The sequence below is a fragment of the Scardinius erythrophthalmus genome, assembly GCF_964197995.2.
Source record: "Scardinius erythrophthalmus genome assembly, chromosome: 21".
Lineage (NCBI taxonomy): Eukaryota > Metazoa > Chordata > Actinopteri > Cypriniformes > Leuciscidae > Scardinius > Scardinius erythrophthalmus.
In genome coordinates this window covers 14,112,624-14,256,802 of record NC_138241.1, presented here as the reverse complement: position 1 = coordinate 14,256,802, position 144,179 = coordinate 14,112,624, and the positions used below count along the sequence as shown (strand labels likewise).

At 38.4% G+C, this 144,179-nt stretch overlaps 1 protein-coding gene across 1 annotated transcript; it reads right to left on the bottom strand.

Annotated features, from left to right (window-relative positions):
- Positions 1–26,408: 26,408 nt before the first annotated feature.
- On the bottom strand, positions 26,409–131,225 carry LOC308681561 (zinc finger matrin-type protein 4; the record flags this gene model as incomplete). Its single annotated transcript, XM_081350565.1, is given in 8 exon segments — positions 26,409–26,520; positions 49,445–49,541; positions 59,398–59,622; positions 73,026–73,185; positions 95,680–95,772; positions 101,897–102,001; positions 131,164–131,168; positions 131,171–131,225. Coding segments are annotated over 8 exon segments (840 nt in total). The 3' UTR covers positions 26,409–26,420.
- Between the last annotated feature and the right edge of the window lie 12,954 nt (positions 131,226–144,179).

Here is a 144,179-nt window from a genome sequence, read left to right as displayed (position 1 = left end):
GGCGACCGGTGTAACCGGGAGTCATGCCGGTTCGCGGTGTTGGAGGCGCGGGGCTTGAAACGCTCACGCGTCGACATGCTTTTAAACTTTGTCCAACTATAGACTGTTCCGTCGAGGATTGCGCTTTGGCAGTCGGAGGGATTATTGGTTATGATAGCGTTAAATCCGCGTCAAGGATGAACAACGGTGTTGTGATCTTTGTAGATAGCTTTGATAAAGTTGCAACGATTGTTGAACAAGGAGTAACGATCAAAGATATCTTGGTTCAAGCGGTGCCGCTCGTTAATCCGGCAAAAAAGATAATTTTGTCGCAAGTCCCTCCGTTTATTAGTAACGAAATGTTAGAGAGGGAACTTTCCAGACATGGACAGCTAATGTCTCCGATTAAAACAATTGGCCTTGGCTGTAAATCTCCGCATTTGAGACATGTTGTTTCTTTTAGAAGGCAGGTTTTCATGATTCTTAAAAACAACAATGAAGAATTAAATTTAGTGTTCAAGTTCAAAGTGGATGATTATGATTACAACGTTTATGTAACGTCTGAGAAAATGAAATGTTTTGGATGTGGAATAGAGGGTCACCTTATACGATCATGCCCAGAAAAATTCCCTGCTGAAATTAATAATAAGACCATAGAACAGGGTGAGTCAAGTAAATCTCAGAGACAAAAACAAAATGAATCAAACGAATTTCAGGGACAAAAATTGGACAAAACAAATAAATTACAAGGACAAACACAGAATGTATTAAAGGAGTCTCAGGGACTTAAACAAAGTAAGCTCAATGAAATTCAGGGACAAAAACAAAGTGAATCAAATGAAATTCAGGGACAAAAACAAAGTGATTCAAATGAAACTCAGGGTCAAAAACAGAGTGATTTAATTGAAATTCAGGGACAAAAACAGATTGAATCAATTGAAATTCAGGGACAAAAACAAAGTGAATCAAATGAAATTCAGGGACAAAAACAAAGTGATTCAAATGAAACTCAGGGGAAAAAACAAAGTGAATCAAATAAAACTCAGGGACAAAAACAAAGTGATTTAATTGAAATTCAGGGACAAAAACAGATTGAATCAATTGAAACTCAGGGACAAAAACAAAGTGAATCAAATGAAATTCAGGGACAAAAACAGAGTGAACCAAAACATTCTCAGGGACAAAAACGGAATGAATCAGACGGTTTAAAAACGAAAAAATCGTACAAAGCTCAGAAGCTTGAACAAAATAAAAGATCAACACAGAAGAATGAAGAGCTTTTTCAGGCTCCCTCTCCAGTTGAGATTGGTCAACAGCATGATATGGAAGAGGCCAGTAGTAGCACTCAGAAAGAAGTAGAGGAGGTAGAATGTCCTTTGACTGAAGAAAGTGAGATGCTAGTAGATGACAAATCTGATGAAGATAATGTTAAGAAAAGAAAAACAAGAGATGAGTTTCAATGCTCTGAAAAAACGAAAACTTTTCCTCTTCATGATTGCTCCCAAACTTTTTATAGTGACGTTGAGGTAGACTCTGATGCAGAATCTATAGTTTCATCGCAATCTTTGCCCCTGGAAAGAGGTGGCTACTCTATGTTGAGTATTAAGAAGTTTCTCAAGAGTACTAAGGGAGCTAGGAATGTTAAACTTGAGAGTGCTTTTCCTGATCTACAACTTTTTATTGATTCAGTCAAGAATTTTCAAAAAAGTTCTGAAAGTGCCGGGGAGAAAATCTTTACTGATCAAGAAAGGTATCGCTTAAAGAAACTTGTTTTGAAAGTTAAAAGACAGTTAGAAGATGGCGAATATGTTTAGTTTTTCATATTTGTTTATTTCTTGTTTCTCTTTTGGTTTTCTTTTTTTCTTTTGTTTTATGAGTGAGTTAAAACTAGGCAGTCTGAATTTGAATGGAGCGAGATATGAAGGAAAAACAGCTTCATTTTTCAGACTGTGCTCCCTTAAAAAATTGGACGTTATCTTTGTACAAGAGACGCATAGTACTGTTGATAACGAAGTTGACTGGAAGAGAGAATGGGAGGGTGATGTTTTTTTAAGTCACAAAACTAGTAATAGTTGTGGAGTGGGTGTTCTTTTTTCCAAAGGTTTCAATCCTCACTCTGTTGAATGTGAAGAGATGGTTAAAGGCCGACTGTTAAAAGTCAGAGTAATATATGAAAATGTACAACTCGTGTTCATCACTGTATATGCTCCAGCTGTTGGTAAAGAGAGATTGATTTTTTTGGAAACTGTAAACGATGTTATCAGAGATTGTAATGATAAAGAGTTCTTATTTATAGGTGGAGACTGGAATTGTACAGAGAGTAGACTTGACAGGAATCATGTCGAGCCTCACCCGGCCTCCCGCACACGTCTCATTCAACTGTTAGAGACTCATGAGTTATATGATGTGTGGAGAGGGTTACATGACAATCAAAGGCAGTATACCTGGACTCATTGTAAAGACAATTTATTGTCTATGGCCAGACTCGATCGTTTTTATTGTTTTAAATATCATTCTAATGTTGTTAAAAACTGCTTTATTAGCCCTGTTGGGTTTTCTGATCACTCACTCGTCTTGATTTGTGTCTTTTTGAAGTGTGTAAAGCCTAGTAGTGCCTATTGGCATTTTAATACAGCTTTACTAGAAGATAAAAATTTTAAAGACATTTTTGTATCTTTTTGGAAAAATCATCAAAGTAGAATAAATGATTTTATGTCTCTACAACAATGGTGGGACTTTGGAAAAGTTCAAACAAAACAGTTGTGTCAGCAATATAATTGTAATGTCACCAAAGTGTTACTGAAGTCAGTGAAAGCTCTGGAGTCTGAAGTAGAGGAACTCCAGGTTTTGGCTGAGGCCACAAAAGATCAACGGTATTTTGAAGCTCTTGAGGTCAAAAAGACTGTTTTAACGAACCTGCTTGGGGTATCAGCACAAGGGGCTCTTATTAGGTCCCGTTTTAAAAATGTGGTAGAAATGGATGTTCCTTCACACTTTTTTTTTGGATTGGAGCGGAAAAACGGTCAAAAGAGATACATTCATGGTTTAAAGTCTGATGCTGGGCATGTGTTGTCTGATCATGCTGCTATTCGTAAACATGCTGTCAGCTTTTACTGTGAACTGTATAAATGTGAACACCAAGAAGAGCCGATGTTAGCTCAGAGTTTTTATACTGGTCTTCCCCAGGTTGCACAAGAAAGCAACGTTGTGCTGGATTCAGATATTTCTCTTGGTGAATTGTATGAAGCGTTGCAGAGTATGCAGAGCAGAAAATCTCCTGGATTAGATGGTCTACCAGTTGATTTTTATAAGTTTTTTTGGTTTTTAATTGGAGAAGATCTTCTGGCAGTACTGAAGGATAGCTTAGCCAATGGACTTCTGCCTTTAAGTTGCAGGAGGGCAGTTCTTACCCTGCTGCCAAAGAAAGGTGACCTGCAGCTTATAAAAAACTGGAGACCTGTGTCCCTGCTTTGCACTGATTATAAGATACTCTCCAAAGTGTTGGCCAACAGACTTAGTAAAGTTATGGAACAAGTAATTTTGCCTGATCAAACCTATTGCGTCCCTGGCAGGCTGATTTATGATAATATTGTTCTTATCCGAGACTTGTTAGAAATCTCTAAGCTTTTTGGTCTTAAAATGGGAATAGTTTCTATTGATCAGGAAAAAGCGTTTGACCGTGTTGAACACAAATATTTATGGGAAACAATGAGTGCGTTTGGTTTTACTTCTGATTTTACTAACAAGATTAAGACGTTGTACTGTGATGTTCAGAGTGTTTTAAAAATCAATGGTGTTTTGAGCGCTCCTTTCCAGGTCCAGCGGGGAATTAGGCAGGGCTGTGCCCTCTCTGGCATGTTGTATTCTCTGGCGTTTGAACCCTTATTACATAAACTTAGATCTGTTTTAAAAGGTGTGATTTTACCAGGGTGCAATATACCTTTAAAGTTATCTGCGTATGCAGATGATTTAGTCATCTTTGTTGATAACCAACAAGATATTGATATACTGACAAATGTGATAGTTCAATTTGGTATAATTTCTTCAGCCAGAGTAAACTGGAGCAAAAGTGAAGCTCTCTGTATAGGAGTGATGGAGAAAAAGTTTAAATTGCCTGTGGGGTTAAATTGGAAGACAGAGGGGGGGTTAAAATACTTAGGTGTATTTTTGGGTGAAGAAACTTTTGTCCTTAAAAACTGGGATAATGTTCTTGAAAAAACTAAAGGTTGTTTTGCTAGATGGAAGTGGATTTTACCAAAGATGTCTTATCGAGGTAGAGTTCTTGTCATTAACAACCTGATTTCATCCACTTTATGGCATCGTTTATCGTGTGTTGATCCTCCTCCAGACCTGCTACCAAAGATTCAGGCACTTCTTGTTGATTTCTTTTGGGATCGTCTGCATTGGACGCCTCAAAGTGTGTTGTTTTTGCCGAAAGATGAAGGAGGACAAGGCGTAATTCATCTGAACAGTAGAGGGGCTACTTTCCGTTTCCAGTTTGTGCAGAGGTTTCTGTGTGGTCCCGCAGACCTGGTATGGAGACCGCTGGCATGCACTATTCTGAACCAGCTAGGTGGACTTGGCCTAGACAGAACATTGTTTCTGATGGACTTAAAACAGCTCAACACCAGTGGTTTGCCGAGTTTCTACCGTGGACTGTTAAAAGTCTGGAATCTATTTACGACGGAGAGGACAGAACATCACAGCTCACTGTACTGGCTTCTTCAAGAGCCAGTTGTGTATGGGACCCGTTTGAGTGCAGCTTGTCAACTAGGTCCCAGTTTACTCAAACAGTTCTGTTTGGCTAATGTAGTGACTTTGGGACATGTAATTCACTTTACAGGTGCAAACATGGACAATGCGCTTCTACTTGCTTCTCATGTAAAGGTGCACTCTATTCGCATGGTTGAGTTGTTGCTCAAAAAGTGGAAAGAGGGTTTAACAGACTCTGAACGCACATTGTTGCATTTTTATTGTGATGGTTCTGCTCATTATAGTGTTGATGATGCTTTTCCTTTGGTGAAGATTCTCCCAGACTTTAAGGACTGTACAGGTTTTTTCTTAGGAATCGATAATCCCTGTTTGTCTGTTCATGATGCTGACAAGAAATTGTTATATAGATTGATTGTGAAAATTTTGAATAAAGATAAACTAAATGGTAAGATTGACACTCCATGGAGAGCTCGCTTGGGTCTGGTAGATGGTGTTGGACCTGAATGGAGGGCGCTGTATAAACCACCATTGTTGAAGAAGGTTGCTGATTTGCAATGGAGAGTTTTACATACAGCAGTGGCTGTTAATTCTTTTATCTCGGTTTTAAACCCTGATGTTAATCATGACTGTCCTTTTTGCACCCTTCGTGAGACAGTTTTTCACTGCTTCATGGACTGTTGTCGTCTTGTGCCACTGTTCTCTATGTTGGAGGATCTTTTCAAATTGTTTGATGTAGTTTTTTCCAAACAGTTGTTTATTTTAGGTTACAGGTATTCACAAAAAAAGAGAGAGCAGTGTCAACTCTTTAATTTCATTTTGGGGAGAGCAAAGATGGCTGTGTATATGAGTAGACGAAATAAGGTTGAATGTTCTACAGATGATGATGCTGTTTTTGTATTTGTCAAAATGTTGAAATCACGTTTAAGAATAGATTTTAATTACTACAGTTTGATGAACGATCTCGGAAAATTTTCCAATATTTGGTGTCACAAAGATGTACTCTGCTCTGTTGTAGAGAATAATCTAACTTTTAAGAGTGTGTTGATCTAATGTGATTTTATTTGATTGAGTGTTGTTTTTTACAACTGTTTTAATAAAGTATTTGTAAAATCTCAAAATCTCTCTCTCTCTCTCTCTCTCTCTCTCTCTCTCTCTCTCTCTCTCTCTCTCTCTCTCTCTCTCTCTCTCTCTCTCTCTCATTGTCTCTCTCTGTGTGTGTGTGTGTGTGTGTGTGTGTGTGTGTGTGTGTGTGTGTGTGTGTGTGTACTTCAGGCTAAATGTTACGATTTCCATGACATACAGTACTATTATGCAAATTCCATTTTGCTTGCCTGTCATTGTTTGTCTATCCTCATTACATAGTGTGTATATGTGTAGATTTTAATATGTGAGAAATGCCTTGCCTGTGTCAGATTTGACATGTGTGTTTTGTCAGTGGTGTCCGGTTGTGAGATCTCAATATGAGAAGGAACAGCAGTGTGAAAGCAGGCTTGCATGCATCTGACAGTGACAGATGATATAAACGTCTGCTGGAAGTGAGCTTATTAGACAGCAAATACTCCAGAGTCAGCGCTGACATTCATTTCAGTCAACCGCTGGCAATTCCAATATCACTGGTAAAAATCTTATTACGTTGATTGACAGCTAGCTTTTCATCATCAACTGAATTGCGGGAAATTTATTAATAGGGTCAAGGTGTGCAACATTTTAGCTTCTGAATTTATGGATTTTAGGATATTATATCCAGGCTATTGGGGCTTGGGACCAATTTTCAGGTTCCCTGGGCACGATGACTAGACTAGGGATACTCAAAGTCCGGCTCGCTTCCATAATGCAGACATTTTTTGAGAGTTTGCAATTCTGTATTTGCACTGACGTGATAAATCAAAATGCTTTCGTTATAGTAAATGAATCTGTCTGCGTTGCAAGAGATCATGTCAGTTCAAACCCATTTCTGCATTGAGAGTGAGCAAACTAGATGCTTTCGCCCATTAAAATCACTACACCCCAACAATTACGATGAGAACAGTTTTGTTTTGTTATACCATTCCACACTGCATGCTCACAGAGCAGACTGTTTGTAAAAGGTATATTTAAAATACAATCATTTGTTACTGCAATCTGTACAAATAGTTTTGCAATTCATTAAGACATATTTATATTTTAATATGATATGCAAATATTGTCATCATAGATTAGTGTACAGTGACAGGACATCTGCTGCATACTGACAGTCTACAAATAGTCTGTGTTCCATTTAGCAGCAAAGATTTGTGAGCAAATGGCATAGTTAACATAGAAAATAAGTAACTTTAACTTGGCTCTGTTTCAAATACATTTTACTCAAACAATATAATGAACTAAGCCATGCTTATAAAGTGCATGCTTTACTTAGAACATCAAAGTAAATAATACAGTGGATATTATGTAGTCAACATAAAGAATAGAGGTAGTATAGTATCTACCCGAACACAGAGACTTCAATACTTGGTACACAATACACATTAACGATAACATTCGTGGGATCTATTCATTTTTGGGTATGAATGTCATTTTGAGTAGAAAATTAACTCCAGATGTCACAAAACAGCAAGTAAAACTAACAACGAAAGCAATGATAAAACAGTGTAAATACAGCTGGAAAACAGTGAAAAATGCAACCTTATTAATGACCCATGCCACAGTGCATGATGGGCACACCAGTATCAGAAAGTTGAGTAGGTTTTTCTTAATTTTATAATGTTGATATATTTATGCTTTAATTTCAGCTTAAATTGAGTACTAATATAGAATTTACTTTATTTTTAAAATTTTGGTACGTTTGTTTTTTTCTGCAGTATTTACTTCACCACAGAATTTTTTTTTATCAGTGTAGACTAAAAGATAGATTCTTAGGATTTAAAGGCCCGTTACCACCATGTTGTAATTCCCGTAATTATGAGATTTCAACTTGTAAAAAGCATCCATGTCCCCGTAAAGCAGGTAATTACAGCTTGTAAGATGGGAATTTTCTGATATCTCCTACTTGTACCACATGACTGCTGCAGATTTAGGCATGTTCCCATAGGAATAATTCACAGCCTTTTTGACCATGAAAGCAGTGCAGTGCTGATTTCTTTTAAACAAATCAAAATCAACGTGAAGAAGGAATAATTCACAGCCTTTTTGACCATGAAAGCAGTGCAGTGCTGATTTCTTTTAAACAAATCAAAATCAACGTGAAGATGAAAGTCAAGACCTCTAGAATCATCAACATGAAATCAAAATTGACCCTATTTACTTTCTCAAGGCATTTTACTGGTCTTATTGTGAGCAATTCATAAGGGCATGCTATTCCTAATAATAAACGCTTGTTTTTGTAATCTCTTACAAGTAAAACAGGATGTCAGCAGCATTTCATGTTGACTTCCTCAGATGCGCTGTGTAGTGACAGCCAACTTAAGAAAATCATATATGAGGGAACTCTTAATAAAGCTGCAAAGATAGTACCTACAGTGTGCTTTGTTGTGAAACGTGAGAAAAGGGATTTCATGTTCCAGAGTGTCTCTGCAGTATTTATGATCAGAAGATGTTTCACTGATATAGTCACTCGGGGTTAAGTTCCACTTCATGTGACTGTGCTGTCAAAAGCAATCTGCTGTATTCAGCCAGTGTGATTCAGTGTTTCAGTATAGTAAAGGATGTGGGACCATAGACCTTATTCATTGCTGTGCCATCTCTGATTTTTAACGGAAATGAAAGTGAGGCTGTGAGGGATAAACATACATCTCTTCAGTGGGTTGTACTGTTATTTATTGTGTTTTTGGATTGTTCTGCTGAAGAAACACTGCAAAAATATCTTTCCAAGAAATTGCATACCTGGTGCTGCTCTGAATAAGGCAGAGGTTTTCAGTGAACATTTAATGTGTGGTGGTCTAGTGCCTTCCACCTCAAACAGTTTGTAGAAAAACATTGTCATTGATATAATCAGATAAATTCACAAATAGTTTAGCAATTTATTAAGGCATGTTTGATACATCTGGAGAGTCTCTTCCCAATCCACAAATTGCTAATGCATCAGGATCAGAAATGTTTATCCTTTGAAAGTGATGAAAATGCCTCAGATATTTAAAATGTGACGAGTTGTCTTTTTAAACCTGTTTTTAACCTAGGGTGGTTAAAAATGAACATTAAAATAAAATATATGAAATATAAAAGCTATAATGTATAAAATAAATGCTAACTCAAAATTTTAATGAATACTCTAATATTTAAAAAGTTGTATTGTCTTATAATTGGCTGACTATGATTAAAAATGCATTAACAGTGCTATTTGTTTGTTATATCTTGAGCATTTTTATTCCTGTTCCTTTATATTTGTAACTAATTCAATAGAAATACTGACAGAAGTTGAAGCCAAACTATGTGTCTACTATAAATGGTGAGAGAAAAGGAAGAAAATGCCCCTAAAAACCAATTCCATGGGGCAAATATTTTGAATGTCACTTATTGTGACGGCAGTGTTGTGTTTAAGTGTGTTTTTGTGTGTGTTTGTCCTCTATTGATGTCATAGATGAAGGTAATATCATTACTGGCTGCTCACTATTGCTAATATATAGGATTTCAAAATGAATGTCAATTAAATCAAGCTGTTTTAAGAGTCCAGGTCATTGGCCTTGTGAGAGCCTTTGAGATATTTTCCTTAGCAAGTTGTTACCAAGAGGTGATTTGATTTTCCCAGGTAATTATATTACAGTCGTGCTGTCCTGAAAACACTGTCCTCCATTTGCGGCACAACGTGAAGGAGAGAAAAATACAGAGAAAGAATGATAAATTAGTGAAAAGGACTGTCAGATAAAAACGAGAGAAGATATTTATCTGTAAGTAGCCTATGATCTTAAAACCACAAAATATATTTTGTTTTTTACAATATTCAAGTGTTTAAGTTTTGTTTGAATTGATATTCCATATATTTCATGTGCATGTGCACCTATATGTTATCAATATACAAATTCTCATCATTTTGTTTTTTGTTTTTAACCTGTATGATAAGATTTCTAGCAAGCAGTTCAAGTCCATTTTATTTGTTTAAGTACTTTTCACAATACATGTTTTTATAAAACGGTTAGTTCCAATCTTTGATTCTGATTGGTCAATAGCTGTGTTTCATTCACAATAAAACACGGCTATGACCGCTTCACCCAACGGTTCTATGTATCACTACACAACACTCCTAGCAACCACTCTTAGCAACTTAAAGGTATATAATATAGTTAACATTTTGCGAGGATATAAACAATCACACAGTTGAGATTTGCTATAGTAGGCATATTGCTTTATGGAAGTGTACTGTATGTATCCAGGCAAAGGGGGGAACTGTAATAGATCTACATTACATGCAATTTTACTGTAAAATACTGTTAAATATACTGTTTTTGGATGTTATACAAATAATGGGGTGGGGCAAGCCAAAAATGTCAAAATATTTAGTGGTCTTTTTATGGTCTTAACCATGTAAATCACAAATCATTGGTCAGGAAATTAGCAAGAATTGCACACATATAGATAAAGTAACTTAGCATGCGTATCCTTCCCCAACTTGCAGACAGCTTTTTACAGGAAGAAGAGTCAGTGTTATTCCACTCAATGTTAATGGCTTCAAACAGTTAGTAGTTAAACAATGTCTCCCAGTTCATTTGATTTTAATGTGAGACCAAATGTTCACTATAGATGTTTTTTCTGAAATAGCAATGGCTTTTTAAGTAGTGCATTTGCTTAAATTTTGCTAATATCCTGACCAGTAATTTGTGGTCAAACTGAAATATGAATGACACCATCCTCCACTACCAGAATGTCTCCTTTTGAAATTCTAATGGCTAGGCCTATCCCAAACCCATGGGTCAAAGGCTGCGCTGGCATTTCTTCTTTATAGGTGAAATGGAGGTGATCCTGGAAGACTAGGCTATGTCACAGCCGTGGTTGAGAAATAGAATTCTATTAATGGTGATGTCTTGCTAACATTTCCTATTCCCTCAGAAAGATGGGCACATTAGTTTGTGCCCAACCAGCAGATGCTATTTAGTAGCCTGTAACCAGTCAAGGTCAGAGAGCTGAAACTTGGGTCCGGCCACAGTGATTACAGTGACAAGGACGGTTGTGCTGACTGATCTGCAACCGCATGCCATGGATACATGCTAGTAGCCTGAAGGCTGCCCCATGCCAAGGGGGACACCAAGAATAACTAGGAGAGCAGACATATTAGGCATAAAGGAGCTGGAGACTAAGCGTTATCTTGATATGCAAGCTGATTAGTTCATCTGGACCAACACAATGACACCATTGAGGACCAAGGAAAGACATAAATAAATAACGGTTAATAAAGGCAATAACAGTGATAGTCAGCATGTCAGAAATAATCCGCCTAAGTTCTGGACACACCTATAGACAAAACAAAAACTAGGCCTTGGACACACTTATACACTCACATGCAAACGGGAACTCAAGACACGCACATACATTTGAACATCTGACCTCTCTGACTTATTGATATATTTTTTAACATGCCACATATGGTAGGGGTTGATCTTTGAGTACTATGATTGGATGGCCTGGACATCGTGGATGATTTTGCTTGATCTTGTGTATAAATATTACCCATTTTCCTTTAAATCTAAGAATGTTATGGTACTACACTGTCTCTGTGTCTGCTTGATCATTCTCTCGAGATCTCGCCCTGCTTCCGCTACACATGACGGGTGTTGAGGCGCCTGTTTCCAACTGATGACTGATAGCTTTGAGGCTGCTGATAGTCTACCTGAAAATTAATTAAACAAAAGCTCAGTGTTTAGCCTTTTGGGGCTTGGCCCCTTTTTCCTCCAGCAGTGTATGTTGTTAAATTAATGTTTATTGGATAATTTTAGTCATTTATGCCAAGTTATACAGGGATTCTTAGCCTCAATGTCTGACCAAACTTGAAAAAGGCTTCAATCATTTTCAAAGGGGACATGGAATAATTTATTGAAGCAATTTATTGAAAATCTTTCAGCAACAACTTGATCTTCTTTTGCTAATTTTCAGTTCTTAATTCAGATGTTTAGCTTAACCTATACAGAGAAAACACAAAACACATAAAAATATATACGAGTCACTATACACATGATATAATTTAAAGATAATTAACTCATTTAAACTTCAAACAGTGTGAATAGAATACTCACAAATCACATAAAGTATAGGGGAGATCGGGGCACAACAATTTGTATTCTAATGATGGTGTTTTGTATTTCTGTGCATGACACTGTGGACCTTCAATACCTAAGCTTATGGAAAAGTAGTCTCAACCTCAGACTTAACCCCCTCGGACCGTTGGATGAATGTCTGATGCATAAGACACTCAAAATGGGAAACACTTTAAAACTTTCGAAATCCTCATCTGATTGGTTGGATTCTCCAGGATTTCTGGGAGACGTTTGTGTCACATTCTTTAACAGTCCGCCTGGAAACAAAGTCGTCGTTACACCGAACCCCCTTATGGAGGAAGAAAATAATAAGACAATGAGTGCTTATCAGGATCAACAAAATGCTGGATTTTCAAAATGTTTACAGCACCATTATTGCGCAATTATCTCAGTAAACTGGCAAGACGTTCTTGAATGATTGCACACTAGTCTGTTATTGTGGGGACATCGACTTTACATTTTCACACCGCTAAACATGAAATTGAACAAAAATGACTGTGATTGGTTGCTTTAAATGTTGGTCAGATGTCCTCTTGGGCGGCTCTTGGCAAATGAAAGGTGCTTTAACCTGCCATAAGTCTAAAGGTCTGGCTACAAAGACTAGTGGAAAAGCTACTTGTGAGGAACTTTGATTCATCTTGTGGTTTTCCCTTTACCACCAGTGTTATTATGGTGGTTGTCAGTATTAAAGGTACAAAACTTTTAGTAGCAGCATGACCTTGTTACTTCAGCATTTTTCTTCACATTTTAATTAATTCTGTTCAACGAAAGAAGATAGTGACTGGGGTCAAGCCTTAAAAATGACAAAAGATGACCATAAAAGTATCATCAAAGAAGTCCATATTAATCTCCGGATTCCATAGAACAGTTTTGTGACGAACTGAAGAAAATCAAAATTTTACTTCCCAAATCTCATTTTGTTATTGTCACGGCATGGTGTGACTATGACAACGTGAAACAATGTTGTATTCATGACCGATTGTACATTTGAATATTTTGATGAACACAATAATAACATGAGGATGCATAAATGATGACAGAATTTTAATTTTTGTGTGAATTAATTCTATGTGCTCTCATATTTTTGCTACGAGTAATTGAACTTTTTAGTTCTACCAGAAAGACTCGGGAGAATTGATTTTGTAACAATAAACATTTATTTAGAAGCTCAGCAAGCAATCAGGTTCTTTGGCGTAGGCCCCGTTCGTAACTCACATTCAGAGGGTACGGAATCTGCGTGTCCCGCCTGAAGACGGAGGCAGGGGCGCAGCCCACCCACCACGAAGTAAGGAAAGGGGCCATCTGGTGGTGGTGGGGTGGATGGAGGAAAAGAACATTCTGAAGTCTTCAGGATGGAGGGAATAGCCTGTCTGGTGGGGTTGGGGATGATGGAGGGCGGACCCGACTTGGTGGAGTAGGGGGGTTGGAGGAAAGGTCCCGTCTTAGTGGAGGCGGGGAGGATGGTGGTAACTGGAGCGACAGCATCTGCGAACTCAGACATGTGTAAGTACTACCCTTCTATGCTACAGTAAATGATATGATTGGATAGATGAGAAGGTAATTAGTGACGTGAACGATTGAGTCTTCCTGGCAGAACTTGCGCTAGCTTTATATCTCCAACTGCAATGTTAGTCACAGTATCTTTTAGCACTTTTTAAAAAAAAAATTATCTTAAAATGTAGTTTTGAAAGCTCCAGTTCTGCAGGAAAAATAGACTGTGTGTACAACCTCAATAAGATCTGAACTTACAACAAAGTGCAGCTGGGGGCTAACTGCACGCAGACACATTAACTTTAATAACCCTGAAAGCTTTTACGATCTATATGGAAACCGCTTACTGATACCCACTGGCTAAATTTTTTTTCATAATTTTCCTTTCCTCCAAAGCACCATCCTTCAGCAGCAATTCACAGCTGATGATCTATCTATCTATCTATCTATCTATCTATCTATCTATCTATCTATCTATCTATCTATCTATCTATCTATCTATCTATCTATCTATCTATCTATCTATCTATCTATCTATCTATCTATCTATCTATCTATCTATCTATCTATCTATCTATCTATCTGATGATAATGATATTCCCATGTCACAGAAAATAATACCCAGAAACTCGTTAATAGTTTGAAAGTGAAAATAGTCATTATCAAGTGTATTTACAAATGTGCAGTACAGACTTAATTTTTCACCATTTCACAGGAAATTCACAACTCTTTCCATTTACATATGCTTTCACACACTGTATTTAATATATGTTTTTATAATAAATATATCATTCTAGCCCACAGCATATATTGACCATAAAATATTTTGTAATCCATTTGTAGTTGAAATTGCATTCCATTTCATGGACAGCAAGACCATTTGCATTTACATGATCAGAAAAAGGCTAAAGACAGAGACGAGGTGAAACAAGAACTGATACAAACTGATACATCTTAACAGCCTGAGTTTGTTCTCGAAGATCCCACAACTCTGTACTTCACATCAAATTAATCTCTAATGTCCTTTGTCCTGATCTTTCTGGTATTATTCACAAAACAATGTCTGCAACAGGGGTCCAGTAATCCTGAGTCCTTATATACTGTAGCAAACAGCACTGCAAAATATATTTCAGACATTTTTACTGGAAACCAAGACACAAATACTGGCATAGCATTCAAATAACAGCCATTCAGTAGTCTAGCTCACAGTAAATTAAATGTTATTCCTCTATATCTTTCAAAAGAGACATCATTGGGGTTAGACATAAATACAGTGTCTTCAATGGCTGTTAACAGATGATTTGTAAAAGCCCAAGGGTTTTCAGGATTTCAGTTAAATCACATATTGATCAGAAAGCAGTACACAAAAATCTTGTCAAGTAGATGTAACCCCTCCGGTTCTTCTCGCACTGCTCTGAGCGGGATATGAACCGGCTCTTCCGGCGGTTGTGCTAACAAGGACACTATGACAGCAGTGTCTAGCGTCAGTCGCTAGTGCACCTCTTGAGGCCAGGGGAGTAAGGCTTACTCACACAGCTCTTACTGGCCTCCATTTAATCCACAATAATCATCCTGGACTAGCAGTTCAGGGGTAAAACAATATTGTTGTGTATAGATTATTTACAAAACAATTTTTTTTTTTTTTTTTTTTGCATGATTTAACCATACCATTTAAAACATCTGGCTTGGTCGCTACCGTAATACTCTGATTTGCATAAATGTCACACTATTGTGACCGAGGCCTCATTTATAAAATGTACATACTGTATGATCTGATGCTAAATCTCATGGATTTTATCATACTGTATAAAGAGATGAACAAACTTGGATTCAAAAAGGCAGAAAGTGATGTGGAAATATTCACTGTCTGAATTAATAAATAAATGAGTGACAACCTTTACATTCGCAGGAATATTCTGATATGAATTCGATTTTTGGACAAACGCTAATAATGTAATTGCCAGTGTCTTATTTTTAAAACCACTATAACAAAAGATTTTAAAAGACCTGGAATAAGAAAACATAACAGGATGTTTTAATATATCAAGTACACATTTTTGTGAGAATATGATTTTGAATCAGATTATGAGTTGCAAGTAAACATGGACAAGGAATGAATATAACATTGCAAGGATATTTGTGGGCGTTCTGTAGGATACAAAATGAAGCAGGATTGATTTTGATTTTGATTTTTTTTTGGAAATGCTTGCTTGTTAAACATTTAGTAAATGCTTGTTTGCTCACGTTCAGTGTGATTAGCTGCTTTTAAACCATTAGGTTGAACAGTTCCAACAACGGTAAGGAGTGGTTCCAGTTAAATGCTGCGTTTACGGCATGTCGTAATTACCATAAATGAAGTTCCATATAATTTCAAAATGCTCTTGCGTTACTTTGATGTCATACACAGATCGATCTGCACAGCAGTGCTTCTAGTCGAACAAACCTTGAATCTGCAGTGGTCAGGTGGTACAGCAGCCAAGTTGTAGAAAATTAAGAGTTTACACTTTGTAATTACAAGTTCTACAAGCATGTGAAGGCTTTTTGCAGTTCAGAAACATTACGGTAATTACGACATGGAGTGAACGTCCACTCGAGCCTGGGACGGCACGGCAAGATTACAAATGGTTCTCGTCCCGGAATTATCAGCAAGGTTGGCTAGTAGGTTGAACCGTTCTGGTAGAATGTGTGTAGTGACGTCGCAACTCAGGATTGGTCAGTTGTCTGTTGATTGGCTACCAGTTTTTTTGTAGCTAGCCAAGCACACTATTTGAGCGAAGTATAAACAAGTTAATAGTAAAATTAAAATAAATATCTGATCATCCTCCATAACGTGGACGCTATTTACATCTCATATCATCTGTAAATTCTGGCGTTAGCAAGGCAACAGCTGACAAATTTGTATTACATTCCAAAGAGCTCTGTCAATCAGCCCCACAGTGGAAAATGAAACCAAATCCATACTGGCTGGGCCAGATCTGCATGGAATGGAAAGGTAAAGGAAAGAGAACGGTTTGCCCCTACAGTGAAAAAGCGGCTATTCTGTGCACGTATTTATAAATGAGGCCCCAGTTCTGTTTTAGTTTTAGTTTAGTAGCTACCATATAGTCTAAGATAACAAGAATAACACCACATTTTTATTTTTTATGCCACATCAGAAAAGCAAAAAAAAAAATGCATTCATACATCAAAACAGCAGGCACTGAGCTCTGATCTTACAGGCAGTCATTTTGGCATAGATTTAGATAAAGCTCAGAGCCTGGTTCACACATTTACGTCCATGTGAATCATCCATGATTGAGTCAGAGTGAAAAAATGCCAACTCATTGCATCTGGACTCCTTTTTATTGATGGCATATTCCGTTTGACATCAGTGTTTAAGCAGCATCACAGATCTGTAGGAATGTTGTGCCCTCTGCGACACTGACTGTGGTGCGAATAAACAGGACATGTGTTTAATCTGTGGGAACAGTGCTGGAAATCGTGCTGAAACATTGTTTTTGACCATAGCTGAAAGAGATTTCACACAAAGGCAGCTAAATTGATTCCTCACTGGCAGCATTCACACACACAAGTGAGACAAAATCACTGGAATAGGGTTGATGATCTCTTTCTTTCTCCGGCATGCCACAGCAAACGACCAAAGCAGCGATGACTCGTTTGAAGAGCAGAGAAATGACAGGCCGCTGCATACAAGAGTTTGAAAGGCAAAAATAAAAGTAGCATGATCATTGCATGTCTATTCAGGCTGGTGCGCTCATGTTAGATGATGAATTTCTCTGGAGTTCATAAGACATCCTTTTGCGTTACGCTCATGGAAGGACAGATATTCCCAAAGTAGATTGTGATTGTGAATAAAAAAATAAAACACTTGACATTTGAGGAAACTCAGATATTGTAGATGAACAATTCCTGTGGCCAAACAAGACATCTTTTCTTAGGAGTTCACAATTAGTTTGTGCAGTTCTGTAAATTCCTGAAACGGTCTTTGTGTTCTGTTTCGGCTGGAGTATTTCTTCATTGCTGATGTTGTTTCAAACTGAAAAAGAAAAGAAAAAATTGTCAATATTCATATTTATATCATGGCCAGTTTCCCAATAATAATAATAATACATTTTTAGTTGAGATTTGAGTGAGGATATAGTAGAAGTGTCACAAAGAATTAGAGGAAGAGAATTCCAGAGTTTCGGAGCCACAGCACTGAAAAGATCACCCATTGTTGAAAGACGAAAACGAGGTACAGTAAGCAGTTTTAAGTCAGATGACCGGAGAGAGCGAGGAGGTGAATAATAGTGCAGAAGTTCAGATAAATAATGGGGAGCAAGTCCATGAAGACATTTAAAAGTTAACAAGATAATTTTATACTGAATGCGGTGAGGAACAGGTAACCAATGTAGATTATAGAGCAAAGGGGTAATGTGATCAGATTTCTTGACTTGATTGATGACTCTGGCAGCAGAATTCTGAACATATTGTCAAGTTCACACGCATAGGTTTAGTTACCTATGATCACGCGCGTGAACTCGACAATCAATTACCATGGACTTCGGCCGAAAACAGGAAGAAAATACAGGTATGTGCGCTGGCTGAAATAACATCATTTTCATTAACATCTTTCACATCTACTGCTGTCAGATTCACCCATGATCACTCTGAAGGAATCACTCACATGGCTGGGCACTTGTAATGACACATCAAGGATGTTAAGAGGCTAAAAGCTGGTTTAAAACTTGCCCCATTGAAGTCAACAGGGTGCAAATTTTAAAAAGAGGATAACACGATGTAGGCAACACCGATTTTTGTCGTTGTTCTCTGTATTGACAGCACTCCAAATTTACAAAAAATGGAGTTCTCCTTTAAGTCAAGCATGATGAGAACAGTAAGACAACCAGACTCAGCAGATATTAGGAGGTCATTAGTAATTTTTACAAATGTTGTTTCAGTGCTGTGGCCTGACCGAAAGCCAGATTGATAGGGATCAAAACGTTTTTTTAGTATAGAGATGAGCTTGTAACTGTGAAGCAACTACTTTTTTTAATTAGCTTAGAAACGAAAGGAAGATTTGATATACAGTACAGTAGGTCTTAAATTATTCTTCAAAGAAGAATCTAGCCCTGGTTTCTTTAAAATGGGAGTGACCACAGCTGTTTTTAATGATAGTGGGACAAACCCTGTAAGAAATAGAAAAGTTGATCAAATGTGCAATTAGGAGATTAGGAGGCAGCTTTTAAGAAGTGAGGTAGGTGCTGGATCTAACTGACAAGTAGTTTGAGCAATTAGGCCACTAACAGAGGATGGGCTGGTGAGAGTAAACCTAGAGAGGATGTGCTTTATGAGCTGAGGAGGTAAGGACCAGTTAGAGGAAACTTCTGATGAGTTTGATGAAAAGGTTTCATAAATAGATTTTCTGTCAGGACCACTATCGTCAAATACGATTGACAATTAGCATACAGTTTGGATCGGGCGGTATGATTCTGTTCTGGGCAAGAACTCCCTGCGCATCCATGCAGCCTAGCATGGATAAGAGCAAGGGGAGCAGCAATAAACCCCCCTAAGGGTATGCAGAACAGAACCAACATGAATGTATTGCAGATTTCATTAATTCAAGATTTTAAAGTACAACATGATTCGAGAATGTATTAGGATTCAAGGGGAATCAGAATGCCAAATCCTGACTGACGAGAGGAGGAGCTGGGGATGGAGGAGAGCAATTAGCTCCTGAGAAATTTGATAGCTGCTGTTTTATTTTGTTTTCTTTAATGGGAATTTTTACAATAAATATGAATTAACGTTATGCTCACTTTTCACTTAAATGTCCTTTTTGATGTTTGTTGTCTTTTTGTTAGTAGCTTATACAAACTACTTTTTCAGAACAGTAGTTTGATGAAAACTTTACATTTTGTAGCTTGTAACTTCCAAAGCTTACCCAGTACTGTCTATGATTATGAAGGATTTAAAACAATTAAAGTACCAGGTTTTGTTCAATATACATTTGTAAAAGCTTTTGCGACTTTCTGACTTTCATTATCAATGCAAAAAGAGGTGGAAATAGTAAGTGTAAGAGATTTCTTAATTTGCATCTTGACAGTGAAAAGAAAAATCCAATCCCCCATAAAATGCCTTCATTTGAAACTCGATAAAACCTGCCAAGCTTGAAGAAAGAGTGTGAGATTGTTTCAGGATGGATATTTATTGGCTTGCATGTAATGACACAGTGTAAATATTTACTCTCATATATCTAATCCATCACAGAAGATAAACTGTTCCAATGAATATTTCCCTTTCTTTCTTCAAACATCAATTTGCACGCATGGAGATGCCTCAGGAGAAATGCAGAGTCTAAATCAATCCACCAGGGCTGTCAGTATTGAAATCCAGAGCCTCAGCCCTTACCTCAAGCCTGTAACAGTGACACAGCTGAACACCTGGGGAAGCTTCACTCTCTAGAGAGGTCATTCTCAGCACCCTTCTTGTGCAAATAGGACTGAAAATAAATCTGCTCATCTGCTAGCTTGCCTGTGGAATAACCTTCCCAAACATGGAGTCTGGCAAACCCTCCGGTCTTATAATCCTTATCTCAGTCGTACCGCAGAAGACTAACTGAAAATACAAGGGGGGAAATGAATTGCGCTGGCTGATAATGTTGTTTATTTGCATGCGTTGTTTTAGCAAATCCACTAAAGAGATTAGGCAAATCAGGTAATTGTGCAAACACACCCACAAAATAAGTGCTGATAGCAATATTTCCTGTCAGTACCCTCAGATGTGCAGCTTTGCACTTTCTCTTCCACTAAAATGTGCAAATTCTTATCATATTTTTATTAGAAAAGAGGAAACAAAAATGTACACACACACACACACACACACACACACACACACACACACACACACACACACACACACACACACACACACACACACACACACACACACACACACACACACACACACACACACACACACACACACACCTACACACACACACACACACACACACACACATATATACTGTTCAAAAGCTGGGGTCAGTGATTTAAAAAAAAAAATTTTTTTAAAGAAATTAATAATTTAATTCAGCAAGGATGTGTTAAATTGATAAAAAGTGATAGCCAAGATTTATATTTTTAGAAAAAAAAAACTATTTTGAATTAATTCTGTTCTTTTTCTTTAAATAATTCTGGAAAAAACAGAGGTTCCAATTAGAATGATATTAGAATATTAGAATGATTTCTGAAGGATCATGTGACACTGAAGACTGGAATAATGGCTGATGAAAATTCAGGTTAACATCACATAAATAAATTATATTTTAAATTATATTCAAATTTAAAACCATTATTTTAAATTGTAATAATGTTTCACAATATTTCTTTTTTTCCTGTATTTTTTGATCAAACAAATGCAGGATTGATGAGCACAAGAGACTTCTTTGAAAAACGTTAAAAAAATACAAAGTTCTGGCATGGAACTCTTGGTGGCGCAGGCTAATAGGTCCTTTACTCGCCTGTTCAATCACATCATTATCTACAGGGCGCAGCTGATTGGTTCCTGCCGTATCAGTAGCCAATGAGCTCACTGCTCAACCTTCAAATACTTGGGTAGCAGTGCAGTGTGCAGGGTTTCAGAAACCCTCCACCTTCCCCAGCTCCACCTGTATAGATCTGCTACGGGTAATTCATGTACTCTATACTGTACAGCAGCAGCATGTCTTACTTGATCACAGCAGTGTGTCTTGTATGTATTGTCAGTAGCAAGTCCTGTACTTTCTCCACAGAAGCATAGCAGATCTATTCTGCCAAGACCAAACATTCAACATTGTCTTACCCATTACCATACCAATCACTCTGAGAGTTGTCATGACAGAAATAGTAATGTTTTCAAACTTTTGACCAGTACTGTATATATGTTAACTTGAGGATACAAAGAGGACAACAAAAAAAAGGTAAAATGTGATTTTTTACCACCATTCACTTGAGGACACACAGATGTAAAATGTGATTTTTGACTACTATATATATAGTAGAAATTCATTTGGTGATTAATTCAAGCTGGTGTTTCCACTATCATCTATAATTTGATCCTACTTTGGAATCATTATAAATTGATGCTGCTAATATCCATATAAAAATGTACAAAAACGTACACGTGTCCCTTTTAAGATTGTTTACCACCAGCTTTATATGGAAATAGCACAATAATGCACATGTGGTGCATTCTATAATGAGGCTTATTTGCATAGAAAGGAGGCATGTTTGGCTAAGTAATGTAAATAACTTAAATAAGTAATGTAATAACTTAAATCTGCATGATGCAATGCTATACCAGCACAAACTGTAGCGCTTGATTAAGCTGTATTGCAGGTGCCATGCATATAAGATGCAGAGATTGGTATTGAAATACTGCACGCTAAAGTAGCACAACTGTTTAGTCAATTCGCCCACACAGTTATAAAGAGAATATCAAAGCTGCTGTGAGGGAATAGAGTGACTCAGTTCATTGAGCAGACAACAGTGAATAAAATTTGCAGGATTCAGCCCCATACCTAACATAGTTTATTTGATGGCTCATAAATGAAGAATACAGATTTCAATAGAGCAAGCAATAGAAAGAACCTTTCACTACCTGCACCTTACTCCTTCAGACTTTTATGTGCTTTTTTCCTGCTTTGGATTTTTGTTTATTTCCTCAAATATAAGAAATAATGGTCAAACATCTGAGGCCACAATATAAGGTGAAATCGGTGAAGGAAAGTTTCAAGACAACAAGAGAAAGAAGACAATCATTAATGCGCAACTCTGAGATTTAGCTTAACTTATACTAACAATTGCTAAAAACAATGTACAAATCACTAATGTACACAAATGTTCAAAAGTTTGTGGTTAGCATGGTTTTTAATGTTCTCTCTTATGCTCACCAAGGCTGCATTTATTTGATCAAAAATATAGTTAAAACTGTGAAATATTACATTTTAAAATAGCTGTTTTCTCTTTTAATATATTTTAAAATGTAATTTATTCCTGTGATGGCAAAGCTTCATTTTAGCAATCAATACTCCAGTCTTCAGTGTCAGTGTTGAAAACAATTAATATTGTTTGTTTTACAAATATTTTTATATTTGTAAAAATTTCACAAAAATTTATATTTTTGTGGAAACTGATATTTTTTTCAGGATTATTTGATTTATTTCAAAATAACATTATCTGTTTTAAATATAATTTATTCAACATTATAAATGTATTTAGTGTCACTTTTGTTCAATTTGATGCATCATTGCTGAATAAAAAATATGAATTTCTTTCTTATGAATGGAATTTGATGTTATATGTAAGCTTTTTAACTAGCTAGTTAATATTAATATTAAATAATACAATATTTGCCCCATAAATCGATTTCCAGGTGCATTTTGCTTTTACTTTTATAAAGGCAAAGTTTTTCTAACCCTATTAAATGTATGTCATGTTTTATGTCAAATTCTTGAAATTCCATTAATTTAATTCTTAATAATCAAATGAAATCAGTTTCAACAAAAGCCATCTTGGCACTGCAGTGGCACAAGCTGCATCTATGTATTTACACACAGTTTAATGTGGCATGAATGCAATACAATGGCATAAATAATGTTATGAGGTAATGTTTTAAATAAATAAAAAATCAATAGAGAAAATAAATGATGGTACAAATGAAGAGAAGAGACGGAGCGAGCTGATATGTACACTTGCAAGTCACCGGCATAACAGTGATACTGTAGCTGAGACCATGACTATGGATAATGTGACAGAGGTAACATAAATCTGAACAGAAGTGTTCCAAGAATAGAGCCTTGAGGGACACCTTGAGAGAGAGAACACAGAGAAGATTTGAAGTTATGGACAGTAAAAAAAAAAAGTGTCTGTCAGTGAGATATGACATAAACCAAGATAAAGCACGGCCTGTGATGCCGATAGCTGATAGTCGAGTGGTAAGTATGTGATGAGATACAGTGTCAAAACCAAGCTGCATCTACACACAGTTTAATGCGGCATGAATGCAATACAGTGGCATACATAATGTTATGAGATAATGTTTGAAATAAGCAAATGTTCAATATGATTTTGTTCGCATACTCCCTCTGTCACCTCAGGTACCCCAGTTTGGGAACCACTGACATACTAGATTTGTGCATGTATTATCAAAAGACTTGGTGTGTTTCAACCAGAAATGCAGTAGCACATACGTATTTGTATGGTGTAGGTCCATTCTGTGTGTGGTCACGGATCGTGCTGTTTGACGGATACAGCCATCACCTTGGAAACTGTGCCAACCCTGACATCCTAGGTGAAGGGGAACTGCCATCACAAACAGCCATTGCCAAAATGATTCAGAGGTGTTTGTGTGTGAGGGCGCCAGAGGGGTCACGATCCCCCTGTATCTGCTCCAATCAGTTGGAGTGACAGCAGAAGAAAGAGGAACTGACATTAGCCTTCCCCTTCAGCATTGCTGTGAGGCCAGACGCGCTCTGGACGCTCCTGGGTCCCTATTTACATGAGCTTTAAAAAACCCTGTCAGCTGTTGACTCATCTCTTGAGATCCTGGTGAAGTATTGGTGTACCTTTGGTTCCTTTTCTCTGTCTTTGGCTGAGGTTCGACAGCTCGCTGGCCTGCACATTATCTTAAGGCTCTGACATACTGGCAACTTTTTGAGACTGTGCAGACAGGCAATTTAAGCATGTGTCAGGTGAACAGGGGCCATTTTTAGTTCAGCGATCAATATACCATTGAAACCTATTCATTATAATCTAAAAAGATTGCGGTTTTATGTATTTTAACTGGTTTGCCTGTGTAGTAGTAATGGATTATGGTATATCAAACGCTATTATTACTCTAAATTAGTCATCAACACACACGTTCCCATTCAATAATAACATACAACAACTGAATAATGACTGATGTCAGGGATGGGCCACTAAAATCTATGCTCAGTTTTTGAGTCTTAGAATGACTTCTCTATTTTTGGATGCCCTTTCCATTGCACACAAAAAGTGACCAGTTTAACCTTGGTCAAGTACGGAGCTGTTTGATAGCATAGACATAGGGAGAGAGATGTCTGAAAGTAATTGGAGAGGAGTCTTACTTTACCATTTACTATCTCAAATTATAGTCTATCCTTCATGCTTCTCTACCAGTGCATATTTGTAAGTGTTGCATGCTGGGCTGAGAGAAATACAAACCCTAAGGAGGGCTCATGCGAGCTAGACCACTTTAGCTTATTTTCCTCTGTCCTCCTCTGAAGTGAAAGATCTAGGTGATGATGATGATTGCAGAGTTGCACAACTGCCGTAAAGCAATATCATGGAAGGCAATATGACGGTACTTCTGTTAGATGCTTCCCTTGGGTTGACAGCACTTTGTTTGCGAGATATGCATTGTGCCTCTTTGCCTCAAAAAGTAGCCATTCAGCCTTGACCGGAGTGAAATCGGAGTGAAAAGCAATTTTGAGAGTTGAAGAGCAGCAGAGCTATTTTTAAAGATTTAACTATGCTTTAACTTTATAAATGCGTTCTTGTGCTCATTAATCACGTTTCTAAGATGAGAAAAATATAAAGATACTGCACTAAAAGCAACTTGTCTTTAATGCAAAGTTCGGAGTTTTGCAAGACTTCTAAAATGAAGCGAGACTGCTGAAATGAAATAGAAAAGAATTTAAAGGAGAACTCCGGTCAATTTTAACATTGAGCTCATTTTTTTTGTAAATTTGGAGTGCTGTCAGTACAGAGAACAACGACAAAAATCGGTGTTGCCTACACCGTGTTATCCTCTTTTTAAAATTTGCACCCTGTTGACTTCAATGGGGCAATGTTTAAACCTGCTTTTAGCCTCTTAACATCCTTGATGTGTAATTACAAGTGCACAGGTCATGTGAGTGATTCATTCAGAGTAAACACGAGTGAATCTGACTGCAGTAGATGTGAAAGATATGAATAAAAATGATGTTATTTAAGCCAGCGCAAATACCTGTATTTACATCCTGTTTTCGGTCTAAGTCCAAAGTAGTCGAATGTCGAGTTCACGCGCATAGGTTTAGTTACCTATGATCACGCGCATGAACTCGACAAACGACTACAGTGGACTTCGACCGAAAACAGGATGTAAATGCAGGTATGAGCGCTGGCTGAAATAACTTAATTTTAAATCATATCTTTCACATCTACTGCAGTCAGATTCACTCGTGTTTACTCTGAAGGAATCACTCACATTGGCTGTGCACTTGTAATGACACATCAAGGATATTAAGAGGCTAAAAGCAGGTTTAAACATTGCCCCATTGAAGTCAACAGGGTGCAAATTTTAAAAAGAGGATAACACGGTGTAGGCAACACCGATTTATGTCGGTGTTCTCTGTACTGACAGCACTTCAAATTTACAAAAAAAATTAGCTCAATGTTAAAATTGACCGGAGTTCTCCTTTAATGCATCCTTGCTGAATTATAGTATTAATTTCTGTAAAATAAAATCGTACTAATCCCGAACTTTTGAAAAGTAGTGTATTATTTACCACTGCATGCTGTTTTAAATGCACAGTAAAAACAGATATTAAAAATTATACTCCATTATGGAGTCTCAGAATGACTTCTCTTTATTTGGATGCTAAAAACTTAACTATGCTTTAACTTTATGAATGCTTGTGAGCTTAAAAATGACAATTTGCAGTCTCATGCTCATTAATCACATTTCTAAGATGAAAAATAGCACAGATATTACACTACTAAAACCAACTTGTCATTAATGCAAAGCCAGGAGTTCTGCGAGACTTTTAAGATACAGCGTGGAAGTTTGAGAGAGCTGAAACGCAATAGAGGAAGGCAGTCAGATTAAAGACCCACGCTAACCCCCAATGAGGGACGGAAAGAGAAATCTGTTTTTACAGCCAGTCTCTCTTTATGCCTGTGCAGGGAACTAATCCCAATGACTGTCAGCCGAATACTCGTCACCCCACCAAAGCTCCTTACACGACTCCACGCACATCCAGCAGTGGCCGCATCCGCATCAGCTGGCGTCCCGTTGTCCCCTGGAGACGGGATGGTTTAATCCCCAAAGCCACTCTTTCTCTCGACTGGCACCCGGCATCACATTAGGCAGCTCATTCCTGAGTTATATAAGAGCGAGATGAGATGAAATTTATTCTTGACTGTCCATCATGAGCAATCTTCCCTGTCAATGAGTTTCTGCTCCCCTGGAGTGAGCCAGGTGAACTCTGAGACCAGAAACAAATGCAGATGTGAGTGTATGACCAATCAAGCATGCAGTCATTCTACCTGCATGATTATTCAAAATAAATTCTACATCAGAATATGGCTTAGTGTGATTATCAAATCAAAGCAGCAATGTGTTCTTACATGTGAGCAGCTCATGATGTGCCGGTGTTTGCAGTGGCTCAGAGCGGCTCAGATTGCAGTAAATGCTGCTCCACATGAATTCCATTAATTCCAGTTTAGGTCACTTTAATGTGCGTTTGGGAATGCAACATTCACCAACCGTCTTCCCATTTTTGTAATGGGAATCGCTTTTCAACAACAGAGAAGCTTTAACCCTTTCGCACGCAAGTTTTAAATATTCTAGCTGAGCCCCCAGCGTGAGTTTTTTAACCGCTTGAGCTGTAAGGTCCCACATATGGGATTGTTATTTCTGTGCCCCTAACATATGGAATTTTAGAATGTACAGTGACATCAAATTTTGCCAGATTCAAATTGGCTTTCAAACTAACATAGAGAGAGGCGAGCTGGATGTCATTCATATTCGCACAAACTCAAACAGTGTTTACAGGCACATGATGTGTTTATGTCACAGACACTCAAATTGTCACAGAAATACCATAACAAAAGTCTATAGGGCATATAAGCACAATAATATCAATATAGGCCTATGAATGAAACGGTCAAGCGATGCGTGCAGCCATGTTTGTTTTCATTAGGTGGCTGAGCGGCTGTCATTTCTGTTCACTCAAACAGTTTTCACAGGCACAATGCTGCATATTAATAGATAAAAATATAAACAGACATGGCTTTCTACATGACAGCTAGCATGGCGGTCCTCATCGCGCGTTATAGATCAGCTAACATGATAATCATAAAGGTGTTTAAACGACAATATGCATTCACTTACACATATTTGAGAATCTGAATATTAGATGTTTCATGATATGGTTAACAAGTTTGTGAATATTTTGAATTAAAAGGGGAAAAGGAAATAAAAGCAATACATCTGTAATATCGCTATTGTGGCTGCGGTGTGTCACGTGATTTCATCATGGAAATAATAAGGTGAAACGTTCAAAAATAACACTTGCCTTAATGGCTCGCTGTGATTTGCACATCCTGATTTTGCAGAGTTAGACAACATATTTTGTTGATCCTGGAAAAACATTCCTGTCCAAAAATGTTATCCTAACCATATTCTAAACCTAAACCTACCCATAAGTTATCCCTTAAATATATGGGGAAATGATAGGTGAATAACACTGATGTAAAAGCACCTAACCCGGGTTGTAAGCCTAAACTGGACATAAACTGTAAACCTATGTCACGATTTGGTTTTGTTTGCTGTTCCTGTTTCATGTCTCTCATGTGATCCCCTGTTCTAGTCATGTGATCCAGCCATGTGTTCTGTGTTGTCATTGGTTCATTGTTTCATTGTTCACAGGTGTCCCTTGTCAGTATTGTTCATGTGCCGTGCCGTGCCGTGCCGTGCCGTGCCGCGCCGTGCCGCGCCGTGCCGCGCCGTGCCGTGCCTGCACTTGGGTTCTCTACAAACTTGCCTTCAGTGGACCATCCTTATAACTTGCCCATTAAATATGATTAATTAGAATGTTGTTCCAGTATCAACAAAGATGTTGATCCTGGAACGCTGCACTTGGTAAAATCAGGTTCTGCCTGCGGGATACCGACAAAAAAAATATTTGGTTTGTGGATTGAAGAAATTAAGTCATAAATATCAGTATTGTAATTTTACATAAAATAAGATTATTTTTATTTTTTTATATACAATTCTTAGTGCTGCTGAAAAAATCGAAACCGGTTTTTATTTTTAACTGATTTACTTTTTAAAATAATTAAGTAATAAATTATTATTTAAGTACGGTCACATATCTACCTAGTCACCATCCTCTGCACTTCATTTCCCAGCATCCCTCCTGGTCCCCACCTGCACGTGATCTCTAATCACACACACCTGCGTGTCATCACCTTCATCACTGCCACTACAAATGCACACTCCTCACCACAGTTCATTGTCTGACCTGACAGCGATTGCCCTGTCTCCATCCATCTTCCTTTCCTATGTCTGCATACTATAACAAGTATATTATTTATTTTTATTAGGGGCAAACATTTTTTGGGGTCTTCATTTTTTTTATAATGGTTTGTCATATTTTAAAGTTAAAAGTTTGTCTCTGGAAAAAGGGTAAAATGGTAAAGTTTTTAAAAAGTGGCTGAAGTTGCAGAAACATTCACTTGCATCATGAACTGTGTTCTGACATTGCAATGCAACAATTGTGAAACTCCAGGTTGTTCAGCTTCTGAGTTTGCATACGTGTACTGTATAAAGTCCTCAGCATATAATGGCTTATTGCAACATCTCAGTCCGTTTTTTTTACAGGCTGGAAAGGCAGTCTGATGAGCTCAACAGATAAGCTCTTTCCCACCAGAGACGGCACTGTCTGCCCATCCACTGCCCCATTCCCCTGGGTTTCCTCCAATTCGGAGAGAGTGATTACACAGGTAGCGGTAGCCCAATGAGCTGGAACCTCCTTTCTTGTTCCAGGCAGCCCAAGGGATCGATAGCAGGAGGAGAGGGCCTTAACATCAGTGGAGAGGGCTCACATTACACCTCTCAGATTACACCTCTCTCATCTAATCAATCAGCACGCCTGTTCAAGCAGCTGTCCTCCTCCTCCTTCTTCCGCAACCTCATTCTCTTGCTTTCCCCCCCTCTTTTTCATTTTTGTCACAGGGTGAGACAAAGGTATCTTTACTCAGTCTCCCGTCACACCGCACTGTTATCACACCCAGAAAATGGGTCACTGAGCATCCTCCCCAACCTGAGCTCTCACATGCCCCATCCTCACCGTCTGTAGTAAATAGCCACGCTGTCAGCAGTCCTGCACTCGCCTGCACTAAATCACTGACTTATCCAACCGCTGGCCACGTCCTAAAAATCTCCTTAAGAGTGCTGACGAGCAAACAGAGCTCAGGTGAAAGCCCAGTCGAGTGATGTAGCGAGGCCGGAGCCGGCCTGACTGTAAGATAAAGGGTGTGTAATCACAGCAGGCCAGACCTGTGTGCTCCTGAGCGGTAAAGGAGATAAGAAAACACACTTAGTGGGAAGAAAAAAGCAGGGAGCGCTGTGTCGATGGCGCAGTATGTGTGCGGACTGGAGCGGCAGATATTTCCCCTCCTCCCTCAAAGTGTTCTGTAATCACTCCGCTCAAGCTCCATTTTAGGTTTTCCACTCCTCGTCACACCACGTTTAAAGGTCAGAAATCTGGGTTACATTGGCCACTATATACATTCTACTAACTATAAGTAACTTTAGACTAAAGTATTAGTAGACTGTTAGGTTAGGTGTTAGGGTTAGTAGAATAAGTTGACATGTACTGTAATTGCAAAGTTACTCAGTCAGTAGAATGTCTGTTGGGGGAGCATCAAAATAAATTGTTAGCATATATTAAGCAGAGAGTCTACTAATACTCTAATAGCTCGTTGACATGTAGTTGCTTAGTAGAATGTCTATCCATCGAAATAGTGTTACCGAAATCTGATGCCATTTTCAACCCCCCTGGATGGAAACACCATTTTTATACAACATTTGTATTTTTCTATAATATTTAACAGACTACACACCTGAAAAGAGGGAGTAGTTGGGTTTCCATCCACATATTTTTATTCTAATTATTTTTTAATTTAGCATAAAAAAACAGTTTTGTTTTTTGTCGGTGGTTACTGCAAGTAATTTATTCTGTTTAATAAAAATAAAAATTAAATTTCCATTGCTATTTTTGGACCAGATGCTATTACTTTATTAATTATTGCATTATGGCCTGTTAAATTGATATGCACAGCTGTATCCGCGCAATCCTGGAGCAACCACTTCCACGCTTCCACTCTGTTCATAGACTCTATAGTGGGTGGAGATGGGATCTGGTAAAAAGGATGCGCTTTCACCACCTAAACAAGTTTAACTCTTCTTGACTTTCACCTGCAGCACAACTGGCAATCCAACAACCGAAGTTTATAGTTAGCTAGTCAGATCCATTTTCACCTGCTGCTATGATGGAGAACATTAGAGGGAGAGAATGTTATAGATGAGTTGGTGTCTGCAACTGCAGGAGAAAATGAACTGAAATCGGACCGCTTAATGTCTGTTTTGCGGACCACAAGTACCTTAGGTAACATACTTAAAATGCAACTCTGAGCACATTGGATCCTGCTGGAAAGAAAATCACAAATTAGGTCTCTTTAGTGTAGCAGTTGTTTCTTATAGACACCACTGAGATTAAATAGAGAGCAAATATGCTTTAATATCCTGCTTCTCAAAATTTCCTCTATATTTTCTAGTCTATATACCAACATATATTATAAATGTTAATATAATAAAATTAATATGGATATATTAATATAAAAATATGCATTTTTTTTTGTAAAGTGTAATTCTTTAAAAAAATCTTTAAAAATTAAATAATTGGAATGTATCTTTTCATTGAAGTGAAAAAAAAAGATTTAATATGATCTGTAAAATATTATTAATTAAAGGTTATTTATAATTCAAAATTATTTGTATAGCTTTCATAATAAATGTTGCCCCAAATATAATATTTGTTATGACTCCCTCCCCATGAGAGTTTCATAAGAAATGCACTTGCAATAAAATAATAATAATTATAATAATAACAACAACAACTTTTTCCAGGAACTGAGACTACTGTACTACTAATACACTATTTTTCAAAAGTTTGTGGTCAATATGATTTGTGTCAGGGTTATGTTTGGTTTGCCTTTGTGTTTTTTGATTTTGTCTTCTGTGTTAGTTTGCCTTTGACCCAGTTTCCCCCCACGAGTTTCATTTATTCATCCGATTCACCTGTGTCTTGTTAATCACCTCGTTAATTATATTGTTTGCTCCTTGGTTTGCCTGTGTATACATGTCCTCAGTTTCAGTCTGGTCTTTGTCCTGCATTGATATGCGTTCAGGTGTATGTGGTTGTTATTCTCCTGTTCATTGTGATTGATGTTAAAATTATTTAATTTGACTTTATTCGTACACTTCCTCCTCAGCCACACACTGTGACAATTTGTTGGAGATTTGTTGTTGACAGTTGGAGTTTTTCAGAAATATGTTTTTGAAATAAGTCTCTTATGCTCCTCACATTTACATTTATTTGATCAAAATTACATAAAAAAATAACAGCAATGTTGTGAAATATTATTACAATAACTTCATTACAATTTTTTAAAATAACTTTTCTATTATAACGTTTATACATAAAAATTATTATACAATTTTCAGCAGTCATTACTGAAGTCTTCATTGTCACATGATCCTTCAGAAATCACTCTATATGCTGATTTCTTATCAATGGTGAAAACAGATGTGGTGCTTAATATATTTTTACAGTTTTTATTTAAAGGCACACTATGCAGTTTCTGTTTTTCTCAAACAGCGACCCCTAGAGTTGCTGTGGAGTACTTGTATTTAACGTTACTGTCGTAAATACCACTCACGCAGAGCCGTCCCTGCACTCTTCCGACTGCGCTTTCTTCACTGACTCTGCCACGATTCATGTCTTAAATGCGTGCTAGTGTCTTCCATAGAGGCTGCTTCATATATTGTTGTGCCGTAAAGCAAGTCATGATTCTCGTGAGATTTGGCGGGGCGCCACTCTCAAACTTGCATTGCTGGTTTTGCGGGATGATTCGCCCTTCTACCAGTTCGTTTACCATCGAAATGATTTCGAAGCTGTTATATTAAGGTACAAATCTTGCATAGTGTGCCTTTAATAATGTTTACAGCTGTGCTTTCTGAGATCCAGTTTGCTGTAATTCCGCTTAATTACAAATTGACCTTGGTCATTCTGTGCACACAAAAAACTGAAACATTCTAATTAGTCAAACTCAGAGCCTTCAGTAATGTGTATGGAGCTCTAATTGTCTCTTAACACTTGTCTCATCTGTTTCTATTTTTATGTCTCCAAAGAGGGATAAATGTGTGAGTCTGAATCCATCTCTGTGTGGTCGACGCAATTTGGCTGACGTGTTCTGGTGGAGTTAAAGCTGGGGTGTGAGTGCTATGGCTCAGAAGAGTCAGTGTGACGCTACAGGAAATGATGTCCCGAGCCTTGGTGGCAGAAAGAGAGTGGCATAATGCTTTTAGAGGACGCAGTGGGAGTGGGCCGCAGATGCAAAACCAGGCAGTCTTCCTGCAGCGGTGCACCCTAGAGCTCTAAAGAGGGCGACACTGGCCAGCGGCGGGTAAGCACTGCTAACACATCCTGTCAGCACAGCCTGGCGTGACCCTGTACCACAAGCTCCCTGGTCACGATGCAGTGAGACTATTACTGGCCACCAACTGCGTTTCAGACACAAATGGAGCAGACAGACTCTGGTTGGGATAAAAGCCAGTGAATATGATTGGCTAAAACCTTCATCTCTGCAGGTATCATCTGTCTGTGGCTGATGATGATGACAACCTGTCTGGCAGTCTGCATTGGTCAGAGGTCAATACTGGGGACACTGAGTTACTGCATCATCCACTTTGGGAAATCACAGCCGGAAGGATGCGCAGACAATCACGGGGTTCCTTGAAGATGTAAGAGCACAGCTTGAATCAAACTGCTACTCCTTATCAACCATATCATTATCCCTAAATTTGGAGTGTGCTAAATGTGCACGGAACAGACAACAATTTAGATCATAAATGTAGGTCTGGGCAGATGACCTTGTTGAGTGGCTATATTGCGCTATAAAAAAAACAAAAAACAAAAAACCATTTGTTTTTTGTTTGCTGAAGGCTAATATTATTCATTATTAAAAGTGAGTATTATTATATGTTAATTTCATTAAATATTTTAGATTTTATTTATAAAATTTTATAATAATGTAAAATATTCCATGTTTTATATTTTCAGAAATATTATATTATTGTAATTAAAGGGTTAGTTCACCCTAAAATGAAAAAGTCTTCATTTACTCACCCTGGTGTTGTTCTAATGCCGTATGTCCTTCTTTCTTTTTCAGATCACATGAGCGTTCATCAGACTCAGCGGCGCAGTTCTCTCCAACTCTCACAGAAAATGCACACAAGTTGTGAGAAATCAAGACTAAGAAAAACGCGAAATATAATACAATCTACAGTATGCACCTTTTGAGGTGAATATCTACATTTTGTTTGCCGTAACAAGTTGTTGTCGTATAAATTCACATTATATGTCAACAGTCATTCTGACGGTCATCTGAAAGCCAGAATCCCGGTCCAGAGATATTCAATTCAGAGAAGAAAGCACACAGACGCCTTTTTTGGCGATTTCTAGCTGTTTCATGGTGTGTTCTTGTTCATCTTGATTTCTCTCAACTTGTCTGCTTTTTCTGGGCGAGACAGAGTGAACTGCTGCGCTAATAGAGTCTCAAGTCGCACAGTCGAGCACAGAAGACCAACGGCCAAGGTCAGGATTTTCATTAAATAATACAATACATTTCTTCTTTTTTTTACCAAACCCTATTGTGTACCCCCAGAACACTTGGGATATATGACACGTGTTTCATGGGAACATTCTGATACTTTTTGATGAGCGACAGCGGACATTTTAAATTTATATTTGTGCAAAATGCTGTACATTCATGAAATTCTGGATTTTGCACATACAAGTAATAAAGTATTAGGTTAAATGTAGTAATGCATATTTGTGAATTTGTCAAATAGATGGGTAGTCGTGCCCACATTAATAGTACCTAGCCTATTCATTTGTAGTTGTTTGCCTTTGGGTTGTGAAATGCTTGAAAACCAAATGAGATCGACGTCAATGAATGCACGTGTGTCACCTGTCCACAAATGCACATCATCTTTGTTCCACGTGCAAATTATGATACACTTATACAAAAGAAAGCATTTACAAAAAATCTGTATCTATCTGTACAAATTGCTACACATTCATTTAATTCTGAAGTTTGCACACGCAAGAGGGCATTTGGTTGTGGATAGTAAAACATCTGCAACATTTATCAAGTGCATGGATAATTGTGCATGCATGTGTTAATCGTTTTGAGACTAAAGTTTAACATGCATATGTTTTTAATGTATATCATAGCATTTGGACAGAAAGTTAACCTGACATCGCTAGCTTCAATCTAAATCGCTATTGCTAGCACAACACGCTAGTAATTCGCTAGCCTGTTTGCGTGCCGTCCGTACGCTCTTTAATTAATTATTTATTTATTCTCTAGCGCGCTTGCGCCTTCCGTGCGCTCTTTATTTATTTATTTTTTTATTTTTTTTCGTGCCTTTTACGAGTTCATCAAAAAACTGTGGTGAGTATCAGTCAACAATCACGGTCAGTCATGTCATCTTCTCTTATTGTCACCTGCACCTCATGTAACATGTATAGCATAGCCTTCTCCGTCAGCACAGGATTTACATGTGATAAATGCAGGGAGATAGTAAAGCTGACGGGGAAGATTTCAGAACTAGAGACACGCATCCAAACTTTAATCGAGGTTAATTGTAAGAGTGCAAGGGCTTTAGATACTGCTTTGGATGCGACTAGCTTAGTGAACTCTGTACACTGTTCGGTTTCAGCTGAAGTAGAGCCCATGTAGCAGGGCAATTGGGTGACGGTGAGACGCTGTAGTTGCGGGACAAAACCCCGCTCTTCCGTTCCGATTACAACATCAAACAGATTCTCCCCACTCAGTGAAACACCCACTGTGAATCCTGTTGAATGTGCCCTAGTTATTGGTGATTCGATCACACGGAACGTGAAAATAGAGACACCAGCCACCATAGTCACATGTTTGCCGGGAGCCAGAGCGCCTGACATCAAAGAAAATTTAAAAGTGCTGGCTAATGCTAATCGTAAATTCTCTAAGATTATTATTCACGTCGGCACTAATGATGTTAGACACCGCCAGTCGGAGATCACAAAGATTAATATTAAAGAGGTGTGTGAACTTGCAAGTACGATGTCAGGCACTGTAATTTGCTCTGACCCCCTTCCTGTTCGCAGGAGTGATGAGATGGCTGGCTGTCTAATTGGTGTCCGCGTAATAACAGAATTCATAAACAATTGGAAAAGTTTTTGGGGCAGACCTGACCTCTTGAAAAGAGATGGTATTCATCCCTCCTGGGATGGTGCTGCTCTTCTCTTTAGTAATATGGCACACAGTCTTAGAGCTCAAACATGACAATCTGGGCCTCAGGTCAGGAAGCAGACAGACTGACTTAACCGACCGTCTGCTAGCTGTCTCACGTCACAGAGGTCACATAAATCCCATCACATAGAGCCTTTTTCACCTAGATATCATCATATAGAGACTGTGTCTGTTCCCCGAATTAGGACATACAAAAAACTCCTAAACCCATTCAAGGGTAAAAATTTAATTGACGTTCAACAAATAAAAAACAGATATAATACGGATGAACAAATGATAAAGCTTGGGTTGCTGAATATTCAATCCCTTACTTCAAAAGCACTTATTGTTAATGATATGATTACAGACTATAACCTAGTTGTGCTGTGTTTGACAGAAACCTGGCTAAAACCAGACAATTATATTACTTTAAATGAGTACACCCCACAAGATTACTGTTATAAACATGAACCTCGTCTGAAAGGCAAAGGGGGAGGTGCTGCTGTAATTTATAGTAATATCTTCAGAATTACTGAGAAGTCTTGTTTTAAATATAATTATTTTGAAGTGTTGTTGCTAAATGTAACACTATCTAGTGTAAATGATAAATCACGTTTAAAATTTGTGCTGGCTACTGTATACAGGCCACCAGGGCACCATACAGACTTTATCAAAGAATTTGCTGATTTTCTATCAGAGTTAGTACTGGCTGCAGAGATAAAGTCCTAATTGTTGGTGATTTTAATATACATGTAGATAACGAAAAAGATGCATTAGGATTGGCATTTAAAGACATTCTGAACTCTATTGGAGTTAGACAACATGTGTCAGGACCTACTCATTGTCGTAATACTCTAGATCTAATATTATCACATGGAATAAATGTTGATGCCGTTGAAATTCTGCAGCAGAGCAATGATATCTCAGATCATTATCTAGTCTCGTGTAAACTTAATTTAGCCAAGGCTGCAAAGCCGACTCCGTGTTACAAATATGTTAGACCTATCACTTCTGCCACTAAAGATTGCTTTATTAATAATCTTCCTGATCAGTTTCATCTCAGCATCCCGGATAGCTTAGAAGAACTAGATATTGCGACAGAAACTCTTAACTCTCTCTTTTCCAGCACTTTAGACACAGTTGCTCCTTTGCGCTTAAAGAAGATTAAAGAAAATAGTCCAACGCCGTGGTACAACGAGCACACTCAGGCCCTTAAGAGAGCAGCCAGAAAAATGGAGCGTTGCTGGAAGAAAATAAAACTAGAGGTATTTCGCATTTCATGGAAAGACAGTTTGATTGCATACAGAAAGGCCTTAAAAGCTGCTAGATCTGCTTATTTTTCAGACCTATTAGAAGAAAATAAACATAATCCTAGGTATTTATTTGAAATTGTGACTAAACTAACGAGAAATAAATCTTCAACCCCAGATGTTTCCAAGCAGCACAGCAGTAATGACTTTATGAACTTCTTTACTAACAAGATTGATAATATCAGGGAGAAAATTATAACTATGCAACCGTCTACTACAGTATCGCATCAGGCAGTGCATTGTAGTCTCCTTGAAGAAAAATTTGATTCATTCGTTGCTATAGGAGAGGAAGAATTTACTAAACTCGTTAAATCATCTAAATCGACAACATGTATGTTAGACCCTATACTGACTAAGCTACTGAAAGAGATGCTTCCAGAGGTCATAGATCCTCTTCTTAATATTATTAATTCATCTTTGTCACTAGGATATGTACTTTTAAGCTGGCTATGATTAAACCGCTTGTTAAAAAAATGCAACTTGATCCTACAGAATTAGTCAATTACAGGCCGATCTCGAAATCTACCTTTTCTGTCAAAGATATTAGAAAAGGCAGTATCCTCACTTTTTAGAAAGAAATGATATCTGCGAGGATTTCCAGTCAGGATTTAGACTGTACTATAGTACCGAGACTGCTCTCATCAGAGTCACAAATGATTTGCTCCTATCATCCGATCGTGGTTGTATCTCGCTATTAGTGTTACTCGATCTAAGTGCTGCATTTGACACTATTGACCACAACATTCTTTTAAATAGACTCAAAAATTATGTTGGCATTAGTGGAATTGCATTAGCATGGTTTAAATCATACTTATCTGACCGTCATCAGTTTGTAGCAGTAAATGAAGAGATGTCTTATCAATCACAAGTTCAGTATGGCGTACCACAAGGCTCAGTAATAGGACCGCTGCTGTTCACTCTGTACATGCTACCATTAGGAGATATCATTAGGAAGCATGGCATTAGTTTTCACTGTTATGCCGATGATACTCAGCTGTATATTTCTTCACGCCCAGACGAAACTTACCAATTCACAAAATTAACGGAATGCATAGCTGATATAAAAAAATGGATGACTAGTAATTTCCTACAACTAAATTCTGAAAAAACAGAGATTCTAATTATTGGACAAAAAACGTCCTCACGTAATAATCTAGAATACTGTCTAACAATTGATGGCTGATCTGTCAAGTCTTCGTCGTCGGTTAGGAACCTGGGTGTGCTCTTTGATACCAATCTTTCATTTGAAAGTCACGTGTCTAGTATCTGTAAAACCACATTTTTCCATCTTAAAAATATATCTAAATCACGCCATATGCTCTCAATGACAAATGCGGAACAATTAGTTCATGCGTTCATGACCTCAAGGCTAGATTATTGTAATGCTCTACTGGGTGGTTGTCCTGCACGCTTAATAAACAAACTACAGCTGGTCCAAAACACAGCAGCTCGAGTTCTTACCAGAACCAGGAAGTATGACCATATTAGCCTGGTTCTGTCAACACTGCACTGGCTCCCTATTAAACATCGCATAAATTTTAAAATATTGCTGATTACTTACAAAGCACTAAATGGTTTAGCTCCGCAGTACTTGAGCAATCTCTTAACGCATTATAGTCCTCCACGTCTATTGTGATCTCAAAATTCCGGCCAGTTAATAATACCTAGAATATCAAAATCGACTGCTGGCGGTAGATCCTTTTCCTATTTAGCACAAAAACTTTGGAACAGTCTTCCTACCATTGTCCGGGAAGCAGACACACTCTGTCAGTTCAAAGCTAGAATAAAAACACATCTCTTTGACCTAGCATTCACATAACACATTATAGACTTCTATAATCCAATGTTAGGATGCATAGATTAGGTCAGCTGGAACCGGGGACACTTCCCATAAATCCTGATGTACTCGTTACATCATAAGAAGAACGGCATATATGCTAATTTTAGTGTCTTGTTTATCCTAAGGTTTTCTCGCAGCCTCCCGGATCCAGACCGTATCCAGATCTGACGATGGACCTTCGCCTGAACCCGATCCAACGCAGTGCTGAAGTACCAACTAGTCTCCCCCTATGGAGGATCCCTTTACCACTCTAAAAATAAAGCGTTGTCGGGAAAATTTGTTTCGCGTACCTACCCCGAAATGACAAAATAAAATACAATTCTGTATCAAAATTTATAAGGAAACGCCAGTACTTTGTTTAGGCTTGGTCTGTAGGGAATTCCAAACCTGCGCACATATATTCAAATGCACATAACTATAGAACCAATTCTTAATGCGCATGTGAACGCCATCAGCGTTTATCACAGGTTCGTGTTTAAAGTCTGTGTAGAGAGAATGGTGTCGTCTTAGCGGCCCCTAATTTAATAACAAATGATCGTTGCGACGGAAGCGAATCAATCAAAACTAACTTTAGCTGGAAAATAACTTTATTAAAGAACCGCTATAAAGCCAAAACAATCTTTGTTACCTTAAATTATACGTTTATCTCTGTAAAGCTGCTTTGAAACAATCTACATTGTTAAAAGCGCTATATAAATGAGGATGACTTTACTTGACTTGACTTAAACATAGTAAGGAATCTCACAACACTCAACTAGTATCTCACAAATCTAGTGCACACCAATGTCTTCACTCATATTGGTAGAAGTGTTTCTTCTAATTAACATAGGGTTAAACTTTTTTTGCATTCCATCAAGAGCAGCTGTCAATCATGTTGCTGGAAATTGCCAACTCTCACTGAAAATAGTGTTATACAGATCTATGTGTGAACTTCCCATCAGCTGTCCTACAGTGTCACCTTGAAACCAAACTCAGAAATAACAGAGAGGCTAAATGCTGCTCATGCAGAAGAGATGCTGATATTTAAGTGCGCTGAACCGAAAATGCACCGTCTGCGTGGCCACCTGAAACCACTTGATTACTTCCATCGTGATTTGAACCAGGTAGATCAATGAAAAAAAAAAAAGAAAAAAAAAGAAAAAAGAAAATTTCACTCCTCACTAGATTTTAAAGGAGTAGTTCACTCAAAAATGAAAGTTATATCATTATATTCTCACTGAATTTGATTTAAGAAAATAACAAAATAACATATAGTATGACGAAAACAACTTTCCTTTTTGGATGAATTTGAATGAATTGCAGTAGTGACAGGTGAAAATTTAACATTGGATTGAAAGCTCATTCCACATACGGGCTACAGCGGGGGGCGCCTGGGTGTGTGACAGCTCTCTCCGCCCACTAAAGCAGGACGTCTCTCTGATGTTCCCTTCCTGCTCTTCAGATAGATAATTATAGCCGTCAGAGTTGGGACTGTCATTGCTGCTTTTCACGGAATGCTTGATTGTGTAATACAAGACTGAACAGTGGAAAAGATGAGGAAAGAGAGGAGAAACAGTCCTGAAGTTAGTGCATCCATCAACAAACTGCTGTCTATGCAGAGAGAAGACAGGCTGAGTGTTTAATCTGCACATTGGTGTCCAATTCTAAATTTTTCACCATAAATCAAGAAGCAATAATGTCTAAATTCAGTGGGCATTTCTGGTGACAGGACTAAATAGAGAGAGCGAGAGAGAGAGAGAGAGAGATAGAGAGAGAGAGAGAGAGAGAGAGAGAGAGAGAGAGAGAGAGAGAGAGGCAGGCAGGCAGGCATATCTTCGATCTTTTATTGCTCACTTGACAAATTTGCAATGAGATTTTGCAAATGATCTTAATAATTATGATAATGACTTCACAGATGAGCTTTAATTCCCTAGAGAGAGAGAGAGAGAGAGAGAGAGAGAGAGAGAGAGAGAGAGAGAGAGAGAGACTACAACTTTACAATACTGAATCTTTCTTTTTTCAAGCATTCAAGCATTGCTGAACTTAAAGCATATCTTCGATCTTTTTTTGCTCACTTGACAAATTTGCCATAAGATTTTGCAAATGATCTTAATAATTATGATAATGACTTCACAGATGAGCTTTAATTCCCTCAAGTTTCAGAGCTTTATTTAATAGACATCATTAGATATGGAGCTGCTCCTTTTCCCAATTATAAACCATTGATTATTATAGCTGTAATTTTTATTGTATTTTAGTTTGTATTATGATTGTCGTTTTAGTTAGTTTTATAGTGCTGAAGTATGGTGCTTCCAAATTTATTGACTTATTTATTGAATTATTATTATTATTATTATCATTTGTATTCTTTTTTGTATTTTTGTTTTAGTTTTAGTTCGTTTTTATGGTGCACAAGTAGTTTATATTTATATTAAAAATACAATTTTTAGATTTTATGCAATTGAGGGTTTCCACCTTTATTTACCAAGTTTTTTTTTTTTTAATGTATTTAAGTTTTATGGCTTTTATTTTGTGTATAGTTTTTGAAAATATTTTGTATATCTTACTTTTGCTTTTAAATTTCCATATTCCATTTCTATTACTTTTTTTTGACCTTTCCATTTGTTTTTGATTGAAGTTGTTAAAATAAAAAGATTTTCTACTTATGATTTTACAGTACGCACTACGCATAACTTTTTTCCCCCCATAGATGCATCATACATGACACCAAATTACCTTTTTTGAAATTCAAATTCAGTTTTAAGCATCCAGTACATGGCACCACAGCATACTGCAGTCAATGAACTGTGCTACAAATAAGCCATTGCTAAATGTTTAGCAGTTAATTGTAACTACCGTAACTCTGGGCATTTATGATTCAGCAACTTTGACTGGTTTCACTAAGGTCAGTCTCAGACAGCCCACAGAAAACAATGCTCACTGATTTACCAAAATGTGCTTTTTAAGTACAAGACCGACACCAGACACAAACAGTTATGCATAATGCAGGTTTATATTACAGTTGCATTTGTTAAATTTTTTCTCTTTCTTTCTGACTTTCTGACTCAAATTTGTAGCCTTTAGGCTCGAAACAAATAAGAAATTGGCATATGTTGTGCTTTTGTTTGTAATTCATATTTCCATTTCAAATATGGCATTTTTAAAATAAAGTTTTAATAAAAATATGGCCTTTTTGAAATAAAATGTAAATAAACAAAGCATGTTAATGAAGATAGCAAGACAGACAGATGCTAAATTAGATGCTAATTGCATTTCATTGGCTGTACAATGACAATAATGTTGAATCTAATCTATTCTATATCGATGGTGTTTTAAAGGACCTTTTTTGTCTTTGTGAAGCTTGGCAGTGTATAACATTGTCCGCTCTTTGTATGGACATTCAGAATGTAATCTATTCTGTTCCCCAGAAAAAAGAAAATCATAAAGGTTGCAAACATCATGAGGGTGAGCGAATGATGAAGAATGATGACATTTTTGGGCAAACTATGTATAAAATAGTATTATTTTATTTTATTTACCCTCCCTCACGCCCAGGAGGGTGCCCCTTCTGCTGTTAGTGGCTCCTCGTTGGCCAACTCGAGTTTAGTTTTTGGACCTGATATTCCTTCTCAACAGTTCCCCTTGGGAGATTCCGGTCAGGATGAACCTTCTATCTCAAGCGACGGGCTCAATATTTCATCCCCGCCCAGAGTTTGGAAGCTGTGGTAATGTGGGTCCCCAACTCATAGGTGGTCTATCAACTGAGGTTATTGAGATCAATCCTCACTCCAGAGCTCCCTCCACGAAGAAACTTTATGCTTTCAAATAAGGATTGTTCTCTTCATGGTACGAGATTCGTCATTTAGACCCCGTTGTAAAGGTGTATATTGTGGCTATAGCTGCTTACCACGCTCCTTTGAGTGGTGTATCCTTGGGGAGGGACCCATTAGTATCTCGTTTCCTCTGTGGCACTTTGAGGCTCAGGCCTACAGCTCACAGAAGGGTTTCCGCATGGGATTTGGCCCTAGTACTGGAGGGCTTTCGGCTGTTCCCTTTGACCCAATTGAGGAGGTTTCAGAAAAAATTCTGACCTTGAAGGCTTTATTTCTGTTGGCCATTACATCTCTCAAAAGAATTGGAGACTTACAAGCCATTTTGGTTTCCCCTTTGTGTTTGGAGTTTGCACCTGGCATGGTGAAGGCTTGTCTTCACCCTATGCTGGGTTATGTTCCTAAGGTCCCCACTAATGTGGCCCGATCTGTTGTGCTGCAGGCCTTATGTCCTCCGCCCCTTTGTATGTCAGACCAGGAGAAATTAAATCTGCTTTGCCCAGTGAGGACACTTGGGAGAACTGCCATGTGGCGTAAGTCTGATCAACTCTTTGTGTGCTTTGGGTCACTCAGAAAGAGGTACCCAGCTTCTAAGTAGAGAATGAGCAAGTGGGTAGTTGAGGCTATCTCTCTTGCTTATAAATAGGCTGGTCAGCCTTCACCTTTGGCAGTTCGGGCCCATTCTACTTGGAGTATGGTGGCATCAAAAGCCTTGTTTTCTGGGGCTTCTCTTCATGTCGTATGAGCTGCGGTGGGCTGGTCCTCTCCGCACACATTCGTCAGGTTTTATGACCTTGACCTGGGCTCCACTCCAGGCTCCCAGGTCCTGCAGTCTTAGTTGTGCTCCAAATAGGATTCATACTAGACACTAGTCAGCATGGCATAGTGGGTATTCACTTTCCCATATTGTTGTAACTTACGATGCAGCGCAAGTTCCCTCGAAAAGGAATGCCTCGGTTACGACTGTAATCTCGGTTACCTGAAGAGGGAATCAACTTCCCTGTGATCGACTTTAGCCTATCAGAAGCTGACACTGTTTGGTTCAGGGGTGCTTTAGACCTTCCTGGTCATGTCATCACCCACCTATGACGTTCCATCACACCATTGGACTCATTCCACACATGCTTCAAGATGCAATCACACGTTTCCAAAGTGTCGTAATGACGCAGCGTCTTGTTCCCTCTTTAGGAAACCAAGGTTACAGTCATAACCGAGGCGTTTCATGGTTGAGCTATTCATATAAGAAGAAACTATTATAGGTACGTATACATGATAGATAGGACACTGGTTGTCTAAGATGACAGTCAGTTATACAGTTTAGAGTCATTTACACAAATATATCTGACTACAGAATGCCACGGTTGACTAATCAGAATCAAGTATTCCAGAGAGCCTTATAATAATTACTGTTTGTATTGTGTATATTGATAATGTTTACAACAAATAGCCTGTTTTAGATTTATAGTTAGGTAGTTTACATTAGTTCATCAGTTAAATGGGACCTATTAATCAAAATTCACTTTTATAAGGTGTTTGAGTGTGTGTAAACAACCAGCCTATAATGGTAAAAATACTTTTTTTTTTTATAATCCCCATATATCATTATCAATCTCTCAGAACAAGCTGTTTCAAATTTTCCCCTACTCCTACATAAGAGTAGGGAAACCCCGCCCACGACTGGTGACGATTTGCACTAGATCCCGCCCTGAGTGAGAAGCAGCAGTCCGACATTATAACCGTAAACTAAACGATACCTGCTATATGGTATGTCCATGCAGCATATATTTTCTGGCTCTGTGAGCATCCTAATACAGTTCACAAACAAGCACCTATGCAACAATTTATAATTAACATGACGGTACAGGCTAGTCGATGAGATGAATCAACTCCACAACAACAAGGAAAGACATAAATAAAATACATAAATGTATCCACTAACCATTCAGAAATGTCCATGTACAGTCTAACAGTTGCAGCCTCTTTACTCCGCTACTGGGTATTATCGACATTTTGCCTAAGAGAAATTCAATTGTTATGTTGTTCCTGTATCCGAAGCACATGTAAAGGATCGGCTGTCTTCTGAACGGGGGCGGTGCTCAGCAGCTCATTTGCATTTAAAGGGACACACACAAAAACAGCGTTTTTCCTCACACCCAAAACAGGGCAACTTTGACGAGCTATAATAAAAAAATCTGGGTGGTATTTTGAGCTGAAACTTCACAGACACATCAGAGGACATCAGAGATTTATAGTACATCATGTGGAAATGGGCATAATAGGTCACCTTTAACCCCCTGGGGTTGACAATCGCGCCGGCGCGATAGGCTCGCTTTTTTTCTTATCAGTGCAAAAGAGACTCAAAGTACTCTGTTGACTTTGATCTTGCATATAAGTTTCATACATCAATCAATCCTGTTAAGTGTGTATTTTTTGTGTATACTCACTATAAAAACAAAGTGATGTGCTTTTTGCCAAATAAAGAAAAATAAACATGATGCGAGTTCTGCTTTCTCTCTGTCAGTGAATTCCATTCTGAAACGCATCCGAAAATGAACTGTAACTCAGCGAATACTCAGTCAATCAGGCATACAGACACACAGGCATGAAGCTTGAATTCTCTTCTTTTAAATGAAGTATTTTTTATAAAAAACAAATATTCACAGTTTATGTAATATGTATGAAAAGAGAGAGATGTCAGTCGTTCTCATATCAGCTCATTATGTTTTAATGTGACCCCGCCCACGGAGAGTGTTTACCTTGGATATTCTATAATTTGCAAGCACAATTTGTGAAAAAAAACAACAACAACAACTGTGTTTCCAACTGTGAACCAATTATATATATATATATATATATATATATATATATATATATATATATATATATATATATATATATATATATATATATATTGTCCTTGCATTCTTTCTTGTGGCTCAGTCACACACCTGAATGAAAGGCTCATTATGCATGCAGCCTCATTATGTGGGTCGTTGTCTTCTCAGGTGTTAATAACGCCCACTCGCATATTGCCTTACCAAACAAAACGTGTCTTACAAAATTTAAATCAATGTATTGTTTTATGTGAATGATTAGGCAGGATGATTTTCACATCATTTTGAAGAAAAAACTCTAGGCGACAAAATGCATTATTCATAAGTCTTGTGGACACATATTTAGTATGTGTTTTGTGGCCTTATTTCAGAAACTTTAATTTTTAGTTTTTTTTTCAATAACCATGCATAAACATTATTTTCTCAAAAATACAAACATGTACATACATGTTGCTCACATATTATGGTAGCCCTGTTTGTGCTAAATAGAGTGTAATTATACCTTTGCCATTAATATGTTTATAAGCAGCTGAAAAAAAGCAGAAATGTCAGAGCATGTCAGAACATCTCAAGGACCCCAAAAACACCTTAGACCCCAGAGGGTTAAATATTCTTCATTTGTTAAGGTCTGCATTCAGTGCTTAATGCAGGTTGGCAAAGCATGTTAATTGCTGTTGACAAAAGTGGTTAGTTTTCAACAAAGAAAGTTAATATTTATGTAGTAGGAAGCTGCTTGTGTTTGGCACGGATCGGAAACGCTGTCCTCCCACAACAGTATCCTGAGCGCTGATGTACTGCAGGGGTTACATGAAAAAAGAACAAAAAACGCTCTCCTTTTTGCTGTCTTAATGCAAAACAGACCCTTACATAAACTCTTCTCTCCTTCATCAGAATACGCAGGGACCCGCTGCAGCGACAAGATAGGGAAACATCCTCTTTAATCAATACTCTTCCTGGCTGTCAGTGATTCCTCGTAAGAGAGGATGTAGCTCTAATTACAATTAATGATTGTAAAATAGTAGTGATTTGGATTTCAGCTGGAGTCCTCCTGTCCAATCCAGGCTCCGTTGGCATGTTAATCAATTGGTTTATTGTGAAAAGCAATTAGGGGCTGTTGTCGACTCACGTAGCTAGCAGAAACAGGCCAGCTGCCTCGAAACGAAGACGATGAAAAAGTGCCTTCACAACAGGCTCTAAACCTGACAGTTCCACTTATGAAGTGGGGTTCATTTCTGTCAGTCGTGTGTATGATTGGACAAACAGTGGGAGCTCTACTACCTCATATCTCTCTCTCTCTCTCTCTCTCTCTCTCTCTCTCTCTTTCTCTCTCTCTCTCTCTCTCTCTCTCTCTCTCTCTCTCTCTCTTTCTCTCTCTCTCTCTCTCTCTCTCTCTCTCTCTCTCTCTTCTAATTCATTTTTATTTCATTAACAATTTGATGGGCATATCCTGCTTGAGGCAGTTGGGTGGATTTGGAGGCAAACGGGGTGGCAGATCAACTAAACAGCGCTGCCTGATGCACAGAGGGCTCTGCCAGACGGAAACAAGAAGTGACTTTAATTGTTTCTAAGTGCTCACAGGTGGCAATGTTTACCCACCTCTGAATAGAAAACATCATGTTATTGTAACCTGGTTAAATAACCAACATTACTTTTCCTGCTGGTTCAGGCTGTTGTTTAGCCCAAATGTTTACCAGCAAACATTATCTGGTGAAGCTGGTCGACAAAAAGTCCTGTTGGATAACCCTATAACCTTATAAAGCTCACTGTTTCATGTTTGATACAGATTTCGAGGGCCTCTAAATTATTAAATGAGCAAAACTTTGCTGAAAAAACTTTTGTACATATTCTTCTACATGCTTTCTGTTGTCTTATTGATATTTCATACGTTTTAGCAAGTAAAATGCCTTTCAGCATAATTGTAAAAACATCCAACTTCAGGTAGATTGTGGTACACGTCTTTTTCCTGTAAAATCTCTACTGTTTTTTTTTTTATCAAGTATACTTTAGAATAACTTTTATATTGTTTGTATTTCAAGATGAACCATAACTGGACTAAATTGTTCCACCCAAAATTACAGAGCCTTTGTCATAAAACTAAGCAAAAAAAAAAAAAAAAAATCCACTGGTTTGATGTCAATGACATTTTATCACAAGAACAAATAATGTATAAAATCATTGATGTGACACCATTTAAAAAAAAAAAATATATATATATATATATATATATATATATAATTTATGTTCTTTTGGGAACTTGACAAACATGGTTATGGAAGCAACCTGGACAAAGATTCTTCAGAACCAAAAAAAAAAAAAAAAAAAAAAAAACTTATGGGTTTTGAATGGCATGAATAAATAATTACAGCATATTTATTTTTGGGTGGACTTTAAGAAAGCAAATGGGGAAGCCAAACCATTGTTCTTAGTAGGGAGCTGTGCTCTGAGTTCAAAGAAAGACTGAGAAGCTGATGTTTTAATATGGAAGCCTTAAGTGAGAGCGTTTTAATCACAGATATCCCACCGGTTAGCAGCACACGTAACGGAATCCTGCATGATTAGTCTGTGCAGTGTGGAAAGTTATGGCAGTATCTCAGTGATTTCTATTGAACAGGCAGCAGACCTGAACAGCTGTGATAGTGATGCTCCCGTTGAGGACAGAAGCAGTAAATGGTCATGCATAAGAAATATGACTGATAAGCTGATCTCAGAGAAGACTTGAAGGATGAAAAGAGAGAGGCTGTCCAAAATCGCCCCCTATAATCTTAAATAGGGCCCTATTTGAGGGGATAGCCATTTGTAGGAGTGTCCGAAACCATAGTGGACGTTTGTCCAGAGTGCACTCTTTCAGTCCCACAATGTATTGCAATAATGAGTGTACAACTGATGTACGCTCAATGGCAAGAGAATAAACAATGCACTGTGATGGTCGTGCTGAATGAATTCTCGCGTTAGACAGAAGATGGCAGCTGAATCATCCATCCATCCATTTTCCAAACCACTGGTACAATGTGGCTAGGGTGTAATATCATACAGGTATAAATTCACTTTTAATTTATTATTAAATTGTTTAATTATGGTTTATACATGCTAGATCTCCATCTTACTACTGGAGCTGAAGTGTCCGAGTTCACTCGTTTTCATTCACTCTTTCAAGTGGACTATATTAGTGGAAGAATGTAGGCAATAGTGAATGTAGGGGGCGATTTCGAACACAGCCAGAGATTTAAACAGAAGGGTGAAAGCATGTAAAGACCGCATTGAAGAACACCTCCTATTTCCTTTTGAAGCAGGAAGTTCAGGCTTACACTTTTTTTTTTTTTTTACATTAGTTTATCACAGCCTGGTGAATGTGTCTCGAACAGCCACAAAAGACCACCTACTCTACGCCTACTTACCTAATGTATAAACATTATGGGAAGTACGCTAGCCAGACAGGATTTAAACTTTGTCGAGACCTAAGTTTGGTTTGAAGATGAAAAATGTACCAAGCACAATGTTCTCTCACCATTTCTGATTTTTAACACACATTCACTGTGTTCGGCGTGGACTTGCCGCTGTCAGAGCAGAAATGAAACTGCTGCTCTCCGTATGTTTATCACATCCTTTTGCATTCATATATAAATTGTGCGAGCTTATTTCGTCCATTAGATCGAAAGATCTGAAAAAGACCAAACATTTACCCAGCTATAGACCCTCCCCTTGAAGAAATACGACCAGAAGTGGTTGAAAGTGGACAAAAGAGACGGATTAAAACACCAGGTGTAAACAGGCATGTGTCTCCCTCATGATTCGATCGACCAACACGCATATTAATACCAGGTGTAAACAGGGCCTTGGAGAGATGTGAAGGAATCATTTAGGACAGAAAATAAATTTACACTCACTTGTTTTGGTGTTTGGAGCCCTGGAGATGTGCGTGATACTGCTCAATGGAGTTCAGGACCACTTTGCAAACGCTGCATGAGTAACTCCGGCGCAGGACTGCAACACAAAGCAAAAAAAAAAAGCAAACAGATTTCAACTTGAAAGCAGAACGGAAACATGTCCCTGCTGAAACGCTCTTAAAAATGTTTTGTCCCTTTTCTCGTTTTCTTTTGAGCATTATTGATTGCTTTTTGTCTTCAAGATTGCCTTGGCTGACAAAGAGCACAGAAATCTATATTTAATCCCTGTTGTTTTGCTTCTCTCGAACTGATGACGGGTTTGTTTGAAGACTCCATTCTCTGTCTGTCAGATGAAAATGCACCAGCTCGTAATATGGCATCTCATTCGGCAGTCTTCATAGAATCAGAAGTATTTGCAATTTTAGCTTGCTTTTGTCTTGATGGCCTTTTGATTTGGGGGGTTATGCTTCATGATGGTCTTTTAGAGTGGAGGGGAGCCAAGTGCATCAGTCGGGAGGGAGTGAAGCAGATGTGAGCTAATTAAAGGCTTTGCAGGTGGTACCACAAATAACGAACAACGTCAGACCAAAAATAGACGGATGTGAATAATGGGAGAGAGACGTAGAACAGAAAAGCATAGAGGCTCGTTCATTACATGTGGAGAGACCATGTGTGCTCTTTCTGGGCAATGTTTCTCTCAGACATCTGCAGAGTTATTTTTGATGACAGTGTTGTCTGTTCCTCGATCTGTTTCACACCCTTTACATTACATCGCTGTCACACTTTTACATTACGAGCTCTGAAAACAGCTCTAAAACGAGCTCTAAAACAAGCTTCTAAGTTCGGGTAAGGTGATTACATACAGTACATGTTTAAGAATATATATGTAATTAGTATGCTAATCAGTCACGCTTCTTGATTTTTTTTATGCATTTTATGCATTGGTACATAGTACTTGTATAACTCAGTTCTCATTTTTGGATGAGCTGCATACTTCAAAGATGCATTCTTGTGTGACTGCAAATTTTGCAGAAAATGTTGGAAAGTTACTACGTTGCTTGGAAACTGTAAACAGCTTAGAGTGACACATTTTGGCAACCGTATTAACAGTATCCATGCAGCAATAGTTGATCTATTGACATTGTAATAAAGCACATCACTGTAAAGTTGCATGCAGTTTCATGCTGAGTCTATTTTGACTCATGAGCAATAATGTTGAAAATTCAGATTTACCAACACAACAGATATAATTGTTTTTAAAAGTCGCATTGCTTGAAAAAAAAAAAGAAAAAGAAAAACTTCTGTCAGGCTTGAAGTTCCACATGCAGTTACAGGCATAGAAACACTTTCTATTCAGTAAATCTGGCTAAATACAGACAATTAAATTATATATATATACTGTATATATATATATAAATCTCCATATTAATAACAGCCTGAGTAATTCTGAGTATTGAACAGTAAACTCTCAAGTGTTGGGTTTCTAAATATATGTTGGTAATGTGTCTATTCAGAATGATTTATGAACAGAAAATTAAAAAATACCCTTTTTATTTAGGTATTTCATTTGGGGGTTGCGTGGAGGTTAAGGAGGCTAGAACACCTCTTAAACATGGTAAAAACACTGTAATGCTCAGCCTCTCATGGCTTATTGCTTTATTCGGTTCTCTGCTAATTCACAAGAAACCAATTTTCAACAATTTGCTTCCATCAGTGTATGAAACACTTGACAGGGAAGGGACAGGATCAGCTGAAGGGTCATTAAAAAAGAAGACTAGTAAAATTAATAGTTTTCCTTTTTAGTTTTACTATAGGTCTGAGGAAATGAAAGGAAACTGAACAAATTCTGAGAGAACTGCTGAGAGCTTCGACACCTGCTTTAATATTTGATGAATTGTCATTTAAAGTGGCTTTATCAAGGCCATCTAGACTTTATTCATATTTTTTATTGCCAGTGTTTTGTCAGCATATTGATTTTTACCCATAGGACAAAACATTATGACTTCCAGACAAGTTTTAGTGCTTTCATTTGAAATTTATTTTGGAACTTACATACATACATACACACACACACAAATACACACACACACACACACACACACACACACACACACACACACACACACACACACACACACACACACACACACACACACACACACACACACACACACACACGCGCGCACTTGTACATTTTGGTTTACAGTGTCTCTCCATAGGCATAATGGAAGTGTCCTCGTAACCCATTTTACGTTGTAATACAAGAATATACAAGAACACACACACACAGCCTACACACGTTCTAATGAGGCTTTCTGGATGCTTTCTGTGAGTTGAGAGTGATGTGATGCATGTTCAAAGACAGCTTGTGGTGTCAGTACACCAAACATATGGTGACAGCAAATATGTGTAATGAATCCAAAACACTATTCATAGCAAGCTATTGATATGAACAGGATGCATGGCATGACTGACAAATATTCCAATAAAAATGTAACTGACATCATAAAACACAATTTTACAGGCTGCTTTAGTCTAAGAACAGTTTTTTTTTCCCAGCCAAACTCTTGCTACTTCACTATGTCTATTAATTAAGAATTAGCATTTAACTGAACAATTAAAGATGTAAAACTGGTAGCTGAAGACTACACAAGGACCAGCTTCTTTCAAAGATTAAAAATGTAAAACTTGGCCTTCAGACTTCATAAGTAGCTTTACAGAATGCTTCTTTCTGTTAAAAAGCTCTGTGTGATGGGATTTTCTTTCATAGGACCCCTGATGACCTCTTAGTGTGGTACTCATAAACAAGCCTTGGAAGACACTGTGGTGGCTTCTAATCCCACTTAATTAAACCGACTGAGTTTCCAATAGAACCACAGCGACAGACAGAAAGAGAGAGAGAAATGTGGCTCAGGGTATGAGATGAATGTTTACTGGGAGGAGATTAAAGTTTGCTTCTGTCTGCTGGCTTGTGGGAAAGAGGTCACACTTATTTCTGACAATAGGCTATCAATCAGTTTCTCGTCTCTTGCCCAGGAAATTGCTACCAAATAATGAGGCACTTGTGAAATTCCACTAAATTATTAATTGTGCCCAACCAGACAGACAGAAATACTTGATAACTAAGTGCTATTTTACTCTGGATTTGAGCATTACATTTTTACTCAGCCAAAAGTGTGACCGTCTTTCATTAAAAATAAGAACACTTTGAAAAGTAGGTCAGAAAATACGTAAATATCTGAGGATTGCGTGCCGAAGTATTATCATTAGCTAAGCTGAACTGTGATGAATCCTGAATCATTCCCTGCTGGAAATAACAGCTTATATTGTAGCAGTTGATCGTCTTAGCTAGTCTCCCAGCCTGGTTAATTCTGGGAAATCAATACTTTAATTCAGGATACGATTGATCAAAAGTGACAGTAAGATATATATATATATATATTTGACGTTTCAAACTATTTCTTTCAAATCAATGCTGTTCTTTTGAATTTTCAATTCATCAAACATCCAGAAAAAGATCAAGCAGCACAACTGTTCTCAACATTGATAATAATAAGAAATGTTTCTTGAGCAGCAAATCAGCACATTAGAATTAGAACTAATAGCTGCTGAAAATTCAGTTAAAATTACATTTAAACAATAGAAAAATAGAAAATGGTTCAATATTCCTTTTTTCTAAAACATGAAAAAATATATATATTTTTCAGATTTTTCCAGAGTTTCCAAACTAGCAAATCTAATGATCCCAAGATGATTCCCAAGATGATTACTGTGACAATTACACACATTTTATGGAGGATACATATCTGTCTTTGTTCATTTAACCCTATTTTTCATTAACAAGACCATATCAATTAAGTCATTAACTGCACTCAGTTCTATAATTCTATCGTTACCTTCAAGCACAGAAGATTTCTTATACAGTCACAACAATAATAATCAAGTGTGAATGTCAATTTGAATCCTGCCTGTCAAGGTGGATATAACGGAACAGGAAGGAGATGCTGGCTTGTCCTTGGCTTTTTACAGATTCTGTGAAGCACATAAACTGCTCTTGCAATTTTAAGCAGGGCAAATCGCTGCACTTTCAATATCTCCCTTCACGAAATGGCAGGAGGCTCTTCAGCACCGAGCTGGTATTTACATCCTAAAGCTTGTCACTCTCCCTGCTTTTTTTTTTTTTTTTTTTTTAGGGGGATATAAAAACCTGTTTGCAGCAGGAGAGGGCTGTGCTGTGCACCAATTTTCTCAGCAACACAATTTAGCCTCAGTTGGAAGGCAATTACACTGAAGTGTTCTCCACGAAAATAGCCAAGAGTCTGGGCCAGGATCTGCTAGCAGTCACCTCTCAGATGAGCCCTAACAATGGCTTCCTGTACCCGATGAGAAGCTCGACAGATAATGAATAGCTACATGTCCGTGAAAGTCGTTCTGTTGCATTCATCCAATTGCCTTTTCCTTTTTTTTAAATGGGACATGTGTGTTCATCTGTATGTTGCATGTACCCTGTGTTCGTGTGCAGGCTGCTAATGAGGATGATGAATGAGAGAGGACAAGATGAAAAAAGTCTTGACAGCTCCCTGAAGGACGACCAAACCAGAGCTGAGGAGATCGAGATGCTCAGGATTGTGGCTAAGAGGCAGGGCAGTGTTAAATACTTTATCTTGCAAAACCTATCCCCAATTGGGCCCCAAAGCGAGTCTGTCCTTATTTACTCATCCTAATGCTGTATATTTTCAAGTGGAATCTTTTCCATACACCGACAGGTCATTGTGACCTCTTGCCAAGCTCCAAAAAAAAAAAAAAAAAAAAAAACAGCATAAAAGAACCAAGTCACACTGTTAGAAAAATCTGTAGAAATTACAGTATTACTGGCAGCTACTTGTCAGTAACATACTGTAGATTTAAATTGATGTTATTTACTGGCAACAATTTGTTCAAAATTAAATGAACATTAAACATTAGCAAGTCTTTATCTTTACAGAATAAAACTAAAATAACATCCTCACGCAAAGCATTCTGGGAACCAAAATCTGAAGGAAAAAAAAACAGAAAAAGGTTGATGAAGATTTCTGGTTCCCAGAATGCTTTGCATTAGATTGTTATTTTATAATTTTATTCTTTAAAGACAAAGACTTGTTAATGTTTAATGTTCATTTAACTTTGAACAAACTGTTGCCAGTAAATAACATAAATTTAAATCTACAGTAAGTTACTGGCAAACAGCTGCAAAACTACAGCAATTTTTTTACGGTGTATGGACTACTTTTATGGCAATGTTTTGTATGGTTCTTTTTTAGTTTTCCCCTTGCCATGGTTAATATGAACTGTTGCAATGTGAAAAGATTTCTTCTTTTTGGTTACCTAGAAATAATAACAGCATACAATTTGGAATGAATTAAGAATTTTGGGAGTTTGGGAGTTTGTAAATATATGATAGGAAACTAATTGTATTAATTTATTAGCATATGTACACAGTTAAACCACTTCAGTAGTTCACACATAAACTTTCGTGGAGCCGAGGTAAGTCATAGGGCATTCCTCCCGACTCTTGTGCTATCTTATCATGGACTACATTTCCCATAACCCATCGCCCGGACTTATGCTTGATTACAGTCTCATTACTTTGTTAATTTTGCCTATATAAGCCCTGTGTGTCATTCTCGGTGAAGTCTTGTATTTGAGTTGTTGTATAAAGCTGCATTTGGATCCTCAACATGATGAATGTGAGCAATCAGAGCAGTTCGTAACAATACCTCCTCTTGCATTAATTGGCTAAATTAGCTGAACGTGCTCTTCCCAATATTTGTTAATAAAGCATAATTTTCTACCATTTTGTGCACTCTATTTTATTTATTTATTTAATAAAAAAAATCATGTTAATCTAACATACTCATTTGCTATGTACTATGTTGTGCTCTCCATTTGTTTGTTCGGTTGTTTTCTTTGAATACTATAGATTGTCCGTTAATGTTATTCAGGAGTTCACACTTACATGTTATTAAATAGAGTAAAGGTTATGCATACTTGGCCTGCTGTCTGATGGGAGGGCTCTGAGCTCGGAATTTGGCCCGAACCCAGAATACTCCCCCATCCCAGGTTGGGATAGGAATAGTTAGAAGTGAGGAGATGGGGTAGTGGAGGGATGCTGGAAAACTGTCATAGAACAGAGGTAAGTCTTCTGTATATATACCTCCTGATGCTATTTAAGTTGACTGGATGAGCTCCTCCCATGTTAATTAAGTTAATTATCTGAACGTGCTCCTCCCGAACTTTGTTAATAAAACATAATTGATTGTCAAATGTACATTTATTATTATTTCAGGCATTAAAACAGGTAGCCATATAAAATTCAGTCGGTTTTGCCCAAAGCAGAAATGTGAAAAGGTTTGCACATTCCATTTGGGCAAAAATATGACTCTATTCACATAAGCTACAAAAAGATAATGCAACATTACAAATGGCTACCCCTTGAGGTTTAAGAGGGTTGTAGATTTGTTGGAATTTGGTACAAATGCAGATTAAGCTTAAAGGTGATGCATGTAGTTTCTGCGACATTAGTGGCACCCCCTTTCGTGTATCGCGCCTCCCCCAACTCAAACATCACAAATACATCTCTAACGGGTGCTTGTGAAGGCATGTCTCAACAGGTTAAAGCAGGCAACTTTCAATAAACGGTCCAAAATATTAGGAATACTTTTAGCTGCGTTGCTATGTGTCATGATAAAGCAATTGAGTAGACTAACACACGTGGTTGATGGGTGGGGGTGTGGTTTGAGGAGGCGTGGTTAAGGGGTGGGGGCGTGGTTGGGGGGGTGAATGCATCAAAAAATACTTGACAAATGCATTCACAACCTTGCAACTATGTTATTGTACTTTAATACATAAAGTAATACTTCCTTTCCATTCAACGTTTGGCCTGCAACAACAGAATAATATATATATATATATAAATAGTTTAGCTTTTAACACCTTTTACATGACATTATTTCTTTTCATGGCCATAGGTTAAAATAAAATAAAAAATCTACTACACTATTTCAGTAAAAAACAATTTCAATCCTCCTGATGTTCTCTTGTTTTCCTAATGTGGGCTTCTAGGTCGCTAGCACCTTTATTTGACACTGATACGTACGTGCCAACTTTGCAGTTCATGCATTCTGCTTTACACAGATCCCGACCGAAACGAAAACACAGGAATTTTCTCTGTAAATCATCTTTGAATTTACATTTGGCCTTTTTTTTTTTTTTATGCTGTTAGCTACTTACATCTTATCTCGCACTTGACTGTAAACTGAAGCGTCGAGTCACGCTGCTGAAATTCTGTGAACATAAAGTCCGGCTACTTTGATTTGATTGGTCATTTCAAATATTCTGACATTGAAGAGCAGTGACAGACCAATGAGGCTGAGATAAACACATACACACATACACAGGCCTCTGTTTTCTGACGTGCTCTCTGCCTGAAAACCGGACATTTTCATGAATTTATATATATCATTTTGAGACTTATACTATTTATACTATATATACTATTTTGAGACTTGTCTACATTGAATAAGTCAAAGTAAACAAGTAATATTTGTCTTTCTGATTGAATGCATGATGATGCTATAGGATTGAAGTGTCCACTGTAGAGCATTGCAACTCAATGTCTTCACTTTGACATGTCATGACCAAGGATGACTAGTTGAACTTGAAAGAGACAGATCTGAGCGGTCTGCTCTCAATGTTTAGATCAGTGGTGTCCAATCCTCCTCCAGGAGGGCTACTTTTGGGAGTTTAGCTCCAACCCCAATTAAACACAACTGAACCAATTAATCAAGGTCTTACTAGGCATACAATAAACTTCCAGGCAGGTGTGTTGAGGCAAGTTGAGGGTAGTAGAGGGTGCTTCAGGGGCTCATTGTTTACACTTTGGGGGAGATAAACCCATGAATGGCATACTAATAGTAGTCAATGAACAGTAAACTGGGTTAAGAGAATGCATTTTGACATACTTCACCTTTAACGGCAGATGTGATGTTTGCAAATGAGGAACAGCTTTATGAGAGGCTTTTGTAATCAACAGCATTTCTGCTTATATTTCAGTTGACATGACATTCACAGTGAAAAGCTCCTGACAAGAGCATCCTGCTGGGGAAAATTATCATCTCTTATGCAGAATGCAAGCGTCAATGTAATATTTTTGTTTTTGTTGCCTCCAGGCTTGACAAAAACCATCAACAACTGCAGATTCCACAGGATTTTTATTGAAAAAGAAACACTTTGTGTTTCTCAACACTATGAGCAGCACAACAGGTTTGCCCCCCAAAGACATTTTAAATACATGACTTTATGATGGACTTTATGCAGGATTGTAAACAGTGGTTAAAAATAAGGCATGGCTTCCTGGCTTGTTCATCCTCTGCATAGTGATTTGTGTGTTTCTATCTCTGGTAATGCAGAAGCTCAATTACCTGCTGAGTCTTGGCGGGTATCCACATGCTCTTTTTGGACAATACTCTTCACTGTGATTGATGTCTCATGAGCCCGAAGCTCTGATTACCCTTGGACTGGTCAGTTTGCTGGTATTTAAGGAAACATTAGGACAGTCTTTCTACCCTTACACATCGGTTATCTCTGTCTCCTTCTTAATAACTTTGGCATTGATGGCAACAGGTTTTTTTCTGCACTGGATGTTTAAACTGTTTCACTTAACAGAATTGTTCACCTCCAAAAGCCCAATAACACTAGTCAATATGATGATGTTGTGATTATTGATGCATTGGAATTATCGTAAATATTAGTTTCCTGGTTAAAAAAATTGTACACAAAAGCCCTCTTAAATCAAAATTTGAATGCGATGAGCTCATAATCCCGACTTCAGAAGTGGGAAGTAGGACAGTTACGATAGCATGTGAAGCCAGCATATGATATGGCAAGATTGAACAACATACAGTGCTAGAGTGAAGATAAATAATGAACAATGACTTAAAAAACTTGCTTTTATGGTGATTTTATGGATCTAGGCAGTATAAAATCACCATCCATGTTTTGAACATTATGGAAAACAGAAGATTTTAATGGAACAGTTCACCCAAAATTGAAAATGTCAATATTTACCCATTCAAGTCAATGGGGTCCAAACAACATTGTGTGTGTGTAAATATATAAGTTGAGATGCCAATCACTTTGATCAGCCAATCAGTGTTTTCAGGATATCATTTTATGGACAACAAATATCAAAATATCTTCTTTTGTATTCTTCTTTTAGGTCACTTTTTGTGTTTTTGAGTTTACTAAAATAGGTTTGTTAAAAAAAAAATACAAATGACATTGTATTAGTGTTGAAATTGTTTTCGTCTTTCATTTTCATGGTTATGCAGTAATAATGCCACTGATTAAGTATTTAAACAACTACTGAACCAGACTGACTTGTTCATTTCAGTAGCAGAATTGGAATCAAAGCGCTTTAAGTCTTAGTTCCTAAAGACAAGTGACAAGCCTTTTGCTAATTTGCCTTAGGGAAAGTAACCGTCAAGGCTTATGGATCTAGTTCTTGAGATGTATCCGAAGGCAATACTCGACTCGACCTTGTTGAAAACCCAGAGCAACCACTGCGATGTGACTCACAGTTTATTTGAACTGGCTTATGGGATCTGTCAAGACACCTGTATCACACACTGTATGACTAACATGTCTAGTGATTACATCAATGTGAAATATGCATTTGAAGAGCACAAAGTCACTGACAGGATTCAACTGTGGGAAGCAGAGGAAGGAGAGGTACTGTACTGTATGTGACCTGAAAGATTTCTGGATGTAAGAAACGTGTGCTAGAAAATGCATGGACTCTGAACTGCATCCTTGTAGCTCTATAGCCTGTTTTAGTTTAGTTATTCACTAAAGAGGAAACAAGATTTAGATTTTTGTTGTTAAAATTGAACTTTAACACTCAACTGAAGACTGACCTGTACTTTCGTTGGCATCTAGACTGCCAGCCAGCTGCTCCAGCAATCGCGCCCGCGCCGCGTTTCTCTTGTGCTTCTTGCCTTCATAGTGTTGCTGTGCCATCAGTGGGTTGTTGAACCAGGCGCCACACAAGCAGCAGTACTTGCCCGCCTCTCCGTGATTGGTCAGCGGCTGCCACGTTGGAGGGGGTGTGTCTGTGGTCTGAGGGGTGGGCGGGGCCGACTCTGCACAGAACAGAATAAACTTCCATCAATATAGCATCTATGAGCCAATTCAATATCAAAACAAACAATAAAGATACTTTTGAGTGCAGCTGAAACTACCCTGCTGGCAAACACACCGATGGCTCCAAGCCTGATCTATGCAGGTCAAGAGAGGGTCAGCACATGTGGAGATGAAAATTCACCCCTGAGTTAGGTTACCTTCCTCCATCTTATGAGGAAAAAGCAAGCAAATGGATTGATCTTCCAGGTGACACTCTCAAAGAAACCATGGGGATTGTTACCATGGTTACCAACCCCAAATAGACACAGGACATGACACTGCCGCAGGTTAGAATGAGCTAAACACACTATGATTGTTTACTGCACTTTCAGAGGCCCATTGAAGTAAAATTGTAACAGCTTTTTAAATCAATGAAGTAATGCTTAAGAGCTTTTAGGTTAAAAGTAACAGAAGTTTGCATTCTGTAAATTAGCATAGCAACAATGCACTGAATCTACAAGCATACACACAACATGATACCATCTATCTATTTATGAAGAATATTGCCACATTTTGATCAAAACAGATGGCAATGGTGTCATGTTGTGTGTGTATATAAAATACACACACACACACACATATATATAACACACACATTAAATCTCATATTGGACACTGGTTGCTAGGAAGTTGTACATTTAATTTAGTTGATTTGTCATACTGTAGCAACCAAGAACACATACAGTAATACACCTCTCTGTTATCACCACCCACTTCTCACTTGGATGAGCATGATGATTTGTATCACTGAGCATGGATCACTTAAAACCAGCTTTCAGTCTGACAAAACATGCATACAGACATTAGGGTTGGGTCAGGATGCCTGAGTATAGGTTTGTTCGACATCGGCTGCGGCTGGATGTAACCGTTCGGCGAGAGTAGCCACGTGCAGGCGGGGAGGAGCTGCAAACGAAGACGTGAAGTCGGACACTTTCTGGTTCCCGTAGTGACCGCTCACGTGGTGTTTAGTGAAAGTGAAATAAATGCAATATTTGCCAAATAATACACAGATGTTTCTGAGACATTTTCATTCAATACATGTACTGCTTCATACAGCGTCTGTTTGAACAAGAATAAAGTTCAACATAAGCTACTTTCAATGAAGTGGAGTCTATGTTTTTTAATCAGTTTTAATTTGACAAACATGACACAATATAACACTGCAACTACATGAAAAAAGTGTTTGCTGTTATAAAAAACTGATTTGTGAGCTTTAGAGGAACTAAAGGTGGTCGAATAAACACGAAACACACGTGATCGTTGTCATGCGGTGAATCCGGCCAATCGTGGAACAGCTGTGTCGTCATCAGAGCTCCTGCAGCCCAGTGCAGCCGCTCTTGAGAAGCTGCGCTGGCTGAGTTCTCTGGCTACTCTCGAATCGCTCTCGCGGTACTTTGATGGCACACGTCACAGTCACGTGGCGTCGGCGCTGTATCAAGTCGGACAAAATTTCTAACCGGCATGCACTGCCTCAAGTCAGCCGCCGATCGGTCTGCGCAGAGCTGCATGAAGTCGAACAAGCCTAAAGTCACAATTTGGTTTTGTTTCATGTTCTTGTTTCATGTCTGTCATGTGATCCCGTTTAAGTCATGTGATCCTGCCATGTGTTCTGTGTTGTCATGTTGTCATTGGTTCATTGTTTCATTGTTCACAGGTGTCCCTTGTCTAGTCATTAGTCTTGTGTGTATTTAAGCCCGCGTGCTTGCTGTGTGTCCTTGTCAAGTTTTGACAAATACTGTTAGTAAGCGTTCTGGTCATGTCTATGTTTTGAGTTAATGCTACGTCATGCCTTTGTTTTATGTTTGATCATGCTTTGTAAATAAACTGCACTTGGGTTCTCTACAAACTTGCCTTCAGTGGACATCCTTACAGAGTCGAATGGTGAATTTAGTGTACATGTAGTATTTTTTTTAACAATGAATTTAGAGACTTCTCAAGCAGGTTTTTTTTAGCATGCTGACAGTGTGCTACTGTTGATCTGTCAGCAAGTTAAAATCCTCTCCGAGAAGTTGCGACTCTAAATTAATCCGCTTTATCCGATACAGTCATCAAAGCACTGCTTTCGTGACAAATTCACAGCATTCAACAATACATTTCTAAATAATTATGAGGGTTTTAAAGAAGGTGTTTCAAGTTAAAAATAGTTAATCTATCTCAAGACCCATGCGTTTTGTTTCAATCTCTTGTGCTCCTTTCAAAAGCAAAAAATAATGTGGTGTAAACATCCTTTCGGCATCTGATCAGGGTCTGTTGGACATCTTAAAACTCTGCATTTATGGTTATAGTGATTTTCATTGTGATGTTCCTGGATCATGATCCAGGAACAACATTCCTGACTAAAAATGTTGTCTTATCTCTACTCCTAAACCTAACCCTTAAGTTATCCCTAAAGTCAGAGGGAAATGATAGTTGAATAACATGTGTAGAAGCACCTAACCCTGGTTGTAAGCCTAAACTTGATAGAAACTGTAAACTCGACTTAGTTTTTTTTGTTTTATTTTCTTGTTGTAGTAGTTTAGTGGGGATGGGACTGTAAATTGTGGGTTTTGTTTTGTTTATTTCTTTAATTTAGCCCCGCTCAGGTTCCTACTCCCTGGGCACGGTATTTGATCTCTCTCTTTTGTGAACGTTGGTGCTACAGTATAAATAAATATATGCATTTTCATGATTCAAACCCTATTTTTGTCCTCATGTCCTTTTGCACCAGTACCTTAAAACACGTTAACCAGGTTAACTAATCCGGGATTTATCTATATTATTTTATGTTGTGTTCCCTCATGCCCTTAGCCATTTTAGGGACGTAACAATATAAAATAAGTTTGCATATCCCTAACACACACATCTATGTATTTATTCCTACAGAGCATGGCATGGTGTGCAGAGGCAGATGTTGTAGTTGAACCCCAAAGCAAAGATGGTTTTACAGCTGGAGTGACAAGAAGAGCAGAAAGAGACGAGGGGCGGACAGGTAAAAATCTCAAGGGCAACTCAATCACATCCGCTTCGACTGTCAGCACCGATCCTCGTCTGATGAGTTTTCCCAAGCGAGCAGCACTCTGGATTTTCATGAAGGTTACTTTTGACTCTAATCTTTCCTGAACCCCACGTTCTACCACAGGAAAAGTCCTTTCATATTGGTTCACTAATACTTTATAAAGCTGTCTACTGTGTGATCTCCATCTGAGATTCATCTTTGTCACAAAAGACTAAAAAAACGAGTCAAAAGGGAGAGAATAACCCACAGAACTCTGACTTCAGTGAACTGTGATGATTCTCCCTCTCACCATTGAGAGTATGTTATAATATCTACTGTATGGATAACCAGACACATTAGTGGAATTATTCTAAAGGGCTGTAAGAAACTCTACCCTGCATAATTGAAATCATTCACCCCTTATGACAGGAAATTAAATTCAATAGTCATTGACAGGCTAAAGATAGAAACACATGCCACATATTTGTCCTGATACCTGAAGTAGACATTTGTGATGTGGTTAAGATCACTTTAAAGTGAACGTAATCAAATATGGGCAGAGAGACTAAAAACATGTTAAAACAAATTTGTCTCACACAGAAAACAGCAGCAATTTTAGCCCAAGTTTAGTGTTTATTACCGCCCACACTGATGACTTTCCAAACTGGCAAATATCCAGTGACAAAAGCTCAAGTGATTGAAAGTGTCCATTGCGAATCAATTGTTTTTAACAGTGCAAATTCCAATTAAGAGGTGGATCTGTTCAAGGCACAATGCTGATGGAAATGTGTGCATCAATTCAAAGTCTCTCTCTCTCTCTCTCTCTCTCTCTCTCTCTCTCTCTCTCTCTCTCTCTATGTGTGTATATATATATATAAAAAAATAATAAAGATGGATAGATAGATAAATATATACTTTAGATAGATAGATAGATAGATAGATAGATAGATAGATAGATAGATAGATAGATAGATAGATAGATAGATAGATAGATAGATAGATAGATAGATAGATAAATTAGTTGATATACGCACACTTGTGATCAGTTGAATGTTGTGATATTGCTTGGCAACCATAAGCAATCTACCTTTATGCCATGTTTACACCGGGTAGGTGGGGTAGGTCAGTGGTAGAGTGGGCTGAAGGTTAGTTAGGTAGGTATGTGCATGGATCATTGGGCTGATATAGCTGCATCAGTGGACTGGCTTGCTCTTTCTTTTTATTTATCATTTAAGCTCAATATTATTTTCAAGTTAGCCTATACATGACATTGACCCTGAGTCACACATTTTCACTGCTGCTTCTGGCTCACAGTGCTGAGGAATGCAGCATAGATAGAAGCTTTTGAAAGGGAACGTCTCAGGTTACTTGACTGTAACCCTGTTCCCTGAAAAAGCAGGAACGAGATGCTGCACTACAGTATATTGCCACACTGAGGATGTGTTCATACGTCTCTTCAGACAAAGTTATAACTGAAGGCACACCTGTTGCACATCTATTTATAGCCTCTGACAAGGGTGTATTCCAATTACGTCATTTTCAGAGGTTATCTAAGGCCAAGTTCATTGGCGTGTTTGCACACACGCTTCACAACCGGACACACACAATGGTGTTCCCATAGCGCTGAGCAACGAAGAATTTTGTTCTCACTTTTTCAGGGAACAGGGTTACAGTCAAGTAACTCAAAACATTTTAGACTATTTCAGCCCTATGCAAGGATTTTTTACTAGTGGCAATGGCAATGACAATTTAATTTGTATATCACTATTTACTACAACCAGATTTAACCAATGTGCTTTAAAACAAAATTACTAAAAAACACCAATAACACAAAGATAAAAATACAAAGCAGTTAATATTATTAATTGCATTATAAACATGTGGCAAACATAAGACAAGGACAAGTGTGCTTCAACCAGAATTAAAAGCCTTATTGAACAGAGAGGTTTTTAACTTAGACTTAGAAATAGACACAGAAAAAGACATTCTAATAGAAATGGGCAAATCATGAATAAAAGCATGAATCACTTTCTCAGGGTTTTTAAAAGAAAGAAATAACTTAACTTTAGACAGAAGTCATGGTAACACTTTATTTTGATGGTCCCTTTTGAACATTCTGTTGACTATAAGCAACTTTGCAACTATATGTCAACTAACTCTCAGTAGATTATTAGTAGAATGTCTGCTTAATATCTGATAACTCTTTATTGTTATGGTCCCCCAACAGACATTCTGCTTACTATAAGTAACTTTGCAAGTATATGTCAATTTATTCAAACCCTAACCCTACCAATCTACTAACACTCTAATGAGAGTTAGTAGACATGTAGGTGCAACGTTACTTATAGTCAACAAAATGTGTTAAAGGGACCATCAAAATAAAGTGAAACTTTTATTTTTATTTTTTTATTTTTAATAGACATGTTTTAAAAGCATTGCTTTTTTTTGCAAACATTTTTGTTTATTTTTCAGAGAAAATACTAAAATGACCAAGACAAATACTGAATATCTTCAAAACTCTGTAAAACACACTACAGTTTGGGGGCATTTATAAACAATATAGGCATTAACATTAACTGTTTTTTAACATTGATAATACTAAGAAATGTTAAGCACCAAATCAGCATATTACAATGATATGGGAACTAAAGGAAACAAAACATCCACTTAGTGATTGTTTGCTTACTGCATCCTTATTACAGTTTTGCACATTTAACAGACTCTAGACTTAGCTACTCTACAATACTCAACAGTGCAATATTATGTGGCAAAGGGGGCGTGGTTCAGCGAGGTCTGTGACAGGAGAGACAGAAAGGAGACGAGCGGGTAAGTGGGTCAAGTGCAAATGACAAACACCTGTGTCTCGTTTCAGTAATTGGCGTGAAGAGACCAGATAAAAGCCACCTGGGAGATGTGAAGTGGCAGAGAGGGACTGCCCGAGACTCGTGAACAGATCTGATGGAAAGAGTTGGACCGTTTACAAAGCTCTGAAGAGCGCTGGAGGAAAGAGTTAAAGACTGAGTTATGAGAAGCGCCCGCAGCGTGGATTTATGTTATTGTGTGATCTACTGTTACTGAAATAAATTCACGAGTCTCAGACAAGCCGACCCCGTCTTCTTCCTTCACCTTTCATCTGAATCATACTACAGTGGTGCCGAAACCCGGGAAGGAAGAAGCAGATGTAATCTCCGTCAGGGACACCACTTGCAGATGTCATCTCATCCCTCACGGTCCTCCATCAGGAACAGCACCAGGCCTTACTGGACATGAGGACCGACCAGGAACGTCAGTTCCAGGCCATTGTCCAGGCCCAACAGGAGGACCGCGAGAGGAGGCCTCGGCGCGCCAGACCACTCCCACCCACCTGCCGTTGAATAAGATGGGGGCTCAGGACGACCCTGAGGTCTTCTTAGACCTCTTCAAGAAGACTGCAGAGGCAGGTGGGTGGCCACAGGACCAATGGCCGGTGCGCCTCATCCCCCTTCTGTCTGGTGAGGCCTGTCCGGAACCTCCTGGTCTTCGACGACCTGAAACGGGCCATCTTACAGCGGGTCAGTCGGAGCCCAGAGCAACATCGCCAGCGGTTCCATTCCCTGGGTCTGGGTGAAAGTGGCCGACCCTTTGTGATGGCCCAACAGCTCTGGGACTCCTGCCGCAAATGGCTCTTGGCTGAGGGAAGCGACGTCGAGGGAATCATCGACCGAGTGGTACTGGATCAATTCATAACTCACCTGCCCAGGAAGACCGCAGAGTGGGTCCAGTGCCACCGCCCGACGTCGCTGGACTGATATGGTAGGATCATATGGTGGCGTGCCCCGGGGTCGCTGAACCCCTCCCAGCAGTCTCTCTCTCTCCTTGTTTTTTTTCTCCCTCAACCCCTACACTGTAAAAAATTTGCTGTAGTTTTGCAGCTGTTTGCCAGTAACTTACTGTAGATTTAAATTTATGTTATTTACTGGCAACAGTTTGTTCAAAGTTAAATGAACATTAAACATTAACAAGTCTTTGTCTTTAAAGAATAAAATTATAAAATAACAATCTAATGCAAAGCATTAGAGCATTAGGGTGACACCTGGAGGGGCGTGATTGGGAGGAACGGCCCCCCTGATCTGAACCCGAGTGGTGTTCTGTTATTGGACTTCTGTGCTAGTTACAGCTTGTCCATAACGAACACCATGTTCAAGCATAAGGGTGTCCATCAGTGCACATGGCACCAGGACACCCTAGGCCGGAGGTCGATGATCGACTTTGTGGTCGTTTCATCCGACCTCCGGCCGTATGTCTTGGACACTCGGGCGAAGAGAGGGGCGGAGCTGTCAACTGATCACCACCTGGTGGTGAGTTGGATCCGATGGCGGGGGAGGAAGCTGGACAGACTCGGCAGACCCAAACGTACTGTGAGGGTCTGTTGGGAACGTTTGGCCGAATCTCCTGTCAGAGAGATCTTCAACTCCCACCTCCGGCAGAGCTTCGACCAGATCCCGAGGGAGTCTGGAGATATTGAGTCCGAGTGGACCATGTTCTCCACCTCCATTGTCAACGCGGCCACTCGGAGCTGTGGCCGTAAGGTCTCCGGTGCCTGTCGAGGCGGCAATCCCCGAACCCGGTGGTGGACACCGGAAGTAAGGGATGCCGTCAAGCTGAAGAAGGAGTCCTATCGGGCCTGGCTGGCTTGTGGGACTCCTGAGGCAGCTGATGGGTACCGACGGGCCAAGCGGACTGCAGCCCGGGTGGTTGTGGAGGCAAAAACTCGGGCCTGGGAGGAGTTCGGTGAGGCCATGGAGAAGGACTATCGGTCGGCCTCGAAGAGATTCTGGCAAACCGTCCGGCGCCTCAGGAGGGGGAAGCAGTGCCCTACCAACGCTGTTTACAGTGGAGGTGGGCAGCTGTTGACCTCGACTGGGGATATCACCGGACGGTGGAAGGAATACTTCGAGGATCTCCTCAATCCCGCCGTCACGTCTTCCATTGAGGAAGCAGAGGCTGAGGGCTCGGAGGCGGACTCATCCATCACCCAAGCTGAAGTCACCGAGGTAGTCAAGAAACTCCTCGGTGGCAAGGCACCGGGGGTGGATGAGATCCGCCCTGAGTACCTCAAGTCTCTGGATGTTGTGGGGCTGTCTTGGCTGACACGCCTCTGCAGCATCGCGTGGCGGTTGGGGACAGTACCTTTGGACTGGCAGACCGGGGTGGTGGTCCCTCTTTTCAAGAAGGGGGATCGGAGGGTGTGCTCCAACTATAGGGGGATCACACTTCTCAGCCTCCCTGGGAAAGTCTATGCCAGGGCACTGGAGAGGAGAATCCGGCCGATAGTAGAACCTCGGATTCAGGAGGAACAGTGTGGTTTTCGTCCCGGTCGTGGAACACTGGACCAGCTCTATACCCTCTACAGGGTGCTGGAGGGCTCATGGGAGTTTGCCCAACCAATCTACATGTGCTTTGTGGATTTGGAGAAGGCATTCGACTGTGTCCCTCGCGGCGGCCTGTGGAGGGTGCTCCGGGAGTATGGGGTCCGGGGCCCTTTGCTAAGGGCTATCCGGTCCCTGTACGACCGGAGCAGGAGCTTGGTTCGTATTGCCAGCAGTAAGTCAGACTTGTTCCCGGTGCGTGTTGGACTCCGGCAGGGCTGCCCTTTGTCGCCGGTTCTGTTCATAATTTTTATGGACAGAATTTCTAGGCGCAGCCAGGGGCCGGAGGGGGTCGGGTTTGGGGACCACACGATTTCATCTCTGCTCTTTGCGGATGATGTTGTCGTGTTGGCCTCATCAGACCAGGACCTCCAGCATGCACTGGGACGGTTTGCAGCCGAGTGTGAAGCGGCTGGGATGAAAATCAGCACCTCCAAGTCCGAGGCCATGGTTCTCAGTCGGAAAAGGGTGGCTTGCTCGCTTCAGGTTGGTGGAGAGCTCCTGCCTCATGTGGAGGAGTTCAAGTATCTTGGGGTCTTGTTCACGAGTGAGGGAAGGATGGAACGGGAGATTGACAGGCGGATCGGTGCAGCTTCTGCAGTAATGCGGTCCCTGTACCGGTCTGTCGTGGTAAAGAAGGAGCTGAGCCGCAAGGCGAAGCTCTCGATTTACCAGTCAATCTACGTTCCTACTCTCACCTATGGTCATGAGCTGTGGGTCATGACCGAAAGGACAAGATCCCGGATACAAGCGGCCGAAATGAGCTTTCTCCGCAGGGTGGCTGGGCGATCCCTTAGAGATAGGGTGAGAAGCTCGGTCACTCGGGAGGAGCTCAGAGTAGAGCCGCTGCTCCTCCACATCGAGAGGGGTCAGTTGAGGTGGCTCGGGCATCTTTTCCGGATGCCTCCTGGACGCCTTCCCGGGAAGGTGTTCCGGGCATGTCCCACCGGAAGGAGACCCCGGGGAAGACCTAGGACACGCTGGAGAGACTATGTCTCCCGGCTGGCCTGGGAACGCCTCGGTGTCCCCCCGGAAGAGCTGGAGGAAGTGTCTAGGGAGAGGGAAGTCTGGGCATCCCTGCTTAGACTGCTGCCCCCGCGACCCGGCCCCGGATAAGCGGTAGAAGATGGATGGATGGATGGATAATGCAAAGCATTCTGGGAACCAGAAATCTTCATCAACCTTTTTCTGTTTTTTTTCCTTCAGATTTTGGTTCCCAGAATGCTTTGCATGAGGATGTTATTTTAGTTTTATTCTGTAAAGATAAAGACTTGTTAATGTTTAATGTTCATTTAATTTTGAACAAATTGTTGCCAGTAAATAACATCAATTTAAATCTACAGTAAGTTACTGGCAAGTAGCTGCCAGTAATACTGTAATTTCTACAGATTTTTCTAACAGTGTACCTCTTCCCCTTGACCCGTTCCTCTCCCCAGGTCTTGTCCTCCAGGCCTGCCGAGGACGGGGTGGGTCTGGCCTGGACTACGCTGGTGGTCCGCGAGCTCTGCCCGGGGGGAGGCCTTGAGCCACTTCCTACCACTAGAGTGGAGGGTAGGTCTAGGCCAGCCTGTTGGCGTTGCAGGGACCCAGGGCATTTCACTGACAGATGTCCGGTGATGGAGGGGGGGACAATGATCCGGGTCCCGGATGTCCCACAGGCTGCCTCCGGTCAGGCTGGCTGGTACCAAATACCTGTGAGTATTAAGGGGGTACCTATCCAGCTCTGGTGGATTCAGGATGTAACCAAACCTCGATCCATCAGAGCCTGATTCAGCCCGAGATATTGGATATGAGCTGCACGGTTTAGGTACAGTGTGTGCACAGGGTGATGGTGAAATATCCTATAGTGACCGCTGTTATCCATTTTAGGGGACAAAGACATAATGTAGAGGTGGCAGTTAACCAGCACCTCCGACATCCACTAATTCTGGGAACAAATTGGCCTGCTTTTAATGAATTACTGGGGTATTTATGTGCGGATGTCTCTTGTGGAGATAAAAAGCAGGGAAGTGGCGTGGCAGTGCAGCTTGGAGAGGCGGAGCCAGGATCACTGAGATCTGATCCAGGGGAACAGAATGCCACAGAGAGGCTGATCCTCTCGGAGCGTGATGACTTTCCCCTGGAGCAGTCGCAGGATGAGTCATTAAAACATGCGTTTGAACAGGTCCATTCTATTGACGGTCAACCCCTCCAGCATGCTCGTCCGCTCTCCTATCCATATTTTGCTATTTTAAAGCATCTGTTGTATCGAGTGACACAAGACGCTCAGACCAAACAAAATATAACCCAGTTATTAGTACCAAAAACCCCTCTGGAAATGCTTTTCCCAAAAACCCGTCTGGAAATGCTTATAATCCCAAGGCGGGAAACATAGGACAAACAACAACATTAAATCGTCTCATGGCTTGTTTTTTTTGGCCGGGCATTCACAAGAACGTACACAATTGGTGCGCATCTTGAATGAAAGTCAGCTGGTAAATCCGCCGGCCTCCCCAAAAGCGCCTTTGCGCCCGCTTCCGTTAATGCTGGTCCCCTTCGAAAGAATTGGCATGGACCTCATCGGACCATTAGAACGATCCGCACAGAGGCATCACTTTGCATTAGTGATAGTAGACTATGCAATGCGATACCCAGAAGCTGTGGCGCTCCACAACATCTCCGCCAAAAGAGTCGCGGACGCACTGTTTCGCTTGATCTCCCAAGTGGGCATCCCAAAAGAGATCCTCACTGTCACGTACGTAATGCGAACTGTATGAATTATTGGGCATTAAAATCGATTCGAACCAGCGTCTATCACCCACAAACAGATGGCCTGGTGGAACGATTTAATCACACGTTAAAGACCATGATTCGTAAGTTCGTTCACGAAGATGCCAAAAATTGGGATAAGTGGTTGGAACCCCTCTTGTTTGCTGTGCGCGAGGTCCTACAAGCTACACGGGGTGCTAGACGTCCTAAAGAAAATTTGGAAGGAAGGACCTTCGGAAAGTTTAAATGAAATTCAGAATGTCCTGGACCTGAGAACAAAACTCCACACATTGGTGTGGCTCTCAAGCGAGAATTTGTTACAGGCCCAGGACAGACAGACCCGGCTATACAACAGGGGAACCAAACTGAGAGAATTTTCACCGGAAGATAAAGTAATAGAAGAATCCAACATTGATTGGGCCAGCCCGAAAGTACCTAGTACCTAAAACCGATGGCTCTGTTCGTTTCTTTGTGGATTACCACAAAGTTAATGCTGTGCCAGAGTTCGACGCGTATCCAATGCCGTGGATTGACAAATTGCTTGATCGGCTAGGCACCGCTCGCTTTTATTCCACACTGGATTTAACGTTACTGGCAAGATCCCCTTATTGCCTCTATCCAAAAAAAAGACTTTCAAACGCCGTTCCAGCCATGTTTCAACGCCTCATGGACCGAATACTCTCGGCATCATACTGCACATGCCGCTGCCTACCTAGATGACATAGTCATTTATAGTAATGACTGGCAGCGTCATATGGAGCATGTGTGCACTGTCCTGAGAGCGCTGAGACTGGCTGAGCTGACGGCCAACCCAAAGAAGTGTGCGATTGGGCGTGTGGAAGTCAGGTATCTGGGTTTCCACTTGGGTCACGGGCAGGTGTGTCACCAAATTGATAAGACCGCAGTAGTTGCAACTTGCCCGAGACCCAAGACCAAAAAGGAGGTGAGACAGTTCCTGGGGTTTGGGCCTAATTATTCAAACCTCGCCAGCCAGCTGACTGATCTCACTAAAAAGGAAGCACCAGATCTGGTCCAGTGGACGGAGCAGTATCAGGCTTTCACTCAGGTAAAAGCTGCTCTATGTGGTGGGCATAGAGCTTACATTCTCCTGACTTTTCTCTCCCTTTCTTGTTGCAGACTGACGCATTGGACAGGGGACTTGGAGCAGTCCTGTCTCAGGAGATAGAGGGAGAGGAGCGGCCGGTACTGTACATTAGCTGCAAGCTCTCCAAGAGAGAGACTAAGTACAGCACCATTGAAAAGGAGTGTTCAGCCATCAGATGGACATCCTCACCCTCCGATATTATCTCCTGGGATGGGAATTCACCCTCTGTTCGGACCATGCGCCCCTCCAGTGGCTCAATAGCATGAAGGATACTAACGCACGGATCACCCGTTGGTATCTGGCATTATAGCCCTTTAAGTTCCAGGTGGTCCACGGGCGGGGGCGCAGATGGCGGTGGCTGACTTTCTCTCCAGAAATGGAGGATGGCTCCCCAGCCTGAGTTAGGCGGAGGGGGTATGTGGCAAGGAGGGTGTGGTTCAGCAAGGTATGTGACGGGAGAGAGAGAAAGGAGACGAGTGGCGCGTAAGTGGGTCAAGTGCAAATGACAAACACCTGTGTCTCGTTTCAGTAATTAGCGTGAAGAAACCAGATAAAAGCTACCAGGGAGATGTGAAGCGACAGAGAGGGACTGGCTGAGACTCGTGAACAGATCTAATGGAAAGAGTTGGACCGTTTTACAAATCTCTGAAGAGCGCTGGTGTAAAGAGTTAAAGACTGAGTTTTAAGAAGCGCCCACAGCGCGGATTTATGTTATTGTGTGATCTACTGTTACCGAAAGTCACGAGTCTCAGACAAGCCGACCCCGTCTTCTTCCTTCACCTTTCATCTGAATCATACTACATACAATTATATCCGTGCAGTATTCTAGGACGCTCACTGGAGCTTGTGTAAAGCTTCATTACCACTGCACACACAGCTGGGCCGGAGGGCTTAAACAAAGCAGAACTGAACTCTAGGTTGAGTTTCGTGCTCTAGGCTTCAAGCATGATCCAGTCACTATGTTCCTACAGCTCTGAATCATAACTGTCTGAGCACACCTCTGGGTATCTAATCCACTACTGTACAGTGTCTCTACTCTGCCTTTATAAAGAAAAATTATTTTCTGCACGTTTTTATGAAGTAATAAAAAACCACGATTAAATGTCAATTTAGTTTAGCTTATCTTACCTGTGGGTGTGGGCAGACTTGGCGACTCCCCCAGCACCAAGCGCACTCTCTTAGCATGTGTTTTGCCCTGGTAGTGCGACTGAGCCACGATGGCAGATGTGAAGAACATGTTACAGAGCGTACAGCATTTATTTCTGTCCACCTCATTCTCTGCACTGTCCTAAAAAAACACAGAAATACAGGACATATAGAAAATACATAATTTCCAAGGTGGAAAAACATTAACGCATCTGATGCATTTATGATAAAGTGATGATAAAGTATGCTAAAGATGTACTCAACCATGCGCGTAATTTGCACGGGGGTTACGGGGGTTATGACCCCCCCAAAAATCTGATCCAGCTAATATAACCCCCCCCCCCATATTAAAATAAATATGAAATATTCCGAATGAATACTTTTGTTCGTTTTCTTTATTTCATTTGCCAGCAAGAAAGATAGTATCATATTTTAAATAATCTGTAATGTACTTCCCGCCCACCGCACCGCCGACTACTTGGTATTACCCAACCCGCTTTCTCTACCAAGTTTGTTCACTATATTGCGCAGTCGCTGGGATGAATGGTTGGAGAAAGCTGACGGTGCATGCTAACGGATGGAAAGATGAAAAAGGACACTGAAAGGCAGCCAGACAACGATTTTTCATTGTTGGTCGACACCATTTTTTACAGTCTATGGTCGACACCAGCCAAAAAGAGGAAAAATCCTGACCAAACGGAGGTGCGTTTCTCAAAGTGTGAGGCGCGGGCGCGTGCGCGGCCCACTGCTGGGGGGGAATAGAGACATGACAAATGGGGCGCGACAAACAGGTTTTGTGCCCATCTTTTTAATTCCTTTATTTATTGACCATACACTCAAAACAAAACAAAGACACATTTAAATGTAAGCCTTGCTGAACCTTTTTACACGTAAGTTTAAAAGTAGTAGCTAGGCTATCACTTTATGGTTCCCATGGAGACGCGTCATTCATTGCTTGTCACACCGCAGCCACAATAGCGCTGAATGAATGACTGATGATCTGCTTTTATTTCTTTTTATTCAAAATTTCACAAATTTGTTAGCTATAGCAGGATATATCTGATATTCCGATTGTCAAATATGTGCAAGTGGATGTGTTTTGTTGTTTAAACACCTTTATAACGATCGCGTTAGTTGTATGCGCAACGTATTTTAGGTAAGTTATCTTAAAATACCTAAAAACAAAAATACGTAAATTATTAGGAATTTACCACCTCCGGCTCAATTTGAGATTATTATCATTATTTTTATTTTTTTATAATTTTTTTGTTCTTTTTGCAGTTTGCAAAGTGACAAAATGAATCAAAGCACAACTAGTCCACACTTTCCCAGTTTCTGAATTTGATGTTATCAGAGGCTAAATGCAAACACAATTTTTTTTATCTACTTTTGAGTCTTATTTCATGCAAAGTGATAATATAATTGCACTTTCATTTTCTCTCTTTCAAAGTTTTTAATGCTGTTATTTGATGTTAAGTTTTTAAAATGTGATGTTAATAAAATACATTTTAACAGATAAACTTAAAGATTTTGTTAGTGGATGGTGAGTTTTGGTGATGCCCACCAATATGTGAAATCTGTTCAGAATAAAGGTGCAAGCTGCACTCCAGTGTGCCACCCTATATTGTAATATTGAGAGTTGAATTGTGCATAATACATTTGCTGCATGTAGGTGCCAATACAGTGATGCAATTGATTAATCTTTAAGTTTTTTTTTTTTTTTAGTTTTTTTTTTATAAGATATTGAACACACAAAAAATCAATTAATTGGAAGCTGCCACTGCTGGCTAGTGCTTAAACACTGTGTCATTATGGCATAAATAGTCAAGTGAACAACTGCATTTTAAAAGTATCACAATGTATTTCTAAAACAGGAACGGCAAATTACCTTTTACACAAGAAAATTATTCAATAAATAAATTAATAAATATGCAGCGAGTTTAACCCCCCCAATGGTAGACCCAAAGTTACGCCCTTGTACTCAACTATACCAGATTCACAACTATAACAAAAGGTGCAAACATTTACTGATTCAATAAGATCTTGTGGGCAACATATATGTATTTCACCCCCTAGCTTTTATTGCATCATGTTATTTAAATGTACATAAATACATATCAATTCCTAATATTCCTCAGCCATAGGGAGTCTAGTATTCCATTACTAACTAAATAAAAATCAAAATATACAAATAAAATCTATCCTGAGATCATACATTACATTACTAAAAATGTGTTGGACATTTTGGAATTATAGCTCCAGTTATTTCTCAGATATACCTTTTGATTTACTCCTTTAGCAAATAAGGGATATAATGATTGGGGAGGCAGTAATGTGAGAAGTGCTAAAATACAACATTACAATTATTTTTTTTTTTTTTACAGATGGACTTCAAGAATACAAACAAATAAAATATTCAGCCGTCTTTGCGTCTTTGGCCATCAACAACTGATCAGATGTGCTTTGGTTTACAGAATCTAACCACCAGAAGATGTTTTGAATATTCATATGCCAGTAAAAACGAGCACAGACAGTGGCACAGACGAGCACAGTATGATTACAGCCACATTGTGTTTGCTGCAAGCTGCTGCCAGTGGCTTGAACTGTCCTTCTTGTCTCTGGAGACTGGACTGTGGATTATGGGGCCACTATCAATTCTAGCACAGACGGGGCCCTTGGCATTCTCCCAACCCCCCGCTGTGAGTAAGGTCCAGATTCAGTCCAGCAGGAAACAGGTCAGCTTTAAGTAAATCAGGCGAAAAAAAGAAGCCAAGAACTGTCCCAGTTCACTGACCTGCCTTTCAAAGCAACAATCCAGCTTATCGTCTCTTACAAACACAACAAAGTCAGTTACTGGAATGAGCACACCAAACACTCCTTTAGAGAATTCTCAGATCAGTGATTCCCAGGCAGGGGAATGTGGACCTCAGGAGATATTTTAGCAATTTTATGCTAACCATATACATATCCCTGAACCTAACCCCGCCCATATGTTATCCCTAAAACCGGAGGGAAATAATAGGTAAATAACACTTGAAAGGAGTGGATTTACAATCTCTCTTTTTGTATGTTATAATAATGTGGAAATCATAGTTTTCTAAAAAAAAAAAAAATAATAATAATAATAATAAAAAAAGTTTATAAATCCTGGTATTTATGTTACAGACAATTTCTGTATTTGGTATCTGAGAGGTGACTGAGGGTCTGACCCATGTCAGGAATGAAGTAACAGTGTTTGCTCATTTAGCCAGCTTACAGAGAATAAATATGTATTTGTTTTGTAATCAATTAATTTGCTCATACAACCAAATTAGACATGAAGACATGAAAAGACAACTATGTTTAAGGTTCTGATGGTCAATAACGCACTGCGTGCTCTGTAGGATATTCTGTTCCAGTTAAGTCCTTGGAAGAAAAAGATATTGTCTGTTCTATCCAATATTTACCCGACAGGGGAACATGCATCACCACTGTCACCTTCCGTAGAGGCTTGTCAGTCCAGATGTAGGGTATTAGACCCCACATTAGTCTAAAACAAGTTATTAATCAATATTTATATTTCTAAATATTAAACGATTTGAATGACTTTTTGGCAAGAAAGTGGGGCCGAGAGCCGTGGGAAGAGAGCGAGGCCAGTGGCATGATTGCTACTGAGCCTCGATTTTCTCACAGAGGAGCTCTGGAAGGATAAAAGGAGGAGTGATGACAGTGAAGGATGAGAGAGGACCAGGCCTGGACTGTTTTTGTGGCAGTCGTCTGTGAGGGGTTGAAAGTCGTCTTTACTTTCGTTTTGATATTTGTTTATTTTATGATTAAAGTATTATGCTGAACGTTCGCCGATTCCCTCATCCTTCTTCCCTGATCCTTTAACATCATTACACTGGTACCGAAAACCCGGGAGGAGGGAGGAACACGCTGTCAAAGAGCCCTCACTACTGGGGCCACTCTGGCCTGTCTACTACGTGACCAATTCACAGTTAAAGCATTTACTTTACTTTTCATCTTACATCACTAGAGAATAATCATGAATATTGTCTGAACCTCTTAATGAGAGAAAGTAGGCTACATCTTATCAGTATGTTTGGGAAAGTTTTCTGATCAGAGCTAGAGCTGGACCAACTCCAACCTGGAAGAAGTTGTGTATCTGTGTGTGTGTCAGTATCCTTTTTTACAGGTCCTGGCTTCCGTGAGGTGAACAAATGGCACTTAGGGGAGATGAAATGACCATCTTTCAGACAAACTGAAGCCTAGAAATGCTGATATGAGACTGCGGAGGATCATTTTGAGCCTAAACCAGGACCACTGTCATCTGGATAATCAAAAGAGATGTGCTTTGAACTATATGTCCATTTGTGTAGATTTCCTAGGTTTATGTCTTAACCAATCATAATCATTCAACCTGAAGTGACATAGTTTAGTGACCTGTGTTAAGAGTATAATTGTATTGAGTAATTGTAATGACTCCTGGTCTTCATTCACCATACCTGGTCCTCGGGTCTTAACTGTAAATTCCTCTACAGACTAATATAGAAGCACCTAACCCTGGTTGTAAGCCTAAACTTGACATAAACTGTAAACTCAAATCTGATTAGTTGCTTAAAACATTATTCCAGGATCAACAAAGATGTTGATCCAGGAACATGTTGCACTTATAGTGAAATCAGGTTCTGCATCATTTCCACCACAACGTGTTATTAAAAACGACACATTATTTGAGATGTGGTTAAAATTACACCGTTATCAACACAGTATGTAGATCCACTTTTGGACATTGTGTGTGCAAAAAGTGTAATTCTGAGTCTACAGAGAAAGAGTCATATCTGTATGTAATATATATACCTCTCTAAGATATTTAAAAAATGCGTCTATATATATCTGAAGAAAAATCAAGAGCCTCAGTTCCAGCAAGATAAAATCAATAGCTGCTGAACATAATTAGAATCATAATCTCAGTGAAGAGTGCAGGAAAAAACCTTAAGACTGACTGACTGTTGGCTGTTATAACGGAATATGGTGTTGTCTGTGTGTGAGATCTTTCCAGATTGATATCAAGGGAATAAGAAATGGAAAACCTGTGAGGGAAGTATGAGGGAAGCCACATGGAGGATGAGTCTAAAACAATCAGTGTTGTTGAGTGTGTCAGTGAAAACACTGTATATCAGGTTGACAGGTTAATTTGGTGATTCATGAGTTAAACACTTCTTAAAGTAATAGTTCAGTCAAAAATTAAAAATCGAATCATATACACCGGTTCAAAAGTGTGGTATTATAAAATAAAAAAATAAAAAAAGTATTTATTTATGCTTTTTTAAAAAATATATATATATATATTACTTTAATTCAGCAAGCACACATTATATTGATCCAAAGTGACAGTAAAGACTAGCCTGACATCCTCATACTCAGATTCTAGTCAGAATATGAGTCTAATACTGCCCCATTGGGCTGTGATTATGGCAGGGTTGCCAACTTTTGAGTTTAGCTCGGAGTGAGACTTCTCCAACGGGGGGGGGGGGGGGGTGTCTAGCTAATGGGGGATATATTTCAACGGGGGGGGGGGGGATTCCAACCCAAATTTTTTTGGGGTATTTTTATTTAAAGGAATTAATTATAAAAGCGATTTAAGGGAATAAAGAAAAAAAGGCTTATTGTAGTAGTGAAATAATTGTAACTATTTGCAAATAATATTTTATTTTTTATTATGCATGCATTCTCTCTAAATGAATCAAAGAAATTATAGCATATTTTCAATTCAAAAAGGCTAAATTTAGTAAATAAATAAAAAAAAGTTGAGTAATTCGCGTCACCGGATACTGTCGGTAGTTGAACATTTCTATTGTAAAACAGTCAAATATTAAATGTTTTCCACTTACATTTTGCCAGGCATTCGTTCACTTCTTTAATCATTCTGACATTGAAGAGCTAGACCGCTGAACTTTTAGTCATCCTAACACCAAACAGAGCGGTGCGTAATGGAGCGCATCAGAACAGCATCAAGAATATCAAATACATTGCAGTGAATCTTTTATTTGCATCTTAAGTTTATAGGCAATAATAATGACAGGTTTGCGAAAGTGTAGAACTCGGTGAGCTCGCGCAAAACACATCTTCAGGACAGCGACTCATTTAAACGCCTCTGATTGGCCAATGCGTTCAACAGACATGTCAGTGATTGGCTACAATGCTCAACGCTGCCGTACGCCGTGTGTGCGCTACGGTTTCTGTCTCGCATGCGTGCTCGCTCTAGATTCCGGGAGATTTTAACTAATTTGCGCCATAAATAGTGGTCCATCCAGTAGTTAAGAGCCTGAATTGTTTAATTCTGAAATTTAGTGCACACGAGTGAAAAAAAATACAGCACAGAAGAATGTCTAATTTAGCGTGAGATTTCTTTGTTAAGCGTGAGAGCGTGAGATTGAGGCTGAATGCGTGACTGTCACGCCAGATGCGTGAGAGTTGGCAACCCTGTTATGGGGCGTTTCAACCGAACCAGGAAGGAAAATGCCTCTGCACTCAATTGGATAGACCTACAACCAATCAGAGCAACGGAGTAAGTGACGTATGTTCTTCATTCATCTTTCCGATCGACAAATCCCTTGATCGCGATTCTCTGTTCCTCTTTTCAAATTAATGCGCTGTCGATATCTTCTATAACAGACGCGATGGCGGAATCTACACATGATGTTTCATAAACAAAGTTCGGCAGGAGCACGTTCAAATAATCAATCCAATCAACTTGTCATCAAACAATTACCATGTCTACCCTATCAGCATGAGAGCATATATTTATTCACTCTGTCAACTCACCTAACATTCCTTGACAGTTTTCAGCATCCCTCCACTCACTCTTGGCCTGTTTTTCCACAGCCAGGAATACGGGGGGAGTACTTTGGGTTCGGGCCGAATTCCGAGCCCGGAGCCCTTTCCTCGGAGAGAACACCAAATATGCATTTATTCTATCTGACTTATTTGTAAGTGTGAAATCTCAATTCTCCAGCAGCAGTCATCTTTCTTGTAAACAAATTCAACCCAAGCACTTGTTGGTGACGTCGTGGATGATTACGTTACAGATCATCTGGCAATCATCGTATAAAGCCCGCCCTGACAATTTGATTGGTCCGAACAGCTTTGGTTCGGGCATAATAGCTCCTCAACGGATCAAGTCCAGACCGAACTTCTCAACCTAAAAATGTGGTGGGCGGGGCTAAGTTCGGCTGGCAACCAGGCTAAGTAAAGACAGTAATAATGTTACAAAAGATTTCCATTTCAAATAAAAACGGGTCTTTTGAACATTCTATTCATCAAAAAAGAAATCCCAAAAATATTAAGCAGCACAACTGATTTCAACATTGATAATAATAAGAACTATTTCTTGAAAACAATTATTTTGAATTTTAATGCAATTTCAAAATATTACTGTTTTTACTGTATTTTTTTTTTAACCAAATAAATGTAGCCTTGGTAGGGATTTAAAAAATCTTACTGACTTCAAACTTTTGAATGGCAGTGTACTCACACTCATGTTTAAAATCTATATAAGTGTGTCCCAATGTTTACACTGTTCTTTTAAATGCAATAATACTGATAATAGAAAAAAGCACAAAAAAGCACCATAAAGTGGTCTTATGTGCTATATACTAAGTCATCTGAAACTAGTTCTGTGTGAGGGAGAGATGAGTATTTGTGTGTGTAAAATGTTTTATGACAAAGAAAATGACTGAATGTGCCTTTAACATTGCACTAAACATCTCCTTTTATGTTCCATAAAAGAAAACAGAAGAAACTGAAAAAAAAAAAAAAAAAAAAAAAACATCTGGTTTGGAACAACATGAGGATGAGTAAATGACAGATTTTTCATTTTTAGAAAAGTATTGCAGCTGATACTGCAAAAAGCATCTGCTCAATCGGAATCACACATCAGACAAAAATAAAACTACCATATTTTCATTCCAGAGCAGAGAAAATTTTGGCTCAAGCATGTTGTGTCTTAAGCCAGGTTTGTATCTCCGCATTCTGCTCAAACGTCACTGCTGACATTTCTGCACTTAAATAGAGGTGCAAAGTCATGGAAAATCTGAGCTGCACTTCCAGTGCAACGTGTGATGGTGAGAGTCTGTTTCTCTTTCCAGCTCTTTTCTCTCTGTGGATATTCTGTCAAATGACTATCCACATATTGTTACGATTGATTCCACTAGAGGCAAGATATAGCGAACCCAAGTGCAACTCTCTCTCTCTCTCTCTCTCTCTCTCTCTCTCTCTCTCTCTCTCTCTCTCTCTCTCTCTCTCTCTCTCTCTCTCTCTCTCTCTCTCTCTCTCTCTCTCTCTCTCTCTCTCTCTCTCTCTCTCTCTCTCTCTCTCTCTCTCTCTCTCTCTCTCTCTCTCTCTCTCTCTCTCTCTCACACACACACACACACACACACACCCTCAAGGTGGCCATCTCATTGACTTTCAGTGCCCGTGAAAAAATCTTTATTGGTATTGACAGCTCTGTTCCTCCTCACCTTGTTCACTTGTTCACTAAGTTTGAAAACCCGCACATAACTCTTGGCAGCATGATGAAGCAGTTGACACCTGACCACCAAAGCAGGTTTGCCACTCTTTAACCTCTCAACTGTTTCTAATAAAAAACTAACTGTGCATTCACACCGGATGCGAATAGCGCGTCAAATTCGCGCCTGCCGCATCTAGTTATACGCTTGACCACTTTGTGTGCATTCGCGTGTCAAGAGCGAAATTGACGAGCGTAAAATCAAAAGTTTGAATCGAAATTTACACGCGTCAGAGGCGAAAGTTTCGAAACCTGTTGGCGGCCATCTTTTTTTAGATGTTTATCGAGCATTAGCATTAGCATTAATCGAGAGAGTCACTGCTCGTATATGCTCTGGAGAGCAGAAACAGCAGCGTAGGACAGCGTAGGCCGTATAAGCCTCGGCCTCGAGTGGTGGTCACTGCCTGACGAGCCCGCGCTGTACAGCCTGGCGCGGGGTTCACCCTCGCCCGCACCCACCTAATCTGTCATTTATTTTTGTTTTGATAATAAATGGAGCCAGTTTCCAAAAGTGAAACCTGTCCTGTGATTTTTTAAAAAAAGTTTTTATACACTAAATTGTGTTTGTTGTCTTTACATTAGATTAATAAAGTTTCATATAATCTAGAATAGATATGGAATAAATAGCATTCAATAAAAAATGAGTATTTATCATATTGAAATCGAGTTTTTTTGTGAAAGATTTGCTTTGTTGTGCATTTTAGTCATATTACAAAATAATTTATTGAGGCCAAACATAAAATAACATTATAAACTGTCAGTTCATCACGTGATGCAGCAAGCAGGCTCCTGATTGGTTAACGCGGCGCGAATTGACGCAGAAGTCCAGATTTTTCAACTCGGGCGGCAGACGCGAATTCGCGTCAAACGCGTGAATGCACAAAAAGCACTAATAAAATCAACGCGCTTAATGTTTTTGAATGAAGTCTTTTATGCTCACCAAGGCTGCATATATTTACTCAAAAGTAAAGTAAAAATATTGTAAAATATTATTAAAATTTAAATTTTTTAATGTTTTAAAAATGTCATTTTGATGCAAACCCTTTTCACAAGATGTAAAATAAATCTCTGATGTCCCCAGAGTGTGTATGTGACATTTTAGCTCAAAATACCCCACCGATAATTTTATATAGCATTTTAAAGTTGTCACTTTTTGAGAGTGAGTAAAAACGCCTTGTTTTGTGTCTGTCCCTTTAAATGCAAATGGACTGCTGCTCCCAGCACAGGGGGCGGAGCTTCAAGAGCTCTTGTCCTTAGCAGTTTCGATTACCTCAGACAGACATGCACTGAAAATTTCAAAAACTTTTAACCTTTTATGTTCAAACCGGAGTCAGAAAGATGGAGAGACTCAAGAAGAAGTGACAACATGTAGACTATAGTCTATAAATCATGTTCTGGGGGCGGAATGTCGTGTAGTCCCTACCAGCCGTTTGTTGTAGTCCTTAAAAAGCTAAGGACTTCTCAACCACCCCTTTAATATTTTTCTTACCCCATTGGCATTTTTTTTCTTCTTGTCTTAAGCATACATCACACTAAATTGAGCTAGATTTACGCTATATATATATATATATATATATATATATATATATATATATATATATATAAAAATGCCAGTGGGTTAAAAAAAAAAAAATCAATTAGTCTTGTTATCTAACACAATTTTGTTTCTCAGGTAAATATTCTCAGCGTTCTTAGATTATATTTTTCATCAAATTAATCCTAGATAAAATTTTCTAAGTGATGCTTTTCACATTTATCATATACTGAGGCTCTTTACTTACTGCATGACAACAAATGTCTCATTAGTTTCTATTTTTTAATTCTCTAAGGGATTTTAGGAGAAACATCTGAGACAGTAGACACTTAAAAGAAACTGAGAACTTGAGTCCTCTGAGCTCTGAAAGTACAACCACTGAGCTATACAATGCTCCTCTGGGTCCTGTTCTACAATATCATTATAAAAATAAAAATTAAAACAAGACCCTCAGTCACATCAAACAATACTTCTTGTAGTGTGGTTGAAGTTGATGTATCGCAATGACAAACAGGCTCAGCTGTGCTCTGCTTTCACATTCAATAGAGTGAAATCAGCATTTCAAGGTGAGACCAGCCATATATACCCATATACACAGTACGTATATACATCTAGCCATATATATATATATGTATATCGTTTTTTTTTTTTTTTTTTTTTTTTTTTTTTGAGTAAGTGCTGATTGCACTTGTCTTAAAAAAAAAAAAAAAAATATATATATATATATATATATATATATATATATATATATATATATATATCTCAGCAAAAACAGATTTTCTCTGCACTGGAAACGGTTGCATGCAGGTAAAGTATAAACCGTAATATTGTGAAATATTTACACTTTAAAATAACTGTTTTCTATTTTAATATATTTCATAATGTAATTTATTGATGGCAAAGTTGAATTCTCAGCTTACTCTTCCCCAATGGAGAATTATCTTGGACCAGAAACGTCTCGGTTACGTATGTAACCCTCGGAAATGGAGACGTTACGTCAGTGAATGACGAAATGAGGGTTTCGCTTAGAAGCCTATCACCTTCGAGATCTACAAAACGAGCCAATGGCAAAATAATGCCATGGGTCTGCGGAATTTGCATAGCGCAACTCCGCCCCACCGCGTGGTTATAAAAGGAGCTGCGCAGCAATCTCGCATTATGTTATGCTGAGGAGCCGAGACTGAACTCCCGGCTGTTCCAGCGGTACAGCAGTTGTGGCAGGTGGACGTAACGTCTCCGTTCCATCCTTTAGGGAACGAGGGTTACATACGGAACAGAGACATTCCCTTTCAGTCAGTCACTATGAGTTACATCAGTGAATGACGGAATGGGGGTCCCAATTCAATCATGCCACAGCGGCTGTCTACCAGTGCCCTGCGCAAGTTTGAGCTCCCTGTCATGAGACTAGCACAGACGAAGGGCTAGGCTTAACGCAAGAATACCAAGGTACACTGGTTAGCATATCCCAGGTGGAATATGTAACACAGCGCCTACCCGTAGGGAGGACTAGAATACACATATGACCTAAGTATGGAATGCATATGGAAAAACTCAGAGATATCCAGCCCGCAGGGTGGAATGTTTCAACCTCGAGATGGCAAGAGGTCTTGCCGAGGGAAAGACACGTGCTTGTGGAGACTTACAGTGGAAATACACATGTGGGGGTTGCCCGAGCAGGGAACCATCCACATGGAAGCACCTAGCCAATCACGAGGGCTGATCAACCGAGCATGCACTCTGGTGATGGCATCGACAGTGCAGGAGGAACTCAGGGTCTAAGGAGAACTCATCTGAGTGAAATAGCGCATGTATCCAGTCTGTGGAGTGGAATGGCGCAGCAAGCGATGACACCGAGCAGGTCCTACTTACTGGCTAGTGGAAGCAAGTACATGAGAAGACACTGGCTCTAGAATCATTTCTCGAATCTAATTATAGAATCTCGCAAAAGTGTTGGGTGTCGCCAAGCCTGCAGCTCTACAGATGTCTGTTAGCGAGGCGCCATGTGCTAAAGCCCAGGAGGAAGCCACACTCTGGGTGGAGTGTGCCTTCACCCCTAGAGGGTATGGTCGATCCTGCGTCTGGTAAGCCAAGATAATGGCGTCCACTATCCAGTGAGACAACCTTTGTTGGAGAGAGCCTTTCCCTTCAGCTTCCCACCAAAACAGACAAAGAGCTGGTCTGAGGTCCTGAAACACTGCGTTCTGTCTATGTAAGCATGGAGGGTGCGTACTGGACAGAGCCGTGCCAAGGCTGGGTCTGCCTCCTCCGAGGGCAGCGCTTGCAGGTTCAACACCTGTTCCCTGAAAGGAGTAGTAGGAACCTTGGGCACGTATCCAGGCCGGGGTCTCAAGATCACGTGAGAGTTAGCTGGCCCGAATTCTAGGCACGCTTGGTCAACCGAAAATGCCTGCAGGTCCCTAGTGTACCCTTTAGCCGCCGCCCTGTCGAGGGTAGAGAAGGCGGAAGAGGTCGCTGAATGATCACGGGAAGTCAAAGGAGACTTCAAGGACCTCATGACCTCTTCATGCACCTCCGGGAAGAAAGGTATTGGGGGCGGGTACTGACGGGTGTCATCCAGCCGCCAGCACTCGGGATAGGGTGGAGGATTCCACTCAATCCCGAAGCTCACTGCCCGGGAAAGTATGGCAGTCAATTCCGGATCAGACTTGGGCAATGCTGGCACACCCGAAGGAGGCAGCACAGCCGAGTCTTCATCTCCAGAAGACTCTAACCCACCTTGTGATACGGCAACCTCATCGGGCAGCCTCACGGGTTGCAATGTGCCAGAGGGGGGTGTGAATCGTCAGAGCTTTGTTCCACACTGTGACCCTCAGATCACCCTGGCCACTGGCCAAAGTATCCCCTCTCGCAGAGGGGATAGATTGGGATGTGGCAGAGGGGACTCTACTTCTTCGGAGGTGATCAAGTCTCGATCGCAACATTGCGATGGTCATGTTCCCGCAATGAGAACATGACGCATCCGCAAACCCTGTGATTTAACCCTGCGATCGTACCCATCAAAAGACAATACCTGTCTACTGCACCCAGAAATACACGGACGAGACATCTTTAAAAAGACGTGCCATGTGCAGCTCTTTTAGAGAGGAAAAAACTCAACAGTGTGTTGAAGCGCCCAGGGAGAAACACACACTGTTGGCAGATACTGCACAGACCAGCAGCAGGTATTGTGATCTCGCTGGAACGCACCGTAACACCAACAGCACTGAAGAGTCGCTCGTCTCGTAAGTGAATAACTCAGAAAGGCTTGCAGAGGAGTGAAGAATGTTCTTGGCTCCGAAGCAAAAACATAATGCGAGATTGCCGCGCAGCTCCTTTTATACCCACACGGTGGGGAGGAGTTGCGCTATGCAAATCCCGTAGACCCATGGCATTGTTTTGCCATTGGCTCGTTTTGAAGAACTCGAAGGTGATAGGCTTCTAAGCGAAACCCCCATTTCGTCATTCACTGACATAACTCGTATAGTGACTAACTGAAAGGGAACAAACCAGCATCCAGATGATCAAGACAGCTTCAGATGGATCGTGGAGCATGGTAGTCCAGTTTGGACCAGCTGAAAGCCAGGTGTATGTTCCAAAACAGAGCTTAAACTGGATTTTCTATCAAGGATTTGGAACTTAATGGACAAAAAAACAAAATATCCAAATATCGTATTATGCCAAAGCATTGTACAAAAGCATTTGTAGATTTTTCTTTTTCTTTTGCTCTTACATGTAAATAATGTGCCCACTTATACCATAGTAGACACTAGCAGATTATCTACCTGTTGATTGGTATCTACTTATGCTCACACCAGCAGGGCCTCTAAGCTATTATACGTACATGACACTTCTATCTATCAAGATGTTCATTTTACCTAAGTATTATTCTTACCGTTCTCCTGAATCGTTCAATGCCTAAATGCTCTGTCATGTTACGCCATAAAAGTGGTGCAAACTGGCACATTAGAGTGAAATGTGAACCTGTTCTCACTGCACACAAGAGCAGACTCTATTTTACACATCTGGACCAGAGTGGTCATCTCATAGCTGTGGTGATGTGTGTGTGTGTGTGTGTGTGTGTGTGTGTGTGTGTATGTGTGTGTGTGTGTGTGTGTGTGTGTGTGTGTGTTAGAGGAACAGAGTGTTCTCTGTCACCACCCTGCTGAAAGGAAACGGACAAATAAGTTCAAACTTCATGGCCTAGTTCTGTTTCCCTGAGCCTGTGACCTGATTCCAGCGAGCTGGCCAGTAGATGTGTGTGTTCTGACTGCTGTTTGCAGGAGAGGTGAGTGTGTAGCTTTCTCTCCACTCACAGACGTGTTTTCCCATCGAATCACTGCTCTGCTCATATAAAACAGGCTGTTTGCAGTTCACTGTCACAGCTCAGGCTGCGCTCATCATTGTATGCGAGTGTGTACATCTATTATGACGTGTGTTTTAGTGCTTCATGCGATTTCTGTGCAGTGCATGCAACTCATTTCAGTTTATTTTGGAGGCACAGGCACTCCACACACTGTGTAAAGCTCTCTGATAATTTTGCACAGTCATTACTATTGTTAGGGAGATTTATTTAGTTAAATGTATTGCTATCGAGATTCCGTTCAAAAATATGAGATCAGTACGTTTTTTTTTTTTTTTTAGGGACATTAATAATTTTATTCAGTAAGGACAATTGACCAAAGTTGACAATAAATAAATTATTTCAAATATATATATTTTTTTTAATCAAAGAATTAAAAAAAGTTTCAGATTCCAAAAAAATATTAAGCAGAACAACTATTTTAAACATTGATAATATAAGAACTGTTTCATAAGAACCAAATCAGAATATTAGAATAATTTCTGAAGGATCATGTGACACTAAAGACTGGAGTAATAATGCTGATTTGCCATGACAGGAATGATAAATTGTAATCATATTTCACAATATTGCTGTTTTACTAAACTTTGTGATAAATTAAATTCTGGCTTGGTGAGGATAAAACTTCTTTGATTTTTTTAAGTCTTACTGACACCAAATTTTTTGAACAGTAGATTATATCAGTGGATATTTACCTTTGCCCTCAAAGTTAATCTTTAAAAACACTAATCATTTAATAACACTGTTAAACTCAATCTTTAGCAAATATAAAAATAATCTATTTCCCATACTGTAATACAAAGTCAGGACACTGAAAAAAGTGTTGCTTTAGAGTTTGAGCTGTTTGTTTGAAATAAAGGTTTGTTTGAGTTAAACAAAATCACTCTTTTAAACCATTCCATAGACAAAATGTAGGCTGAAAATTATCAGGATATACTGTCATTATTTTAGCTATATCACCTGGCCCCAACAGTACAGTATATGTCCTTCAAAACCATAAAGAGAATAAAAATAAAACGAAACACTTTTAAAAACCCATCAGGGTTGCAGTGGTTCCCAGCAGGGATGGAAACTGTTTGAATTTGAGATTTTAGTTGGCTTTGTCAGTTTGTTTCCTCCTACTTTTCGGTGATAATTTGATTTTCAGGTATCTGTTCAGTGTTTTTTAGATCCACAGGGCCCATGCATAGGGATTGCTATGATGATTATGATCTCAGAACCAGGGGAAACATTCGTCCTCATGTAACCCAATAAATAACACTGGGGAAATTGAAGCAGTCAGCAACACCTAAAATAAACCAACCAACCAACCCAGGTAAGAAAGACCAATAGACACAGAATTTCTGATAGCATTTGCTGCAGAAAACGAATGCAAGTCTATTTCATATTAACTCTCAGGTTTTCATTCAAACATGCCTTTTTCTTCCTTGCCAATAACTTCACCTACGCATTGTCTGAATGCATTTACATATGACCTATTTTAGGTTTGATAACAAAAGCAAAGTGAGTGTGTGAGCATGTGTGAGTGAAGGTGGTGGTGTGTGAAGTTGTGAATATGTGTGAGCATGTGTGTGTGTGTGTGTGTGTGTGTGTGTGTGTGTGTGTGTGTGTGTGTGTGTGTGTGTGTGTGTGTGTGTGTGTGTGTGTGTGTGTGTGTGTGTGTGTGTGATGCTCTGGCAGTGTCAGGTCCTGTTCTGTTGTTAACAAAGAGCATTTAATTAGGAGTCTGTTTATCTCTCTCCTCCACTCTCTCATTCCTCTGTTGTTACGTTGGAAAGGGTGTGAAAACAAGCTAAAAATAAGAGCCCGAAGGAGGAAAGTCAGAGAAGCACATTAATTCTGCCTGTTAAAAACAGAATACAAAAATATAGATTTAGAAAAATGGAGGACACTAGAGAAGGAGACAAAAAAACAAACAACACACACACACACACACACACACACACACACACACACACACACACACACACACACAGAGAAGAAGAAAAAAAAAAACACATTCTTTAACATGCTTTAACTACCTGACGGAGAGACACTAAAGCAAAGAAAGATTTCTTTTTAAATATCTCCGAGCACCTTACCGACCTACTTTCCTCTTTTGTTATTCTCCTGCGCATCTGTGTACTTCTGCTTGACACTTTTAAAAAGGAAAATCAAACACTTTCCACAGCCTCAGTGCAACTCACTTCCTTCTGATGAAGTCAACGAATCTGGAAAACAAGGCAAGTTTTAAGAGGTAACTGAAAATGAGACTGAGTGTTATTATCAGGGGTGGCTCTGCTTTTACATGCTGGAATGTCTCTGTTATGGGAGCCTGCGTTCACCCAAGTGAAAAAATAAATAAAAAAAGTAATTGTGAGACAAAATTTAAAATTAGAAATAAATGTCACCATTTGGAAGATATAAAGTCACTGAGTCATGGAGTTGACGCTATGATCTGAAGCACGTGTGATACACACCAATTTTGATTGGCTACCGCCGTCAGGTGACATAACAGGTGCACCAGCAGGGTATATAAGGGCACTTAGAGAGAAAGCTTCTTTGTCTTCAGGAAGCCATTTGTTTGTATGAAAGATTTATAACACCAGATGATACACATGAGCTGTCTGTTTAGGAGCGGAACATGCTCGGTCATCACTTGAGGCTCCCACCTCGCTCTGAGGCTTCTTCCGATCTGGCAGAGAGCTTGTTGTTGGCCCGATCTAGTTTGGTGGAAGCCCGTCTCCTCCCTTACCCCAACATATGAGGAGCTGGTTGACGTTATGACCAGCAACACGGCCAAACTAAAGTTAGATTGGTCGGCGGAAAATGAGAATCTGCCCCAGGTGTGATTCCTTGCGGGTCGTAAGTGTCTTACTAGAGTGAGCCTTCCATTTCTCCCCGATCTCCACAATGAAATGGTCAAGTCGTGAGAGAAGCCATACTCGGCTCGTGTTTAAGCCCCTTCTGCAACTATGAAGGGGCTGGCTGAAAACGGGTATATAAGGATGCCCCAGATTAAAGATTCTCTCCTGGTATGGCATCTTCATGAAAGGCTCCAGCATTGCCATTGAAGCTGTGTTAGACCAGGGGTTCCCAAACTTTTCCATGCCAAGGCCCCCCAAATACCATTAGGTTCTGGCCAAGGCCCCCCTTATGGCACATGTAGAAATAAATAAATAAAACATCTAGGTGAACATCAGATTATGTGATGGTGTTTGATACCAGCCAATCAGAAAGATTATAGAGATGCACCGATTACAATTTTCAAGGCAGATTCCGATTTTTCATTTAGTTATTTGACCTGCCAATACAGATTTTAGCCGCTTCTGATTTCATTTTATATATATATATATATATATATATATATATATATATATATATATATATATATATATATATATATATATATATATATATATATATATATGTAAAATAAATGTTATACACACATATATATATATATACACACAGTACCAGTCAAAAGTTTGGAAACATTACTATTTTTAATGTTTTTGAAAGAAGTCTCTTATGCGCATCAAGCCTGCAGTTAAAAAAACAAAAAACAAAAAAAAAACAATAATATTATGAAATATTATTACAATTTAAAATAATGGTTCTCTTTTTTAATATACTTTAAAATGTAATTTATTTTTGTGATGCAAAGCTGAATCTTCATCAGCAAGTACTCCAGTCTTTGGTGTCTTATGATTCTTCAGAAATCATTCTAATATGCTGATTTATGATCAATGTTGGAAACAGTTGTGCTGCTTAATATTTTTTTTATAACCTGAAATACTTTTTTCAGGATTATTTGATGAATAAAAAGTTAAAAAGAACTGTATTTATTTAGAATAGAAATCTTTTGTAACAATATACACTACCGTTCAAAAGTTTGGGGAACAATAACTTTTTTTTTTTAAAGAAATTAGTACTTTAATTCAACAAGGATGCGTTAAATTGATAAAAGGTGATGGTAACGATTTATATTGTTAGAAATGTTTTTATTTTGAATAAATGCTGTTTTTATGAATAAATGCTGTTAACGTTTTACTCATCAATGAATCCTGAAAAAAGTATTCCAAAAAAATATATTAAACAGCACAACTGTTTCCATCATTGATAATAACTGAGTATCAAATCATCATATTAGAATGATTTCTGAAGAATCATAAGACACCAAAGACTGGAGTTTTGCATCACAAAAATAAATTGCATTTTAAAATATATTAAAAAAGAGAACCATTATTTTAAATTGTAATAATATTTCATAATATTACTGTTTTTTTGTTTTTGTTTTTTGTTTTTTTAACTGCAGGCTTGATGAGCATAAGAGACTGCTTTCAAAAACATTAAAAATAGTAATGTTTCCAAACTTTTGACTGGTACTGTATATATATATATATATATATATATATATATATATATATATATATATATATATATATATATATATATATATATATATAAAACACCAAAAACAAGTTTAAATTGGTAAATTTTCTATAAATATTTTTGTCTTCATTTTCTTTTCTGACATAGCCTACTCCAGTGCTTGTTAAAACACACTATACATGCATATTATGTGCATTTTAGGTACTTTTTGTGTGAAATCATGTTTATTTTGTCCATCAAAGTGTGCTTTCACTTTAATTGAGAGTAAGCAGCGCAGCAAAAATAGACTCGGCGCCGAAACCCTCCGCTTCACTGCTGCTCACGCGCTGCTCCTGCTCGCGGTGTGAATGCACTCACTGAACATGCACGCCGGAAAAACTCACGCGCCGCTCGCGGTCTGAAACGACCGTAATTCACAAGGTTTCCTACATGTGCGTTTTGTGTGCATGTGTGATGCTGATGTCCCGCGATGTTATTCATGCGGCGCCAGAGTGCATTTGAATCGGCATATGTCAGACTGAAAATCATGTGAAAATCGGCCAATTCTGGTCACTAGCCGATCAATCAGTTCATCTCTAAAAGATTAGCATTAAAAGTATAATGTTCAGATAGGCTATGCAACAAATTATTATAATGTTATTTCATAACAATACTCATATTAACAAATATTTATTTTTTTAACGTTTTTTAACTTTTTTTTTCGCTTTTTTTTTCTCCAACTTGCTGCGGCCCCCACTTTGAAAACCCCTGTGTTAGACTACATCTAGGCTTGTTGGCAAAGCTTATGTGGTGGCGTGTCAGGCTGGTGGGGCTTTGCACACTATGTCGATGTTGCAAGCCTACCAGGCCGATTTATTAAAGGATCTCGATCTGAATAAATGAGGTATTTATATAGCGCATTTCCTATGCACTACTGTACACCCAAAGCTTTTTAAAATCATGTCAGGGGTCTCTCCTTAACCACCACCAGTGTGCAGCCTCCACTTGGATGATGCGACGGCAGCCACAGTACAAAGGCACCAGTAAGCACCCCACACACCAGCTATAAATGGAGAGGAGAGAAAGTGACAGAGCCAATTCAGTTGATGGGGATTATTAGGAGGCCATGATTGATAAGGGCCAATGGAGGAAATGTTGCCAGGCCACTGGGGTTACACCCCTACTCTTTTACGAGAAGTGCCATGGGATTTTTAATGACCACAGAGAGACAGGACCTCACTTTAACGTCTCATCCAAAGGACGGTGCTTGTTACAGTATAGTGTCCCTGTCCACAGGATCCACACAGACCACAGGGTGAGCATCTCCTGCTGTCCTCAATAACACTTCAATCTGGCGAAGGAATTATCTCCAATCCTGGAGCTCTGCCGTGCGACAGACCTCCGTGCTACCAAGAAGGCGGCCTGTGCCGTGAGCAGCTCGATTGCTGCTATGGTCGGCATGGAGAGGCATCTATGGCTTAACCTTTCGAGGCTCAAGGAGAAGGAGAAAGCTTTTATCTTGATGCCCCGGTGCCGCCTTCCAGACTTTTTGGCAATGCTGCCGAGACAGTGGTCAAGAAGGATATATATTTTATATTTTTTTCTCTCCTGTGTGATGGCATTGACAGGGCACATATTGTCTCTGACTGATTCCAGACTGATAGACGAGCAAATGCAAGAAAGATCTGCTTCAATCCATCTATTATTGACAGGAATCTGCATTGACTTGTAAAGATGTGTGGAGTGGACAATTTTTTTTTTGAAAGTTTATGTCAGTGATGGTGTCCGGAATCAGTTTCTTTAGTGTTTCTACTTTCTTCAGCTATGTTTGGTTTTGATTTGTGGTCTGTCAGCTCTCAAACAGAGGGCTTGAAAGTGTCATGGCAAAGCTCTGTCTGGTCCAAGAAGAATTATTCATAAACAACCACACTAATGAGCTCTATATACGAGCACAGACCATGATTCAAACAAAAATGGTAGCTGAGCGGTTAGGTTTCTCTCAATGCTGAATGTTTCATAAAGTTATAAACTAACATCTCCACCCCTCAGAGACCCTTCTGAAAGCAATTCCAAGAGCTCAAGCGCTTACAAACAAGTCAAAACAATCTGTAAGAGTCAGTGGGCCCTATCTTACACCCGGCACAATGCAGCGGCAAGCGCAATGCAAGTGTTTTTTGCTAGTTATAGTCCGACGCAGTTATCATTTTAACGTCCTGAGCCACTTTGTTTAAATGCATTTTAAAAATGCATCTGCGCCCATTTGTGCGCCCATGGGTGTGCAGGTCTGAAAAGAGGTGTGTTCTGGAGTATTGTTGGCACGTTGCTATTTTGAGGCAACAGAAATAGACTGCGCAATATTTTTTTATTGTTATTTAAAGAGTGTGTTAGTAATGTGCACCTCCACAACGCGCGTACACTGCTTATTAAAGGGCATTTGGTCTTTCCACTATCAAATTCCATCATGTAAATAGCGAATCTGCCATGGCGCGAGTGCAACTGCCATTTAAAGGGAATGAGAGATGAGGCTCTGATTGGTTTAACAGACGTAAATCCCAAAACACACCCATTACTCATTAAGAGAATAGGGACAACCCTTTTAGACCATGCGCCTGGCGCGCCGACCATTTTTCCTATCGTTAAACTAGCAAAAGTGTATTCGGACTCGCCCTAAGTGAACTTGCGCCCTACGCTTTAGACCATACGCTTAGATCGTTAAAATAGGGCCCAGTGTGTCAAATCATCAATCAACACAGGGATCATTATTGTACGTTAAGAGCTGTCAGAATATAATAAAAAGCCCTAAAACTCTTCATTTAGTGGTTAATAGCCTCTTCAAGACGTCTATCTGCTTCAGTGTTAATCATGGCTTAATTCAGAGTCCATGAAGACATTAGATGACTGCTGTGCCAGTCATTTACCTTTTGGGGAAAATGAACATTAACATTCTGTCTCTGAGGAGTGAAAACAACAGAAAAATCAAAGCTCAGTGTCTGTAATCTCCACTGCCCTCATTTAGCATTTCACTGCAAACAAAAATGGCTCCTGAGGTTTATAAACAAGTAAAATAGATTATTCAAAATAGTTGACATTTACAGTATGTAAAGACATTAAACTAGATGTATAGTAAGAGTATAAAATGAATGTGAAAAATTAATAGCATAGCTCAGATAATTTGATGAGAAATAGTTTAGCTCATTTTGAGATCTCAGACTTTTGATTGCAGACTTTTGTATCTTGGCAAATCTGAGCAGAAACTGAAACACTTTTGAGAGGAGGGTGATACTAATGGGGTATTTTTCTCAAGAGAAACAACTGACAGCAAGTCAATATACAGTACATCTCTATTTGCTTTCCATTTAATCTCATTGCTATTTATAAATGATTTTCATATATAGAATATCACCAGGGAAAAGGTAAATGTGAACTTAAATGTCTGACAGGTAGGTTTAAAGGTGCAGTATGTAATATTGACATTGTAATACTGACCCCCGCTCCTTCCTCCTCAGACTAATAAATAAAGAGAGAAAGAAGCCCCAAAAGCTGTTTGGGAACATACATTATATGTGTATGTAGTTCAAATACGATTATTTTAAAGAGGCGTTTATTTTAAAGAGCATTAACTCAAGCATACTTTTCAAGCAAAACATTTCACAAACATATGTTTGTTTGTTTTTAGGTTTTAAAAAAATAGATCATTTGCAGATGCCACTTGGCTTGATATTTTATTATCTAATGCATTTAAATAACATTAAGTTTGTACAGATAATGTACATAAAGAGAGAAAGAGATAGGAAGTCTATAATCTGAAATTAAGTTTTATTTTAAAAGCTTAAGAAAATACCGGATTGTCTGGTCTCAGTCTTTTGGATGGTGGTCCTCCATCTTCTGGGTGGAGCATGTAGAACAGACGCACTTTATTGGCATGTTTCTTGCTCTGTTGTGTGAAAGAGAGAAAGATACAGAAAGAGTGAGTGAAGTTAGCATAACAGAGATCAAAGTGTTCTCACTTTAACATGAATGTAAAGAAATGACAGACACCCAGGAAATATCCATTTCTGCAATACATGACTGAGCATCCAATTTGCATAATTGAACTATATTGGGCAATCAATAGACAAGCAATTAATAACATAACATCATGTTGCTTTTAGAAAAACTAGCATCAACTGCTTTAATAATTTTGATGCATGTTGACTTTACTGAAAGTATTCAAAATAAACTTTGAGTCTTTTTTTGTGCAGAACTTTTGAGGTTTCTTGTTACAGTATTCCCTCAACTGTTCATTAGGTTTGTTATCCTTATTTTTTAACAAAAAATTGTATGTACCTGTTTTCTTATTTCTTATCTGCATTGAATATTAACTGCTGTCTTCTGTTACTCCACCCAAACATTTTTATTATTTCATAGGGATCTGAGGATACCAAAAGCGCTTCAACTTTGAAAAATGCATGTGACTGCTTAGCTTTCAAAACATTTACAGCCACGCACATATCAAATAGACAAGGTGGGCCAAGAGAGCAAAGCCCCAATGACCTTCTTTAAAAAACACTTAACATAGGCTACCTGCTATAAGATTCAGTAATGTTCCGGCTATGAACATTTAAGTCTATGACTGACTGTTTTTTTTTTTTTTTTTTCATGCACAGCCGACATCTCAGGTAACAGTTTTATACATGCCCTGAATGAACCCTATTTTAGATAATAATATGAGATCTGGCCATATGAGAGATTATGAGATGTAAAGTGTATCATGATGATAAGACTCACATTTATTCCATATTCTTTTTAAAATATAAAACTTACATCTGCTCTTCAATTTGAAGCTAGCCTGCGTCAAAACGCTCCACTTCACACAGTTCTGCAGAGCCGTTTCCTGATGAGCTCAGTGAGGGAGGACATATTTCAAAATACTGCTCTAAAATGTAATCGAAAAATGAAAGACTTGCAGTGTGACATTTCAATTTTGGCTCTTTAAGATCACGATTCAAGAACATATTTACACAGTCAATTAGAGAGATGTGCTCCTCAAGCACTTTAGTTTAGTTTTTACAATTTGAACAGGTAAACCGAAAAGGTAAACGAAAGCGATTTTTTTGTTGTTCCAAAACCTGAGCTAACTATATAGCATTTTAAGGCATCACAGGCCCTGACGTAAAGGCTGTTCCAAACAGTAAGCAGCAACATTACATACATTACATTTCCACAAGTCACTTAATAGGTCTTATAGAGTTGCTGAATGTATGTGGTTAAAGCAGCAGTGTTTTAAAGTGGAAGAATTTCAAAGAAAAACTATTTCTAAAAGAGTGAACTACTCAACCTCACTAACTGACTAATTGGTCTAGCACTGTGACCCCTCTCTAATTGAAATGACACTTTATTTTTGTAGTCTATGTGTTTATTATTCTTATTTGATTATTGCACATTTAGTTTAGTAATAAATATGGCAAACTTAGTTTTAAATCATTTGTGAGCAAAATCTCATCTTTGCTTCATGTGTCTGTTTGGTGTTGCTGTGTATGTAGAAACACTTACAAGGTTCCGTTTCAGGTAGCTGCATATATCGGCGGTACGCAGCAAGGCAGCTCACTAGGTTTTGGAGCTTAGCCGCATTTGCCTAGATAGGCAATCAAGCCTGGACAAATTGTTAATGCTCTGGGGTTTAAGATGAATAGCTTGAATTTGTAATGCAATATGCAATTTGTCTGATATTAAAAAACGGGACTGTGTGAGCATCTGTGGGTATTAAGCAAGTGATTAATATAAGTTTTGAGTAAGAACAGATTGCAGGTGAGTTCTGCTGGGTCAAGAAATGGCTTGGATGAAAACGCTGAGCAAGAGCACTGAAGAGTTTTTAAATTTTCAGTGTTTATTTAAATTTAAGTTTCAACTTTTTGATTTGCATTTGTAATTTATATTTTATTTAGCTTTAATTTGTTTTTATTTCAGTTTCAGTTTTACAGTTAAATTCAGGTTAAATTTTAGTACTGCAAACTTAAAATTGTTTTATTCAAATTATTTGCATTTTTTTTAAGCTTTTCATATTTATTTTTATAATTTCAGCTTTATTTCAGTTAACGTTTTTTCATTTTTAGCAGTTTTAGTTTTAGCAACAATAGCAACACTGGCAAAAAGGGTTAGCTGGTTTTACATTTTACATTTTTAGTTGATCTATATGGTTGGTTAACTCTTTTTACTACAATTTGAAACTACATATCAAAATTGAGTAGTCAGCGAGTTATTTGAATCATTGGTATAATAGTTAAACATTTTAATTAGTATAAAATGGTTTTCTGAAGCTCTTTGTTTGAATTAATATTTGTATGAAATGTCCATAAAAACTGTCCTTCAATCTGTAAGGAATGCGTAGTTTAATCTAAAACATGATTTAATCATTTAGAAAATCTTTCATCAAAAGAACTGCAATGGACCGTTGGGTATTAAAAACATTGGCATCTACAGAATATTATTAGGCTTGTGAGGACACACAAATCACAGAACAATGTGATTAGATGTTAATTAAAAAGAAAATAATAAATGAAGAAAACAAACCCTTACATTTTCAGCACTCCCAAACCAAAACATTGCTTGAAATTTGTCATTGAATTTGTCACAGAAGGAGACATGCTTAACAGTAGGGAATGCATTTAAAGATGAAACTTCTCAGGAAGGTTTTACTGTGCTTGACAGTCTGTCAGAACACTAAATCCCTCTCAGAATGTTAGTCTCGAAATGTATCCCCCTTTTAAGCACCAGCTAAAATATTAAATCTCTGCAAATATATCTGTCACTGTATAAATCACATACTGTAGCAAGATTTCTACTGGAGGACACATTTGTACCATTTATTGGCCAGCCCAAATGAGAGTGTGTGGAAGGAGTGTGAGTGAATGAGAGACGAGAGAGAGAGAGAGAGAGAGAGAGAGAGAGAGAGAGAGAGAGAGAGAGAGAGAGAGAGAGAGAGAGAGAGAGAGAGAGAGAGAGAGAGAGAGAGAGAGAGAGAGAGACTCTGTTGTCTCCGAAGCAGTTAGACTGGATTACACTGGTCCAGTGAAGAGCTCAGTGCTAAGAGGGAATGAAAGGAGCCGTTGATAAAGACCAGACACTGAGGGAGCATTTGGTCTGGGAGAGATTTGATTTGAGGGTTAAAGAGGAGACGGGGTAAATGACACAGCTATTAAAAATATTGAATATTCATGCTAGTAGTGCATGAGCAGTATGATTGTACAGAATGTACATTTGTCTGAAAGTGGTTCAGAATTTACTATACCGTTTATAATGGCAATTATTTTTTTATGATCCTGTATATAATTCTATGTATCCATGTATGAAAATCCAATATACTCTGTGATGCAACAAAATCATATTACATCTATATTGTCATTGTACTGATGCCAAAGCAAATTATTCAAATTTTATCTGAAGAATATTTACCTTGTGTGTTATATATATATATATATAAATATAGAGAGAGAGAGAGAGAGAGAGAGAGAGAGAGAGAGAGAGAGAGAGAGAGAGAGAGAGAGATATAAAGAGGATATAAAAATCCTATTTAGTCTTTTTTCCTATCAAATTTTAAATGGACACATTAGTATGAAACAAAGATCTGCTATTTTGCACATCTCTGACAATGGATAATTCAAACATATTTATAATGTATTACTGTTTTGAGTGTCTTGTTTTTAGTAATGTAAAGTTGTTATGAATATCTGAATATATTCTATATCTTTTCATATATTAAAATGGCTTGTGAAAAAGAATGTATAGATAAAAACTGATTTTATGTATTGTTATAAGGGCAAATTAAATGACTAAAATACATATTTATTGACTTTATTTCGTGGAAAGCAGTTTGTAAAGCATGTCTTGATTATGAATATACTGTCATGGATATCGGATTAAGTTCTGTATCGCCAATCAATCTTCTATCTGCATTTTAATTGAATTTTGGTCATATGGTACACAGATGGCACTTTATTTTACAGTCCTGTTCCCCATGTGCATACAGCTATGTACTTATTATAGTAATTGCAATAACTGGGTATAACTAGGCACTACCCCTGAACCTACCTCTAACCTAACCTTAACCCATGGTTACCTTATATTACTCAATACTTTCTTAGGTAAGTACACTGCAAGTACACATAAGTGCACGTACTTCAAAATAAAGTGCAACCGGTACACCTATAAGTGCCATGTGTGATACAGTATGCATGTTTTTGTTTCCAGACAGACAGAAACAGCAGGTTTAAAAAATGAAATAAACAGCGAGGAAAAGGAAAGCAGAATGAAGAAATGGACAGGACAAACAATGCAGTGGTAGAGGAGACAGAAGCGTCCAGTCCAGATTGTAAAGGGCAGCTGACAGGTAACGAGGTTTCTCTCCAGACATTAAACCCAAGCTTTTAGTCTATGTCCGTTAGCTATCCATCAGATTATCAGCCATGCGCGCACACACTCACACACAGCAGGAGAAATTGAAAGAGGAAAAGGCCCCGAGATATCCAAAAGTCCATTAAAGTTGCTCTGACAGGTGGAGAGAGTTTGGTGTTGCTTTGTCCCAAGGGAATGGCTCTAATGTGTGCTGTGGTGCGGCGAACTCATGTTATCACATAGAACATCTCTATCTGTCTCTCTGTTTTTCTCTCATTCTCTCCCTTTCCTTCTCCTGGCCTCTCCAGGGAAATGGGCAGTTGATTCAGGGCCTGAAATGAACTGGTCATAGTGACAAGTTCATCCACTTGGAGTTTCTTTTAGGACACAGCAGTCTTACTGGATACTGGGGAATATATCAGATTATGTTTTTATTTTTAACATTATTTTAAAAAATAATAATGAACCAACCAACATTGTGAATATTGGTTATTTTAATGCATCATTATTTGCCCATTAATTTTCCCAAAAGATGTGGCAATAGACTAGTTGCACGCTATTGAATTGATTCCTAAATTAAAGAGTCTTATGAATCTTTTATTTTAAGTGAATCAGAAAATTGATTTGGATTCCCATCTCTACTATTGAGATCACTACGGACCTTCGTTTCATTAAAAAACAAGAAGATTCAATCAAATGATTAGTTAAACTTTGGTCAAAAACATCTCACAACATTCCATTTTTCATGTATTAAAATGCTAATCAATAAAAAATAAATTCTAGAAAGCAAAATTAAAGCAAATGATATATCTTATTCAATAAATGTAAAATATATAAATTGGGTTAAACATTTAATTAATATCAAGCTAAAATGTGGAAAGTTTTTTCTTTCTTTCAAATTTTCCTTGAATACATTAGTATAAAATTAAACTTTGAAATTTAGCTGTTTTGCACAACTTTAACCGTGGCTCATTTAAACATACATTTCTTAGCATAGTGGAAAACATTTCTTGATTAGTTTTAACTAAATTCTTTGTTGAATCATTTCCAGTCTAGTTGGCAACTGCTGGTTGAAATGACTGGCCAAAAATCACCCATTTAAGTCATTTTAGGGCTAATACTGTATGTAATGTAATGTATATTAAAGTAAATTAAATCCAGCCTTCTTTCACACGTAATTGAGGACATCACCCTCACGCTGTGACATCTGAGAGCGTTTACTCAAGACGAGTGATCGCTGGGATCAGTGACAGAAGAGCTGAAGTGTTACCGTAAAGCTGAATATATCTTGCTGGCTTCTCTTCGTAAACCAATCTGGCCAAACGATCCTGTTGAACAGACACGTTCCCTCAGCTACACTGATTTTGTGCGAAGGAGTTTGTCCTCATTAGCACGCTCGTTAATCTAGTGATTGCGTACTCTGTGGTCTCAGGAACCGTGTGTGAGAGATGTAAATAATGCAGGAGGATGATTATTTAATGGTCAATCATTGGGTTACTTATGAAGGGGTTGTGGGTCTGAGGAAAGGTGCACTGCATTACAACTTTAAAAGCAGCGACTGAAAGATACATGAGAGAAGCATTTAGGTTACAAATGATTATTACATCCCTGATGATCAATTGATGAGGCCTGCTTTTAACGTAATGTGTGTCACTGGTATGTGAGTGTGTGTGAGTGTGAGTGATTACCTCATAGTGTGCCACACGCTGGGACTCAGAGATCAGCTGAGCGTTGCAGATGTTACAGTAGCTCTCGGTGAAGAGTCCTTCATCACCAGCTCCGGCAGACTTCATCTGAACAAATACACACACAGAGTGCTGTGAAACTCACAGAACTCATTACATGGATATGTGTATAGTGGTGTAGTTGAAATAAAGGCATTATAGCTCTCACTGCTGGAAAGAAAATGCTTAAAAATCATATTGCTCCTACCTAGTCAGGCAAGTCAAAGATTTGTTGGTTCTAAAGAGTTTTTGGCCACTGGTTATCTGGGGTGTGTTTAGCGTATAAAACAATGTAACTCACTGCTTAACTACCATAGAACGATGCATCATTGCAACTAGTCACGACTGTTTCCCAAAACCATTTTTCTCAGTTATTTTGCGGATTCAATCATAGGCTTATTCTTACGGGCTAGAGCATGTATGCGCAAACTGTTCAAAAACGGTGCTTTAAACTGCTTTAAAATTACATTTGTATATATTTGAATCTACTGAATGTCAGCTGGCTTATTTTGCTCAAGATAAGGATTTATTAAGTCCACGTCATGCAAATAAGAAAATATGCTTCTAACCACAGGTCCGAGAGCAGTTGTTCCAACCACACAACTTTGTGATGCTTTTTGCAAATGTTCATTGGAACTATGGTTAATGATATTTTTTTTCTGGGAAACACACCCCTGGTCAGTCTGTGAGACCAGGGGCCCGTTCTTCGTACGTTGCTTATTACATCCGAGATCAAATGACACATCCAGGATGATATCATCGTGCGAATCATGATATGGCTAACTCGGTTCTTCGAACACACTTTCCGGATATGATTAGTATCGCTGGATTGAGTTATCTGAGATAATTGCGCGTTCATGCGAAGTTTAAAAGGGGATATGTATCGATAGTAGAAACATTGATCAGCAACGCTGCTATTGGCTGTTCAGCGTGGCCAAAGAGCGCGCTCAGTTTTTCTCCTCCGCAGAGCAAGAACTAATAGTCGAAGTTTATTCAGAATTTTAATGTTTAATCAAAATGCCAGGGAACACCTCAAAGTCTGCAAAAGCCAGGAGAGAGGGCTGGCAAAAAGTAGCAGACAATTTAAATCCGTTAGAAGTGGCCATGTTAGATGTTTTTATCACTTATTAGCCTATATTTTTGTATTTTAATAATTGCATTATTACTTTGTGCATTGTAATGTCAGTCACCATGCTAGAACATGGGAACAAATAAAAGTGAAGTACAAAAATATTCTACATAATGGTAATTTTTAGTTAAATTATAGTCTCTTTTATAAAAGGTACTGTTAAATAAATGGTTGTCTGTTTATAAAAGCAACCAAGGAAAAGGCTGAGAAAAAAAGAAAAGAAAAGATCTTAGTAGCCTACACTGTAAAATATTTTCTGCTGCATTAAATTAAGGCCATATAGTCATTTCAACTGTTAAATCTTGAGTAATGATGAATTGCTTTGACTTGTGAAAGTGAAAACTGATAAACTTATGTTAATGTAAAAATATTTTGCCATGAGTTATTGATCACATTTTTCCCGAGTGTAGTTCATTGTAATGACATTGTGTTTTCCTCTTTTGTGCACTTTTACATAATAACACTTGTATCTGTTCCCAAGAAAGTGGTGGCTGAAATATGTGCAGTAAGTGGACATTTTCTAACTGAAAAGTATAAGTATACTGAAAGTATAAGACTTATAATGTCCATTTGTTTCCATTGCACTGGACAGTGAATAAACCCTCTCAGATAACTGTCATATGGAGGAACTAGCCTACCTGCAAGTGCATAAATAACTTTACTTCATTTATACTTGTATGCTTTATGGCTGCAATATAAGTTGCAGGATTCCACATCTCCAGAAAGGCCTACAGAAGAGTCTGCACAGACAGAGGCCTACAGGTGGGCAGTGTATAGCCAACTTTTCCTTTTTATATGTTGCATGAGGCATGTGTCTAATATCTCTTGTTGCAGGCACTTGACCACTGGCTTTTCTTTACAAAGAACAATTGAAATAAAACTCAAGGAGCTAAGCATATTTGTCTTTTATTAAACATTTAATGAAAAGTGGGTTTTTTTTGGCAATGTTGTGTAATATGGCACATGCAGCAATGTCACAGGCCCTGTCAGGTGTGCAACCCTCAGACTTTTCAGACACTGAAATCTTCCCTTTAGTTAGCCAAAGTTCATTTCATTGTGTGCCCTTGTCCTGGCTAGAGCTGCATTGTAACTGGTTTGGGTCAGGGAATGGGGTCATAAAACACCTGTCTGCAGGCAGGAATATGTCATAATCACCTATGAAAAAATGCAGTTCTGTTAGGATCAGCATAAGTGTATGTAATACAGTGAGCTTGATATTTAATTGTGGAACTTTCCTTACCACTTTCAAATAATGTGCATAAATGTGAATCTCTGAAAATGCTTAAGTCATGCACAGATCCTGGCCATTTTGCTTTCACATTTGTGATATGGAAGATTTTAGTCAACTGCCTTTTTTTATTTGATATAATATTACTAATCTGGAATATTAAGAATCACAATAGTGGGCTGCACATTTACATTGTGAGTCCCCTTTCTGTTCACATAATCCCCTTCATTGAGGCCTTGATGGCAGTCTATGGTAGCCTATAGTCTATGGTACCAATCACGTTAGTGAAGCCTGAGTGACATATCTGTAATCGGCATGGTCATGATGATCTTCATAATAAATTATGATAGCCTAAAAAAAAAAAAAAAAAAAAAAAAAACTGCTTTACAACATTGGGTCTTAAAAATGAAAAATTTCACCCAAAAATGAAAATTCTGTCATCATTTACTCTCCCTCAAGTTGTTCCAAACCTGTATGATTTCCTTTCTTCTGCTGAACACAAAAGAAGATATTTTAAAGAAGGTTGTTAATTAAACAGTTGCTGGTCCCCATTGACATCCATAGTATTTTTTTTCCTACTATGGAAGTCAATGGGGTCCATCAGTCGTTTGGTTACCGACTTTCTTCAAAATATCTTCTTTTGTGTTCAGCAGAAGAAAGGAAATCATACAGGTTTGGAACAACTTGAGGGAGAGTAAATGATGACAGAATTTTCATTTTTGGGTGAACTGTCCCTTTAAGTGGCTTGGAAATGCCACAAAAAAAAACTAAAACTGTTTTTTAAACATAAAAGCGACAAAAAACGACAATCTCACGAATCACGAGAAAAAATATATATTTCAGAAAGTGCACTATCGCGCTGCGCTGGACTTCCCGTATCAGCTCCGCTTATGAAGCCGGGATCTAATCCTGTTAACATGAAATAAGCCTGCTCCCGAGCAGGTTTAAGTTTGCGCACATGTTGCTATGACAGCAAGTCCAGGATGAGCGTCGAAGAACCAAACAATCCAAGATCATGCCAAATCGCCAACAATCAAATCCAGCTAACTGAGTTAGCGACGTACGAAGAACGGACCCCAGTTGGCTGACCAGCTTTTTAAATCTGTATTTATACTTAGGCTACTTGTAATTAAAACTTGTAATTAAAATGTAAATGTTAAAAATATTAGGTTAAACATTTAACTTTTATCCCAAGTTAACATAGTAGCTTTGACAATCCTAAAAAAAAACACATTTTGTAAAGTTTTTAAAACTCCATTATTTTGCATATCTTTGCCCGTGGCTCATTCAAACATATTTATAAATGTATTCATGTTTTGAGTGTCTTGTTTTTATGAATATCTGAATATCTTCGTCTTTTTTATTTCTGTAATTTGGCACACCCATAATATTTCTCTTGACTTTTTTCACTGATCTAATTGCAGTTGCTTTATCCATGGATGCTATATCTGATGCTGCCTTTGAATTTAGCTTGAGTGTTTTTTTTTAAATACTTTTTTAGAAAAACCTTTGCATCTGGACAGGAACGTGCTCACTAGGCTTGGGGACAGAGCTGAAGTGAGCAATTTCGCCTTCATTGCACTAAGGTAGTGAGGCTATTTCTCACTCTCCGCTGAGAAAAGTTGTGAATGTTTTCCAGTCGTTGGCAAAGGCTACTGTTTGTGAAGAGCTGAAGTATGCAATGTGTAAAATGACATGCTATTCTCAAGGTCAAACATACATTCAGAGCGTGACCAACAGTGTACATGGGATCATTTTTTCTCTCCCGTTGTTTTACTGAAAAGAACAACATATTTTGACTGAGGGTTGAAAAGATGTTTCACAACACATTGTTCCTGTACATCAGGGGTGTCAAAGGCTACGTTCAGACTATCAGTCCAAATCCGATTTTTGTGCATATCCGAATGAAATCTGATCAGATTTAGTAAGTGTGAATGGCAAAAAAAATCACATGAAATGCGTGGGAAAAAGCCGACAACTCTCCATTGCAAACCCCTACATGTTGCGGAACTTGTTTTTGGTGTATTTCTACCAACGCAACGTCATAGCCATAGAAACCATTGTAGATATTCCGGAAAATGAAAGAGCTGCATGGACACACAAATCAGATCTGAACAGATGCGATACACAGTGTAGACTGAACGTAGCCAAACTCAGTTCCTGGAGGGCCATTATCCAGCAAAGTGTAACTCCAACCCCAATGAAACACACCTGAACCAAATAATCAAGGTTTTCAGGGTTAAAGATTTCCAGGCAGGTGTTTTGGAGCCGACACACTCCAGGACAGTGGCCCTCCAGGACCAGAGTTTTACACATGTGCTTTTCTAACAAATCCTGAGACTCAAAGGAAGCATTGGAATTTACCATTTATCACAGAAGAAAACTACGGTAGGTTCAGAATTTCTCAAGAATGAATAAGATATTCGAGGAAACCACCCATCAAACCAAAACCTCGATCTATAATTGAAAAGCAAAGTGTCATGAGAATTCAACCATCTGTGAGTGAGGGTGATTCTGATGTGCAAAATCAATTATTCACAGTGTTGGAGACACGGCAATCTGTGGTTAGTGTTGAGGTCGCACTTGTGGAATTCAACTGTGGTCTAATCTTGATTCTTGAAGAGCCTGCATGCAGAGCTAAGGAGTTCAGGTGCAGTTTGAGTGCAGGGACTGATGGGTACACATCAGCCTGACAGCATGTCACACCGATGACTCAAAGCACCCAATAATCTCAGATAAAGGCCAAAATAATCAGGCACTGACAGAGCATGGAGTACACAATGAGATAGATTGTCGCCATCATGACAGCTGAGAACATACTGGACCTTCTCTTCAGTATTCTTGCTGAATTAATACAGACTGTCATTATTTGATTGATAGTATGGAGCTAACCGAGAATGCGTCACCTATGCAAATAAGCCTTACTTATTATATGTGCTGGTATAGCATTTCACTACATTAAATCTTTCTAATTCTAATTATTGCCATTTCTATGCAAATGAGACTACTTAAGGCTTTTTTACTGTCAAAATATAACATTGCTATTAATGGCTGAGTAAAGTGGCTGAAAATATTTTATGGAAGCACCGATATTACAGTCGGCATGAAACAGAAGTTGTGAAAGTTTTTTTCTTCCCTATATTGTGACATACAGTATCTGAATGAAACGGCTTCTCAAACAAGACAAAAATGTAGGGCAGGACTTTCTTATGTCCACTGGGAATTGATTGGATCACTGTGGTTTGCTATGGCTGTGATCTCATGTGAGTGACAGGTTGTCCCGCCCTTGCGCCAGTAAACAAGTCATTAAAGAAGAAATAAGATGTCACTGCAGGAGTGAGGGAAAGTTATTGAAATAATAATAATAATAATAATAATAATGTGCACAGATAAATCACTTTGTCATACCTAATCGATTGTGATTGTTCCTGGTGTTTATTATATGAGATTTCATCGTTTTTCTGCGTCAAGCTTCTTGAATCTGCATTATGAAGTCAAGCCAGTACGTGACACACTTATAATAAATACAGCAATATTCCATAAAAAAATAAGAATGTATGTCAAAATTGATTTCATGATGACATTACAATTCTGGCTAATACCGAGTGCTAATAGGCTCTATGCACGATCGCTTCCGCGTTTTGTCTCAACCCGCCCAGTTACATCCGGTGCTGCGTCAGAAGACGTTTTTGCATTAGGTGGATATAATGGCAAATTACACTCGCTGTTTTCAAGAACCTCCTGCGGTTAACGTGAATGATGTTAACAATATTGTAAGGCAGTTAACTGTCACACATATGAGTAAGATAGAGAAGTTCTTTAAATGATAAATTTCGAGCTACATCAACAACTTTGAGGGTGAGTATTCTCTCATATCACGCGAAATCCGACTAGCGAATCAGTTTCTAAAATCGTTGTCTCCGTTTCTGAGAAAATGAATTTTATTAAAGTGAATTGTCCTATAGAACGCGCTATGCGGAAGTAAAGACGCCGGCTGAGATCCTACCGGAAATACGTTAGCAGCGTTCGTGCATAGAGCCTATTATGTTCATGATATGACAAATCTTTAAATTCAATAGTACTTTGTCTAAATTAAATAAAAATAAAAAATAAAATCAGTAATTTTAAAGAATGCTACAAGAGAATTTAGGCATCACAGCATTATAAGGCAGCTTGAAAAATGATTATTCATCTTGAAATTTGCTCAAGTGCGTTACTAAATGATGATTTTTGGAGATTATGTGAGTGTTGAATGATGGCAAAGGTCATCTAAAATTAAAAATAGGTAATATCAGCATGCACAATTAAATATCTAATATTTTTTTTTTTTTCTTTTGCATGCTAATTTCCACTTTTCTTACATTTAGATAACCAATTTGGAACCAATATATTGGGCATCTATAAGAATTGTATTTCAAATAGATATTTGCGTACAAATTATAATGAAAACTGCAGTGTTTCATTAAATGATGGAGAAGAGAATAATAACTAAACATATATCCAGACACAGTGTAGTCAAGCACATTTTGGCATGCAAAGGAGCCAATTGAGGTGTGTGGATCACAGCATTGGAACAATGATGAACTGTTGCAGTAAGTGGTCCGATGTATTCTTTGCAACCAATAGCACTAAGAATCTGCCTGCAAGCTAGGTAAAATCCCATGCAAATTGTGATCAGCACTAATTTTGTAGGCGCCATTACCTAAATTTGCATAATTCCTTTAGTTTATCTGCTGCTAAAACAATGCTGACAATGTGTGCAAATAAACAACGTTATCAGCCAGCACAATTCATTCTTATTGGATTTCTCCCTCAAGAGTGTTGTTTGATACACTCAGTAGCAACTAAATGAGATATCCTTGAGCATATTTCACTTTTACTTTCTGATTTCATATTTATCTGTCCCTAAACGTGACATAAAAAAAATATAAAATGATTGATCACTATATATTTGGTTCAGACTCTGTAGCCTATTTCTGTGTAAATACAGTAGTTCTTAGACAGAATAAGTTACAAAATTAATCCAATTTTGTCAGTAGTGAAACGTTTAGTAAGGGACACTTGACACAGTATGACCGAACATTTGCTTTCACTCCATGGATGCTTTCCACTACCAGTTGTTAGAATCTTGATTAAAAGAACCTGGCAGGAAATGATCTTGTGGCAAAATAACGTTAATTTCTGATTCACTCTGTGGCCTCGTTAAAGATTTCTTTCAATCTAAGTTCCAAAAACAAGCCCTCCGTGTGCATTCAGGCTCTGAATTGGTTTCACACAATTTAATTTTCTGCGATAATAATTTTATTTTGACACATCAGTGATCTCTCACAGCACCTCGATGCAAGTATAATTTAATATGCTTGAAATCTTATTTTCATAAAATGACACAGAGAGACATTAAAGTGTTCAGGCAGTCACAAAATGCAATACATTTATCTGCGCCTTTCTATCAAGGACACTACTTACAGAAGGAATGAGCTCTATGAGATTTCTTGAGGTGTGGGATACAACTGCAAGCTATTAAAAAATTGTGATTTGTAATATTAATAATGATAACTTCGTACATGTATATCTTTGTCACATTATTTTCTAATTAAAATCTCTTTCACAGGGGTGCAATATTGCTTTGCTTACTACCATTGAGGTGAATCTGAAACAGCAAACAGGATGCAGAAAAAAAAAAGTTCAGATCTCCAAACAATTAATTTCTTGTTCACATCAGATTTGAATTTCTTATTGATTTGCTTATCATCATGTGAGCCATCACATGCAAAACGATCCATTCATTGATCAAAATCTGTCAGACATGCATGTATATTCCATAAATATGTGACATGCAATATTTTTAATGTCTGCAAAATTGGAAAATGGCTTGCCATTCTAATGAAATAGGAATCGCAGTCTTACTGTACCAATCAGCCAATCAAGTTTGTAATACTGTATATGGAGTTTGCCCAGCAAAATCACTGTAATTTTTGAACATGGAGGAACGTCACAAACCTAAACAGCAGCAGCTACAGCAGAATATACATTCATTTTTGTAGAAATGTGTTACATGTAAACTGATAATTCACAGTTGCTTGTCGTGGAAGAGCAATATGAAGATATGGAAGAATGTGCGTTGTTGTTAATGGAAGACATAAGAGAGTGTGTAAAAAAAAAAAAAAAAAAACAGTTTACATGTAACACATTTCTGCAAAAATGAATGTACTGCATAAATACAAATGCTCATTTTCTTTTTTTGTACTGTCGTATTGACTTTTCCCAGTAAATATTTACCTACTGTTGAAATATGTAAGCTCAGTGTGATGCACAGACAAAACTGACATTCTTGTATAGTATATATATATAAAAAAAAACATGACATTTGTATATGACAAATATTTCCATTGTGATCAAACATAAACATTTTAATCAGTTTCACACGGCAACAAAAACTCTTTCTTTCTTTCTTTCTTTCTTTCTTTCTTTCTTTCTTTCTTTCTTTCTTTCTTTCTTTCTTTCTTTCTTTCTTTCTTTCTTTCTTTGGCCAATGTACTGACACAATAATATCTGTAACGTAGTCGACTTGACTTGACTTGACTTTGACCTTGAATTTGACCTTGACTTACCATGAATCATGAACCATGAACTATGAACTCACCGACAGCAAGACAATGGACACATACGGGCCATATATACACAAGGACCAATGAAATAACAAGACACACCTAAAAGTGATCAACTAAATGAACTAATGAGAGGACAGAACTGATAGTTACCTGAGAAGATAATAAAACCAATCAGAACATGCTTGTTTGACTTCATACAGTGCTCTGCAATCCAATCTGCGGCTGACTTGAAGCAGTGCATGCCGGTTAGAAATTGTGTCTGACTTGAGACAGCTCCGACGCCACGTGACTGTGACGTTTGCCATCAAAGTACCGTAGAGCGATTCGAGACCAGCAGGATGAACCTTCAGTTCCACTAGTGCTCACAAATCAGCATTTTTATAACAGTAAAAGCTCTTTTCATGTAGTCGCGATGTTATGTTTTGTCATGTTTATCAAAATAAAAACTGATAAAAAAACGTAGACCCCGCCTACATTGGTATTTAAATAGTATAGGCTTATGTTGAACTTTATTCTTGTACAAACAAAAGCTGTATTTAGCCGTACATAAAGTATTAAATGGAAAAGTTTCTGAAACGTCTGTGTATTTGAGAAATATTGCATTTATTTTACTTCAGCTGTGGTAAAGTATGCAAACACCACGTGAGCGGTCAGTACGGGAAGCAGAAAGCGTCCGACATCACGTCTTCATTTTCAGCTCTTCCCACCTGCACGCGGCAACTCTCGCCGATCGGTTACACGCAGCCGATGTCGAACACACCTAATAAAACCAATCTGCCAATCTGAACATGACACATGAACCAAGGAACCATATGACATGAGGGAAACAGGGAATCACATGACATGAAACACGAAACATGACTATGACAAATTACAAAATAAAAGACATGGAAACATCAATGTGAACCTAAAACAAAAACAGACGTGACAATAACTATGTTTTGAAGCATGAACTACTTCATGTTGCAGACATAGGGCTATCTTGCACCCAGCGCAATTGACTTTGTACACCGACGCATTTATCATGCCTATTTTGCACCCGACGCATAGCGGACTTTTCCCTCACAGATGCACGTCGGTAAATTAGGGAATGAACTTGTGCTCCCGGGGGCATGTTCTGGTGCAAACGTTCCCTGGTGCTATTTTGCAGTTCCAGAAAACAATTCCGCCACAGACCAGGAAAAGTTTAGTCTAAAGTCACTGGCGTGTTCAGATGCTATTTTAAGGGCGCATGCTTAGCCATAATGTAGTGTGTGCACAACGCGCAAACACTTTGCTTCTCTCATCTACACACAGACGCAGCAGTTCTCATTTTTACAAACCATACATAATTACAAGGAAAAATATTCCACATGAGGGAAATCACTGTGGTGTCCATGAAGATGTGAAAAAATAGGCATAAGTCTAGCTTATACATGTACCCAAATTATTATAGCCTACGCCTGTTTAACCGAAGCTAATTTGGGTGGGTTTCTCCCATCCCCATACAATGCCACTTTGCTGTCTTTTACGGCCCTGACAAGAATGTCGGTCTCCTCGGCTGTGAACCGCTCCTGACATACCCTTGGCAAATCCGTCGTTATAATAGGAACAAACGCGCCTGCTCTTAAAGGGAATGTGAGATGACGCTCTGATTGGTTTATTTCATGTTACACCCAAACCACACCTATGAGTTAATGTCAACCCATTTTAGATTTGCGAGATCCGCCCACAAAGTTACTTGCGTTTAGCATTTGATACTTGCGTTTCAGATCGTTAAAATAGGGCCCATAGAGTTCTGATGTTCCAGTAAACAATTGTGACAACTGCACTTACAGTTTAGAGAATGTTAAAAGTGTTTCGAAAAATGAGCAGAAGCGAATGAGAAAAATTGAAAAAAGCCTTGGTGTTTGAATGAAAAAAAAAACGATGGATGTTTGTAATTCATCTCATGATCTCATAATCACTCAGCCACAGGTACAAAACAGCCCACAAGATATTTCTTTCCCGACTCCATCCACGTTTGCTTGCGTAAGTGTAAACGTACCACACATCAGAGACACGTTATTCGTGCCAATTCTAGTCTGTGGGATGTGGTGCACGTGTCTAGAGCAGTTTACTCATGAAAGTCCTCCTCCTCTTCATCATACCTCCCTCTCCCATCTGCCTCCTGCTCTCCTGACAGCTGGCCACGACTGTGTGGAGGTCATGCCATCATGACAGACATGCTGATGTTGTTCTGTTTTTTTTTACACAGCCCATGTGGTGAAACCACCAACAGCTTTATATTCTTCCCCTACATCACTCTCTTTCTCGCTCCTTTCCTCTCACCTCATGCTACTGTCAGACAGAGGACTAACACACTTGTTTTCTTGATAAAGTGTGGTGTTCTACAGGGGGGAAAGGCAGTGATGGATGATGGGAGAAAGACACGGAGAGAAATGGGCTGTCCTTTCTTTGTGGATGCAGAAGTTCATGCTTTGCTTTAATCACAGCGGACGTTTGATCTTGATCATTTGATCTTCAAAAGAGCACGCAGGTCTAACACAGTAAGAACAGAGTTTAATTTATCTTCACTGCAGGTGGCTCAACTGGCTTTATAACCACCTGGTCATGTTTGGAACCCGATTATGGTCAGTTTTTAATATTTAACCTTGGATTTGTGTAGAGTTTGGCTTTGTTATTAATAAGTTATATATATATATATATATAACTTATAACTTATCTCAGTTTTATCATTTAAGTTGAGTAGAATTTCCCTATGAAATTCAGTCTGTGGAAGTGTTTACTTAAATGTTTAGTTCATACAAAAAATGTTACAAATTAAGTGTTATTTTAATCCGTTTTATATTAATATTTTGAATTAGCTTTCATTTTTATATTTTCAGTTTACATTCAGTTTAATTTTAGTTTCAGTTTTAAAAATTGTGTGTGTTTTTTAATTAATAGGTTTTTAAAAATATTTTAATCTATTTATAGTTTTATTTATTTATTTCATTTTTATTTGAGTTTTAGTTTTAGCTGATGGCACCAAAAGAATACACAGTCCCAAACACTTCACGACTATCTTAAAATATGATGTCCATGTCCATTTCACACTTATAGGAGCCCTTGAATAGACTTTATATTATTAGGTTTTAAATGCAAAATGTTCTATAGTACAATTACATTTGTAATTTACATGCTGCTACAGGAAAAAAAGGCAGAATGTATAGCTCATCTAGCGCATGTGGCAGGTTCAATGTATTGTGATTTTCTATGTATAAAGTGGTTCCTGAATTTTTTTAAAGGGGTCATATAATGGTACATGCACTTTTACAAGTTGATTGTACTGAAATGTGTGTTGGCACACAACCATCATAAAATGATAAAAATCCATCTTTTTTTATTTCTTCTTATATGTTTTCCCCTGTCTCAAATCAAGCCGTTCGACCTTGTGATGTCACATGGTCGGACGCCCCTCCCACAATTGTTGATTAACAGCAGCATTTCAACACAGACATGTTGAATGTCTGAGTGTTGAGTGTTGATACTGAGTGTTGTTTATGTGCCTAATGACTGTCAGTCTCACAGACTCGTTATTTTTTAAACAGATCAGTAAAATTTTTGTGCTTCAGCCCTTACAGTTGTACCTAACACTGCATAGATAACGTTACGCATCCCGGACAAGCCTACATTTGCCGAAAAAAAGATTTTCATGACCATTAGCTGTAACATCAATCTGTCAATGAACTAACTTATACATCAGTAAACACATAGCGTTCGTATCTCACTACTTTACCCTGCCAGTACACACAAAGATAGATCAAAGTGACATTATGTTAACCAACCACTCAGAAACGTCCTGTTTTCTGACTCCGGTTCAAATTGATACGGTTGCACAGTGTCCTCAGAGACTCCCACTGCCATTCTTCAAAATATACCCTCAACTGTTATCAAGGCAACACTCCACGTGTATTGTGTCAAAACGCCCGACAGAACAGTGGGGCGGGGTGAGCAAAGCTCATTATCATTTAAAGACACATGCACTTAAACGGCGTGCTGAAAACAGAGCTGTTTTTGACCAGGTAAAATTTGGGTTTTCTTACAATACTAATGAGAATTTTTTACAAAAGTATATTACAAACTTTTAATTTAGACCCTAAAGAATAATATTAGCTTGTACAAAAATGCCATTATATGACCCCTTTAAAACTCTTTCCCCACCATTGACACATTTTTCTGTATTTTATGACACAACACTTCCCCGCCATTGACAGAATTTTCTGGCAATCCATGTTTTCACTGTTATACGGTAGGGTGCACTATTACACATCTTCTGAAAGAGTACAGAATCCTCCAAGCAAAACACAGGCAAAGAAGCAGAAACAAGCAATAGAAGATTGCTTATGCACTTGTAAAATAGCGTAATCATCAAACATCAAACAGCATATAAATGAAAACTGCCTACATTAGGAAGTTGTGTCCCAGGAAAAGGTAAAGGACTGTGAAAGCTTGGATGGACCCGATCAATATATGTTTTGATCATCTTTCTAAATCCCATCCGGACATAGTCTTTGACAAAACCACGTTTTTCTCAACTTTTTGCTTAAAGCTGCTCTAAGCAGTGTTGGGTGACGTCACTTCTTGTTGACGTTCGAAGTATTGTCAAACAAAACGGAGGCTAGCTCGACCCTCCCTCCTCCTCCTCCCATCCCCTCCCACTCCCTTCCGTGCTTTTCCAGTTTATATTCGGGACTTTACGCGTTCCTTCTCCTTTTCCCGCTTCTTTGCTATTTCTTCATCGGAACGTCGTCTCTTTGGTCGTGTGTCGGCCATATCAAAATTCAAAAGAATATAATTCTAATATTAGTCGTTGTCTAGGACATCTCTCCTCTAGCTAACTTCCCTCTTCATGCTTCTCTCTCCTCCACTCCCCACACCCCCCTTCATGTGTACGCGCACTAACCCCCCAACCCCCACCCCCACCCCCAAATCATTCTTGTCGGTTATTGGCTGGAACACTGTTTGTTATGTTTCGTGGTCCAGGTTGGGCCAGTTTGTTTTTGTTGCCGTTTGTGGAGCCTGGGCTGTCTACAGAGACCGCATTTTTTTACAGTGTGTTCAGGGGACAGGCAGCTAGCGGATAGTGAGGAGATTTTTGCTGTATGTGACAAAAAAAAATTCGGCCTAAAAAACGTGTGACATCACTTAGAGCACCTTTAAAACTTACCCACATTCAAATGTTGATAAAAAAAGAATCTATGGAGCTTTGTTTAAAGGCAGAGGCTCTGTTCTTTATTTTGATATTATTGTATGCTCAGATATTCATACAGCAAAATATGATATCATACAGCACAAAAATATCAATACAAAGACCTGAAGTATATTGAAAAAGAATCAGGCCTACTTAGGTCGACTCATGAGTGACCTTCAAAGCTGAGCGATAGAAGAACGGCAGACATCTGCAGGCACAGTAAATGAGCTGTAGTTTCCCACCACATGATATCATTAGGCCTCTTTAAATAAATGTGCTTATACGCTCTAGAATGGCAATTACAAATACTCTTTTAAAGTAGAGTGTAATGCTCACTGTGCTGCTATATGTATCAAATGATGCAAAGCATCATGAAGCTGTGCGGTTTTGTGCTTAATATAGAGAGGATTATTTGATTGTCAGCTGCAGTGAAGAGATGCACGCCGACAGTCATTCTAAACACTTTCCATGTAATCTGATAATCAGCACTATTACATGCTTTAGCACTCACACTGTAAGGATAAGGGTTACAGTATCAAATATCTTTTTTTTTTTTTTTCTTTCACAGTGGCCCAAATCCACCCAGCAGACCATCAGTCTATATGGGATAAAAACTCTGATATGAAGGTAGAAAGACATGTATATAAATTAAATTAATGTTGGCAGGCTTGAAGGCCTCAGGCTCCCACGACTGGCACCGAATCCCACAGCCACATTCTCTTCAAAGCGACACTACAAAGTTGATGAGAACTTTTTTTTCTTTTTTGCCCATCCACCAGCACGAGGGAAGCATTAAAAATACATCAGCTAAAAGACGAAAGAGATCTGGGCCTCCGTTCTCCCTTTGCGATCTCTTCCCCCACCAACCCCATCGAGAACAGGAGCAATGTCAGAAATCTCTTCATCTGCTTCGTATTTCTTGTCGCAATTAGGAACATTTCCTGTCCGATTCCATCCCACAGGTTGACTCACTGCTGATTAAAACATCTGAAAGAGAGGTTCTCCCCTTTGCAGTGACATTAAATGATGTGCAGTTTTGCTGAAAACACTGTCGGCCTGTTTCCATCACTCTTGTGCAGTAAAATGGCAATCACGAACGAAAGCCATGTCAAGTGTGTGAGTTATTTATCTGCCACAGACAGAAACACAAATAACACTGTCCATATACCCCTTGGGCCAGTTTCATTGGCAGAGACTTTTCATGGGTGATTTTAAGAAAATAAATTATGGAATAGTTTATATAGCATAAAATGGCCAAATGTTTACCCTTTTCATTTTATTTTCTAGGGGTGTGACGAGATCTCATGCTACGAGATCTCGCGATATTAAAACGTGACGATATTTCTCGTTGAGGTGAAAAGCTGTCTCGCGATATCATTAAGATAATGATAGCTGAGTTTGTGGCGACCGATTACCTGATTACCAAAATAATGCACCTGCATTGTTTTGCATTTTGTGACTTTCAGTCAAATTAAAAGACTATTCTTCCTCTAGTCATATATTTTGTCATTGAAGACTTTTTAAAACAAATGTTAAATATTATATTGTCTCTTTCCCATTATCGTGTATCGTCTCGACTCGTAAGCTAAGTGTATCGTCATACCCTTAGAATTTTCAGTTAGCACCAGCTAAGAAAGGCTTTTTTGATTAGCTAGAACAAGATATGGTGATAATGTGCTACATTTTTGATTAGGAAAGTTTTGATATGTTGGTTTCTTTTGAGTTTTGTAATGAATCGAATTACTGCTGCAACTAAATCCAAATCTTTATTTCATCTCTGCAGCACCCAAAGCTGACCCCATGGGAGATGTATAAATGAATTATATATATATATATATATGTATATATATATATATATATTTTTTTTTTGTGTGTGTGTGTGTGTGTGTGTGAATTTCATTTGATTATTATTCAAATATAGAAAGACTGCACAAAGAAAATAATGACCAATTTTTTTTTTAACATTTCCAACTGACTTTTATTAGGATAAAAGATCTTGAATTGAACAAGCAGCGAAATGAGACATTGTAGATTCATAATCGTAGCCATATGCTATAGTATATGGTTATCTTAATCGTACAGTTTTTGGCTCATGCATGTTTTTTATAGAGGTATATATATATATTTTTTTTCATTTTAGTATAACTGGGTGTTTCTGCAACTACGGGCACTTTTGACTATCCAAATAAAAAAAAAATCAACCTCTATGAATTTCAATTTTAACCATCACAGTCTATAATACATAATGTACACAAAATAGAATGTAGTCGTTAAGATTTTAATTTGGAACATGTTTATTTTTTATGTTTTTTGGGTCATCTTCTTAAAAAGTGTCCTTATCGCAATGTTACAATAACGTTCATTTTATACATTTTTCTTTAGTAATTTCTATAAAAAAAATTATATATTTAAATAGCTTTTTCAAATTTGATGCAGTTTTGTAAATACTGATATAAAAATAATAATATACAAAATAGGGAATTTCATGTTTTTTTCTATATGCCATGTAAACATTTTACAGTAACCTCAGATGTCAATTGTTTCCATACACACAAAAGATAACATAATTAACTTTTTATGACAGATGTTGCAATTTCAATGTGTTAATCATCTCAACTTAAGTGTAAAAATATTGTTTTGCAAATGAAAATGTGAAAAAAAAATGAAAATAGAGCAGTGCTGCGGTAATGACATCTTGTGTCGTAAGGACAAAATATTTTTTTTATGTATAAAATGGCATGTTTATATATATACTAATATATATATATATATATATATATATATATATATATATACTAATATATACTTCAGTACTAATAATATACTGAATATTTGTCATTTAATATACAGTAAACCTTGAATTTGTCTCTACCGCAACACAAGGTCTTTACCGCAACAACTAAATTTGCTGCGGTAAAGACATGTTGCAGAAATTAAAATTTTGCTAATATTTTAGCTAATTGGCAGCTAGCAAGGCCTACCACATTAGTTTTGACTCTTAGCATCTTAATATACATGAATTCAACAGTAATATACATTTATTTTTAAAATGTAGTTCAAAAATACACAATTATTAAGCTGAATGGTAAGGACACACAATAAATACTAGAGCAGAAAAGATGATGTTTACCTTATTTTTTTGGTATCTTGTGAGTGAGGTAGTGTGGTGGCCCAGTCTGTCAGCAATGTGCTCAAGCGATAATTTCTGTTTCCATAGAAACTAGACTTGTTTGTGTTCGATAAAATTTCATAATAAAAGTTTTTTTTCATTGTTTCGGTAAGGACTCAAAAGTGTGGGACAGGCACATTTAGTTAAAAAAATCATAAAAATGATCAGTAAATAATACAAAAAAGTTTAAGATGCTGTAAATGAATCTGTATATTAAACATTTCCATTTGAAATAATGTCATATTGTAAAAGAATGAGCTCATTTTAAGTATCTCAACATTGAAACCACATGAGCAAAAATGGTGTTTGGACCTATAAATGCTTCATCATTTTACATTAAATCATATTATTTATTAATTATTTTTTTATGTCAAGGTGTGTATTGACACTACGTTTATATTTATGAAACATCAAATGACAAATTTTAACATAAATCTAAAATTTCACTTCTGGGACTTAAAAGTGCCCGTAGTTGCAGAAACACCCAACTACGTATAATATTTTATTATAATTAGTATAACACACTCAGTTCATAAATGCTTTTATTTTTATTTTCCTGAAACCAGCAAACTCTATCAGAAAGCAGTGACATTTAAATTTCAGATCGAGCCGCAAATACGGTGTGCTGACCCACCTGGTCATTAAGGCTATTTGAAAAGGTCACCCAGTCAGTGAGCTAATATAGATTATTTCCTCTCACTATTTGCATAGTCAGATACGGCGCTGTATTAACTGAGGACTCCAGTGAGCAGTGAGCTACTGTAAGCTTTCATTTCAGAGGGTAATGGACCAGAACTTTAGCATCACAAGCTCACTAACAGACTACAGACACCCCAGAAGAACGCCTCAGATGGACAGAAACATCATTAAGACTCCAAGACACATAAACTACATTCATTACATTAAAAATACACATTTATGGAAAATGTGCTGTGATGTGTTAATTAATTAATAATAGGTTAAAGATGCAGTGAACTGCAGTAAATCATGCCCCCGACACGAGGGTTTATTTTGTAAAAAAAGGAATAGTAAGGAATTAAACAATTGCAAATTAATTAAAATAGTTATTTTGAGGAAACACTATAATAGGACAAAAGAAATGCAATTTCATTCCCAAATATGATGTGATACATTTATTTCAATAATAAATGTACAACATTTTTAATTTTTATAAAATATCCTACTGTGCCTTTAACTATTCCTCATCATTAACCTTAAATACAGTAAGCTTTTAGATGTACAGTATGCATTTGATTCACTAAAAAGATTCAGTTCATAACCAAGTTGGACTACACTGGTAGCATAAGGTTTTTGATTCACAAAAATAACTGTTTCATAAGACTCAATTGCTTGGGAAACAGACTATCCAAGTCACGCTGTATGTTTCTGATCCACTAAAAAGAACCGTTTCATTCGACTCAATCGCTTGGTCATGCTTTAGGTTTTTGATTTACTAAAAAAATCATACACAAAACAGTCGTAGCACTGTTGCGTCGCTGGAAACGGAATTTGTCAGTGTTTTGTCCTAAAGTAGGCTATCACATGTGACAACCATTAACAGAATCAGCCGAAAATCAAAAAATGTCTCAAACGTCATAATGCTGGGGTCTCGAGGCTAGACAGCAACTTGGTTCAGGATTTAAAAAATGCGATGCGATGATCATGGAAAACATGTTTGACTCCTAAAGCCATTTTTTAAAAAAATATCCATTCAATGCTTTACTCATCTATCTCAAAAATCTATATTATTATTTGAATTTGGGAACTTTTCTCAACAAGCAATGACATTTAATGCCATTATTTGCGATTAATTAATCGGTAGGCTATATTGCGTAAATGTACATATGGCTGAAAATAGATTAGAAAAATCTGTTGACAGTCCTAGTAAAAATGCAGAAATCTTATGTGACTGATGTGAATGGTTTGAATAACTAATATTTTAATGTGCATGTATGAATACAATGTGAATGTAAATTATTATAAGCTATTGACATTATGGGAATAATTACTTTTTTATAGTGTAAGATAAGTTATGTTCCTTATAAACTCTGTAGACATCAAATGGAGCTGAAACATTACATTTTATTGGACTGAACTAAAGCCCAAATCCAGAAAGGGACATAGCTTCATTTCAGAAGTCTCCCACTCATCACTACTATAGACAGTCCCGAGTCTTTGACCTTCGGGAGCATTCCACTGTCTTTATACCTGCCAAATTCATCATGCCCATCAGTGGAAGCCCTCTGTGAGATTGGCCATATCTAGCAAAGATGAGAGATGAGAGATGGGGATGGCACAGCAACAAAAGCCTTCAAGCTGGATGAACAACCCCCCACCACAGAGCTACAGCATGTCAGTCCAAATAGGAATCACAGCCACGAGAAACCCTTTTTCAAGCAGAGAAAGACACCAAAGAGCTAATGTCCCTCTGTTAAACTTGCAGCTTAATGTTTTGTGTAGGCTGTTAGTGTGTAGCGCAGATATATTTTCCACGATCTCGTCCATTATTCAGTTTGTGTGCGAGCTATTGCACAAACACCTCCGCTCTCCAGGGTTTTTTTGGTTCATTTCACAATGCCCTGGATACGGTCTGGGGCTAAATGTGGGCTGCAGCTGATATCGGAGCTTCCAAGAAAGGCTTTGAATAAATGCCTATTTACCCCACTTTCAAGATGACAGAGGATTAGCCCTGCTTGCTAAACCCTCTCTAGGAATGATGGGAAGCACACATCAGCTGTATATTAGATACATGCTCTCAAACGATAACGCTGAAAGTCTGTTTATTCATGTATTTCCTAAAGGGAAACCATTAGCACTTTGGCCGAAGGGTTTGTTCATTATTCTGATATATTAATGTCAAAATGAAAAAACTGAGACAGGAGCTTCGGAGAGGGTCATGCAACCTCAAACCTCGAGATAATACCAATATTGATTTCCATACTCCACACTGACTTCTGTTCACCAAGAGCTGGACGCTCTAAAATGCCACGCTCTTTCTATCACGTCTCTTGAGACGCAACCTTCAAATCTACGCGCAAGTCAATGTAAGCTGCTTCGCTAACTTCCACCGACTTGGTCACTGAATTAGACCACTCTCCCTTAACAATCCTCCCTCCAAACACATTTCAACAAAACCGAACGCTCAAAATGACTGACATGCAGAGGCTGAACAACAGCATCATGAAGGATTTTTTTGAAGATGACAGGTGTGATATCTCAGGGCACCAATTTCAGTGATATCTGTCAGGGCATATTTTCTGTGTGATATTCCAGAAGAAAATCACAGCATCTTTGACTTGTTATCATGTGCATTATGAATAGGCTATGTGTCCTTTTGAGACTCCAGGAGCGCTGTTTACTTCCAACAAAACCTTTCTGTCTTAGGCGCTTTAAAGTGCTCAGTTTAATTTAAAATGACAACTGATTTTTATTCAAAGTCACACTCACATCACACTCCTTACAGACAAAATTCCCCAAAAGTAAACTATTATTTATGAGTGTTGCGGTTGTCAGGGACAAGGTGAGGCGAGGACCTTATTTCAGCTGTTTTTATTTAACAAACACACAACAAAGATAATCCAAAGAAGGCAGAAATCCAAACAAGACTGAAATCAAAACAAGAAACACAAATCCAGACAAGGCAGAGGGTGAAAAACGCAACAGCTTTACAACTGGGATGTAAAGACCACAACCAACAACAAACTACGGAGACAACAAGGGTCTAACGAGGAACAGGTGAAGGTAATCAATCGCTACGGAAAATAAAAGTCATTAACCACCAAACAGGGGAAACGAGACAGGAATTGTGACAATTAGAGTTGTTGTGTACTTACTTAATACTTTTTTACATGCAATCATTTAAACGAAAGCATTTATTTACATGCTGCATTTATTTACATCTATTTAATCATCTCATCAACTGCTTTATGTATTGATTGTCATGCATTGCTGATAGAAAGTAAAATGCACAGTGAGTTTCATCAGCAAACCTGTGGCGTTGTATCTATGCAGAACCAAAGCCTGAAACCTTTTTAGACTATACTTTTGCTGCATTGCAAGAACTTCAGGAAATGCTAACTATACACTTTTTATTATCTGCCTGGCACAAGCTTGGACAGATAAAAAATAAATAAAAATAATAAGAATGGTCAGTTATCGTTAAGGATTTATCTTAATTAGGATTAAAGCAAGATCATACTTAGTTCATATTTGTTTAGCCATAATTAAAGAACAATTAAGATCACTTGGTTTCACACATAAAGTACCTTGTAAAGAGACTGTCCATTACATTAGGCTGTTATTTTAGAAAGATCTTACACATCTTAATTGAATGTGCTATAATACTAAAATGTCACGAGAATATGGCCTCAGTCAGCAATAAGACCAAAAATAGCCATGAAGCAATAACTGCAAAGATGCATTGCAGTAAAAAAAACTTTGAGGCACCTTTCCAGGCCCTTGTTTGCAAACCTGTCAATCACAGTATTCATTTTTCCTTCCTCTTTTCACCCCACAAAGCCAAATATATGACTGCCAGATGCCTGTAAAACCAACAGTCATGTGCGTCACTTCCTGCTGGGCATTTTGTGAATCTGAGATTTCCTCATATGCAATTCTTGGAAAGGCATATGGGGATGAACCAGCTATGCCTACGGGACACCAGCATTTGAGGACAGATTCCATGATGTAGTGACAGCAGAAAGACTGCGTCGCCCGCTGGGGTGCTGGCGCATTGGGCTCCTCATGTGCCAGGAAACATGGAGCAGCCCTGAAGCCCCACGTCACTGGCTTTTGCACCCTCATGGTTACCCTTTTCTCATAGGTTAAAGAGAAAACTCACCCACAAATTACTATACCATTACGGTCACACTTTAGATTATGGTCCAATTCTCACTATTAACTATGACTTTTGCCTAAATAAACTCCTAATTACTACTTATTAATAGTTAGTAAGGTAGTTAAGTTTAGGAATTGGGTAGGATTAAGGAATGCAGAATATGGTCATGCAGAATAAGGCATGTGCTTTATAAGTTCTAATAAACAGCCAATATAATATGCATGCTAGTAATAAGCAACTAGTTAATAGTAAGAATTGGACCCTTAAGTCATTCATTCCAAACCCACATGAATCTCTTTCTTTCCTGGAATAAAAGTCCTAATGGAACTCGATTATTATACCCTCATGCTACAACATCGACACTGTCGTTGAACTTAAATGAATCAACATTGACTGAACTGTCTTGAGCGGAATGATGAAATCTTCATTAGAGCTGCTTTATACACTCTCAGAACAAAAGATAGGAGAAAATCTGTCTGTGGTACCCATCCAAAAGAACACTTTAGGTAATAATATGTGTACTAACATACACTCTTCAGGGGTAAATATTGTACAAAAGCATGCATTTTGAACAGTGAAAGCTGCTGTACCTTTTTTCTGAGAGTGTAGCTGAACTGAGTTTGCTTCATAGCTAACGAACTTTGCAACATTTACACGTTTATTGAACTAATTAGAGCTAAATAATGACACTTTTGTCTTTTTAGAGCGGCTTTATAGCTGGAATTGTATTAGTTTCATAATTTCATCATAAACTTTGAAAACATTACTATTATTTTCTTGTTTACAGTTAAGCTGTCTTGAAACAATCTGTGCTAAATAAATAACTCAGTACAAATGTATTAATATAGCCTAACACTTCTACAACTATAAAAATGGACCAAAGTGCAGTATATAAAATAGCATAAAAATCTAGCTGTACTTACAAGCATAAAATAACAACAACAAAAGTCATATCATCCATCACATAAGTAAATGTGACTTGTCTCAACAATACATTTTTTTTGTTCTTTTTTTGTTTTGAAGTTCAGATTGCTGTTCACTATTAATAAATGGAAAAAGAAATGGCTTGTACATTCTGCTGCATTACTCCTTTTGTTTTGCAAAGTCATTTGAAACAACATACTGTAAGGATGAGTAAATAACATCATTTTATTTATTGAGTTATTCCCTTATGCGTTCGGCCGTTTCAAAGAGATAAATCAGGGCTTTTTCTTCATTTTTCATTCCCTTTTTAGTGTTTGCTGCTCAAATTTCTAGAAGAACAAAGCGATGTCCTTTCCTCCAGCAGCGGTGGTGTGGCTTACCTTGAGGTAATATCATTAAAAGCGTAAACAAAACATTAGAGAGAGAGAGATATGGAAAGAGAACAAACAAAATCCTGTAACAAAGGCAGACTCGCATTCCTTTCATCCAGTTGGTGCGTTCACACCAGAGCATGCGGTCTATGACTCAAAGCAGTATGAGCTGCAGCTCTCATTGGACATCTGAAGCATGAGTGACGAAAGACAGATAACATACAGAGCCGTCACCCCAGTCGCACAAGGGAGATCACAGCCAAAGCATGAGTATCTGAAGACTCAAACTCAAATATACTAGTTGTGCGCTTTTACTTTCCTACTGTGTGAGGCTATGCATTATTCTATATAATGTATATTGCAGTGCAATTCATTTTATATAAAAGTGTCACTAGCTGTTTCCATCCAATGTTGCAAATTTAACTTATGCGCAAAAAATTAGAATATTGCATAAAACATTTGGAAATAAAGCACCGTTTCCATCCAGTGAGGCAAAGAGAACAAAATCGCCACTTCCTGATAAACTGGCTAAATATCAATAAGAAAAATGGAAAAAGCTGCAGTAGAAGCTACTGTATATTATAATTTCTGTATATAATTACTTAGTTGCAACTCGAAATCAAACGCAATAAATGCGATCATGTTATCTTGCTTTTTGGGAACGCGTAAGACAGTTCTGACAGGTAATTATACCAAACCACTTTGATGCGCATCGAGGAATTTACTTGGTAAATGTGTTTCCATCGTAGTTCATGCACATGTTTTCTTATCGGATAAAAATGTATCCGACTCAATTGAGCAAACAAGTTTTTATGCGCATTTTTAGAATTTATGCACATCTTGGCGTTTTCATCCAGCGTTTTTTAAGCGATATCCCAAAATGCTGGAAACATCGCATCCAAATGCTGGTGGATACTGACGGATGCTTTAGTGTAGATAGCTTCTTTGATTATAATGGGAGTGAATTAATTTTGGCTGTTGTGGCCAGTGTAGACACAATGTAACTGTAGGTTGTTATGCCTAGCAACATTTAACTTTGTGGTTCATGCAAATATAAACCGGAAGATATGGGTACTGAAAAGGGGCGTGGCTATATAAGGTCTTTAGAATTCAACTGATGTAAGGTCAGACCGACATAAATCTTTGCATGCATTTTATAGTGGCTTCAATTTGTGGCTCATCCAGTCATATTTTTTATTCACTGTTTTTAATCTTTTTAACTTTTGTTTTAGCACTGATACTATACGTATTATTCATCACTTGTAAATAATCTTACATTTTGGTTTAAATCCTTGAAGTTCAAAAATAAGTCAAATAACAATGTCGCTTTCATTTTTAAAGTGTTTAAGTCACTAACTAGATTATCATTAATTGGTTTGGGAAAATGCCATATACCATTCAGAAGTTTGGGATCAGATTAATGTTTTTGAAAGAAGCCTCTTATACTCACCAGGGCTGCATTTATTTGATCAAAACTGCAAATATGGGAAATATTATGAACATTTTAAAATAACTGTTTTCTATTTTATTATATTTAAATGTAATTTATTCCTGTGATGACAAAGCTGAATTTTCAGCATCATTACTCCATCTTCAGTGTCACGTGATCCTTCAGAAATCATTCTAATATTCTGATTTGCTGCTCAATAAACATTTCTTATTATTATGAATGTTGAAAACAATTGAGTTGCTATTTTTGGACACTGTGATAATTTTTTTTCTTCAGAATTCTTTGATGTAATAGTTTTTTTTTTTTTGGTAACATTAGAAATCCTTGCTGAAATAAGAATATTAGTTTCTTTCCAAAAAATGTATCAATTAATAAATAATAATCTTGCTGACCCCAAACTTTTGAACAGTAGTATATATATCAGTATATTGTTACCATGCTAAAATCACTTACACCATGATAGATGTTGGTTATACCGCCCCTAGTGGACAAAATGGGTAAACAAATCTCAATGAATTTCAAGGAGGATATCATAGAATATGATAGAAACTTGAAGATGTACTTTTGTTGGGATCGGTAGGCATTGCCGAGTAACATTTACATTTTCTACAGAAAATTTGACATAAAATATCTGTAAAATATAAAACAGAAAGCACAGAAAACATGCTTGATGAGCAAGAAAATGTTCACCACAGAACTCTGTCACCTCTCAAAGCTCTTGACACACTGGCTCACATTTTCAGCTTATATTCCTGTTATCCAGCTTACATGCACACACACATACACACACAAATACAAATGTTACAGTATCTACATCTTAGTTACCAAAGGAATTTCCAGCTGAAGCAGGGACAGACTATTTTATATGTCTCTGGTTAACAGGACATTGTCAGAAACCACAAAAAAGCTCTTCAGCATTACATGATAGCATTAGTTTTAAAATAGATGTTGTTTAATATGCAAGCTCGGATTGCACACTCAAGAAGAAAAGATCAGATCTATCATTCGCACTGGCAACCTGCAGAATTTACAGTCTTTTATTTTCAAATGTCTTTTCATTACATCTATAACAACATATCTAATAACTGTGACATGGGGGGTTTGCATATGATTAGTGTGAAAAATAATTAATGCAGTTCAGGAGATGTACCAAAGATGCGTGCTTTTGGATCGTCATGCCTGTTGCCATGGAGCAGTGTTGAGAAACTAGAGTACATGGTCAGAAGAGCAGCCTGTCTTAGACAAAAGAAAGAAAGAAAGAAAGAAAGAAAGAAAGAAAGAAAGAAAGAAAGAAAGAAAGAAAGAAAGAAAGAAAGAAAGAAAGAAAGAAAGAAAGAAAGAAAGAAAGAAAGAAAGAAAGAAAGAAAGAAAAGAAAGCAAGAGGCACATAATTATAAATCCCTCTGAGATGGAGCAATTATGTTTATTAGGCAAAAATATGGTATTTAAAGGAGGCCTCATGGGTTTTGACACCAAGCGCATTAAGAATAATTAGGGATACTCAAATTGCTGCTATATCTTAACTTCACTTTTAGCACACAGGGATGGGTCATGGTGGTCATTTTCATAAAACAACCGAATAACAGCCCAATTATCCTTTAACCTATACAGTAGTAGATATAGAAAACATGTCGTTGTGCACATCCACACAAGCTGCGGGTTTGCTTACACGCATTGCACACACACATATTAAAAGTCTATTTTAGGTCTGTTGTTATTTCTTGCATTGAATCTCAGCAGGAGAGTCAGTGGCTCACGTATTGCATGGTACAGCAAATCATTTGCTCCATAAACTCCCCCCTGCGCACCAGCACCATATCTATCATTTACCGCTGACGGGTGTCACAGCTGCGAGAGAATCCCTGTTCACCATAGATAAAGCACAGAGGGCACAGGACAAATATATCTTCCTTACTGAAAGTCCAATGCACCTGCCATCCAGAGGTGTAAAGTATTAAACAAAACAGCCAAAAAAAAAAAACTAAGCAGATTTCAGAAGAATGGACTGTTGAACAAAGCATACGGGATGAACCCTACTGTAAATTCTAGTATTGAAATGATACATGATTTCAAGGGATTGTTTACTTACTCATGAAAAAACGTCATTTCAAAATATATTTTTGGTGAATCACAGAGCTTTGGAGGAGGTGAAAATTCAGTGAATACTTAAAATGTCAGTGTGTTCCTCATAAAAAGTTATTGTTTGACTGATCACTTGCAATATAGCAAACGGATCACATAGACTATTTTATGGTGTTTGTTTGTGTTTTTTGGAGCTTGACTGTGACCTTGTAAAACTTCTTGAAAAGTAGTCCTTCAGTTCTCCTTTTGTGTTCCACAGAAGAAAGAAAAATAGCAGGTGAGTAAATAATGACAGAATTTTCATTTTTAGGTGACCTCTCCCTTTAACAAATAGAGCTACTCTCATCCATTTTATGATCTATTGTTGCATGCTGTTTTCTTTCACAAATTAGCAGAAAAGGCCAAACCCTTACTCAGCACAATGACACGAAAGATGGGAAACATATTTATGAAGGAACTGGATTAAGAAGTCAAAGAATGTTCAGTTGTAAGTGCATTATTGCTCACACGTTCAACCAATCAGAATTCCGGAACTTACTGTAGTGTTTGATAATGCAATATGAAGAGTTCAGATGCAAAAGCCTTTAAGTGCCATCTGAAATGTTCTTCTAGAATGATCATTTTTATCAAGCTTGTATATGTAAGTTCAGTAATTTCACTTAAATTACAATTAATAGGTCATTTTCATTGCCATTTAAGTGAAATTACTGAACTTAAATATACAAGCTTGATAAAAATGATCATTCAAGAAGAAAATTTCAGATGGCACAGAGGCTTTTGCATCTGAACTCTTCATATCTATATATAACATTATATACAGTTAGTGTACAGTTGAATATTTAAGCATCTGCAAAATTAAAATATAAGTCAATTCATGCCTTACTATTAAGCTGCCCTGCTCGTTTTGAATACTACATAGCACAATGTGAACGTTTATGGAAATATATCATAGATGAGCATCAGACAGCAGGTCTTACAAGACTGAAACAAATTTCTGACCCGAACCAAACAAAACACCCACACTGACTGGACACACTTCAAATAAATGTCAGTTTAAAAGCAAAAGACAAGGCTGCAGAAACAGGAGTGTTCGAGTTAAAGTATGTAGTGTGTTGTAAATAACACTGTGCATGTAGTGTTGGCAGTATAGTGCACTCTGCGGACATTATGAATCAAGGTGGCAGAGGTTGAAGATGTCAGCATGGTTCTATTCTTTCAGTTAGTTTCAACCGGTCATAAAACAGACTTTACAGCACTCTGTCTACATCTGTGATAAATGGTAATGCTCACTTCTTGCTCATTTCAATCAACGGCGGATGAAACATATTCTGAATCTTGTTAACATGAACATGTTCTCAAGATTCTGCAGTAACATGACACTGACAGGCAGCTCTTCTGCGGATGCGCTTATAAGAGTCTTAATGGATAAAGATCAATGTAATTTAAACTTTGACAATCTCAGGTTTCTCAACCCCTCAGAGTGTATATACTACTTCAACTTCAGTTTACTGTAAAGTCTGGCACTCAGACACACTAGCCTGACGAAGAAAAACATTAAAAGAAGATGTAAATGATACACTGATGAGTGAAAAGTTTGCTCTGAAAAATATCCGAAAAACTAGTTTTCTCTTGCAGTGGTTAAGTATAATGGTTTCAAACACCAAGTTCAAAACAGTTGTAAATAAGGATATTTTAACTTAATTCAACAAAAATTTCAACTGAAAAGTTAACTGTGTTTGCCAAATCATTAGTTTGATATCTCCATTGTATGCTTTTTCGTTATTGTTGTGTCACATATTGTAACCTACTGTTTAAATGTTGCTATACAGTTAATACTAATATGTTAATTGTGGATGATGCCCTTAAAAAAAAATATTCTTCTCCAATCAGAGTCGAGAAAGAGTAGATTCCCATGGTGGCAACTTAGTGTGACAACATGCCCCGCTGTCAATGTGCGTTCAACGATCTGTATCGCGTTTTTCCTGTGTATGGTGAACATGTTAAATAGCTTTTTGTATCCAAGACTCTGAGGTACAGATGTTTTCCACATCGATCCAACCCTGAGGAATATTTGCTGAAGTAAAAAGTGTGACAACTAGTCCCATATTCTTCCCTATTTCTGTAAATAGCATCACTGTGAGGATCTCCTGCGCTGAGTAGCTAAACTCTAACCGGCATCACCATCATCATTATACTAGTGTGTATCTGAGCATACCTTGAGCTAGATCTGATATGATCTACTGGAATCCGGCAGTCCAGATCCGTGACTGTGATCATCAGCTGGAGTTAGAGAGAGATCGCACCTGTATCCAGCAAACTTCTTCTATTATCTCTCACGGCTCGGTTCGGAGCTCAAGCGGAGATACAGTTTCCACAGAACACTTTGGCGAAAATGTTGTAGCACCAATCCCGACAGTGTTTTATCATCATATGTGATCCTCGCCGTTAATAAATAAGTGATGGTCGAAGAACGCAGAGAGGAGCGCGCGGCGACGCCATCAAACTGCGCGTAAAGCGAGAGCGAATAGATATAAGAGCGCGGGCACACACGTCAGTAATCCAGAGATACTACTTGCAGAGATATGGATTACACATACACACACACACACAGACACGAGCGCGCGCGGGTATCATTCTCGCAGCTCATTTGCTATCCTGGGCTCCCCTGTTGAGAAGAAACTGTTGGCTAACTAACCTAGATACTTTTATATGTTATACTAGATATAGGCCTATATACCTACCATGTTTGTTTTTGTATACCTTGGTAAAGTACATAGCCTACTCCAAAGAATATAATTCCATAAATCATATAGGACCATGGTACGTTTTGTAAGTCACAATGACCATATTTACAGGCACATGATTCAAGGTTTTTTTTTTTTTTTTTTTTGACATGTTACACTGCTATATCTGGAAATACTAGAGATACTTTATCTGGCCTTTTTTTTTTTTTTTTTTTTTTTTTTGAGATATCTAAAAACTTCAATATTAGTTTATTCATGGCATACATGACTCTTAGTTCTGGAATCAATTACTGCGTTTCTGGTCATATTAATACAATCAACGCTTTGTGGAAGTGATTTGCATTCATTATTGAGGTTTATTTCTAAGATTTTTTTTTTTTTTTTTTTTTTATAAAAATTCCATTTGCTTTTCTATGGTGTTTGCTGAGATTATTTAGATGGTGAAGCTTGACCACCACCATCTTAATAATGTCAAGCAAAAACATGATTGAAACATGATGATTTTATATGATTGTCTCCTGATATTTAAATGGCAATTGAACTCACTTTTACTGAACTCACCCTATACTATTTATAGACCATACAGCTATTATAACCTTGTATACACACATTCACAGGTATCTCCCTTTCTAATTCAGACTCCAAATAAGAAGTGTGACTGCTTCTAAATAAAACTTATTATACAGGCAGAAATGTGTTTCTGTCTTCACAGTTTATTAACTCCATATTGAGCCGTCACTGTTTAATCACACAAAATCTGTTCGTGAAATTGTCACGTTTTTCCTGAGCACAAAAGCCTGTGCTGAATCTTAGAAATGAATGTCCTATTATAGTGTCTCAGCAGAAATGACAGCTGCTTTTGTAGAGCATCCAAACATTTCCATCCCATCACAATGCAAGCCAACTCATCCGAGGCGCCTGGTAATCGGTGATGCCGCTGTTCATTTGTCTCAAGTGTCATGTGTAGGACCATATTCTGGCAATGGCAGATGCTCTTCATTGTTTTACTTTTTAACGTTGAACTCTGTGCATTTGCTCTTCCAGACTCATTTTTAATGTCAAACTGCATAAGATTAGATACAAAATATTGGGGTGTATATTATTTTATAAGACAGGTTTTGGTTGTCAGACATTAATATTGAGTTTGAAGTCTATATGTAGGGTATAAAATACAGTCATCTGGTCATTACTGCAAAATAATCCATGACAGGGTGATCGGGACCCTAACGTGAAGCAATTGCAACTCAAATATTGATTTCAGTTGTAAAAAGAAAGAAATAAAGTGCTATAAGGCACATGGAAATAAACTGCAGAAAGCAGTTGTTGGGGACAACAATAAGTTATTCAGTTATAAAATTAAAAACAAGGCTCATATGTTGGTTTGCTGATCTCTCCAAGCCAGGTTTAATGATTTTAAAGGAATTGTGGACACTTTTTAACAGCATCAGTTAACAGCATTTTGTTTGGGCAGGCTTGAGACCATCAGGTCAGCTTAAACCAGCTTAGCTAAGCTGTTTATAAATATATATATATTTCTATTAGTGACAACATTTGATTTGATTTATTTGATGCAACTTCATCAGCTTTTCTGCTGTCTGTGTTTGTCACTAAAGATTGAGTTTCCACCTATGATCCAGATTAGGCTGGTGCATCACCAGAAAAGAAGCTTCAGCATAAGTTCTGCCAGTAAGACTTAATTACTACATCACTTATCGTCACATCTATCCAATCATGTCCTTATACTTGCTGTATAAAAAATCGGTACTTACACATGTTTGAGTTTGCAGATGCTGACGCAACAATCACCTCCACCCTCCCCACCACCACCAGGATGGTCCTGTCTATACCTTCCGGGGGGTCGGCTGCGCCCCTGCCTTCGTCTTCAGGCAGGAAATGCAGATCCGCTACCCTCGGATTATGCACTACGGATGGGGCCTTGTAAGACTGTAAGACTGAAAGAGATGTTGGAAGCTTAGTGTGGCAAGCATGGCAGGCTGCGGGGGAACAGAGCGAGGCCGTTGATGCGAGTGTTAATGAGCACACACTGGTCTCGAGTTTCATGGAGAAGCTCTGAAAGGACAAAAGGAGAAGTGACTACAGTGAAGGACAAGAGAGGACCAGGTCTGGACTTTATGTTGGTGTTTTGTTTTAGTTTATGCAGCAGTTGTCAGTGAGGGTCTGGTGCTTTACTTTTGTTGTTTATGTTTATTTCATTATTGAACTTATGTTTAACCTTCAGCGGTTCCCACCTTCTCCTTCTCTGACATTGAACATTGTTACAGTAGTGCTGAAACCTTGGAGGAAAAAAGAGGAAAGCGCTGTCAAAGAGCCCTCGCCGGTAGGGGTGTAACGATACCCTCATGTCACGATTCGACACATATCCCGATACTGATCTCACGATACGATATTACTGCGATACTCCAAGACATATGGTAAAAGGTTAACAAATCTGTTGATTAAAATGCTACATTTGGTGTTACAGTACATTATGGGTGTAAATGAATGGGCTTAGACGTGGTGCTGGTAACCCAATGATAATGGTGACACCAGAATAAAAATATTCATTATTTTGAAGCTGAAAATACAGAATTATTTTAGACGAATATGCTTGCACTAATATACCTATATATTTATACCTATTTATACCACTAAAACAATGTAGGCTACTTTTTACTGGTAACATAAGACATTTGGCATTATCAGGGACCACAGATATTCCCACATTGCATTATTATACATTATTTTCAACATTATATATAATGTAGTACTGACCCTAAAACTCTGTAAACTTGAATTTTTTTTCTCACACAGTAATTTTTATTTTGGGTGACCTATTCTGATTGCATTTTTGTATTGTGATATATTGTGACATGAGAGTCTTGGGAACTGAGCGAGGCCTGTGGCATGAGTGTTAATGAGTCACCTGTTCGCCACACCAGTCTTGAGTCCCACAGAGGAGCTCCGGAAGGATCGTTTTGTTGTTTATTTTTATTTTATATTAAAGTTATGTTTAATGTTTGCCGGTTCCCGCCTCCTTCCTTCCTGAACTTGAACATTGTTACCCTTAGTGATAGTGATGTTGAAGTCATGCGACTGAGGTGTTCGTTTATAACCTGGTTAGCTTTTGACTTCTGCTGATTGTATTTGCGCTTCAAAATTCATATAAGTTGTGTTCATTTGTAAAGATTATCACAATTAACAAAATGTGTACAAATCATAAGCTTTTGTTAGTCACAGACCTTATTTTCTGCAATAATCCAAAAGCCAATGGAAAAATCCTAATGGGTTTCTATCGAGGGAACCAGGGTGATGCTACCTTCCAAGTTGGCCTACACAAATACTTTCACCACTCTATTATGCTTGTAGTCCGAAGGCTTCATGAACTATATCTATTTTAATTTTTTTCTTTGCAATTTCTTATGTTTGGGTTCAAAAGGGGGGCATGCAACTGGTTCAAGTGTGTAATTTTTGTGCCAGTAGGGTTATAAAAGAATTGGTTTCACTTTATTTTGATGGTTCTTTTAACACATTCGGTTGACTATAAGTATTGTTGCACCTACATGTATACTAACTCTCATTAGAGTGTTAGTAGAGTACTAGTAGACTGGGTTAAGGTTAGAATAAGCTGACATGCAGCTGCAAAGATTCTTATAGTCAGTAGAATGTCTGTTGGAGGACCATCACAATAACAAGTTAGCAGATATTAAGCAGACAGTGTACTGGTACTCTAATGAGAGTTAGTTGACATGTAGTTGTAAAGTTACTTATAGTTAGTAGAATGTTCAAAAGGGACCATCAAAATAAAGTGTTACCAAAGAATTATTATGACGGTTTCCCAAACAATCCATTGAGATGGATACGGTAGAAATATATAACATACAGATCAGTTTTAAAGCGTTATACTTCTTTGCAAGTATGTGTCTGTACACGCATGTTAGTTTGAACATCCAGAAATGTCCTTGGCATTTACTCTCTACGTGTCTGTGAATCAGCAGGGAAGAGGCCGTGTGTCTCTCACATGCTTGTGCTGCAGGACAGAGTCAGAGGTGGAAGCCAGTCTGTCTGGACAGTGGTTGAAATCCGATGACAGCCGCTGAGAGCAGGTGCTGCCAAACGCCGGCCCGGTGCCGAGACGAGGTCAAACAGGACTCGTTACGCGCTGCTTGTATCCCGCCTTACGTTCCTTAGATCTGATGAGACAAGGATCCAGAAACAGCTCATTAGACTGCAGGAGAGAGATTGAGTTCCAATCCGCTCTCGTTTGGCTTCTAAAACAGTGATCCAGCGTGCTTAATGGACTGAGTGTAATAGCTGCAGGGCTGAAGCACACTACTGTCAAATGCACATATATTTTCATTTTTAGAAGTTTTAGCAAATTACCTCAGTTGATGGCACTTATACCATGGTGCTTCTGTGGCTCAGCTGTTTGTTTATTTTATGTAGCTGTTATACATTAGTTTAGATTGTTATTTTCAGTGTTGGGGAAAGTTACTTTTAAAAGTAATGCATTTTGCGTTCCTCCCTAAAATAGTAACTTTTTTCTCATCTAGACTGGGCTTATAAAAATATAAAATAAGTTAAAATATTTACTTAAAATATTAGCTACACCTTTACTACTCCTTTAAAGTAATGTGTGACTTAACTAGTTACCTGAAAAAAGTAATCTGATTACATAACTCATGTTACTTGTAATGCATTACCCACCAATGGCTATTTCATTTTTTTTTTTTTTTCATTTTTCATAAAGACTTTTGCATGTGTCAGTGTGTGTAAATCTGTAACTGAAATTGCACATCCTAGCACCTTTCGAAGTTTCTTCTAAAAATGTAAATCAATAAAATTACAAAGTAGTTTATAATTTTTGAATTGTTTAGTTTAATTCACAGAAGGTGAAATTCAGTGTTTGTCGAACAGACCTAAAAGAGGATGCTATTTACAAATAAATGTGAATTTCCTTCAGTGCCTATTTCTATGTCACTATTGAGGCTATTGAAGTGGAGTATACAGTGGAGGGTGATGACATTGCATATTAATTACAGACCAACACTTTCATCTGTCTGTAAGCTTGAAATGTGATAGGTTTATGTTAGTAATTCTTGACACATCCAGTCCAAGACTGAATGACTTTCATAGTGTGGTCATTGAGAGCTATACTAAATCTAATGCATTTATCTCCAACAGCTGTTTGGGTTTACAGCTCTTGGCTACAAGCATGGAGAATGTCCCACTTCAACAGACACCTGATATAGGAATGAGACCTGTCAATCACCTGTCTGCATGTAAATTACCTGAGCTCTGAGATATGATGCTGTGCTGTGTGTACGTGTGTGTGTGCTGAAGAAGCTTGATATTTTATTCAAGCTTCAGGCCCTCATCAAAACGTTTCATTAAGTTTTCTTCCCTCACACTGAGAGGTAAACATGTGGAGAGGAGAGAAATTAACAAGATTTCAACTCACGCTGTGAGTTTCACTGTAATGCATAAGTCTTCTGATTCCAGTAACACCCATTAGTGTGAAACGTTCATTTTCAGTCAAAGGCATGTACTGTCTATTAACTCTTTCAGTGACCCTATAACCAGGGGTTTGAATAAACCTAACATCAAGATATTTCATTTATCATACACTAGGCATGCTGGGCCTAATGATTATAATTTTATTTATTTATTTAAACCAATTGCATTTGAACTCAACAGCCAGAGATCACTATTCATATTTTTTTTTTTTTTGGAAAAGAGCAACTTTGATATTTTGATAAGAACTTCTATTGTGTTCCAAGTATAAATAATAATAATAATAATAATAACAATTTGTAAACAACATGAGAGTCGACGACTTCTCCCCTGCAGAGGAGTCTAAAGGTCAAGTTTACCCTCAGGAGTATCTCAGTAGATCAGTGGTTTTAAAGATGTAATGTTATTTTGTATTATTGCTTCAACAATTGTTATTATTAACACTAACATGCATTGCAAATACTAGTACTTTACTGGATTTCTGCAATGCTGGTCATTAAGCACTGGTGTCTTCTGCCATCTAGTGGATAGATCAAGATACTGCAATACCAGATTAAATCTGAATACTTCAGTCTATGTGAAAAAAGTCTTAATATATTATGTAGTTTTGCCTCAAGTAATTTTCTCCTGTTTATAGATGTTTAGATATTTTTTACTGGATACTAGATACATTTTTGCAGTGCCTTGACAGTCTATTTGAGGGACTTCAAACCGGCTAAAATGGGAAACAAGGAATGAAACTCACACATCTCTGCATTTCCCTCTCTTTTCCTCTTTTCCTGACTTAAAGTCAGCATGAAACGGAAGTTGCGGTAGTCTTTTCTTCCCTATTCTGATGTATATCAACCAAGTAGAACATGACAAAAAGAAAAAAGAAAAATTGAATTTCATGGCTGGAATTGATTTTGTCCAACGGGAATTGATTGAATTAATTGAATTTGCTTTTGATGCAATCTCATGTGAGTGACAGGTTGTCATGCCCTCGCCCGAAAAACACATCTTCAATCAATGAGATGTCATTGCAATATACTAATAAGCAACTTATTTTGATTAAAGATTACGATTTGCTGCCAGATGGTGTAGTTACAGAATCTACCAACAGGTTCACACTAACCAGACAAATCCTGGAACCCTTGCTTACCAATGGTAAAAAGACAAATTTGCAATTAACTTTTCTATTCACCGGGGGGAACTAGAGAGCTTTGCACAAAATTCTGCTCATTGCATGTAAAAATCCTGAGACAGAACAGCAGTCTGGCGTTTAACTGGGTTCTATCATTAATAATTTTCTGATCTGCTAAAGTCAGTCAAATATTTCCACCTTTCATGAAACAGACTTCAACCAAAAATCCCAACTCAAATCCCACCCAATTATTAAAAATGCAGTGTGTACGTGAGCCAAGGTTTGCTCATAAACATCCCTTGAAGAATCTTGGCGATTCCAGATGATTTAACCTACTACGAAACACAACATATTTGCTATTCAGATGTTTTAGGAACAAGTAATGATGTTTCAAGTTTTGTCATTGCCTAATGAGATGCTTGATAGGCTGCTTTCAATGTTTCACAAAGGAGTGCTTGCTGCTGTCCTGACTTAAGGTCAAACTCGTTGCCTACGTTCTTCCATGGCTGGATAGACTCTAGTTTCTAACCCGTTAGAGTCTGCTGGATGATGAAGTAATGAGCCGATATATCTGGAAGCAGTGGCACAGAACTCAGAATGGACTTGTGGAACAGTAAAAGGTGAAGTTGAAAGTATATTTTTACAGATATTTTATGGTCCTCTGGAGTGCATCATTTGACGGCCGTCTTTCATTTCTTCTATTCTGATTTTTTTGTGTCTCTAACTCTTTGCTGCATTGTTTCTGGGAACATTTCAGACATCCCCAATGACCCCAGGAGGACTTTCTATAAAACCAGTCTATAAAAAAAAAAAAAAAATAATAATAATGAAAAGGGGACAAAAACATGCAGTTTGTCACCCCTGGCTTTCCATCCAGTTGAGCAAATGGTTCATTTTACAAATCATAAATTGTTATTCTGTGGTGGAGAGAGACAAAGACATTTATGTGGGTTCTTTATAGTGTTGCATATATTGTTGCTCACGCTGGCTTAGCCATGTTGGCATGGATGTTTGGACGTGGCCTTAACACCTCTATGTTTGGCAGAGACTCTAATTGCATTAGTGGTTAGGGGAAGCGGATTCCCTGGGGTTGATGTTTGGGTCAACAGCTCTATGGTTAGAGGTGAAGGCCTTAAATGCTTCAGCAGGATGCTGCTCGGTTTGGTTGGTAAAACCATTAAACTTGATTAGCGCTGAGTGCTAAGAGCGTTATCCTCCTAATTCAATAGCTATCATTTTCAGAGAACATTTTACAGGGATTTCCTTGCATGGAGATGATCGAACATTTTTAAATTTGTGTAGGCCTGTCTGTGTTTTCTCTCAGGGAATGTAAGTAGGTTGAATTACGTATGTGCTTTAATAATGTTAGCTGATGGTGCATCCAAAAACAATTCTTGTTGGCTTAGCATTAACAGTGTAAATCTGTGTCAATGTTTTTGAGTGATGGAGTGTTAAAGGAGAACTCCGGTCAATTTTAACATTGAGCTCATTTTTTTGTACATTTGGAGTGCTGTCAATACAGAGAACAATGACAAAAATCGGTGTTGCCTACACCGAGTTATTCTATTTTTAAAATTTGCACCCTGTTGACTTCAATGGGGCAAGTACTAAACCTGCTTTTAGCCTCTTAACATCCTTGATGTGTCATTACAAGTGCACAGAAAATGTGAGTGATTCCTTCTGAGTGAACACGAGTGGATCTGACTGCAGTAGATGTAAAAGATATGTATAAAAATGATGTTATTTAAGCCAGCGCAAATACCTGTTTACATCCTGTTTTTCGGTTGAAGTCCAAAGTAGTCGATTGCCGAGTTCACGCGCATAGGTTTAGTTACCTATTATCACGCGCGTGAACTCGACAATCGATTACTTTGGACTTCAACCGAAAAACAGGATGTAAACACAGGTATTTGCGCTGGCTTAAATAACATCATTTTTATACATATCTTTTACATCTACTGCAGTCAGATCCACTCGTGTTCACTCAGAAGGAATCACTCACATTTTCTGTGCACTTGTAATGACACATCAAGGATGTTAAGAGCCTAAAAGCAGGTTTAGTACTTGCCCCATTGAAGTCAACAGGGTGCAAATTTTAAAAATAGAATAACTCGGTGTAGGCAACACCGATTTTTGTAGTTGTTCTCTGTATTGACAGCACTCCAAATGTACAATAAAATGAGCTCAATGTTAAAATTGACCGGAGTTCTCCTTTAAAGGTGCAGTCTGTAAGAATGACAACTAGTGGTCGAAATAGGTACTGCAGTCCAATTCAAAATACCGGAGATCGGCCGTCCCAAATGGCACACTCTGGACTTGTCACACTTTGGTGACGTCATGTAGTGCAGAACTATAGGGCCCTTGGCGGGAGTCCATGAGAGCATTGAGAGGTATTTTTGGGACAGACTCGATCGTCACGCCGGAAATAGGAAGACGGCCTGGTTGTTTTTGGACAGGAGCTGCAGGTTCGGGTTGTTGTTGTTGTTTTTACCATTGTGTTTGCGAGATGGCTTGCCATGCAGAGAACTCATATTTTTTATTATTTTTCATGCATACTAATGCTCATGTTATGCACGGAGGAAAGGGTAAGGAAATACAAGTTATTGGCTTTGTAGCTAAACGTTATAACTTTTCAAAAGTCGTTTAAAGTGCATTAAAGGAGAACTCCGGTCAATTTTAACATTGAGCTAATTTTTTTGTAAATTTGGAGTGCTGTCAATACAGAGAACAACGACAAAAATCGTTGTTGCCTACACCGTGTTATCCTCTTTTTAAAATTTGCACCCTGTTGACTTCAATGGGGCAAGTTTTAAACCAGCTTTTAGCCTCTTAACATCCTTGATGTGTCATTACAAGTGCCCAGCCATGTGAGTGATTCCTTCAGAGTCAACACGGGTGAATCTGACTGCAGTAGATGTGAAAGATATTAATAAAAATTATGTTATTTCAGCCAGCACACATACCTGTATTTATTCCCTGTTTTCATATCTTGCATATCTACTGCAGTCAGATTCACCGCGTGTTGACTCTGAAGGAATCACTCACATGGCTGGGCACTTGTAATGACACATCAAGGATGTTAAGAGGCTAAAAGCAGGTTTAAAACTTGCCCCATTGAAGTCAACAGGGTGCAAATTTTAAAAAGAGGATAACACGGTGTAGGCAACACCGATTTTTGTCATTGTTCTCTGTACTGACAGCACTCCAAATTTACAAAAAAATTAGCTCAATGTTAAAATTGACCGGAGTTCTCCTTTAAGTCATTTTAGTATTTGATTTACAAGTCAGCCATTTGATTCGATATACGGGATTAAACCGAGCTATGCCGGTGCTTCACATTTATTATGATGCAGAACGAGACGCGTCCTGACTACCGTCTCAACAGACAATCAATCAATGGTCTTATTCAGATTCTTCTGGAAATGACACAACAGGACCATGGATGGGGACAGCACTTGGAAGTGCTTGTTTTTGTGTACTGGCTTGCACACGCATTGTCCTACAGAGTTACATTATGCACATTTTCTATTCCAAAATCAACTGTGTGCAGAGTTGTGCATAAAATTTCCCATCAAATAAAGAATGTAGTGGCAGCAGGCAGGGTCATTTGCTATCCTCTCCCAGGCCAATAGAGTTGGCCATGGATTTGCACAACTGGCACGGCATCCTGCGTTCCAAAAGGCTGTTGGAGCAATTGATGGCTGCCACATCAGGATCAAGACACCAGGACGCAATAAAAATGATTATTTTAATTACAAACAGTTTTATAGCATACAACTGCAGGCTGTTTGTGATTCAACGGGTCGTTTTCTGAATATTTTTATTTTTTGGCTACCCAGGATCTGTTCTTGACACACAGTAAATTAAAAAAACAGTCCACTTTACTACAATGATGAGTATCCTCCACCTGGCGCGCTTTGCGTGGGTGCAAAATAGGAATGAAACATGCGTCGGTGTACAAAGTCAATTGCGCTGGGTGCAAGATAGGGCCCAATGTCTGTTTAGCGCATGGTGGGCCCTATCTTGCACCCAGCGCAATTGACTTTGTACACCGATGCATGTTTCATTCCTATTTTGCACCAGCACAAAGTGCGCTTTTCCCTCCACAGAAGCACGTCGCTAAACTAGGGAATGAACTTGCGCTCCCTGGGCGGTTCAGCGCAAAAAAGGAGACGTGTTCCGGCGCAAACAATCCCTGGTGCTATTTTACTGTTCCATAAAACAATTGCGCCACTGGCCAGAAAAAACCTAGTCTAAAGTCAGTGGCGCGTTGCGCGTTGTTCATTATGCTATTTTAAGGGCGCATGCTTGACCATAATCAATGTAGCGTGTGCACAACGCGCATACACTTTGATTCTCTCATCTACACAGAAGCAGCAGTTTTCATTTTTGCAAATCATATTATTACAAACGATAGATAGATAGATAGATAGATAGATAGATAGATAGATAGATAGATAGATAGATAGATAGATAGATAGATAGATAGATAGATAGATAGATAGATAGATAGATAGATAGATAGATAGATAGATAGATAGATAGATAGATAGATAGATAGACAATTTATTATAAAAGCATACATCTAGCTTACACATTTACCTACATTATTATATACCTGTTTAACCGAAGCTAATTTGGGTGTGTTTCTCCATCCCCAAAGTCACTTATCTCTCTTTTATGGCCGTGACGAGAGCGTTGCTCTCCTCGGCTGTGAACCGCTGCCGGCGCGCGCCTGGCAAATCCTCCGTTATAATAGCAATACGCCAAGGAAAAAGCGCGTCTGCTCTTAAAGGGAATATGAGATGATGCTCTGATTGGTTTATTTCACGTTACGCCCAAACCACACCTATGAATAATGAAGCTGATTCAGACCAACCCATTTTAGATTTGCGCCGGGCGCAAGAGTCATTTATCCCGCCGGGAAAATAGCAACAGCGCCCAAGACCCGCCCACAAAGTTACTTGCGCTTTGCGCTTTGCGCTTTGACACTTGCGTTTCAGATCGTTAAAATAGGGCCCGGTGATGTGCTTGAGCCTGAGGATGCAGAGGATGCTGACCTTCTCCTGATGCAGCAGTTTTTGTGGATCGGTCTGGAGTCCAGTTAAGGGACAGGCTGGCTGCACGGGTTTCTGCTCCTGTTGGTGTCCAACTTCCACTGATGGAGCATGACTACACTCTGTGATTGAGCAGAACAGATGCTATTCTTTGATGTCCTTGTTGGAGAGTTTATTTAATTGTATTTATTAATATATTTTTATATGGGGTTAATTCCTTTGAATAGTACTGTTGAGAAAGAGCATACTTTGTATACATGTACCTAACTCATTATATTATTGTACATAATTGTATTTTATTTATTTTGATTGCACTAAAACTGAAGAACTTTATTTTAACTGGTGACACTCAGTGACTGAGCAAAAAGGATTGTATTGTTTGTTTTACAATTACTGCAATTATTGTATTACCTTGAAGTGCCTTTTTGATTATTGCCTTTGAATAGTTGAAAAAGAAAACATTTTGTGTACATCTACCTCAGTTTGTATTGTACATGTTGAAGAACATTTAATATTGTGCACTTTATAAAATTGTATAACTTTACTTTCCTTTACTTGGTGGCAGTTACATTTGTTTCACTTTATTAATTGAAAGGCTTCTTATTTTTGTAAAGAATTTTCAATAAATTTTTATACAGTTCCTGTTACGCCTTGATTTTTAGTTACCTAAATAAATTACACAATTCAGTGACACGGTCCGTGTTATTACGCATCTAATGCAGTTATAGCTAGTGATGGGGACGAGACCGCCTATGCCGAGTCCGAGTCAAGACCGAGTCTTTGAAGGGTCGAGACC